The 144,179-nt window shown below is 39.4% G+C and overlaps 1 protein-coding gene and 1 long non-coding RNA gene across 4 annotated transcripts; one reads left to right on the plus strand and one right to left on the minus strand.

Moving 5' to 3' along the window:
• Window positions 1-7,076: 7,076 nt before the first annotated feature.
• On the minus strand, window positions 7,077-89,356 carry DEUP1 (deuterosome assembly protein 1). Of its 3 annotated transcripts, none has more exons than XM_047823853.1 (15): window positions 89,107-89,354; window positions 87,169-87,241; window positions 69,870-70,041; window positions 68,135-68,230; window positions 60,876-61,010; window positions 57,526-57,639; window positions 55,293-55,535; window positions 49,003-49,148; window positions 45,654-45,759; window positions 41,111-41,308; window positions 37,931-38,017; window positions 27,212-27,235; window positions 23,595-23,791; window positions 17,380-17,494; window positions 7,077-7,253 (listed from the first exon to the last, which is right to left on the minus strand). In XM_047823853.1, the coding sequence occupies exons 2-15, from the start codon at window positions 87,195-87,197 to the stop codon at window positions 7,077-7,079; spliced, it is 1,839 nt and encodes a 612-aa protein (XP_047679809.1). In that variant the 5' UTR covers window positions 87,198-87,241; window positions 89,107-89,354. The 3 variants fall into 3 exon arrangements, with proteins under 3 accessions (XP_047679809.1, XP_047679810.1, XP_047679811.1); XM_047823854.1 differs by lacking the exon at window positions 89,107-89,354 and adding an exon at window positions 88,384-88,471; XM_047823855.1 differs by lacking the exon at window positions 57,526-57,639 and having other exon boundaries at window positions 89,107-89,356.
• Window positions 88,523-99,342, plus strand: LOC125146928 (uncharacterized). The gene is made up of 3 exons (XR_007144930.1): window positions 88,523-88,654; window positions 90,676-90,808; window positions 98,942-99,342. It is a non-coding gene; the product is annotated as an uncharacterized LOC125146928 (long non-coding RNA).
• The last annotated feature ends 44,837 nt before the right edge of the window (window positions 99,343-144,179 follow it).

Below are 144,179 nucleotides of genomic sequence, written 5' to 3' on the forward strand. Positions count from 1 at the left end.
TAGGAATAGGTGGGAACACCCTTAGTCTGATAACAAAGCATCTACAAAAACCCTATAGCTGACATCATACTTAATGGTGAGAGACTGAAAGCTTTCCCTTAAGATCAGGAACAAGGCAAAAATGATGGCTTTCGCTATTTCAATTTAACATTGTATTAGAGTTTCTAGCTAGCTCAATCGGGTAAGAAGAAGAAATAAACTGCACCCAGAGTGGAAAGGAAGAAGTAAAAACTATCTTTATCTAAAGATAATATGATCTCGTATGTAGACATCTTTAAGAAATTAAAAAAATTCTTATATGGAGAATAAATGAGCTCAGCAAGTTCACAGAATAAAAGTTGATCTTATTTCTGTAATTAGTTATGAACACTATATAGTGAAATTAAGAAAACAACCTCATTCATAATAGTATCAAATAAAATAAAATAGGAATAAATTTAGCAAAAACCTAGAAGACTTCTACATTGACAAATCTACCACATTTCTAAGAGAAATTTTATTTTATTATTTTTTTTTAAATTTTTTTTTTCAACGTTTATTTTATTTTTGGGACAGAGAGAGACAGAGCATGAACGGGGGAAGGGCAGAGAGAGAGGGAGACACAGAATCGGAAACAGGCTCCAGGCTCCGAGCCATCAGCCCAGAGCCTGACGCGGGGCTCGAACTCACGGACCGCGAGATCGTGACCTGGCTGAAGTCGGACGCTTAACCGACTGCGCCACCCAGGCGCCCCTAAGAGAAATTTTAAAATATCCAAATAAATGGGGAGATAGTTCATTTTTACTGATTGACTGGAAGACTCAGTATTATGACAATGGTAATTCTCACCAAATTGAGATTCAGTATCCATCAGTTTGGAGAGAGTTGCCATCTTAATCCATATCAAAATCCCAACAGCCCTCTTTTGGCAATTGAGAAGCTGACAAGCTAATCCTTAAACTTACTCGAAAGTACAAAGGGCCCAAAATAGCCAAAGCAATCTTGTAAGTTGGAGGATTTACAGTTTTCAATGTCAAAACTTACTACAAAGCCACAATAATTAAGACTATATAGTACCGGCCTAAGGACAGACACACACAGATCAATGGACCAGGATTAAGAGTCCATAAATAAACCTTTATCTTTATCCATCATCTTTATCGTCAGTTGAGTTTTCAACAAAAGTAACAAGACAATTTGATGGGGGGAAGAATAATTTTTTCAACAAATGATGCTGGGACAATGGCATATCCACACGTGAAAAGATGAATCTAGACCCTTGCATCAGACAAAAACATTAACTCAGGGGTGCCTGGCTGGCTCAGTAGGAGGGGTGTATGAGTCTTGGTCTCGGGGTCGTGGGTTCGAGCCCCATGATGAGGGTAGAGATTAAAACTTACAAAAAAAAAAACTCAAAATGGATCATAAACCTGATGTAAAACTTAAAATTAAAAAACTTTCAGAAGAAAATGTAGGAGGAAATATTTGTTATCTTGGGTTGGGCAAATGTTTCTCAGGAAGACGAGAACACAATCCATAAAAGAAAAAAATCAATGAATTGTACTACCTCAAAATAAAAAAACGTACGTGCTTTAAAAGATACCATGAAGAAAATGAAAAGATAAGCCAAAGACGGGGGGAAATATATCCAAATCATGTATCTGATAAAGAACTTTTGGCTAAACCATATTTTATATATATAAAAATTTTTGCATAATTATAAAATGGACAAAAGGTTTGAATAGACATTTCACCAAAAGACATGGTCAACAGGCACACAAAGAGATGACTCGACATGATTGTCATTAGGGAAATAAGACTTAAAACTAGCATGAAATAGCACTTCACACACTGGAAGAACTGTAATGAAAGAGACAGATAAGAACATGTATGGGAGGGGATATGGAGAACTAGAATCCTTACACATTGCCAGTGGAAATGGAAAATGGTACAGCTACAGAAGAAAACCTTTTCACAGTTTCTTTTGAAAGTTAAAAATGAATATACCATATGACTCAGAAATTCTACTCCCGGGAATCTACTCAACAGAAATGAAAACATGTCCACACACAGACTTGTATGTGAATGTTCATAACAGCTTTATTTAGAATAGCCCCAAACTGGAAACAACAAATGTCCATCAACGGGTGAAATGGATAAACAAAATATGGTTTATCCATACAACCAAATACTAGGCGGCAATAAAAAAAGAACAAAATACTGGTGCCTGCTAAAACATGAACCACAAAAACATACTAACTGAAAGAAGCCAGGTGCAAAAATCCCTACGTATTATATGAATCCGTTTATGTGCAACGTTCAGGTAAATGTCAGAGTGACTGCAAATGGGCATGGGGATCTTTTTGGGGTGATGGAAATTTTCTGAAATTGGGTCGTGGTAGTGATTGCACAACTTTGTAAACCCAGTAAAATATCACTGAATTATACTCTTGGAAATGAATGAGTTTTACGGTATGTAAATTATTGCTTAATAAAACTGCTAACGATTAAATAAGTTTAATTTACATTGTAGCGCCCAGCACATGGTCCTCGATAAATGCTCAGATTGTTCTTTTGGAGGCTGTATTTTGTCTTCCGAGCTCAGACCTGATGCCTCAGAGGGCGAGGATGGCAACAAGTGCTAACGGCTAGTGTTTCTGGAGTCCTTGCTATGTTCCAGACTCTAATGGTTTTCTATATATGATCTCCTTCAGCTCTCACAACAATCCTTGGACACGATAGTATTACGACTATTCACAGGGAAACGGAAGCTTTGCTGAGGTCATGGGGCCAAGGCGTGAAGAGTCATCGGTCTCCAATAGATCTAAGCTGTCCTGATGTATTGAGAACCTTTAAGACTTAAGAATTTCTAGTCCAGTTATGGGGCTAGCTTGATGGCTCTGAGCACCTCCTTCATTCTAAGCCTTCCCTGTTTGAAACCTTGCTATTCTAGATTACCTGGCAGTTCTGCGATGTGAGGAGATTGTCGGCCACCATAACACTAATTGCCTGCCTGCCTCTGACTCATGTTTATCTTTGTTATAAGATTGTTGACCCCTACTGGGGTGCGTGGGGTGCTCCGTCTGTTAAGTGGCTGACTTCGGCTCAGGTCATGATCTCACGGTCCGTGAGTTCGAGCCCCACGTGGGGCTCTGTGCTGGCAGCTCAGAGCCTGGAGCCTGCTTCGGATTCTGTGTCTCTTTTCCTCTCTCTCTCTCTCTCTCTCTCTCTTTCTCCCCCTCCCCCACTCACGCTCTCTCTCAAAAATGAATAAACATTAAAAAAATTTTAAGACTGTGACCCCTCTTGACCCACGTTGGAGGATGGTGACGAAGGGCAGTTTCTGAACACTGCCTGGTTGACTTCTCTGACTCGTGCTGATATTTTGGCTCACCTCTGCCCTCAGAGTTCCCTGGAGGTCATGAAAACGTTTCCCCAGGCTTTTCCTTCAGTAGGCCCATGGCCCATTCATTGTCATCCCTGGGCCACAGTAGATAGCCTCATGTTAGGAGGGAAGAACCTCCTATCAGGTTGGAATATTTTATCCTTTAGAATTTAGCAACTGGTGGTGCTCTAGGCTACAGGGTTGGAAGGGTTGGGCAGAGTTTCAGTTCAGTGGCTAATTGTGCTTTAAATCCTTGGGCCTTCTCACACTTTCTACCGTATTGCTCACGTCCTAGGATTCTTAGGGTTTCACTGGCTCTGACTATTAAGCACCATGGCTAATGTTCTATATTGGATTCCTATTAGATATTAGTTGAAACACAAAAGGTGTAGATACTCAGATGGTCCTATGTGAGGTCAAGTAGGAGTGAAAATCCCCCTCATGTCCACCAGTGTTCAAACTCACAGTCTACGTACTCTTCCACAGCCGACAATTTGATACCCCTAGTGTTTTGTCATCGTTCCATAAACTGCCTCAAATTTGCTCTACTCATTGCCTTTGCTACATGTAGCCACCATGTCTGGATTCAATCGCCTATCAGTCACTGCTTACCCAATCTCTCCCGTGATCAGGACCTGTGCTAGGAGCACAAGGGAGGCTAGGAAGCCTAATACTAATCCTCTCTTTTGGGATCTTTTAGAATCTTCTAGGGCCAATTGGAGACGGGAGGCACGTATACAAAGGGAAAAATTGATATGCACTGAGATAATGGGATGGGGAAGAGATAACCGCGTATCACTGTTGAAACTACAGTTGCTTCTAGATTGCTTGGGTCAGATTGACCATAGTTGAGGCATAGCAGGGACCTACCTAGAGAAACTCACCTCCGGGGAAGGCCTCTCTAATTAGGTGGTCTGACTCGCTTGGCTTTGGTTGCTCTCCCAGAGTGGGAGGAGAGAGTCAAGGCCTAGGTGGGGCTGCACCTCAGGATGCTGGTATTGGGGTGACCGCAAGCTCCACTCCAACAGAGGTGCTCCCCTGACAGATAATCAAGAGTTGTCCATCTTCTTAACTGAAAATTTGGGGTTATCTCCGACTTTCCAGCAGCCCGCCCCTCCCTACCCCAGATTTGCTTCATTCGCAGACCATTTAATATGCTCCTGAGGGGTGCCTGGGTGGCACAGTCGGTTAAGCGTCCGACTTCAGCCAGGTCACGATCTCGCGGTCCGTGAGTTCAAGCCCCGCATCAGGCTCTGGGCTGATGGCTCGGAGCCTGGAGCCTGTTTCTGATTCTGTGTCTCCCTCTCTCTCTGCCCCTCCCCCGTTCATGCTCTGTCTCTCTCTGTCCCAAAAATAAATAAACGTTGAAAAAAAAATTAAAAAAAAAATATGCTCCTGAATAACAGAAATAGGAGTATATATTTAAGCTGTTATGAAGCAAAAGTCAACTCAAGTCACACTTCCTCTTTGAGCCAGCTTCCTGTGTTGGATGGCACCATTGGTCTTTCACCTGTTTCTTTCCTTCTCCTTCCCTCCTATTTTAGCTGAATCATGGGCCAAAATGGCTCCTGTCATAGGGAGGAGGCTATAATCCATAACACGGTTTCTGTGGGAAAATGTATTGTGTGCTAATACAGAGCATACCTGCCTCTCCTCCAATCCCTCCCATCCTGCCTGGGACACTGCTCCATGAAATCCCTTTGGTCCCTGGAGGGTGGGAGAGACTGAGGAGGGAGGGTGAACAGCAGGGAGCCGCACTCCTTCCCTCCTCTCAGCATGCAAACTGAGCGGCTTGCTTGCTTTTTATCTTGATTATATATATGTTGGGCTTTAGTGTTTGATTCCTTTTGAACAATGAATCCTGCTGTTAAGCAAAAAATACTGAAAACTACTGATTTAAGAAAGCTGGTATTAAGTGCAATGCTGAACTAGTGATTTAAAGGAAGTTTGCTTAGGGACTTGAAATAATAATCCAGAACAACAAATTCACTGTTAGTCCTGGACATACTCCAAGTTCATGCTCTCTTGACTCTGCTAAGTTCGAAGAACACTGTAGCCTAGATCTTTATTTTCAGCCTGCAATTTGTAATCATGTCTCAACCCTGAAGGGAATGAAGTGGCATTCAGATTTGAGGGATTATAAAGATATGTGTGTTTAAGCTTTTGCGCCGTTTGCATTTGCATTACAGATACAAAGGTTTTAGAATTGTTTATGGAAGGCCCTTTTCCTGAACATACTTTTTCTTCCCATCTTCTAAAGAGAATACTGAAAAATATTCTATTTTCTTTGTGTCCAGGCTAGAAATTACTAAATAATGTTAAATCATCATAGCTTTTATTTTCCTCATGTGGGTCTTTTTGGGTACACTAAAAGCTTTGCACCCCTCTGATGGTTTGTCATGAAACATGGCGTCTGTGGATACAGCATTGTTCGCTGTTTGCTTACGAAAGGTGACACTGGGAAGTAGGAAGAGTTGGAGCCAGTCATTGGAAGCTGGGTATTTCTGATTTTCTTGATTACCCTGATTCTAGTAAGTTTCTTAACAGCTCAAGTCCCAGGAACAAGGATACTAGCTTTGCTGATTTCACAGGCATGTTTTGAGTTGAAATGAACATTGCTACGTGAAGGCTTTTGGCAAATATCAAGAGCTCTCCAAAACTACACGGTCCCGTCCCCTCAAGTGAATGGGGCTCTGCATTTTTTCACATGACACCTGTTATCTAAAGACAACTTGACTTCCTCTTCGGGTACGCTGAGATTCAGTCTCTTAGAAGAGGAAACGAAAACTATAAAAGTTGTAGGACTTACCTTGCGTAACTTCATTGGGATTTCTCATAATCTTTATGTAAATGTCATTTTTCGAGAAAGAAGAATGGATTATCATGCGTATGTATTTGTAACTTGAATTTTATTGCCCACTGCCGTGTTATTACTGTTGCATCGAGATTAGGCATTTAAGTTTTCATTCACAGAATTTCATATCGCTTTATTACATTAAAAACAGAGGTATTACAAGGAAGATTGTAACAGCAGCAATGTTTTAGATCTTCTTTGTCTTGTTCATTTCCGTGAAGTAAGTAGTACTAACAGGAAAGCATTAATCTCTGGCTGGTACATACATTTCAAATGTGTAAACAGCACGTTCCATGTCTTAATTGTGTTAAAACAGAGAGACATTACAAGGATGACTGTAGAACCGGTAAAGCTATTTCTACAAGAAATTTCGAACAGAAATTTAGGATGTTTACAGAGCTCAAAATAAGGTTTTTTCATTCGGAAAAATTCTTGAGTTTTCAAACCCAGTACAACTGAGCTGCCCTGGATATTTGAAATGCAGCATTTTCCCTTTCGCTCGTTTTGTGTTGTTACGGAGGAAATGGGTTTTCAGTATACATGATTCAAGTGGGGGGAAAAACTCCATATTTAATTCCAAAATATTCCTTAGACTGGAAAAAAAAATCTCTTTTGGAGTAGTCATGTTTTTTTAATAGTAACTCTACAGCCAAAGAATTTATTATGTTAATGCAGAAATACAAACAGCTTTCTCGAACAAAATACCTACTATTTTCTAGCTGCTTAACAGAAATGATTTACTCAAGAAAACAGAACAAAATTTCTCAGTTTCATTATCCAGCTTTGTAAATATTTTGCCAGAGCTTTTTTTTTTTTTTTCCCTCGGGGTGGGGGAAGCAAATAAAAGAGTTTAAAAGCTCAAATGTGTCTATTTTGTTTTAGCTTGGTGTATTTATTAAGAGTGAATTCTGTATGTTTTTGCAGTTCATCAATATGTGAATTTAGAAGTTTTTCAAATTCTTTTGCTCGCTTCTCTTCCTCCAGAAGGAAATGCTGTGCAGCCAAAGAGGCCGGGAAGACTATATCTGGGGGAGACTAAAGAGAGAAAGAAACGTTAGGTGAGGAACACAAAGCCTTTTAAACCTTCCTGTTTCCAGGCATGCCTCATGCCTGGCACGCTGTCAGACGGTACAGCTCTTAATGAAACAATCCAGGCTGAACCGTCCCTACTGGTATAACGCAGTGACTGCTCGTGCAATCCTCCACAAATGACATCACAGCACCCTTATATTCAAAAGCTCCAGAAATGAATATTACCGTGTCCAGCTGCAAATGCAGGGCCCACAAAATTCCCATGGAACTTGCCTCAAACACACTCAACTAATTTGTAAAGCCAAGGGTTTTCATCTGAAAACAAGCAACTCCAAAAAGCTCATGTTAAGATTACAGTAGGACGGGGGCAAAGAAAGCTTATATAGGGGGAAAAATTAAGGACTGGCTGAAAATGGGAGCTAATCGCTGTTTGGAATTGGCCGGGTGAGGAGGGCTGGCAGCACGATGCATCCTGGGTAAGAGTGGCTTCCTCCTGGGGAACGCCATGACGTGGGAATGTATTTCGTTTGTCCACTGAGAAAGCGTCGTGGTAAGCGCCCAGTTCCACACTTCACGGCAATATGGAAGTGCTCATTTAACTGCCTGTGACCTAAGTTCTTACTAATGCACGTGTGTGCACATGCACACACACACACACGTGTGCGCGTGCTTCATTCAAACTACTGTTTTAGGTTAATTTAAAAAATAAGTTGAGGACATCTGTACTTTAATTTTCTAGTTCTGGGGTCCCTGAACTCTTCTTCAACTTTTGTTTTATTGGAAGAATGGAGCTTTATATGGTGTTTCAAGAGTTGACGATCTGGATGCCGGTGAACCCTGCTCTAGGGGAATTGAGTTCGTAAGTCTGGCCTCTGACAAAGTGTATGGATCATGGCGGATGATAATGGAGTGCCGTAGAAACTCATCCAAGTAGTAGCGCCAGCTGTGGCTGTGGTGCCGAACAGAGTATCTTTACTATAGACTTAGGTACACGATATGCTGCTGTTGACATGACAAATGGCCTCTTTTTAATACCCAATGAGGAGGAGGATCAGAAGTAAGTAGCTGGTGTCCACGTGGGACAGACAACAGTACACATTCATGTTCTTGCCCCAGTGTTATATGTTATGTAAGGATGCTGTCACAATAAATTCTGAAGAAGCCTGGGCCGTCTGGACATTCCAAGGGCTATAAATTATAGGGCATAATGTAGTAACATTAACATCACGCTAAGATCTGATGAGCAGGAAGTGGCAAGTATGTCGAAGGCTTGGAATGACACACTCCATCCAGAGAGTGAAAGATAAACCCCATAAATGGTTCACAGGCTTGACACTTAAAAAAAAAATTTTTTTAATATCCATTTATTGTTTTGAGAGCGAGAGAGAGCGGGAGAGGGGCAGAGAGAGGGAGACACAGAATCCGAAGCAGGCTCCAGGTTCTGAGCTGTCAGCACAGAGCCCAACATGGAGCTGAAACCCACAAACTGTGAGGTCATGACCTGAGCCAAAATTGGATGCTTAACCGACTGAGCCATCCAGGAGCCCTGGGCTCGACACATTTTTAGGTGTCCAGTTATATGGAGCATGGTAGGATATCTCTTAAGCACAAATTAATGCACCTTGCATTTCTTATCACTAAAGAAGCACAAAGGTTGGTAGGTCTCTTCAGGTTTTGGAAGCAGCATCTTCCACTCTTGGGTGGAATAATCTGACTCATTTACTGGGTGACACAGAAGGCTGTTTCTGTTTCATTTTGTGTTTGCGGTAGAGCCCAGAGCAAGAAAGGACACTGCAGTAGGTTGGGAATGGGGTACGAGCAGTCCTACCACCTGGGCAAAATGACTTGGAAGATCTCATACTAGAAGAATCTCTGATACAGAAAAAAAATTGCTTTGTGCAGCCTCTGCAAAGTTTCACGAGTCAAGTTGCATTGAAGACCCTTAAGATTTCGAAGCCAAGGCCATGCCATCTGGGGCAGAAAACCGTCTACTGTTGACAAAACAGTTCCTCTAATGCTACTGAGTTGAGACAGAGCATCTAAGAAGCGGGTATGATGACTTGATCTAGCCTCTGTCCTTGGCCACTCTGGTGGAAATTATGGACGGGCCCAACAGCATGGTCTCCCTTTCACCAAGGTTAATTTGGTGAACTGTTGCTTGTTGAATGATCTGCTTGCAATAGAGACTAAAGCTGAGTTCCTGACATGGCACCAACCCTCAAAGAGACCAACCAGCCTCTTGTTGGCAATTTGTTTACACCAGGTCCCTGACACCTTGGAAAGGGCAATGTTTCATCCTTACCAGCAGCACTGACATATATTGTATGGGTTTGCCTTTCCTGCCTGAAGGGCCTTGGCCTTGACCACTACCTGAAAGCTCGCAGAGAGACTGATTTACTGACGTGGGATCCTGATTAGTAGTAAAGGAACCTACCTTAAAGCAGAGGAGTATGGCAGTGGGGGCATGACCATGGTATTCATTGGTCTTACCACATATAGCACCATCTAGAGGATGCTAGCCTGATAGGCTTCTTGAAGGCAGAACTGAGGCATCAGCTTGCAAATTTTAACTTGTGAGGATGGGGTACTATTCTTCAGGATATGGTATAGACTTTAAACCAATGGCCCTTATATGCTACTGTATTTCCAACAGGTAGAATACACGAATCTGGGAATGAAACGGAGGATGTAGGAATGGCTCCATTCTATCATTTCTGTTGACCCACTTGGAGAATTAGTACCTTCTGTCTTTGTATCTTTAGGCTCTGTTGATCTACAGGTCCCGGGTAAAGCACTAGCTGGCACCTAGCCACTTTGGCCTCCTCATGCTGGCAGTTCAGAGGCACAGAAAAGAGGTGCTATACTAGCAGGGGTACCTGGCCCTAATCATTACAAAGGCTACTACTGTATAATGGGGGCAGTGAAGAATATATTTTATGTTTAGGCGAGCCACTGAGGTTTCTTTGAATACTCTCATGCCCAGTTTTAACTGTAAATGGCAAACCACATCCGGATAAGGCCATGGGAACCAGGGGCTCACCCCACAAGGCAAGCTACCTGGCCAGCTGAGAGGGAGGGGAATCTAGAATGGGTGAGGGGATGGTGTCTATCAAGTCCTTGAGACCGGTTGTAGCATCAAGTTGTCGAAACCCTCCTCTTATAGGTTTTCCCAGAAATTATGACCAGTCAGAATCTTGGAGAAGACAGGTCTGAGTGGAATGAACAACAGGAGTTGAACACGGATCTGAGTGGTTCAAGAGGTGGACTATAGTGGATGCTGTTGGTGCCCTATTGGAATTTCCTTCACCAGGCTGGTGCATCTGTCCTCCAGCTGCTGTGGGTGTTGGTTCTCTGGAGACCTGCCCTCAGCTGAACCGGAGCCTTCTGCCTCATCTGGGAAGTTGTAATACCCCCCTCAGCCCATTCCCTTCTCCTCTAAGAGGCAATGACTGACTGACAGGGGGTACAAAACCCAGACTTCTTGTCTCTGGGGGAACCAACTCTGTTGTGCAATTTGTGCCCCAAGTTCCCGGTGAGACCACGCCAATCTCCTCTCTAGCTGAGATCTTATCCTTGTTTAGCTTTTCTCCCTTCCCCTAGACTACTTCCCTGACTCTCCTCCTGCCAAGAATAGTACCCTCAATAAATCACTTTCATAGGAATCTTCATCTCAGATTCTAGGAAACCTGATCTCAGATGACTTCCCAACTTCTGGCTTGAGTGATGATTGCATGACATCAATGCCATTTATTGATAAACAGAAAACAGTAGAAGGAGCCCATTAAGGGTAAGGTCTTATTTATTTTGGATTCTCCAGATTCTAGCAGTTTGTAGCACAGAGTATATTTCAAACAAAATTTTGAATTAATATATGAATGAAGAAAATGCATTTGATCTTAAATAATGCTGAGTTAGAGGTGACTTGGGGCTCAAACAGATTGTCATGTAGACAATGAGATATATCAATCCAGATCCCAAAAGGTTGGTTTGGATTAGAGATATTTCAAAGTTATAGATAATTAAAGCTGTGAGTCTGACTGAAATCATCCAAAACATGCAAATAAAAACAGCAGTTCAAAAATGGAATCTTGGGGGTGCCTGGGTGGCTCAGTCAGTTGAGCGTCCGACTTCGGCTCAGGTCATGATCTCACAGTTTGTGGGTTCGAGCCCCGCATCAGGCTCTGTGCTGACCGCTTGCTCAGAGCCTGGAGCCTGCTTCAGATTCTGTCTCCTTCTCTCTCTGCCCCTCCCCCGCTCACGCTTTGTCTCACTCTGTTTCTCGAAAAAAAAAAAAAAAAAAAGGAATCTAGGAGAGTGCTTCATTTCAGGCACCCACTCCCACGGCTGTGTTCTTGACGCTGTCATCAACGATAACTTCATTATTTACTAATCAAGATTTTCAGCAACCCACCCATTACCCTTCCAGCTTATTTCGTCTCATATTCCTACTTTCTCATAGCATCCATTCCCTTCTGACTCTGCTTATATTCCAGATCCATCATTGAAACCATTCCTCTGTTCTAGGTACTTGGTAAAACCCAAGCCTAAATAAAGTGCTGACGCATGCCTGCACCTGAGCAGCTGAATGCTGGGGTGGGTGGATGGAGGAGGAATTCTATTACTGCAGGGACTGCTTTTACTTACAGTTCAGGACCTCATGTGTCAAAAGGTTAGTTAACACCATCTGCCCATTCTACTAGTATATTCATTTTCTCACTCATTACCGGGTGGCCTCGCCTCTTTCTCGGGAGGGAGCCCCTTCCTCTCTACACCCATTTGCACCATAGCCATGTTTCAGGCCATACTCTGTTTCAGGGACTCTTACTCCTAACTGTACTGTGGATTCTATTCCTTCTTGTCTTCTCAGTGGCTGCTTCTGCAGATGAATCTCGTCACTCATGGGTCCCCCCTCTTCACCATCAAACTTTGCTCCTCTCCTTGAAGATCCCCACCAGACCACTAAGTATTGTGGTCTAAGGCCTGGTCTTGGGAGTTTCCCTATTTATACTCATCCAGTCCTATAGATTGAAATACCAGCCCCATGCTGATGATCCCCATATTTTACTTCTAGCGTTTCCTGGATCCGCTGTGTTACTCTGTGTCCACGCTGCCAAGCCAGCATCATCATCTCTTGCCCGGACTACTGAAAAGAGCCCGGAGATGGTTCTCCCCACTTCTCCTTTTGGCCCTCTAGAATTTATTGCTTATTTGGCACTCAAGGGGTCTTTTCAAAGGTATTTTTGAAACGAAAGTCAAATTCCTTCCTATGGCCTACAGTCTCTCCGCATATGGTCTTCCTCTGACTGCTTCTCTGGCCCCCTTTCATGCCATTCTCTCTCTCCCCTTCTAGGCTCCAGACCCCACCCACCCCCCTTTTGGTTCTCAAACTTTACTACTCTTGTTTCTGCCTTGCAGATTTGCACTAGTGGTTCTCTTGGCCGGAAGCCCTCTTCCTCCAGGTCTTTAGATCTTTTTCTGTTAATTTAGGTCCCCCCTCAGCGTCCCCTCTTCATTCTCCTGGCCACTCAACTGACAGTAATTCCCCACACTGCCATCACTTCCTATCATATGATGGCATTCCTGGCTTTTCTTTCCTCGTAGAATTTATCACTCTTTGATATTTTCTTATATATTCATTTGTTTCTAGTCATTAGTTGTCCCTCCCCTTTTTTGAGGTACAGGGCACATAAAATAAGACCATTTAAAAATGAACAATTTGGGGGGCGCCTGGGTGGCTCAGTCGGTTAAGCGTCCGACTTCAGCCAGGTCACGATCTCACGGTCCGGGAGTTCGAGCCCCGCGTCGGGCTCTGGGCTGATGGCTCAGAGCCTGGAGCCTGTTTCCGATTCTGTGTCTCCCTCTCTCTCTGCCCCTCCCCCGTTCATGCTCTGTCTCTCTCTGTCCCAAAAATAAATAAACGTTGAAAAAAAAAATTTTTTTTTAAAAATAAAAATGAACAATTTGGTTCATTTGGTTCTGACTTAGTACATTCGCAATGTTGTGCAACCACCATCTCTCTCTAGTTACAAAATATTTTCATCATCCTGAAAGGAACCTGAACCCATCAAGCCACTGATCCTCATTCCTTGCTCCCTGCACTGCTCGTGGAACCATCGTCTGCACCCTGTTTCTATGATTTACCTGTTCTGAGCACTTCTCATAGGTGGAATAATACGATATATGACCTCCTGTGGCTAATTGCTTTCACTTAGCATAATATTTTGGAGGTTCACCTGCCACAATATAGCATATATCAATACTGCACTCCTTTTTATGGCTACATAGTATTCCATCGTGTGTCTATAACACTATTTGTTTATTCATTCATCCATCGATGGGGTTCCTCTCTTTTTTTTCACTAGACCGTAGACTTGTCTGTCTCATCAAAGATGTGTTTAAAACAGAACCTTCCATATCCTGGGTGCTTGTAATACAGGTTGATTTTACGAACGAACGATGACATCTAAGGACAGCCATAGGAGAGAGAAACTTGGAAGCAGACTGGGAAAAAGGAAACAGGCAGCAGGAAAAAATCAGTGGAAAATAGTGTCATTGGCTTCAGATAGAAGCCAGAGAATATGAGTTTCAAGAAAAAATGATGAAGGAAGATGAGTTCTTAAAAGCATATTGAATTAACAACTAGAAGGTCGCTGGTGCTCTCGGTAGGGACAGTACTGACATAGAAGTTAAAATGCAGAAGTTGACGGAAACCACTGGACTCAGAACAGTGGACTGGGCTATGTCTTTCAGACTCTGGGGCCCTGTCACAGATTAAATTCCCCACGCCCAGACCTAAAGCAGTAGAGAATTTTCTTTCCTAGTGACTCTGGGGCTCATGAACGTCCTCAAAGGAGTAATGTGGAATTTTAGAGACAGAAGGAAGCCCAGAGTCTATTAAGTTAATACGACGGATACTCTTGTATGCTTTTTACGTGCCTACGAGTACCAAACACTATTTTAGGTGCTGGGGTTACAACGGTAAAACAAAGACAGAAAAAAAAATCTCTGCTTTCATGGAGCTTAAATTCTAGGGGAGGGAGGCAAACAAACAAGCAGGCATAAAATGTCTTACGGTGAAGTGCTATGAAAACAAACAAACAAACACAGGACAAGGGATCGAAGAGGGAGGGGCCGCCACAGGTTGGCTGCTCAGACATCTCGGATGAGGCGATATCTGAGCAGAGACTAATGATCCTAAAATGCTAAAATCATCTGCTATTAGAACCATGGGGCATTTAGCAATTCATCATGTTTTGTTTTCCTTTTGCCTCACTGGAGTACATGCTTGCTTTGGAGTCCTTCAAGATCAAAAATTTGCGATATAGAATTGGCTAAGTCCCCTTAGTTCCTACAGCTAAAATGAGGAAGTTGATTTCGTTTACTTTGTTGGCATAGAATTTTATTCTTTTCAGATAACTTTGGCATTTTATGTTGAGATGAACGCAAAAGAGCATTTCAAGGCTTTAGAGGTCTCTGACACTTCAAAAGTTAATGGTTTGAAGTCATCTCCTTCCGAAATAGCTTGACTCTGACTTCCAGTCTCTCCCAAAAGAAGGTGATGGATTCCAGAAAAGCAGTAAAGTACTCATGGGACACCCCATCCAGTTTAGACATTTTCTGTTGTCATTGTTTATAATTTGTATCCGTTAGCATATCAGGGAGAGCCAGTGAAAATTACACAAATGTACTTTGAATACAAGTGAAAGTAATTGCCACCAGTACGACTTACTTTCGGAGGCAAATAGCTACTTTAAAAAACCCTGTGATTATTATGTTCAAGAAATTAAATCATAAAGTAGAAAATTTCAGCACAGAACTAGACACTAAGAGGATCAAATGAAAAGTCAAGGACCAAAAAATGTAAATCCGAAATTAACCTGCACGAGGCCACTCTCTCAAGACAGGGAGAGCTGGCTCTTTCACCTTCTGCATAGAAACCAACACAGATTGCCAAGGAAAATGAGGAAACAGAGGAATATGAGATGAAGAACGCTTTCCCTGTCTTATGAGGTCAGCGGCATCTGATATCAGCGCTTGACAAGGACAGCAAAGGAACACTACAGGCTAATTCTTCTAGTGAACACGAAGCAAAAATTCTAAGCCAACGTGAGCAAACCAAATCCAGCTCTCAAGTGGAGTTTATTCCGAGAATTCAGAGGTGGGTTAACAACCGAAAATCAAGACCTACATCACATTAGGCAAGCAAAAGAGAAAACTCATATGGTCATTTCTTTTTCTTTTTTCTTTTTTCTTTTTGGTAATGTCAAAAGAGGCAGAAAAAGTATTTGATAAAATTCCATATGAATTCATGAACAGAGTTAGCAATCTAGAAATAAGAGGGAATTTCCTTAATCTTTAAAAGAAATCTACAAAACACCTCTAGCAAATATCGTAAAGCTTTCCCTCTGCAGTAACTGAGGAGAGAAAGATGCGGGCTCTACCACGGCCGCCACTCAACATTTCCTGGAGGTCTTAGTACAATAGATCAAGAAAACTAAACAAAAAAATAGAATCTACAGGACTGAAAGACATGTGCAAGTTCAACCGGCTATTTCCACGGGGGAAGGGATTGAGAATATTACCTTGCACCATAGGTAAAAGGCAATTCCAGGCGTAGATGTAAACACAAAAGGTAAAGAGCCAAAGGTTCTAGGAGGTAACGTAGAATAATATTTTTATAACTTGGGACAAGAAAAGTTTTAAATAGCATACCAAAAAATGTTAACCATAAAGGAAAAGATTCGTAAGTTTGGATGTATTAATATTAGAACTTCTGGTTACCAAAAGATACCCTTAAGTGAAGAGTCAAGTTAAGAACGGGAGAAGATATCTGCGATTATATATAATCAACAAAGGACTTATCTTCAGAACATGTAAAGAACTCATACAAATCGATGAGAATAAAGACAATCCAACAGAAAATTAGGCAAGGAAACTGAACAGACACTTCACGAAGGAGAATATCAAAATGGCCAATAAATACATGAAAAAGTCCTCAACTCCATTAGTCACCAGACAAATAATTAAAACCACAATAGGAAGTTACTACACAGTGACCAGGAAAGCTAAAATGAAAAAGACCAAATAATGCCAAGTGTTGGAAAGAATATGTAACAAGGACACTCATAGACTACTTACTGGGGCATTAACTGGCTCCAGCAGTTAGGAAAACCGCTCGGCACTACCTCCAAAAGCTGACCTTATGCAGGTTATCCTATGACCTAGCAGCTCCACTCTTAGGAGTAAACCCAATAGAAACGTGTACCCACGTGTACCCAGAGACATATGCAAGAATGCTTTTTAGCAGAGCTATTCCCAAGCAGGACATAACTCAAACATCTGTTGACAGTAGAATGGGTAGGTTGTGGTGTCATTCTACGTAGCATTTATATACAATGGAATACTGCAGAGAAACAAAAATGGATCAAGTACAGCCATATAAAACAATATGGGTGACGAGTCTCAGAAATAATGCTGAGCAAAAGAAGCCAGAGACAAAGGACACAGGTAATAGGATTCTACTTAGGTAAAATCGACAAATGGCCACAACAAATATATGACGTTAGAAGTCAGGACAGTGGTTACCTTGGGGGCAAGTCGAAGGAGTGACTGGAAGGGGACGTGAGGGGTGCCTCTGGAGTGCTACCAATGTTCTGTTCTACCTGGGTAGTAGTTGCACTGATGTGCCCTTTGTGCTAATTCATCAAGCTGTCCAATTCTGATTTGTGCAAGCTTCTGTATGTATGTCAGAGTCAATAGAAAAGATTTTTTAAAACAGGCATAAAAGATCACTTGTAGCTCTTTAAAATATTCAGATCGTGGAGGGCTCTGGGATGTTTAGGGATAAGTCCCAAGCACTCAAGATTTTCAAAAGCATCCCCCATAATTCTGGCCTGCACTAGAGGTGAGTAACCAGAGATTGAAATACTTCATGAAACATTACGGATCTCTTTTTCTTCCATAGAAAGGCATGGCCAAAATGATGCACAGGCCCACCTTGGAGTCCTAGTCAAGAAGCAACAATTTTTTTTTTTCCCCAACAACTGTGTGTATATATACCAGTATATCGGTATCACTGTAAAAGTCATCAGTCCTTCAAGGAAAAAAACAACCACAACCAGCAACTCACCAGTGGGAACACTTCGTCATCGCTAACCAGGGGACTTGTCATTTCTCTGGTTTGAAATGGCAAAGGCGGCAGAGGAGGTGTCACACTTCTGTTGGGCTCCCGGTCTTGGCTAAGTCTAAAAGAGGAGGATGGTCGTCATCACCACCACCAAGGATACTGCTGGTTCATGTAGCTAAGCACTTACATTTCTCTGATGTCTAACAGAGGGGAGAGCATCACAAAATGTTTGGGCTTATCTCAGGGTCTCTTTGAAAATAATTTTCCTGGTAAATAATTTCTAATGGTTAATAATGGACAGAAAACTTTGTAATTGTTAAAAATATTCTTCTATCCTTATTGCCTCTGTTGCATCCTTTTCTATGTTACTTTCAAATCTCTTTGCCATTTAATTAAAAAACATGATACCCGTTTCAGAAAAATCTCAGAACAGCTAACAATGCTGCCCTCGAGAAGTCTAAATAATCCTCTTTTTGTATTCTGTAGTTCACTTAACCTTGCTGGCTTTCTTAACAGAATTATACTTCTTTTGTTTTGTTTTGTTTGTTTGATGCCAGAATAAGTCCTTGTACAATAATTCTAATTCCTATAGGGCTTAATAATTTGTAACGTATTTTCAATTACTATCTTCTCCTTAGCTCTTCCACACTTAGTTGTATGACCTTGACCTTAAGCAGGTAACTAGATCTTTCTGTGACTTTAGTTTTTTCAATGATAAAAAATGAGTTGTTAGGAGACTTGCACTCCACAGTTTGGGTGGAAGGTACAGTACAGAATCGGTTGTTTGTGCTAACATATAAAGTAGAAGATGAAACTGAATAAAAGACCAGTGAGATTTAAAATTTTCGTATGCTGACTATAATAAAACAAAAAACCAAACGAACGTGCCTTAAAATTTTACATAAAAAGATCCTATGGTATGAGCTGTTCAGAACTGAATAAATATCTTTCTGCACATTAATTCATGAAATTGGGGTTGAAATTTAATCAAAATCATCAAAGCCCATGAAAACATCAGAATCCCTTCACCTTAAACTTATTTATTCATTTTTACTGATTATTCAAATTCTCCATAGGTAATGATTTACCATTTTCAAAGCCTTCACATTTGAATTTTGCACGGTTCAAACAAATTTACATCATTGTTCTCTGTTCTTATCCAAAGACTATCTGTCTCCACAGACCGGTTTCTTATTATGTAAACATTTCAAAGCGATGCATACAAATAGCAATAAAAGTTAAGTGAGACATCTGTAAATTAGGACATAAAAAACAAACACAACGTGCTTTCTGTTTTTACTTATCTTGAAATATATCTTTTTTAAAATCCATTCTCCCAAACCATAATTACCATGGAAACAGAACAGCAAATTAAACTGAAATAACATGGTTTATGATGTGCACGTTAAGATGAAACATCCGCAATTCAGACAGAATTATAACAATTGCATAGTACATCTGCATAGAATCTTCCGCTGAACCTTTTAATTTGAGGGAGGCTCCCATCTATACTTTAAAGCACAGTGGGACAAAATAAGATAATTATAGAAGTGACTCAAGAAAGATATATCTCGTTGTAATCTCAATTATACAAAGATTTCAGGGAAAGTGTTATTTGTCCTAAATTATCTAAAGAATTCTCTCAATTATCCACTTGGCTTTGGACGTATCGATACAGTTTTATAGTGTTAATTACTAAAACTTACATATGAACATTCTTTTATTGTATGATCAATAAAATGCAGAGATTGAAAGGAAAGACTACATTAGGGAGTAAAGTACTTTTGCTTTAAATCGTCTTTATAGCTGAAAAGTTCTTCTTCTAGAATGCAGCGATTCAAATACTTCCTAAACCACCTTGCAAGAAATGCTCAGTATATCATTTTAAAGGCTCCTCAGAATTATTTCGGATGGCTTTTAAAATTTTTTTTTAACGTTTATTTTATTTTTGGGACAGAGAGAGACAGAGCATGAACGGGGGAGGGGCAGAGAGAGAGGGAGACCCAGAATCAGAAGCAGGCTCCAGGCTCTGAGCCATCAGCCCAGAGCCTGACGGGGGCTCGAACTCATGGACCTCGAGATCGTGACCTGAGCTGAAGTCGGAGGCTTAACCGACTGAGCCACCCAGGCGCCCCTCGGATGGCTTTTAGTAGCCTCTCACGAGTTGGTCTGTCCAGTTAGCTTTTCCACAGGCCCTAGTCCAAGGCCTCTGCCTACTTCTGCCAGGAAAGCAGGCCTCAGTTGTTGGGAACAGAACTCTGCCCACTTGAGACCTGGGTCCACTGTCTGCAATTTTCAGACGTGTCTAACTGTCCATCTCTTCCAGGCCTTCAGTTAATTTTCCCCGGGCTATGGGATAACGTCCTCAGCATGGAATAGGATCCCTTCACAAACCGCTAATTTGCCTGCTTCGGCCTCACCTTCTAACGCTCCACATGATGCTCCCGGTTCTTTGAACAACTCATTATTTCCCGGCCCACAACTGCTCAACCTGCTATGTTTTGTTTCTTCTTGAGTAACACCTTGGCGCAAAATTTTCTCAACTTGCTTTTTTGCTTCTAGATGACTGTTCATTCTTTGACAAGGGATCCTGTGAGAGTGGTTATGACAAACCTACTGACTTTGTGATTTTCTTAGTATTAGAAACGTTTTATTTATGAACTACATTTGAAGCAATTTTAATGATTAATGTGAGGATTACTAAACTCTTTCCTGTACATGATGTAACCTTTAAGTATGTATCATATATAGGAAGAAACTCCATTTATTACAAAATTGAGTTGTCATTAAAATTAGTCATATATTAATTGCTCTGGGTACCACTATTTCAAATTAGCTTTCATCCTTAAGCTACAAAACTCTGACTTTTAAAAACTTTTAAAATATTCAATACAGGGGCACCTGAGTGGCTCATTTGGCTAAGCATCTGGCTCTTGATTTCGGCTCAGGTCATGGTCGCTCAGTTTGTGAGATCAAGCCTGTGTCAGCGGAGCCTGCTTGGGATTCTCTGTTTCCCTCTCTCTCTGCCCCTCCCCTGCTCGCGTGCTCTCTCTCAAAATAAATAAAAAATTTTTAATGTTTATTTCTGAGACAGAGAGACACAGAGCATGAGCAGGGGAGAGGCAGAGAGAGAGAGAGAGGGAGACGCAGAGTCCAAAGCAGGCTCCAGTCTCCAAGCTGTCAGCACAGAGCCCGCTGCGGGGCTCGAACCCACGAACTGTGAGATCATGACCTGAGCCAAAGTCAGACACTCAACCGACTGAGCCACTCAGGTGCCCCCAAATAAATAAATTTTTTTTTAAAATGTTAAAAATTCAATACATCCTCACCAAATTAAATTGCATCTTATTCATAATTTCTTTAAGTGCCGAATAACTTTCTTATCGGAAAGCAAATCTGTTAGAATATCCCAAAATGCTTCACATTTTCAAGTGGATGAGCATGAAGAACTTCCTATTACTTCTAATAGGAATGAAAAACAACAACAAAAATTGGGTTACTTCCAAGCGGACAAAAGATTATTTAAAGATGTATTATGCAAATCTTCTTCAGCTAGAAGGAGGAAGTGCCTAAAAAATTGGCTTAAACATTGTGGAACATCATCCTCATATATGTTTGCCTAAAAGCTTTTTCCTTTCTAAAATAGTTTGATAAGACCTTGTGACATTAGCCAGCACTATGTAAATATGACTCAGTATTTTCCGATGATGTTTATGCCTAACAAATATATCTAGGCTTCACTGAGCTGTGTTGTGAGGGAAAGAAGGAACATTTCATTTTCACTTGCTAAAATTAATAGACATGTATTTTACAGCTCTCTACTGCTGGGTTCAGGGTCCTTGCAACTCAACAACGCTTTCCCCATACCGGGTTCTACATGATAATAATTTATTCAGAACATTTGAAATGCTGTTTCTCTTAAAAATCAGGTCACTGGAGAACACTGAAATCAGGCAAGGCATTAAAACAAATTTAATGAAACCCTCAACAGATGAGGCTGGCAGGACACGCGGCTCTGCGGCAGGAAGAGTAGTCCTGACTGCTTATTAAGATCATCTCCTGCTGAGCATTTTACCTCTTGTGTTGCTTTCTGCGTCCCCTACTGTCTTGTTTTTGTTAGGCACTTTTAACACATTCTGTACTGCCCAGCAAAGAAAAAAGGGGGCAACCCAAACAATAAAATTACTTTTTAAAAATAATAAAAGGCGGAATAACTGTCTTCTAAATGACGGCACCTGGTACCATCATCCAAGGCTTTCAAAGTTGTTCCCAACAAGCAAGAATAGGAAATAATGTTCTGCGCCTAATGGGTGCTCGATACAGACCAGTACTAACGTGCACAGGAAGGGCCTAACAGCTTTAGGGCCCTGCTTTTCTCTTACAATAAAAGAACCAAATGCGTGGGGTCGTGATTTGACCCACGGAGACATGAATCTGTGGAGTAGGGGAGCATTTTGAAAAGGGTAAGTTCTGTATCAGAAAAAATATTTCTATACCACAATCAAGATGAGACCTCTTCTGGAGACAGGTTTTCAGTTATAGAGGCCGGAACACCCGGGCACGGGCACCACAGAACCGGCCCGCGGCTAGGCCTCAGCGGACTGTTACATCCGCCCCCTCACCCTGTTTGTACTCTGCCACCTGCACCCAGACGGCCCCACCGGCCCCCTGCCTCTCCCCCACCTCCCTGCATCCCCTCCCCCCGCCGCCCCCTGCCAGCAACCCACCCCCGGTGCTTAGTTTCTAGGATAGCAGCCAGTCTGCCCTCATTTCCTTCCTGAACGTCTTGAAAAAAGGTTATTAATTGAGCACTTTTGAAGGGTTGCTATTTCTTGCATCGGATTAGGATACAGCCTCTAATACGTGCAGCCTTGAGGGGATGCAAGTAGGAGAGAGCTGCACTACGTCCACAAGAATGTTGAACAGACATATTTTTTGCTATGTCCCATGGATTTATGGATTTCTCCACCTTTAGATGGGGCGTGCTTAGTTACAAAGATAGGCCGGCATCGCCCCTTCTCACAGGACTGCGGCTGAGGGAATGTCAGATTCAGCCATTTGTTTGGCCACCCAAAGCTACTTTTTGGCACTGTGAGTTGTTGCAGAAGTATTCATATTGTTATAAATGCTAACAATTTTATTAGTAATAATAATATCAATAATGGCTAAAATTTATGGAAATATATGTTTTATATGGAACTGTATTTTCTTCTGTAATTCTCACACACACAAAAACCCCTTATACTTATCTCTATTTATCAGATGGGAAATTGAGGCTTACAAAGTTTAAGTATGTTTCCCAAGGTTGTAAATATTATGTTATATGCAAACAGTAGGCAAGGTTTTCATGCTAAGTGTGATGAGTTTTTGAGCAAAAGTTGGATCGAAGTTAGGTCCTATCAATTCACCGTTTCTTGGCACCATGAAATGTTAACAAATCTGATCTTAAAGAAGTTCGGGGAATGTTGCATGCCACACCCTTCCTGAAACTCACAATGCACAAGAGCACAGTAATGACTCTAAGATATCCTGGAGAAAAGAAACTTGTTTATTTTGCTGAGAATTTCCCAGGTTTGGAAAAACAGTGGAAAGCCGCCAAGGACAGTTTTGATTCTGTAAGTATTTTATTAAAGTGGAATAAATTAGTCTAATTTTATGGTTGATGTATGTACTTAAATTTTGAACTAAGGCACTTTAAAAGGGGATCCTGTGGATAGCAGATACTAATTTTCCACATGCTTCTCTTCGCTCAGAGAAAACCTCTTACCCACCCTCCAATTCCTTTCCTACGAAGGGACCAACAGTTTGTCGCTACTGCTGGAGTTGTCAATATAAAGCGTATATTTTGAAAGTCAGAAGTAATTTCTATTCTGTTTGAACAATATACGTAACATATTAAAATCTAGCTTTTCTATTCTTATGACATAAAAAAATAAGATTACTTCTTTGTATACTTTGTGTGCCACATCGGCTTCTAAGAAGGGTTTGAAGTAAGTAGAATTCACTGTAACGCTATCATTTCACTGTTGTATTTCGAAAGCTATTGACAGCACAGAATTTAATATAAAACAATATATCTATACTAATGTATTATCACTACAAAATAAAATAACAATTGAAGAGAAAGTATATAAAAGTTCTCCGTTGAGTTGTTTAAAAATAAATGTTTCTATTAAATGTTTATACAGTTGTGTCCTTATACAATGGAGCTAACATACCTATCTTCATTTTTTTCCATTTTCATTTGGTTTTGATAGGTGTACCGTCCCATTTCTTCATAGGTATTTTGATTGGCCCATGCTGATTTGCCATTGGAGCGAAGTTTTGCAAGATCATTTCGGAGCCTTTCATTCTCGTGTTCCAGTTTGTTAATAGACGTATGCCTCGAATGTTCCCTGTTAGTGAAGTCCAAACTCTAGAGAATGAAAAAACCATCACTGAAAAAACTGTTCCTTATAAGGGAATGCGTATTTTCTGTGCACTTAGACATGGCTGTCGTAAGCCCCTTTCATCTGAGTCCAGTGACATGGCTCTACCTTTGTGTGCCTCCAGAAGCCCTCTCCTGCCCTCATCTCCTCACAACACGGACGCTCAGTGACAGCTGCCACCGAACGCTTCACAACGAGAGCAATGCATCCACCACTGTCCGTGTTCACTTCTGCACTAGCATTCTCTCTCTCTAGAACAGACTGGCTGGATTTAAGGGTTTTCGTGTCTACAGGGTATGCCTTCCAGCACTAATAATAGAATCAGAATTAATACACATTTCAATTTTGGAAGATTTTTTGCTCTGATTACAATAATATATGTCATTATAGAAAATCACATATCGATTCCCCACTGTTGGGTGATGAACAATTATCTACTAAATCCATACAGACTGGAGTCTGATTCTGGACCATTTGAGAGCAAAGATCTAACAGTTGAAATGGTGGCAGTACTAGTCTTCAGGAATGTGGCTTCATGATGTAGTTTACTATCTGGTATGCACCACCTAATCTTAATGTGTCCTAAGAAGGGGATATGAAACATGTTCAGATCACAAAATGAGCGGTTTACAAAGCAAGAACAAAGATTTCTGATGAGTTTTGAATTAAATGCTGTAAGAAATTTTATGGAGAGTCTTTTCTTCTCACAGAGTTTAAAAAAACAGGACATAGTCTCACACAAAAACTCATGAAAATGCTTTAAATGACTACATGGTCCTTTCTAGTCCTGCGATTTAGATATCTGTGGGTCATATAGTTGCTGATACAACAAGAGTTCTCTGTTGTCAGAGGGTAATATTTTAGCACAAAAAGTATGACATGGATAAAGTATCATCTTTGAAGCTCCAAATTTCTATGGTTATAAGCCCATAAGACTATAGATGAATATGTCTTAGAAGTTTTATTTTGAAGTTTCTAAATGTAAGGTTTTGGCATGTAGGCCACTTCATGGACTAGGCATCCCATAAAGTCATTATTTTTATTTTTACTAACTGCATGTCTTATATTATTCACATATATCATATTAGTATAAGGATTGATAAGTATAGAAATGTGTACATATTAGGTATTAAAAAGGTTTACCTATTTGTTTTAATTTTTGCTTTCAAAGGCCAAGCCTGCTTACTACATTTTCTGTTTACTGCCTAATGTGTTATAGAAGTTCATGAGTCGTTAGAAAGGCCCCACTTTTGAAAGAAAATTCTCCAGGAGGCCAAATTGCCCCAGAACAACACAGAAAGGGTTATGTGTTTATACAGCTATTGACCAAGGTGCCCTTTGGAATAGAAGGATCATTAAAGGTATGTCTCTGCTTGTTAGGCCCTTGCCTTTTGTAGGTCTTCACGTTTGCTCATTGAGATACATCAGTGCAGATAAAAGAGTAATCTGTAGCATGCTTTCCAAGAGAAAGGATTGTTTATTCTAAAATTAGAGTAGATTGGGGCGCCTGGGTGGCTCGGTCGGTTAAACGTCCGACTTTGGCTCAGGTCATGATCTCACACTTTGTGGGTCTGAGCCCCGCATCGGGCTCTGTGCTGACAGCTTAGAGCCTAGAGCCTGCTTCGAATTCTGTGTCTCCCTCTCTCTCTCTGTTCCTCCCCTGCTCATGCTCTGTCTCTCTCTCTCCTTCAAAAATAAAAAATAAATAAATAAATTAATTAATTAAAAAAATCTTTAAAATTAGAGTAGATTTATAATAAATATAAAGGAGGCCATCTCATAAAATTTTGCCCTTTCTAAGATAAGTATTCATATGAACAGATCTGGTAGAGAAAGTTCATGAAGGATTGAAAGTTTTACTCTAAAAAAATCTATTCATCAAAATATGTAATTCTTGATGGTCTGCTGCTCGGTTATAATTTTATTCAAGCCTTTTCTATAAATTTAGATTTCGCCTGTGATTCTTTTTGGCCCAATGTTGGTTTAAAGTAATTAAGAATGATAGTAATAATTTTTTAAAAGACTCTATAATTTTCTAAATGCACCATAATTAAATAAGTGTTGTGAGCATGACCTGAAAAAATTACATAGGTAATGTATTTGCATAATTTGTATTTAAAAGCATATTCCATTTTCCTTGACGACAACATTTTTGGGCTCTCTCATTTCATGTTTTTCTTCAAGGCTTTTCTAGTAATGTCAGGACTATATCCTTCACTAGATGGGTTATCGTGTGAAAATAGGCACTGATTAAATTCTACCTCTGTATTTCTGATGGGTTATTTGATAGTCCTGTTAGCTAAAATTTTCTTCCCTCAAATTTTAGGGTTTTGTAGTTTTAATCCATTGCTTCATTCTCGAAATGGCAAAACTTCCTAGTACTTACTCTGGCATGCCAGCATGAGGCCAGTTAAATTACTGCAGTGTCTGAAGAACAGTATTTTATGTTACACCTTTTCTTTTTTTTTTTTTTAATTTTTTTTTTAACGTTTATTTTTGAGACAGAGACACAGCATGAACGGGGGAGGGGCAGAGAGAGAGGGAAACACAGAATTGGAAGCAGGCTCCAGGCTCTGAGCCATCAGCCCAGAGCCCGACGCGGGGCTCGAACTCGCGGACCGCGAGATCATGACCTGAGCCGAAGTCGGATGGCTTAACCGACTGAGCCACCCAGGTGCCCCACACCTTTTCTTTTAAATTCACGTATGTTCAACAATAATAGGCTAACAAAGTACTTCTACAGAAGGACAGGCTTTATCCATGTTTTTGGTTTATGGTTAGTATATTAATTTTTAATACATAAATGGATGTTTTAGATTGTTGTGAGGGTAGTAATTTTTTATGCTATTACTTTATTTGGCCAACTTCACGGATGGTGAAGGGCAGATGAGCAAATGAGTCTTAAAAATTACCACCAATTCTGAATTCTGATGAAATCTGATTTTACGGCATGTTTCTTAGATGCAGGAAAATTTAATAAATATACTCACGGGCCTAAGTAAACATGGAATCACACAAAAAACTATCATGAAAAACTTGATTTCTCATTAGCTACCCAGGGAAATACAGGTAAACACTTCATACTTTTCTCTGAGTAACTGTTTTTGCACAAATCCAAGGGAAACGTCTTTCTCAGAGCCACTTCTGTTACAGTTTTAAAAGCATCTCTCTGAGACCCGAGGAAGAGTTACCAACCAGGCGGGCAGTTCCTTCACAGACTCAATGGAGGGAATCCATACAGACTGGATTAGCTGGGAGCAGGGGACAGCTAATGACTGAGGGCAGGCCCCTACTACTGGGTGAGGGCCTTGTTTAAACTTTCTTTCCCTAAGTGTGATAAACAGGGCGCTTCACAGTTAGTCAAGTGGAAAAATTCCCAAAGTTCTAGTTATTTAGAAATGACCTACCTTAATGTCAGTGATTTCACTTGTCTGGAAAGGAAAAAGAATTGTTATTCGAATATTATCCAAATACCACATATTTTAGAAGCCCTAAAATAATGATGTAAATATTTTGTTTCTTACTGCCTGGGGTAAAAATTCAGCACCAATCCTTTAATTCCATGTTTATTTATCCATTACAATTATTTCAGAAAGAATTAACTATCTAATTGTGGGATTTGAACACATAACAGATAGGAGTTTTCTTTAGTATGAAATCTTTAAACTAATGAGTGCTACATAAAGTAACAAAATAGATTGTATACTTTTTAAAAAATTCTTTTTAATGTTTATTTATTTTTGAGAGAGAGAGAGAGAGAGACAGAGAGTGAGCAGGGTGGGCAGAGGAAGAGGGAGACACAGAATCTGAAGCAGGCTCCAGGCCCTGAGCTGTCAGCACAAAGCCCGATGCAGGGCTCGAACTCACAAACTACGAGATCATGACCTGAGCCGACGTCAGAAGCTTAACTGACTGAGCCACCCAGGCGCCCCAGATCATACACTCTTAAAGAACAAAGAATTATATTTGCTCTTTTTTTTTTTTTAAATTCAATAGGCACTTGAGATTTTTCTCTTTGGGGAGTGGCTTGACTATTTCAGTTATCAAAGTCAATTATAAATCTTCACATACAAAAAAAGAGAGAACAATGATAAAGTTAACTTTCTATATGAATTACAATTCAACATAAAGCATATATGATTAAATACTATTTTAATAAGGCATCACACTGAAGGCCACACATCAATGGCACTCCATTTTATGATATCCATCCAATTAACCACTCTTTAAACAAACACATGTTGTATATATATGTGCTAAGTGCCACAGAGGTAATCAAGTACAAAAAAGTGACCCTGCTCTCATGGAAAATACAATAAACCGAGTAGACTAAATTAACATGTATGAAAAAATAGTGAATAATATAGATAACGTATAATTATATATTAAATTATGCTGCACCAAGTATAAACTCAAATGTTTCTGAATCAATGAATGGCAACTGAGATCATGCAGAAGGTGAGATAAAACAACACTCTGGCAATCTCTCATGATGTGAGCAATAATTCCCATGAAAGTTTACTCATGCCTCTTACAATACAGGTGAGACCCCACAAATCCACAAGTATTCATCGAGCCCTATCCTATACCAAACCCTCTATGAAGAAGTATAAAATATCATCCACTTCTCCCATCAAGAAGTCTACGACTGATGAGACAAAACATACATACACTAAGCAGTTAAAAAAATAAAGGAAGACAATCCAAAACTCAGTGCTAAGGAAAAGCATTCAGGTGGAGGATATATAAAGGATTCATTCATTCATTCATTCATTCATTCATTTGTTCACTCACTCACTCATTCATTTGTTCATTCACTCAACTAACAAAATATTTTTTCACCGCTTCCTATATTCAGGTACTGTACTAAGTGCTTGGGTATAATGGTAAACTAGGACCGTAACTGCCCTCAATGGGCCTACTGGTAAGGGGATGGGTAGCTGACAAGAAACAGGTAATTTTAACCCTGTACTATGATGGGTGTTAAATAAAGGATGTTATGGTGGTTTCTAGGAGGGACACTTAGCAGAGCAGAGGAAAATCAAAGAAGATTTTGTATAGCATGTAAAATTTATGCTGAGTTATCTAAAACATTAACAGGGCATAACTATGTGAAGTGGGAAAAGGGAGTTTTTAGGTAGAAGGGAAGCATGTGCGAAAGCCCAGAAGCAAGAAAGAGCATGAGAAGTGACCATCACATATGCAGATGACACTGAGACAGGTCTAGCTCTAGCAGAGGGTTTGTTGTAGGTCACTATAAGGGACACAAAGTGGGAGAGCCAGACTCAGGAAGCCATGGAATATAAAGAGTTCTAACCTCCTATTGGAAATTGAGCACATGTTCTTGATAGGAAGAAGAACACAAGGAAAGGTTGTGTCTGGGATAAGAAGGGGAGAGCTTAGAAGCCACGAGGTAATCCAGAGGAGGTAACTTGGAGTGGTTGACGGATCTATCCTTTAAGGGAAAGCATGGAGCCAGAGGCGCAAGAGCCAACAGCAAAACTGGGGGAATGAGGAGAGGCAGGAACAGTAGTGGGAGGAGCCAATGAATAAAACAGAAGAAACAGAGAGAACCATAGGATATTATGGCAGTATTATGCATTTGGAGTTATCCAAACCAACTTACAAGCTACATGATCTTGGGCAAGTTACTTAAAAACATAAAGATTCCATTCCTTTTTCTGTGAAATGATATCGTCATACTCAACCACCACATACTTGTTATAAGGATAGAGACACTATGTATGTAAAGCGTCCAGCAGATTATAAGGCATGGAGTAAATACCCAATACATTGCAGATCTTTGTTATTATACAGTTGTCCAAGTTTCCCTGACTCTCCCTCATCTCTGGTCTTTGTACATTCTATTCTTTCAGCATGACTCTTTCCCACCAATCTGTATGGCTGACTGCTCCCCAGATGCCTTTTATTACTCCCACGACAGGGTTAAGTAATCCCTATCAGTGCCCCTGAATTCTGAGCTTTCCTATTACTCTTCAGCATAAGTGTCCAGTTAATTGTCCATATCTACTAATAATTGGTCTCCTTGTACTAATATTAAGTTTCCTAAGTTCAAGGATCTAGTCTGACTTATTCACAATCTTGGCATACTGTCAGACACATAGTAGGTATTCAGTAAATATGTATGGAATGAATGGAAACATTCCGTAGTGATTGTGGCATGGTATAGATAGGGAACAGAATAAAGAGCTCAGAAAGTAACCCACACACATATGGTCGACTGATCTTTAATAAAAGCAGCAAGGACACACAGTGGGGAAAGGATAGTGTCTTCAATAAATATTGGGAAAACTGGATATTCACATGCAAAAGAATGACACTGGACCTCTATTTTATGCCACTCACAAAAAAACTAACTGGAAGTGGATTAAAGACTTAAATATAAGACCTGCAACTATAAAACTCCTAGAAGAAAACAGAGGGGAGACAGATATTTGATATTGGTTCCGGAAATGATTTGTTGTATTTGACACCAAAAGCACAGGCAATAAAAGCAAGAATAGACAAGTGGCCCTATATAAAACTAAAAAAAAAAAGCTTATTGCACAGCCAAGGAAACAATCATAGAGTGAAGAGGCAACTTCATGGGAGAAAATATTTGTAAACCGTATATCTGATAAGGGTTTAATTTCCAAAATATATAAGGAACTCATACAACTCAGTAGCAAAACAAACAAAATAAAACCCACAAACAAATAATGCAATTAAAAAATGTACAAAGGACCTGAATATACAGTTTTCCAAAGAAGACCCATAAACGGCCAAGAATAAGAAGTTATGTGAAAAGGTGATCGACATCGCTAATCATCATGGAAACGCAAGTCAAAACCACAATGAGGCATCACCTCATACCTGGTAGGATAGCTATTAACATAAAGGCAAAATATAACAAGTGTTGGTGAAGATGTGGAGGAAAGGGAACTCTTGTACACTGTTGGTGGGAATGTAATCTTGCACCATCATTATGGAAAACAGTATGGAAGTTCCTCAAAAAAACAAAGATAGAACTACCATATGATCACCAATCCCACTTCTGGGTATATATCTAATGGAAATGAAATCAGTATTTAGAAGAACCATCTGCATTCCCATGTTATTGCATCATTATTCACAATAGCCAAGGTATGGATGAGTGGATAGAGAAAATGTGTTATTTGTGTATATATACTTATATACATACACAATGGAATATTATTCAGCCATAAAAAAGAAGGAAATCCTGCCATCTGCATCAACATGGATGAAACCGGATGACATTATGCTAAGTGACATAAACCAGAGAAAGACAAATACTGCATTATCTCACTTATACGTGGAATTAAAAAACAAAATCATATTGTAATAACTTTGTATGGTGACAGGTGGTAACTATACTTATCATGGTGAGCACTGCATAGTGTACAGAATTGCCAAGTCACTATGTTGCACACCGGAAACTAATATAACATTGGATGTCACCTATACTTCAATTTAAAAAAAAGCCAAATTCATAGAAGTAGACAGGAGGATGACAGTTGCCAGGGGCTGAGGGGTAGGGGAAAAGGCCAGATGTTGAGTCAAAGATGACTAGGTTTATTTACAAGATGACTAGGTTCTGGGGATCTACTATTCAGCATGATGACTATAGCTAATAATACTATACTATACACCTGGAATTTGCTAAAAGGATAGATATTAAGCATTGTCACCACACGTACACACGCACACGCACACACACAAACACACAACTATATGAAGATGTATGTGTTAATTAACTTGATTGTCGTAATCATCTCACAATGTATATACACATGCAATCACATTGTACAATTTAAGTATATACGATTTTATTTGTCAATTACACCTTGATAAACCTGGGAAAAAGGTTAAGTTTTAAGAAACTAAGTTGAAACTGGCTCATTGACTTGAAACATGAGTGCTAGTTTCCCTGTGGGACAAACATTTTCTAACATTCTCATGAGGAACGAGGGAGCCTTGGAAGTTGTTGGCATCCTGTTGCATCTCCCTGTCCCATATTTACTTATTTTTTTAATATAATTTATTGTCAAATTGGCTTCCATACAACACCCAGTGTTCATCCCAACAGGTGCCCCTCAATGCCCATCACCCACTTTCCCCTCCCTCCCACCCCCCCATCCACCCTCAGTTTGTTCTCTGTATTTAAGAGTCTCTTCCGGTTTGCCTCCCTCCCTCTCTGTAACTATTTTTTCCCCCATATTTATTTCTAACCCTTCACTCCTGAGCCAGATGTGTGGGACTCCTCTGTCAGGGAGAGCTGGTGAGGAATCTTTCCCTCCCCAGAGCCAAGCAGGGCCACTTATCCTGGGCAGGTCTTGGCTGACAATTTTGCCTGGTCTCCCTGATCTCAGAGACCAAACCCACTCTACTCTGTGACTGTGAGAGTACGTTTGGGAAGAAACGTAAGAGAATATTTCATGGCAATTGATGGGATGCAGCAAAGTTATAGCCAAAAGAACACATACAGCTTTAAAAGGCTTCACAATCAAAAACATATAAAATTAAGAAATTCAGTGTTTATACTAAGAAATACAAAGAGCAACAAAATAAAACAAATTGGGAGGAGGAAATCGATAAAAGTTAAACATAATGAAATTAGAAAGAATAGATGAAATAATAAATCCAAAAGCCAACACTTTTAAATACTAAAAAAAATACATAATCCCCTTGTGTGCCAGGCTTTAAAAAAGAAGGACAGAGAGCTAAACTATACAAGTTTAGGAATAAGAAAGGAAACATGAACATAGACTATAGAAAAGACAAAAAGAATTATAGGATATTACTATCTTTGGTAACAAGGAAACAAATTGGAATGTGTAAAAATTTCCTAGAAAAATACAAACAATCAAAGCAACCTAAGAAGAAGTGAAATCTGAATATACCAAGTGTGCTAAAAGAGAATGGAAAGGTAATTGTAAATATACTTCACTGAAACTTCAATGTCCAGATGGTTTCACAGCTAAGCTCTTTTTAACCTTTAAAGAATGGATAGTTCCAATATTATTTAAACTATTCTAGATAACTCATAAAGATGAATACTTCCAATTTTTGTTATAAAGCCAGCATAACTTTATTTATTTTTTTTTTTTATTTTTTTTAAATTTTTTTTCAACATTTATTTATTTTTGGGAGAGAGACAGAGCATGAACGGGGGAGGGGCAGAGAGAGAGGGAGACACAGAATCGGAAACAGGCTCCAGGCTCTGAGCCATCAGCCCAGAGCCTGACGCGGGACTCGAACTCACGGACTGCGAGATCGTGACCTGGCTGAAGTCAGACGCTTAACCGACTGCGCCACCCAGGCGCCCCTAGCCAGCATAACTTTAAAACAAGTAGAAAGAACTGTGTATAAATCTCATTTATATACACAGGTCATAATTTTTGTTTTTAAATGTTTATTTATTTATTTTGAGAGACAGCGAGAGCATGAGAGCAGGGAAGGGCAGAGATAGAGGGAGAGAGAGAATCGCAAGCAGGCTTTGCACTGTCAGCACAGAGCCCGACGTGGGGCTCGATTCCATAAACCGTGAGATCATGACCTGCGCCAAAACCAAGAGTCAGACACTTAACCAGTTGACTGAGCCACCCAGGCACCCCCGCAGGTCATAATTTCCTAAATAAAATATTGTCACATAGAACCCAGGAATATGTTGAAATTGTTAGAGTATGACTGTTATGGGTTGAATTTTCTCTTCCCTTCCCTCCACAAAAGGTAGGCTGAAATCCTAACTCCTATATCTCAGGATGTGGCCTTACTTGGAAAAAGGATCTTTACATAGGTAATAAAGTAAAAATGAGGTCACTAGGGTAGGACCTAATCCAACATGACAGGTATTCTACAAAAAGGGGAAATTTGGATACAGAGACAGACACCCATGGAGGGAAGACCACACGAAGAAACAAGTTGGCCATGAAGACAGAGACACAGGAAGGGCGCCATGTGAAGATAGGATGATGCATGTATAATCCAAGGATTGCCACAGATTGCTGGCAAATCACTAGAAGTTATAAAGAGATAAGGAAGAACCCTCCTCCACAGGTTTCAGAGGGAGTATGGCCCTGGTAACACCTTGATCTTGGACTTCTACTTCCAGAACTATATGACAATAAGTTTCTATTGTTTTAAGTCACCCAGTTTGTGGTACTTTGTTATGGCAGGCCCAGCAAATGAATACAACGACCAAGAAGGTTCATTCCCCAAATTCAAAGATGGGTCAAGATCAGGAAATCTGTCAACCATACTCTATCACACATCAACAAATTATAGACAAAGCCACATGATGTCATAAATGCTGAAAAGCTATTTGATAAAAGCTGGCAGCAAATCTTAAAAACTCTAAGTAAACTAGGAATAAAAAGATATAAGACCATAGCCCAAGAACAATAATTATTCTAAACAGTGAAACTCTAAAACAATTTCATCTAGAATCAGAAATTAGACAGTTTTCTCAGCAATCACTCTTATTATTTAATATTCCCTTGAGGGTTTTAGCAAATGCAGTATGACAAAAATAACTGATATGAACAGTAGAAAAAAAGAGCTAAATCTATCTATTTTTGTTGAAATGATAGTATATCTCAAATATCCCTAAGAACCTCTAGTAAATGCCTACTAGAATTTAAAGACAATTTGGTTTTTTTACTATATTGGAAATAAGTTCTTAGAAAGGGAAAAAGGAAAATACTTCACTTACAACTGTGACAAGAATTATAAAATACCTGAGCATAATTTTAAAAGAAAGGCACAGAACCTAAAGAAAGAAAATTGTAAGGTCTTATTGAAGAGCATAAACTGAGATATGAAGAAATGGAAAATGATGTCATATCCTTGGATGAGAAAATTTACTATCATGAAAGTGCCAGTTCTTTCAAAGTAATATGTAAACTTATTTTGATTCCAAATAAAACCCAACAGGAAATTATCTGGAGAAACGGGATAAATTGACCTTAACCTTCATATAAAAATTTAAATTGGGTTCTTGTTTTATATCATATGTAAAATGGTAATTCAAATGGATTAAAAGCTTAGATGGAAAAAGACACAAATCTTTGAAGACATTCTAACAACGTATACTGTCTAGAAGTTGGAAAAACCTTGTTATTCCAGGAAGAAAATTCAGAAGCTGTAAACAAAAAGATACACGTTTTTGACAAATGAAGGTTTAAAACTTTGTGTATGGTAGGGGTGCCTGGGTGGCTCAGTCACTTATGCGTCTGACTTCGGCTCAGGTCACGATCTCATGGCTTGTGGGTTCGAGCCCCGCGTCGGGCTCTGTGCTGACAGCTCAGAGCCTGGAACCTACTTTGGATTCTGAGTCTCCTTCTCACTCTTTCTCAAAAATAAACAAACATTAAAACTTTGTGTATGGCAAAAAGATATCATAAATAAAATCACAAACAATAAATTAAGGAAATTGCTGTTATAAATTGACAAGAAAAAGACATCCCAACAGAAAAATGAGCAAAGAATATAATTCATAGTACATTGCCAATAACATACAAAAATATACTCACAGTATCCAGGGAAATAGAAATTCAAGTACTACTGAGAAATCACTTTACACCCATCAGACTGCCAAAAATTTTAAAAAGCAGTAACACCTATTGCCGGTAAGGAGGAACATAAAGGTATGCACAGACAGAGATAGTAGAAATATGATTTGACAACAAATGTTTTAAAATTAAAACATACATATCCTTTTTTTAAAGTTTTTAAAATTTATTTTGAGGGAGAGAGAGAAAGAGAGAGGGTGTTTGCGGGGACGGTGGGGCAGAGAGAGAGGAAGAGAGAATTCCAAACAGGTTCCGCTGTGCTTTCAGTGTGCAGCCAGACACGGGGCTCCATCCCACAAGCCATGAGATCATGACCTGAGCCGAAATCAAGAGTCGGACGCTTAACCAACTGAGCCACCCAGACACCCCTAAAGCATACATATTCTTTCAATCAGCAATTCTTTTCTTAGGAAGCTGTTCAAAAATGTATGTATGAATATTTTTTTTACAGTATTGTTTATTTGTGCACAAATCTAGAAACAGAGTTGAATTAATGACGAATGAATTGATCCCGAGAAATAGTTGAATAAATTTTGATACATTCACATCATGGGATATTATGAAGCCATTATACAAAATGAAATAGACCTAAACTAGTTGATTTATAATGATTCGCAAAAGATATTGCCGAGCGGACAAAAACAAGATGGAGAAAAGTAAGCATAATGTAATCCAATTTATAATAAAAGTTAATATATGACTATATACATGTATGTATAGATATTAGTTATATGACTATACACATGTATGTATACATATTCACACGCACGCATACACATATGTATGAATTAATATACATGAAAAGTATAAAACAATACATACTGAACAGTTAACACGTGTTATCTGGTGGAGGAGGTTATGAGGTGGGTAGGGAAACAGAGCAAAGGAAAAGGGGAGAAGCAAGAACAAAAGACAGCACTAAAATCACTAGTATGTAAGTTATGATTCAATTTACTAAAAATTATATATATTTTACATGAGTATATATTGATTTTCCTAAGAAATTACAAAAAAAAAGATGTTTTTCTACTGTCTTATACAGATGTTGGTGATACAGAGTCAAAAAGCAATTTAGAATAATGTGTATATTATACACTTATTTCTGTAAAGGAACACTTAACTCCTCCCTTCTATATGTGTGTGTGAGCGAGAAAAAGTGATAGAATGCTACATACTAGTTTGTTAGCACTGGATATCTCTGGATTCCAAATTGGGATTGGGGAAAGCAGTGGAATAATTAGCTTCTTCTTTACAGATCTTTATGTGTTTTATTTCTTGAAAAAGCCAAAAACAAATAAGTGAACAAAACCAAATGCCCATACAAACCAGGGTGAAGCAGGCTCAGTGTGGGCTGTCATGAGGCAGAATTCATACCTGAAAACATTTAGTTTAAAAAAAAAACCGACAAAACCACCACAAAGACCATTTTGTGAGAGGGGGAAAAAAAAAGATTTTCATGAGGGCAGGACTCAGTTCAAATTTTTGTGTGTTGAGCGTTTATAGGAACAAACGCCAGATGTCACACAGATGTTATGTAACAGACTGGGAAACCATGTACACTTCACTTTGTATCCATCTATCCTTTGATTACACAATCTGTAAGCAGGGCCAAAGAAGGCAGAATGCTTGCGGAATGCCTCTAACTCTTTGATGTTAGGATACTTACTATTATGAGAACAAGTACCTACTATCACAGAAATCTAGAATCATGGAGAACCCCTAGTCTAACTTCCTTGTGTCACAGCTGAGGAGACTGAAGCCAGGTGAAGCAATCACCATAGTCATCTTTTATCCTCTCGATTCCCCCAGTGGTGGAAAAATTATTTTATTTCAAAATTTTCTCTCAGAGCAAATAAATGTTAAACAAGTAACAATAGTATTTCATTAGTTCAATAAATAAAAGTTCTTATATTTACATATAAAAACCAACCTTCAACTGCTATATTAAGCAATGTAGAGCCGTTGGTTAAAATCACAAGGTCAATCCTCAATCATTCATTTCTTCATCCTTCCTTTCATTCAACCAACATTCACTGAACCCTACTATACCCCTGACATTGTGAGGTGCTGGTGGTACACACTTCAGTAAAATGTGGCCCCTGTTCACCACCCAGTGGGGAAGTGTCAGGCTACAAAACAAGCGACCCCAAAATATAAACCCAGTGTGGATGGCACAACTCATTCTCACTGGAGTTTTAGGGGCGGCTTCATCAAGGGTACGGTTGACACATGAGTCAGGCCACGAGGATTTCAGAGGCAACAGTGAGAGCAAAAAAAAGCAAGGAAGTGGCATGTTTGAGGAAATGATCAGCCTGTAGCCCAATCCAAGAAAAGAACAGAGGAGAAAACTAGAAATTCAAATGTTCTAGCCTGAGGATAAAAGTAAGTTTAGTCCAAGTACAAGATAATTTGCTGCCCCCACTGCTGCCTGCCTGACACATGGGACGTGCTTAGCAAATAATGTCTGGGCAAGTCCTGACCAAGTACGTAATATCTCGGTTCAAGTTACTGAATAGTTTCAGCATTATTAATTACCATGTACTGTCCGGGGTCCAAATCTCCCATCATCCCTTTCAGGTGTGTGTTTTCAGTTCTGACAGCTTTGTATCTCATGTCTGAGACCTGGAAGGGGATCAGTAGGAAAAAGTGAGTGTAAAATTCATAATAAAAGCTCACAATTGTATTAAAATTAATTTTATTCACATAAACATTTTCTAAGGGCAGTGAAGAGAAACGCTTCTTAGGCACTATCATTCCAAATCAGGTATTTGCATTCAGGTCTCTCTTTGGCAGCCCCACTTTACCCTCCTTTCCTGACCAGTGCTAAATTAAAAACAGATACCGACAATAATGATGTTCTTTCCCATACCAAAATTCCGTATCACTTCTATTTTCTATTGTATGCTAATTATTACCAGAAAAACCACTATTTAAAACATGCTCGAATAACACTGCCCATTGAATTCTTCACTACCTCATTTTTAACAATATGCAAATATGACTTTGATGTTTAATTTTGTTCTAATATTTCTGCCAAACGGCTCTCTTTTTGTGTGGCCGCTTCATTTTGTCTAATTTATTTATTTTTCCCTGATTTTTTCTACTTAGCAGTACTCAGAAATAGTATCTGCTCTTTTATTTACATAGGCCTCATTTCTATATAAAACACTTCCCTTGAAAAGATTTACTTTTGTAGATTACAAACTATAGTTTCCTTAACAAAAACCTAAAAATATCAAAAAACATAAAGGTGAAAATAAAAATCATCCATAACCAAAAGACAGTCTCTTCAGCAAATGGTGCCGGGAAAATTGGACGGCAACATGCAAGAAAATGAACCTGGACCACTTTCTTACACCAAACACAAAAATAAACTCAAAATGGATGAAAGACCTAAAACGTAAGAAAGGAAGCCATCAAAATCCTAAAGGAGAAAACAGGCAACAACCTCTTTGACCTTGGCCTCAGCAACTTCTTACTTGACATGTCTCTGGAGGCAAGGGAAACAAAAGCAAAAATGAACTATTGGGACCTCATCAAAATAAAAAGCTTCTGTACGACAAAGGAAACAATCAGCAAAACTAAAAGGCAACAGATGGAATGGGAGAAGATATTTGCAATGACACATCAGATAAAGGGTTAGTATCCAAAATCTATAAAGAACTTATCAAACTCAACATCCAAAAAACAAATATTCCCGTGAAGAAATGGGCAAAAGACAGGAATAGAAACTTTTCCAAAGAAGATATCCAGATGGCTACAGACACATGAAAAGATGCTCAACATCATTCATCATCAGGGAAATACAAATCAAAACCACAATGAGATACCACCTCACACCCGTCAAAATGGTTAAAATTAACAACTTAGGCGACAGATGTTGGTGAGGATGTGGAGAAAGAGGAAGCCGTTTGCACTGCTGGTGGGAATGCAAACTGGTGTAGCCACTCTGGAAAACAGTGTGTGGTTCCTCAAAAACTTAAAAATAGAACTACCCTACGACCCAGCGATTGCACTACTAGGTATTTATCTAAAGGATACAGGAGTGCTGATTTGAGAGGGCACATGTAACCCAATGTTTACAGCAGCACTATCGCCAATAGCCAAATTACGGAAAGAGCCTAAATGTCCATTGACTGACGAATGGACAAAAACATATACAATGGAATATTATTTGACCACCAAAAAGAATGAAATCTTGCCACTTGCAACAATGTGGATGGAACTAGAGTGTGTTATGCTAAGCAAAATAAGTCAGTCAGAGTCATATGATTTCACTCATATGTGGAATTTAAGAAACAAAACAGATGGACATAGGGGAAGGGAAGCAAAAACAAGATAAAAACAGGGAGATGAACCATGAAGAGACTCTTAAATACAGAGAACAAACTAAGGGTTGCTGGTGGGGTGTTGGGGCGGTGGGCTAAATGGGCGATGGGCATTAAGGAGGGCACTTGCTGGGATGAGCACTGGGTGTTATATGTAAGTGATGAATCACTAAATTCTATTCCTGAAATCATTATTACACTACATGTTAACTAAGTTGGATTAAATTTTAAAAATTTCATCTCAAAAAAAAAATCATCCATAATCCAGTTACCCAGGTCACTGCTCACACCTGTAAAATATCTTTTCCTATCAGGTACAACCACTGCCACTATCCCATCTATGCTGTTTTCCTGTGTATTGTACAAGTTGATCAGTTGAAGGTTTATAATTGGACAAAGGCCAAATCTCTTCTTGTTTTTATAATACACAGGATTTAAATAACCATCTTATTTATGAAGTGACCCTTAAATGCCCAGAAAGTTATTGAATGGTGCACGCAAAGCCTCCTGATTTGGGATTTAAAAAAGCAGGTAAACCTTACACTTTTTAATCACCAATTTGATGATGAGTAAAGTGTTGAAGGAATTTCAAAAAAAATGGAAGGAAGGAAGGAAGGAAGGAAGGAAACGGAAGGAGGGAAGACGTTGAAGTTCTTGCAGTATTTTGACAGTAGAACATTATAATTGCAGTTTTTTACCATGAACCATGCTGTGCGTTGAGTCAATGTTCAGTAAACATGGACTAATTTTCATGTTTCAACATCTATTTTTAAAAAAAACCCCAAATAAATATATAAAATGGGGGGGGGTGCTTGGGTGGCTCAGTTGGTTTAGCGTCCAACTCTTGATTTCGGCTCAGGTCACGACCTTGTGGATTGTGAGACTGAGCCCCGCATTGGCCTCTGCACTGACAGCACAGAGCCTGCTTGGGATTCTGTCTCCTTCTCTCTCTGTCCCTCCCCCGCTCATGCACGCTCTCAAAATAAATAAATAAACTTAAAAAATATATATCTCATATACACGTATATGTACATGGGGGTGGGAAGTATCCATGAAAGGCTGGAATAGAGGCCTTTTTTTAAGACAAAAATTCTAATGGGATATAGAAAACAAATTCAAGAAAACATCTTTGACTAGAGCATCCTGTGGGAGGCGATCAAAATACAGGTCACGAGAAAATGTTAGGACGGAATTTAATGCAATTATCTTGTGCTGTCACTTTTTCCCCGGTTCTTTTTTGATGACACTTTGCATTATTTCGCAAATGATGCTAGCCTCAGAAACAATAGCAAGAAATGCAACGGCTTATGAATCAATGATGAAGACTTACTATCAGAGCCGAGCAAGACAGTGACCTGGACAAGTGCTGTCCTGCCCGCTTGCATACCTGCTGTTTTGATAACATTTTTTCTTTTATTTCTAACTCCATTTTTAACTGTCTTTCCAGAAAGGCAGCTTTCTTCATGATAGTTGCTATAGTGATCTCCTTCTGATGAAGTTCCTCTGTTAGGTCCGAGATTTCATTCCTCATTCTTTCCTGCTCAGAACCATGGCACTCTTCCTCCTGATACAGTTGGCTTCTTATCTGCGGCAGATACATTCCAGCAAATATCAACAGATCTTTTTCTCTAGAAAGTGGCTTGAAGCTTTTGTTAGCCATGCTCAGCCTTCCCGTCCTCCCTTAAACCTTTGGCAGGCCCCACTTTACCCTCCTTTTCCAATCAAGGCTGAACGAAAAACAGATACTCACAATAAATGACCGATTTACTTGTCTCCTTTCAAATTCAAAATTCCATTTCTCACTTCTATTTTCTATTATATGCACATCACCACTTACCACTGATACTACTTTGACAACCACTTTGACAGGAAGGTGGAGAAAACATCAAGCACTGAACCTCCCGGCTTCATTGAGATATAATTAGTATTCAAAAACTGCATGTACTTATATACGATTTGGTGAATTTGGACATACATGCATGCTACTATCACCACAACAGATGTAATAATCATGCCCATTACCTGCAAAAGATTCCTTGTGTTCCTTTAAAAAATTTTTTTTCATGGTAAGAACGCTTAACATGAGATCTACTCCTTTAAAATTGTAAGTGCATAATATCTTACTGTCAGCTATAGGCCCTGCTCTATAACTTCACTCTATACCCATCACACAACCACTGCAGAATGTGTGACGGAAGAGGTCTGGACTCACTCCCCAGAGGTGGATGGACCAGGCATGTTTTTTAGGGAGAAAAAAACTGGCTTAGAACGGTTAGGTGCCTTGTTCAAGGTCATAAAGCTATTAACTGGCAGAGCCAGGACTAGAACCTAAGACTCTTGGTTTTAAATTCAGGGCTTTTTTTTTTTTTTTTTTTTACTACATTGTGGGTACTGTTTGTGACTGAATGCTATGTTTTTCAGAATCACGTTATAATAAATTTGAAACTTCATGTATCCATGAAAATGCATCACCTCCTGCCCTTAAGCCTGTGGGAGTCTCCTATTCTTAACCATAGTTAGGCCTTCCCTGTCAGCAACCTCTGGTTCACCTTGGGCTCCTCCCCACCCTGTCCCACCAAATACAGTCAGGCAGCAAATTCTGTCCCTTGCACTTCTAAATCTCTCCTCTGCTCTGCATTTCTACTATCACTGTCTTAGTCCAGCCTCTTACCACCTTTCTAGAAATCATTAACTGTGTCTAATTCTTGAGATCTGGAGATAAAGTACCCAATCACCAGTCTCAAGAAGATCGTGGTCCGTTGGGGGAGACAAAAATAAACAATCAACGTCAGGGGTATGTAGTGGAGGGATGCTCAACCCAACCTGGGGATGTCAGGATGGGCTTCTCAGAGGATAGGATGTCAGACAAATACTGAAGGATGAATAGAAGCCAGACGGAAGGCAGGGGTGGAGAAGGGCTCCCAGGCAAAGAGTGAAGAGTAGGGGTGAGAGAGAATGCAGACACAGCGAAGGAAGAGGAGTCTGGAATGGCCGGGACTTGGCGTGTTGTGAGACATGAGGCTGGAGAGGTTGGTGGAGTCCATCCACAAAGAGATTTATATGAATTTCTCCAGGGCACTTACTTCTAAAATTGATTTTATTTTCATTTCATCTTTAGACATTTCAGGATATATCTGTAAAAGAATAAGGGCACTCTCTTTCTCTTTTTAAAAAATAGCCAGAATACCAATGTAATATCTTAAAAATATTAACAACTCCTCCATATCATCAAATATCCAGGCAGTATTCAAATTTACAAATGTGTCAGAAGCTCAATGTATGTTTTTCTGTTTGTTCATTTGAATTGTGATCTAAATATGTGGACTGGATCATATCCTTCTTTTTGTGTGTGTTCTAAGTAGTCTGTATACATCATCTAAGCCATGCAAGAGTTCTCTGTTTTGCAGAATGAAGGAGTTAAGTATGTAACTTTTCACAGTCACATTCCTGGTGACAGGCAGTCTGATTCCAGGACCTTACTACCCATTGTGCCATGTAACCCATGGGCACAGGGCCCTAGAAGGTGGTTCACACATTGGAAAAAGCTAGCATGGGATGACCTAACATGGAAAGGACATGTGTCCAGAAGGCAAACTTGGCTTGTCCTTAGCTTTATACCACCAACCCCCCTGTGATTTCGTTCTCAATACTAACATTTTTAGAATTTCAGAGTTTGACATGACCTTAGGAATCACATGGTCCAATCCCATCATTGAATAGATGAGGGGGAAAAACAAAAAGGACTCACCAGGAAGGGAACTAACTGGGCTTGAGTCACCCAACTCCGAAGAGCAAAAGAAGGGACCAGGAGACAGAGGGTACAAATGTCCTCACCCTGAGGACAATGTTACAGGTCTCATTTTGTCTCCAATCTTCTCTCTCTGTTTTTTTTTTTTTTTCCTTACAATTTATTTGATGAAGCAACAGGGCTGTTCTGGGGTTTGTCCCCGTTTGGATTTTGCTGATTACATCCCTGTTGTGTAGTTAACATGTTCTCTCAAAATGGAACTTTTAAAATGTGCAAACATGAATATCCCATTATGAGAAAGGAATAAACTATTTTTATTATTTTCACAGCGTTTAGATACTAAAACAACATGCTATACTGCAAAGCTTCCTGCTAAATGAGATTAATTTACCGAGCTCTAAATGACTTTTGGCTTTATTAAAAATGTCAATTTTATCACAAAACAAAAATAGTTCTACACTGAAAAACAGAGAAAGAAATAAAACACTTGCAGGATTCATAATACATGGCTCTTGTTGCTTTTATTACAAGAGAATGAAAATGCTCTCCACAAATACTTCCTGGGAGCTACAGCTATTTATACCCAATTCATTTGTTACCTTTTCTGCACAGCAGTGCATTATCTAGAGGTCTCCAAGAGCCCATGAAGAGAATTTGTGCCTAGCATTCTCTCCTTCCATGTCAAAACTGTGCAATGTCAGTAGATTTCTTATTACTCAAGGTTTTATTGAGTGTGGGAGGTTCAGAATGGTGTAACTATACTTTAGGTGGCTTTAATCAACCTTTGTATCATAATGCATTCACTGGGGACACGAGTAAAGAACAGTTTTTCAAAGTTAGACTTTTAAATAGCAGTGAAATCAGTTTCATGGGAGTATGTGAAAAATATAAGGAAAATGACCGTTAATTCCTAACACCTTTTCTACACTTAATAGCTACCTGACGGTCAACTCTTTGGGAGACAGGATTTGCCTTTCACATCATTGTAGTTCCTACAGAAATGAGCAGAATAGCGAGAGTCCTGCTAGATGCTCAATTAATGATTGTTGACTTTATACAAACAGCCACTGAATTTATGAACCTACACAATTATGGGAGACCTTCACCTTCATTCATTCTCCAAATACTTATTTTCACTTTTGTGTGCTGGGATAGATGATAATTCAAAGCCACGCTCAGGTTTTTCCAACTGTTTAGATCATATAATATTGAATATTTAGGTGTGATCCTCAAACCTAAAGACCAGAGACGTGGGTAGCAGCCATGATAAGCTTCATGGAAAGGAAGCCACCATTGGATTTTGCTAGGGAGAGAAGAGAATATGCTTTCTGTAGGCAGCTGGGAACCACAAGGTGTTCAAGGACAGCGCCCCGGCCTCATTCACCCTTGTATTCCCAGCTCCCGGCAGTCTACTTGGCACATGTTAGGTGCTCGGTGACAAAGGGCGGGTGTAACCAATACCAAGAGCAGCCTTCGCTTACTAGACGCTCCCTCTGAGCTAGGCGAGCCCTGTTCTAAGCACTTTACTTGCGAGTTTTAAACGGATTTTAACTTAAGGGAAGAGCGTGGACTCTGGAGTCAGACTGCCTGAGTTCCAATCTGACCTCTGCTGCCTAACAGCCGTGTAACATCGGGGGAAATCACCTAACTTCTCTGTGCCTTAGGGTCCTCAAATGAGAAAGGAAGATAATATTAGCACCTACCTTATAAAATGGTTGCGAGGAATACATGAATTGAGATTTGTTACGCCCTCAGAACAGCTCCCGGCACAGGTCAGTGCCAAGTAGAGGCTCTTATTAGCTCAGTTAATCCTTATCTCGATTTTATGAGGGAGGTGCTAATTATCCCATCCCCAAGCTAGAAATGCGGACCCTGAGCAGCTTGCACAGGCAACTCCCCCAAGTTCATGCACCTAATATATACGGTTGCATGCCTGAGTCTGTGCTCTCATTCTTCTCGCCATAAGCCACCTGTCACGGGGCCACAAGGCCCTTCACGTTTTAGGCACGACGGTGACTGAAGGTTTGCGTTTTTCACAGTGTCGCACAGAAGAATGTCAGAATTAGCAGGCTGGTAGGTTATTATCTTTGGGGGAACTATAGAAGGAAAAAAGAAGGGAATGAGAAGGAAGTGTTTCCCCCCTCTGTATTCAGAGGCTTCAGAAGCCCCTTATTTTCCATACCTTGTTCAACTCTTTTTCGTGATTTGGCTGATCTAGGATCACTGGAAACAACTCTTTCCTTTTCCTTTCTGGTTCTTTAGTCGAAGGTGAATAAGATGATTCATGTCTACAGATTAAAGTGAATAAAAATTAAACTTCGCTGAGTAAACTGTGGTGATTATATTGTTAATTTAGACGATTGTAGGTTGCAGAAAGAGATTATTAGTTTATTGGAAAATTTTCAAGCTACAGAAATTGCAAATGCTAATACATTCAGATCCCATAAGTAATTCACATATTTAACTGAGTGCAAATGGTTTTAGTGACAAAAAATAAAAGGTAGCAATTAATATGGAATTTCAATTATATTTTGAAAATGGGCAGAATACTGGCTTTGCATATGTAGATAAGATTTTTATATAAGAGTGTTTTCTGTAGTAAAATGGCTTTGGAACCCCTTAAGAAAAGGAAACACATCTAACTTGCTTCTACATTGTGGAAAGGAACTATGTCGGGGGGAGTCCGAAGGGAGCAGGGACTCCATAAAAGCGATCCAATGTGACTAAATCTGACAGCCTGCCCAGAGAAAGTTCAAATACATCTCTTCTTTGGCTGCTTCATTTATAAAATGGAATTGCTAGCACATGTGGCTACCAGAGGGGAGAAGCAGAAACTGGTACAGAAAATACAATTTCCACAGGAAGTCTGGAGAAGTAGAAACAGGTTCCCTTCTACATCTCGGAAGCTGGTAAGTGAAAAATCACTAAAAATCACTTGCACTAGCCAGGCACGGAAAGTGGCATGCTTTCAATGGCTTGCCTAATCTGGGAAAGTCTGGTGTTCTGAGGAACGTACCCACGTGTGAGTGAGTACAATTTCAGATTTCCAAAGAACTTCTTAAAAGGTTTCATCAATCAAAAACTTAAGCCACACAAACAAAACAAAATCTGAGGAATGACAGAGAAATAATGAATGTAAATATTGAAAATAAAGGGATCTTTAAAAGGTATAAATTAATAGTGATACCCCTGAGGTACTTGTATCTAGGCTGGATTGCTTTTCTTCTGATAATCAAATACATATGTTAACTGTAGAAAACAGAGTATATCAGAGTATATACTGCTATTATGTTATCATTAGGGCAAAAGCATTGTTGGCGTTTTTGTGTATACTGACGGTCTTTTTTTCTAGGCATGTGTGTATAAATATATACATATCTATAAATATACCTATAAATATATACATCTGCATATCTGCATAGGCATATAGATACTATTTCCGTACAATTAGAATGTACTGCACACATTTTTCAGTCCCTTCTGTTTCCTACTCAGTCATCTATTGTGAGCATTCTATCCAATATTCTCTTTAAACATTATTTCAGAATCAGTCTTAAATTCTCATTTGCTATTATTTGAAAGGGGTGAAAAATGAAATTTCCTATTTTTCAATTCTTCCTAAGCAATTTCAGGGAGTGGAATGATGATCTGAATGGGGAGGGCGGGGGGAAACACCTCATTATGGTTGTGTAAATTTCACTGAGTGATCAGAACAAACATCAAAATTCAACGTGGACAAGTTCAAAGAAGAAAACAGTAATCATGCTAATATAAAATGCTAATATAAATAGATAAAGGAATTATCAGTTGTCGTGTAGAAAAGGAACGTTGGAATTATTTTTAATAACTCTCAGAACATATCAGCCCAAGGTGCTTCTGTAGCTCAAAAAAAGAAAAAGCTAACAAAATCTTGGCATTATTGAGAAAGGACCTGAAAACGAATAAAAGCATTCCTATGCTACTTCTATAAAACTATTGTGCATCTGCACTCAGAAGTCTGGGCTGCTTCACCTTAATACAACTGTAAAGAAGAAACAGAGTCCAAATAAAAGAAACCAAAACAATAAAGAGGCTGGAATCACATTCATATGAGAACAAACCAAAGGATTAGAAATTTTCAATGGGAAAGAGGAAGGCTAAGAAGACAGCCCAAAGTCTAAGATACAAGGGAAGCTGTGAAAAGTTAAATATCTATCTTTTCATCAAATCTCAGAATACTAGAACTGAGGAATACCCTCCAAATGAGAAAGATGAAAGATTAAAATAAATACCAACTTAAATAGAGAATGGCATTAGGCATGACAAAAGATTTGTATTGGCGAAATATGCAAATAAGTGCAAGATCTTAGATTAAATCCTATATTGAAGGAAAGTTGGCAATGTCTGGAATTCAGCATTGGCCTTGTGAGACAGCCCCACAGAAAGGACCTACCGTGCTCTTACATAAAACCAGAGCTAGGCAGGGGGTGCAAGGTTTGCTTTTCTAGGACACCTCTTATGTTTTTAGGCATATGCATTCTTTAGGCAAAGACATTTCTCACCAACTCACCACACTGGAACAGTGCCTTGCATATTATATTTTTCCAACAGATTTCCTAATGACCAGTGATAATAATATATAACTTGCATGTGGAACATGCTATAATGTTGACTGGTGAATAGGCATCCTACCATCTTTGGTGAGACACACAATAGGTCATTTTTAGGAACCTTAATTTGCCATTTGCCATTTGCCATAGCATAGGGCTCAAAAAAATTTGAGCAGGTCCCACAACTTTAACGAAATAATTACTGCCTTTGAAACAACGTTATCATCTTTCAAGAAAATATCCCTTACCATTTGGTTAGTCAATTTTTAAAGTCCTATCACTGGTCTTGCATGAGCCTTCAGATTTGAGAAGGATTCAAGTTCCAAGGAGAATGAGAACATCAATGAATAGAACAGTCAAACTTTCTACTCACAAGTGTAAATATTTAACAATCTTTAGCAATCCCATTTCCTTTGTGGTTATGGAATACACAATATCTGCCTGATTTTAAAAGAGGAAAAAAAAATCTGTTCTAACAAACTCTTAATGCAACTGACAAGGGAGAGTGAGTATGGAGACCAAAATAAATACAGCATTTACAAGTGAAAAAGTTAATAACAGGTTTATAGGCAATCAAGATAAAAACATCTGAACATATGGAATAACTCTTATTTAGCAATATATAGAAATATCAGCTCTATACTACTGCTTTTACAATCTCCTGAAAAATACAAGTTCTGAGAAAATTTCTGATGTACTGCGATACATAAGTATCAATACACCAGAATACAATACATTTTTCTAGGAAAGTAAATACATTAATTTTGAAGGTGAAATAATCACTGATTTTATTTTTAATATCTAATATTATCCAATAAATAACAGCATGTAAATACAAAACAAATAGACTTTTCATTCTAGTTTTAAATCTAAAGCTCTTAAAATCTTCAAACATCATGTCTTAAACAGTTTCTCTCAGGCTTCTGAATATAAAGACTATACCTTTTCTTATTTTCATGAGTATTTTGGCACTCTCCTATTTTTAATAATTCCCTGTGCAGCTGTAATCGTTCCATTTCTATAATTCTCAAGAGATCATCACGTGACTGTAACTCACTTTTCACTTCCGAGAGTCCTGCTTCCATGGCCTAAATAAAAACATCAAAAAAATGTTCAATGTTCGTATCTGGATACCATGATGTATAGTATATTTAAAAATATTTAACATCTATGAACCAGCTTAATTTCAAATAAACTGGTATTTAGTCCTTTTTTAGTCCTTTGCTGGCTCTGTCTTACAGAATTTCATTCCTTCATTCATCTATTCAACAAATATTTGCTGTGCCCTTATTATGTGCTCAACACTGAGGATACCAAGACTGTTCTCAGTGAGCTCACAGTCTAGTGATAAAGAAAAGACAAAGAATAATCAAATAATCACACAAATATGGTCACATTGTATGTAAATTTGAGAGAAGCATAAAAGTAGGAATAAACGATTAATGTGTAAAATTCAGATTAATGCAAATAATTACCAATTTAAACAAGACGATAACCAACAGAGTGAGTTGTAAACCATGGTCTATGGTTCCCCTATTGCCCAGTAGTAGTCCTACTTTATCTGGCAACTGGAGACACCAGCAATCCTGTGAGCCCACTGTCTTATTTTGTTGACAAGAGGCTTGAGCAAATTTAAAACCTGTTGGGAAGGGTCCAATCAGAAGAGAGGAGGATTAACAGTAATGGTGTGGGTTCTTGAGAAGTAGGTAGGGTAGGTCCCAAAGCACCAGGGGAAGAGTTGTGTAAAGCAAAAGGGAAGAAGGCAGGAAAATGGAATGTAGACCAGCATATGCATCTGGATATGGAGAGAGAAGACAGTGGCTCTTTGTTGGCTTCTATTTCCCTTGGGAGGTAAAAAAAGGCAATGTCACTGGAAGGAGAAGGGGAGGTGGGGGCATGGGAGTGATTTTTAAGAGTGGAGAAGGTTTGAAATGGCCTGCAATGGGAATGGGAGAATTAGCTGAGTGGAGCAACAGAGTGGGATTCCTGCCATGTTGCGTGTTCATTTGAGATCTGTGACCCTGGCCTGTTGAGAGTGATTTTCTCCAGCAGTACTTGGCTGTTCTCTGGGGGCAAGGAATGGCAGAGTGCTTCCATATCACTGGATTTCTTTTACTTGCTTCTACAGAGAAACTATTATTTATTAAGTGTACCTGACCTAGGTCATCAAGTCCATCGCCACTTTAGTAGATGAGGAAATTGAGGGCCATACTTGGTCCAAAGTTACATAGCTTACAAGCGGCAGATTTTGGAAAAGAAAAATCCAGGTCTTTTGTCTACTAGTCCAGTTGGAACATTCAAGATGCAAAAATAATTTGTTTCAAGCAAAATAAGTGACATAGACCTGTAGCTTGCTGGTAAAGACAGGGTTGGGTATTATGAGGGCAGGAGGTTCCTCTGCTAATAAAGGCTGCAGAGAACACTACAGATATTTTTAAAAAATCATTTATTAATAATTTTTTGTATATATCATTAATAGATTTATTTGAATATAATACACATCCCATAAAATTCACCCATTTAAAATGTATAATTCAGTGGGCTTTAGTATATTCACAAAGCTGGGTAAGGATCACCGCTAATTCCAGAACATTTTCATCACAACCAAAATAAACCCAATACCCTTTAGTAGTCACTTTCTATTTTTGCTCCCCATCACCCCTGGCAACTGCTATGGTATGTTCTGTCTCTATGGAATTACCTTTTCTGGACATTTCACACAAATGGGGTCATACAATACATGGCCTTTGTGACTGGCTTCTCTCACTCAGCATAATGCTTTTATGGTTTATCCATGTTACGGCATGTATCAGTATTTCATTCCTTTTTGTTGATAAATAATATTTAATTGCATGAATATACTGCATTTTGTTTATTAATTCACCAGTTGATAGACATTTGATATTTCTTCTTTTTGGCTATTATGAATAATATGCTATAAAATTTCATTACAAGCTTTTGTGTGGACATATGTTTTCTTATTCATTCTTACCCCCAAATTCACAGAGCCTAGAAATATCAGTATGCAGACAGCATAGGATATATGAGTTCCCAGCTAAACTTTTTTTTTAACCTAAGCCTTAAATTTGTATTATTTTCTGGGAGACCTCGAGACCCCGGTTCAGTGAAGGACCTAATTGCAATACTTTGGCCCCAGAAGTTCCTGGCTGACCTGGAAATAAGAGTAAAAATGTATTCAAATGGATGATTTAATAAACTTGTTTGCATAAAGTCACTGCTTCAAACAGTGTGGATTTTTCAGATGAGGCTAAAATTTCAAAAAGGAACAAACAAAAGAAATGTGAAACAATAGATTAGCAAGTAGAAAAACAAATTAACTTGACGTGAATGTCATCCATGACTTTGCCCAATTGAAGTAGGCACCATCTGTGCTCCCTGTCTTGCAAATTTGCCTCCGGAGCAATCTAACTTGGAGCTGGGGGTAGACAGCTCGGTCTTCCTTCACTTGGGGCAGGGGAGCATAAAAGGGCTGTAACTCCAGGCCAATGAAATGCAAAGTCACCATGGGCTGGAGTTAGCTAAAAGTCTGTAAAATGTTTACTCTAATTAGAAAATAATACCTAGAAGAGTGATATTTGAAGATACTCCCTAACCCCCCTAGGGATAGGGCTCCCTATCCCTAAGGAAAAAAAAAAGCTTCTTTGTGATCTCGCTACACAGGTGAGAGAATTTATGTCAAAATGGAAACTCTTCATAATACAAATCAATAATAATGATTTGACACATTTTTCTAACATGAATGAATATGCAAAAGATTTTAATTATAATTGACAGCATTATGTAAATTGACCAGGAAAGTACAAGAAAAGAGGTTTTGTTGATATTGGTAAATTGAGAGTTGTTCTTTGATTTATGCAATATCCCTTTGAATTCAACATTAATAATACCAAGGTGACACAAAATTAGTGAATTTATTTAACTTAGATGTGGTTGGCATGCATGCTTTTGCATAAAAGTCAAATTATTTATTTGTCAATGTGGATGCAAATAATTAGGAAAATGATTCTTTGGTACTTGATTCGGTTACTAGAACACTCTCAAGTTTGTTTGGAACAGCTGAGGTATGTAAATCTGCTTTTTTAAAAAGTAAACTCAATCCTCCACGTGAGGCTCAAGCTCATGACCTCAAGATCAAGAGTCACATGCTCTACCGACTGAGGCAGCCAGGTGCCCCTGTAAGTCTACTTTTTTAACTGTACATTTTATGAAATCTAAACACAGATCAAATATTTCCAGTGACTACTTGGCTTCCAAATTGAGATATGTTGTAAATGTAAAATACACACCGGAGTTTGAAGACTTAGTATGAAAAGAAATGTAAAATATCTCATTATCTCAATAATTTTACACTGATTATATGTTGCAATGATAATGCTTTGAATATATGTTGAATGAATATAAATAAATTATTATTATGTTTTAATTTCACCCACTTCTTATGACTTCTTTTAATGTGGTTACTAGAAAAACTTAAATTCTATTTGTGGCTTGCATTCTATTTCCACTGGACATTGCTGCTCTAGTCCCATAATGACACACTGACAAACAAAAAAAGGTCAATTTTTTTGGCACAGATATTAGAAAAATGCAGGACAATTTCTTTTTGTCATTAACCTCCAATAGGAAATGTTGCACATTTTTAAAATGTGAGTGTAGTACAGCCTAGTAAATAATTCTATGCAACGGAATTAGTATGTATACTGACACATTTCAAAGTTGTGGAAAGACAAGTGAGAAAAAAATTCAGATGCATCTGGCATTAAAATATGCTGTAAACTAAACAGAATTTTATATACAATAAGTGACAATAATTCAAATTGAAATGGTTGCCTTTTTAAATTCATGTGCAAGATGTGGAGCATTGTCATATGACAGTTTTGCAAAAAGAGAAGGGAAACTTCATTCTAAATATATGCACTGGTTAAGTGATTAGTTACCTCCAATTATTCCCATTTGGTAAAATATAAATTTTGCAAAACAAGTTTAAGGCCCATCTGTTTAGTTAGAACTTTGCCGAATGGTCTGAGAGAAGCAGTGATTTTTAAACCTTCAAATCAGCTACCAAATAGTAATTAATTGATCTCCTCTTATTTAGTGTTGCTTTAAAGAGAATGAAACACAGGTCAAATTTGGAAATAAAACAGGGAAAAAGCTAAATAAAAGCATTATTTTCAGCATTTTTTTCCCCAAATGCATCAAAAATAAGTAGTGTTTTTTTGGGAGTAGAAATCTTATGTTAGCCATCTTGAAGTTTTTGAAACAAACTACTTCTCAAAGATCTTTTCATTAAAGCTGTAACATATTTTTTGTGTAAAAAATATTCCAGGATAATTCGGTTAGTTTTTTTTTATGTTTTATGGGTTTTTTTATGTTTATGTTTTTTATGTTTTATGTACGCATATACAAGACATATTATATATTACAAAACAACTTGATTATTTAAATACAATTTGATACATTTTAATACATTCTTGTTTGTTCTCATTTCATTATTTATTTATTTAAATTTTATTTTTTTCCCTATATATATTTTTTATTTTTATTTTTTTAATTTACATCCAAATTAGTTAGCAAATAGTGCGACAATAATTTCAGGAGTAGATTCCTTAAAGCCTCTTACCCATTAAGCCCATCCCCTCTCCTACAACCCCTCCAGTAACCCTCTGTTTGTTCTCCATATTTAAGTCTCATGTTTTGTCCCCCTCCCTGTTTTTACATTATTTTTGCTTCCCTTCCCTTATGTTCATCTGTTCTGTGTCTTAAAAGTCCTCATATGAGTGAAGTCATATATTTGTCTTTCCTCATATGAGTGAAGTCATATATTTGTCTACTTATTTTTGACTAATCGCTTAATGTAATACCCTCTAGCTCCATCCACGTAGTTGCAAATGGCAAGATTTCATTCTTTTTGATTGCCAAGTAGTTTTTTTTTAACAAATGTGGTTCTTGTATAAAATATAAAATGGAGATTATTAGTTTAAATTTAATAATGATCCTAGATCCAAGGATAATTAAATCTTTTTTTTTTTTTTTTTTTTTTTTTGTGAACCAAAATCTGTAAAAAGAATTTTGGCAAATTCTCTCATAGCAGTTGGTAAATAAATAAATATCATATTAAAATAAAAGAATTAATCCCATGTACAATGTGGCAGGATGGGGGAATGAGGAGTTTCCCCAAGACTAAAAAAATAACCCCTGGGAGTTTAAGTGGCAGAAGATCAGAAGTGGAAGTCTGCCCAGACAGTGACCTCCAAAGTATATCTTAGCATGAGAAAGGAACAAAGTGGGACTACATAGGGCCAGCTGACTTGGGAGAATTGGTAGAAAAGGCTGAATGCTTGTAGGTGGTAGATAAAACCATAGAATGTGTCAAGTAACTGGGATACCCATGAATAAGAAATATACATTTAGTAAAGAAATTGGTAATGACCAATTTATGAATGCTGGATAACCTTAGTGATGCAGAAGAGCAAAAGAGAGAAAGAGAGAAAGAAAGAAAGAAAGAAAGAAAGAAAGAAAGAAGGAAGGAAAGAAAGAAAGGAAGAAGGAAGGAAGGAAAGAAAGAAAGAAAGAAAGAAAGAAAGAAAGAGAGAAAGAGAAAGAAAGACAAGATTGTTGGGTTAAGAAGAAAATTAATTCTTGGAAAAATCAGCAATCCCATCTGCCAATGTGGAGGTTACCTGAAAACAAAACAAAACAAAACAAAACAAAACAAAACAAAACAAAACAAAACAAAACAAAACAAAACAAAACTCCAGGCTACTCTTTGGTAAATGATTATGGTAAAGGGAACAGTGATAGATCACACGGAGGGCCTCCCTGGAGTAATTAGATTGTTGAAACCTTACTAATTTCCTGGGTCTCCAACCCAGGATTCCTGCAAGTCAAAGGGGCACAGGGTCAGAGAGAGTAGTGGGGACACAGGGTGGCGTGAGGCTAAAGGGCCATGAGTGTTAGGCATAGAGATCTGTAAGTGAGCGCTGTTAAACTGTACTGGTAATGATTATTATACTGCGGCAGAACCAAAGTTCATTCTGGTGGGGTAGGGTATTTAAGGGATTACTGAATTTACTCATCAAGTGAGAATTACTTAGTAAGAGGAAATACGAATTGAAGTTACACATGTAATAGAAAATTATGTAATCCATACACCTGTTGACTCATCATTTATACAACTCATGGGCAAGATCAATTGAGAAATAAATAATCACCTGGCACTGTCTTTGGTACATTTTCAGTTCTTGCAAAAGCTTCTGATTTTCATCCTGTAACTTATTCCTGCTTAATGCTATTTCACTCACAGCTGATTTTAGTTTTTCAATAATGAACTCATCTCTTTCACTGGCTTCACAACTGTGATCCGGTTCGCACATCAACTGAGGAACTTCTGAGCTGCCGTCTTCTATGCACTGTTTTTTACCATTTAGTTGAGTTTGGTAACTTTGTGCCTGTTTCTGAGAAAGCGAAGACTGTGTCGATTAAATGGAGAATATCATATTTAAGCTTACATGAATAAAATTCAAGAATGATAGAAAATATTTAGGAAAAATCTTTAAATATGTTTATAATGAAGTTTCACTCTTTGTAATTCAGTCTTGGGTTTTTTCTAAAACTTCAGTTTTGGATGACATAAAGAGAAAATACATTTGTATAACCTCAGAGTCAAGATGCAGAGTAGGGTAGGAAGCCTGGGGTAGGGGAGTCTTATTACGCAAGAAAGAATATTTACAAGAGGAAAATTGTGGATGTCATTACACAGTAGTTGAAAGTATCTATATGATGAAAAATAAAATAAACAATTAAACAAAAGCAGTTGGATTGTAGGAAAAAGCAGTCAACACAAGTAACAAGCGTTAATAACTCTTAAGGTACAGAAACTTCTATACATCGATATGAAAAAGAGAAATAACACAAAAGGAAAATTGGCAAAGTTTGTAAATAGGCAATATGCAGAAAAGGAAATGAAAAAGGCTCAGAAGGATATGAAGAGGTGCTCAACCTTGTAAGTAGTCAGAGAAATGCAAAACAAATCAAGCCAATACTACTATCAGTCCGAGTTGGGAAAAAATAAAAAGACTGCTAACATTCCATGTTGGTGAAAGTATGGGTACTCCCATAGACTGCTCATGAATTGTACATCACTATAATCTTTTGGGAGGTAATATGCTAGTATTCATTTAAAAATCTGAATGAACATAATACTCTGTGGCTCAAGAATAATTTCTAGGATTTTTAATCTAACAAAAGAAAAGTACTAGCATTTAAAGATGTCTATCAGAGGATATTTGTTATAGTATTATAATAGCAAAAAACTAGAAACAACCTGAATGTTCATCAGTAAGGAGATGACTGAAAGAATTATGGTATATCTACTATATACTATGATATATATATGGTAATGTAAACCATATACTATCAAATATTATGCAGAACTAAGTAATGACTTGAGAGAGTATCCATACGGAAAGATAATTATTATTAAGTAAAACCACAAAATTCTAAAAAGGAAAAATATATAATTTCTCCCAAATCCACATTTTACGTGTGTGTACAAACAAAAGAAAAAGTATGGAAAGAAAAACACCTATTAAGTGTTTGTATTAAACGGATAAGAACGGGGTAGAAGATGAAGCTATTAATTTTACATTATTTTGTATTGTTAACTCAGAGAACATAATAAACATATAATTCAAGTAACTTAAAGAATGAAAAATAAGAAACAAAACCCAAATCAAACAAAAACCATAGTTTCTCACTGGCTTTGATAAAAAATTCCAAATTCCTTAGATGAGACTTTAAGGCTTATTATAACCTGCATCCAACTCACCAGCCTTACCATCTCCTACCTTCCCCACCTTCCATACAGACTCCCAACCAGTTGGCTCATTTTCTATACCCAGAATTTGCCTTTTGCTCTCTTGCTTCGGTGATTTTGCTGTTATTTCCACCACCCCAAACATATTCTCAAAATACTGTACATCTTCTTCAAGGTCCAGCCCCAGTCTAACCCCTGCTGTAGGATATTTCCTCACTATCTCAGCCCCAATATCCCCCTTTCTCCTCTGAACTCTAAAAGGGTTTCCCATTCACTTGCTATAAATTATCTGTAAATATGTATGTGTGTTCTACCTCTAAGCTGTAAGATTCTTGAGGTCAGAGACCAAGCAATCTCAGACTTTCTAAGCAACTTGCCCGTAGACATGCAAAAACATATGTTATTTAATGACATGATGATAATGGACACTTTAAAAAGTACCATCCTTTGAGACACGTGGACTAAATTCACCATTAAAAATGTTCATGCACTTGTGACTTTACCCAGTATTAGACCTGTTCTGGTTATTTTCCTGTGGTTGGCATTTCTCTCTGTAGTAAGATTATGAAGATAGCAATAGTTAACCTCTAATTTTTTTCTAAGTTAGAGGATAGTATTAGATAATGTACCTGAAACTGATTACACTTCTCAGATAATAATTTTTGTTGAGCATCTAAAGAAACCAGATGAGTCTGATACAGTATCTCTTGCTTGTCCCATTCTCTTGACTTTGCTCTAAATTCCTTTAAAAAAGTGGAGGTACAAACATAAATTGAGGAGAATTATTCACTTAAAAGCACAATGAGCAAGGCTTCTTTCATTTGTACATTTTCATTCTAAAAAACTATACCCATTCTTTTTCCCCATTAGGAAAACAAAGAAACAAAAAAGTATTAAATCACTCATCTTGGATTTATTACTAGACATAGCTTCTAATTCTTGTCACCAAACCTGTATCCTCGGTTTTGGTTGGTTGGTTGTTTTTATGGGGTGGGGCTTAGACTGATTTAGTGACTTTGTCAAAATGTGGGCAAGGTTGACTTACACTGTTCTTACCTTTCAGATATGCTAATATTCAGCATTACCCAGCCAACAACCTCAATCTTGAAAATAAGTATTTCTCAGCATGCTTTAAGAGGAGGCAGGAGCATTAATCTTAGTTCTTTACAAGTTCTACAACAGGTAGAAATGAGCTCAAGAATAAGGCCAAATAAGCTAGAAATATGTGTCACAGACATATCAGCATGTGCTCATAACAGTCCTGGCTTTCTTGATCTTCTAGATGTATTGGTTTCAAGACTAGCAAGCCGGCACAATATATCCAGTAGTTATGGGACCACAGAGAGACCTAGAGAGCTTTATGAGGATTTTTGTAGAGATTGGAGGTGTCCTACCAGGTTCCAGAGGGTCTGTAGAACTTGCCTAAACCTCCAGAGTAAGTTCTCCATGCTGAAAAAACTTCTGGGTCTTCAAGGTTGCGAGTAAGTCAAGGTCATTAAAATTAGAGTTTCTAGGGGAAGCTACATTATTATATATGTGTTTTTAATCCTTTACTAAATACTGGAAGATGGAACTAACATTCTTTAGTGATTGTTATATGTCAGGGACTCTACAAACCTTCACTTGTAAGATGACTTTAGCTTTTTAGTATGAAAATTTTCATACTTGCATAAAAGTAGAGATTAAAAAAAAACTCCCATGCACCCTTCACCCAGTTTGACTACCATCAACCTGACCATCTTTATTTTGCCTCTCTCTCTCCACACTTTTTTGTTGAGTAGTTTAAGCCAACTTCCAGACCTCATGTATTTTCACCCCTAAATGCTTCAGTGTGCATTTAAATATACATACACACACACACACACACACACACACACACACATACATATATGTATATGTATGTGTGTGTGTGTGTGTGTGTGTGTGTGTGTGTTTCTCCCATAACCATAATGTCACCTATAAGGTATTTTTAACCCTATTTATTGGTGAAAAAAATGAAATCCCTGTGAGGCTAACAACTTGCCTAAAGGTCACAGGGCAAATAAATGCCAGTGCCAACTGAGCTAACCTGAGGAAGACATGAAACTAGCTTGACACAACATGCTCATTTCTTCAAGTTTTTGCTCAAGTAGTATATTCATGGAACGTGAATGTTCATAGTTTAACACAAAGGATATGGCTTTGGGAATCAATCAGTCAAGAAGTCAAGAAGTGTTTTAAACTGTCATATTCTTCCACAACAACATGCTCTTTCTCTTACTAGACCAGTGAATAATATTTGTCCCAAAGGAAAAACATGCTTGGATGTAGACTAAAACTGGAACAGCCCATCTCTTACATATTAATTTGTCATACAGCTCCAAGTAAAAACAGGTACATGAAATGTTTCCATAATTACACAGATTAAACTACCTACAGAGTGTGCTTAAAAACTTTTATATAAGTACAAACATATCAGGTCATATTTTGCTACTAATTTCATCTATAAATTCGTGAAATATATTTTATGTAAAAATTTGGTTCCCTAAATGTAAAAGTGTTCACACAAAGTACTTCATATTAATTTCAGGCCTTTTTTTTTGTATGAACAATTTATATGAATGTGGTTCTCCCATAAAATCCCATAAAAAGTCAACCAGAAGGGTAACCAGTGACTTGATCTCTGCATTTTTAGGGAAAGCATATGTATTACAGGGCATATCTTTGGGCATCTTCTATGAAACCAGGATCTTTCTGAAGACAGTCTGGTCACACCACCGTCAGCAGGTGGTTACGCGAGGCGCAACTTCCTGTAGAGTCAATTTTACATCATGATGGTAGTAATTTTGTATTTAAAAAAAAACCCGGTACATTATTCAGCAGAATGTAAAATCTACAGGAATTTAAAAGCTAAAACGCAAGCCTTCCAGCAAAGTTGTTGCAATAGGCTGGTTTTAGGGCTGTGATTTTAGATTTTTTTTTTCTTTTAAAGACATTTTGAAGGGAAAGTTTGAGAAGGATTGTTAATTGCAGAATAAAATGATGCAAATGAAACAGGACAATGATAATTAGACAAAGAGGAAGGAGATAAGAGGCATTAGACCAGGGAAAGGGGCAAAGCTGGGCTCAAATATGGGGAGTAAGAGAAAGGAACAGATCAAAGATTCTTGGGTATTCACCTGGGTGACTGGGGTGTACCAACCATTATCTACCAGTGAAGTGGAAGAAAGGGAGATCATTGGCTGGAGATCAGGGTGGTGGTTGCTGGGGTTTAGGGCTTGAGAATAAAGGAAGAAACAGAGTGGGCTAACTTGATAAGGGTCAACTTGAGGCCAATTAACACACAATAATGGAGGAGCACTGGGAACTACGCTAAGGTTAGAGAAGAGGAATTTATGGTAGAACCTGTCTGTTACATGACCTCTAGCAGAAACCCTCAAGAGCATTAGGGAAGAAAAATAGCTGGTTTGTTTTTTTCCAAAGTTGGGAAGTTAAGGGGTAAAAATAAGTGCATTCATGACACAGTAAGCCATTTTAGGGACGGAGGGCTATTTTGGAGTGGCGCCACCTCTTTTAAGAAAAATACCCCTGAAACTTCGAGCACTGTTCTGAAAACTGTTAGGAGGCTTCATTGGGATTTAAGTACCTAATAGTTAAATAGCCATTAAAAGATTTATTAGCTATTCCATTTAACTGACCCCAGGGATGTCCTTCAATTTCACTCAACATCTGCAGTTTCTTTGAACTCTCTTTTTTTTTTTTGGCTCTCCAAAAATGCTGATCTGTATAAAAGATGCATAAATCAAAGTGATGTTTTAATTCGCTAAGTGCCTAGAGGGAAGGTGCGCTAAGAAAATATATTCAACGAGAAGCTGATTTGTAATGGTGTTTGTTACCACAGCCATACATGCCATTGTGTACACCAGAGACAAACAGCCCACGACAACAGCAATCAATCCTTCTGATGCGTGAGGAAACTAAGGAAATACATACAGCTCACCTCTAATTTCTGGTTCAGATTGCTCAGTTCAAAGGGTATTTCTTCTCTGGGGTGCAGTAATTCTTTTCTCCGAACTTTACTTTGTTTCATCTGGTGTAGTCTCAGTTTCTCAAAGCTATTCGTCAGTTTGGAAAACTGTATATAATAGAAAATGCTCACGTTTTACCATTACTGGTGCTTCTAACTTGATTTCACTGGAGTTCTTTCTTGGGCACGTCTTTGAAAATTTAAGTCATGATTAGAAAATGCGGTAATGCTTGAATGTTCTGATTAGTGAAGACAGAACCAGTTATTAAAACTAATTATTGAAACTGAACACAATTCAGTTTTCATGTAAATCTGGGACCTGATGAACTGCACAGTTAAATGATTCACTTCATAAATGTTTTATTTAGTTCTGTTTTCATTTGTGTAGCAAAGCTCACAGATTTTAAAAACCAAGTTTTTTCTTTTACTTAGTGCCATCTTGTGTTGACAATTTTAATTTCACTAGCCCCATGTATAAGATAACAAGTGTATACTTTATTAAAGAAAATTGAATACTTAATTTAAAAGATACAAACAGCACAAACTACTTATCGATCACAGTTTATATAAATTTAAGTATCAAATTGATATCAACTTTTTCGTACCAATAAGGAAGAAAAACTTAGACTCTGTACTATTTTTTCTGTTTCTTGTTATACCTTCAAATAATAGATTAAAAGCAGCATGCTCCATAAAGTGAAGAAATTTCTATATAACTGTTTATAAGAGTTTTTTGGTTTTGTTTTAAATTTTGAAACAATTAAAGATTCACAGGAAGTTGCAAAGATTTCGAAGAGAGGTTCTGGGTTCTTCCAATATCGACATCTTGTTGAACTATGGTACAATAGTAAACCCAGGAAACTGACATTGGTACAATATACGTGTATAGTTTTAAGCCATCTTATCACACGGGTAGATTTGTGTGACCACAACTTTGATCGAGATACAGAACCATTCCATCAGCACAAAGACCTTCTTGCCTTTTTAGTGACGCTCGTCTTCCCACTCTTAACCCTTTGGCAAGCACTAATTTGTTTCTATTTCTAGAATTTTGTCATTTGAGAATGTTCTAAAATGGAATCAAACAGTATATGACATTTTGAGATTGGCTTTTTTCAGTCAGCATAATGCCTTGGAGATACACGTGTGTATCAATAGTTCATGCCTTTTTATTGCTCAGTGTTATTCCATGCTATGGATGGAACTAGCATTTGCTGGACCATTTACATATTGAGACATTTTGGATGTTTCCAGTTGTGGGATGTCACAAGTAAAGCTAGGAACAATTGTGTCTACCTTATCTGATATTAATATAGTCACATTTGCTTTCTTTTTCTTTCTCACATAATTTTTTAAATTGAGATATCATGCACCTACCATAAAGTTCACCCTTTAAAATATAAAATTAATTGGTTTTTAGTATATTTACAAAGTTATACAACCATCATATTACTAATGTGAGGGTATTTTTTATTACCTCAAAAAGAAACCCCATAATATTAGAATGATTACACATTTCCTCCTGTCCCCAGTCCCTGGAAACTACTAACCTACTTTCTGTTTCTTTATACTTGCCTATTCTGATCATTGCATATTAATGGAATCACACGTTATGTGGCCTTTTGTGCCTGGCTTCTTTCCCTTAGCATAATGCTTTCAAGGTTCATCAAGGTTGTAACATGGACCAATACTTCATTTATTTTATGGCTGAATAGTATTCCATTGCATGGATATGCCACATTTCACTTATCCATTCATCTACTGAAGGACATTTAGGTTCTTTCTACTTTTTGTATATTACAAAGAATGCTGCTGTGAACATTTGGGTACAAGTTTTTGTGTGGATATATATATTTATTTCTGTTGGGTATACAACCAGGAGTAGAACTGCTGGATCATATGGAAACTCTGGGTTTAACTTTTTAAGGCACTGCCAAACTGTTTTTCCAAAGTGACTGTGCCATTTTCCATTACGACTGGCAATGTATGGGGTTCTAATTTCTCCATATCCTTGCTGACACTTGTTATTGTCCCTCTTTTTGATTATAGCTATTCTCGTCAGTGCAAATAGGTATCTCATGAGTTGATCTGCATTTCCTTAATGACTCATGATATTGAGAATTTTTTCATGTGATTATTGGCACTTGTATACCTTCTTTGGAAAGATGTCTATTCATCAATAGACATATCTTTGCCCATTTTAAAGTCATGTCATTTACTTTTTATTATTGACTAGTATGAGTTATTTTTTAGTTCTGGATACTAGTCCCTTATCAGATATATGACTTGTAAATATTTTCTTCCACTTTGTGAGTCATCTTTTCACTTTCTTGAAGGCATTCTTTGAAGGACAAAGGTTTTTTTTTTAATTTTGGTGAAGTCAAATTCATCTAACTTTTCTTGTACTCTTGGTGCCAAATCTAAGAAACCACTGCCTAATCCAAAGTCATTAAGATCTACTCCTATTTTTTTTCTAAGAGTTTTATAGATTTAGTTTTTACATTTAGGTCTTTGATCCATTTTGAGCTAATTTTTGTCTATATCTAGGTCTTACTTAGTTCTTTCACATGTGGGTATTCAGTTGTCCCTTTACTGTTTGTTGAAGAGACTATTCTTTCTCCACTGAATTATCTTGGCACTGTTTCTGCTTTCTTTTGATTAATATTTGCATGGAATTTTTTTCTACCATTTTACTTTCAACTGACCTATATAGGTATATCTGAAGTCAGTTTCTGGAGCAGGACATATAGTTGGGTTATACTTTCTTAATTTACTCTGTCAATCTCCATCTTCTAACTGATGTATTTAGGCAATTTCCATTTAATGTAATTATGATCTATCAGAGTTTAAGCCTTACTTTTTTGTTGTTGGTGGTTTTTTTTCTTCTGTTTTCCAGTTTTTTGGTTTCTCTATTTTAGCCTTTCTGTCTTCTTCAGGGTTATCTGAGAATTACTTAGAATTCCATTTTGGTTTATCTATAGTGTTTTTGAATGCATCTGTTGAATAGTTTTCTCAGTTGTTGCTCTAGGTATTATATTTACATAACTCACTACAGTCTACTGGCGTCAACATTTTACCAGCCCAAATGAAATGCAGAAGTCTTACTTTTCCTTATGTCCCTTTGACCTGACCCATTTAGAGCATTATTCTCTTAAGTATTTCCTCAACATACATTAAGAACCACATTAGACACTGTTATAATTTTGGCTTTAGCTGCCAAACAATTTAGAAAACTCAAGAGAAGAAAAGTAGTATGTTTACCCATTTCTTAATTCTTCCCATTGGTTTTTCTTCTTTCCTAATATCTCAAGATGCTTTCCTCATCATTTCCTTACTGCTAAATGAACTTTCTTTCACCATTCTTTGGAGGTACGTTTACTGTGACAAATTCTCATAGTTGTCCTTCATTCAAGAAGGACTTGATTTTCCTTTCATTCCTAAGGATATTTTCTCTGGACATAGAATTCTGGGTTGACATTTATGTTGCTTCAGCAACTGAAAAATATTCCACCTTCCTCTGGCCTCCATGGTTTCTGATGAGAAGTCTGTTATCTGACTTGATTCGTCCCTGTAGGTAAGGTGTTATTTCTCTCTTGCTGCTTCCGAGATTTTTTTTCTTTGTCTTTTAGTTTTCAGAACTTTGCCTATGATGTGTCTTGGTGTAGATTTCTTTGTGTTCATCCTGTTTGAGTTTCATCCAGATTCTTGATCTGTAGGTTTACATATTTTGCCAAGTTTTCAGCCATTACTTCTTTGAATACTTTTTCAATCCTGCCCTCTTCTCCTTCTGGGACTCTGATGGCACAAATTTCCAATTTTTTGTTATAGTACTACATGTCCCTAAGTTTATTTTTTTTTAGTCTATTTTCTGTTTTTCAGATCCAGTAATTTATATTCTGCTATCTTCAAGTGCACTGACTATTTCCTCCATCCCCTCCATTCTACTTTTGAGCCCATCCATTGAAATTTTTTAGTTTGGTTATTGTATTTTTCAGAGACAAAATTTCTAACTCGTTATTCTTTACAGTTTTTCTTTGCTAAAACTTTCATTTGTTTCAAGTATGTTTGTAATTGCCCTCTGAGGAACTTTTATAACGGCTTCTTTAAAATCCTTGTCAGATAATTCTAACATCTGTATTAATTCAGTGTTGGCTTCTCTTGGTTGTCTTTTTTCATTCAAGTTGAGATCTTTCTGTTTCTAGGTGTGATGAGTGATTTTTTTTTATTGAAACTTGGACATTTTGGGTATTGTGTTATGAGACACTAGATTTTCTTTAGGGACTGTATTTCAGCCATCCTTTTCTGATGGCATTCTGGCAGGGAAAGTGGGACACTGCCTCGTCACTGCCTTGGGTGGTGGGAGTCTAGATCTTGGCCTCAGCTGGTAACCTGAGGGAGGCATTCCTTACCACTGCTGAGTGGGAGTGGGAGTTGAGGATCCCCACTAGTCTTCACTGTACCACCCTGACTAGAGGGGCATAGGTGCCTTGTTACTGCTTCTCACATGGCCTTCACTGAAACTGTAGTGAGGGTGAGCGGCCTCATTACCACTGAGAGGCAGTGAATATCCTGACTCCTAATTAGGCTTTCCTTGATATCCCCAGGGGGGAGTTCCTCATCACCATCAAATGGGCATACTAGTCCAGACTCTCCACATGGCCTCCACTAACACCATGGGTTGGGGAGGGCCTTGTTAACACCTAGTGGTGACAAAAGTCCTGGCTCTCCACTCAAGTCTTCTCTAATACCACCCAGGCTGGGGAGCCAGGGATACCTCCTTAAAGGCTGGTGAGGGTAGAATCCAAGGCTGTCTACTCAGTCTGTGCTAGTGGGGTGGTTTGGAGCTGAGGTATTTTTCTGTGGTGTTGGGCTGGAGTAGAGCAGTTATTATCTAAAAGTGTGTAATCTTGGTAGGCTGCCTTTCCCAGGTCTGCTGTAGAGAGCAGATATTCCTTGGGATTCTTTTTATCTGTTTGTGCCCCTTGTAGGGTCTGGGTTGTCAGCGTCTCTGTCACCCAGACTGGGATACAAGGGGCAAAAAGAAATCCCAGGGAACTCACCACTGTGTTGCTCTTTGGGTACCGACGTCCTAGTTGGCCTGCCTCTTTTCTCCACTTCTCAGAATCTTATGTGATTTTATAAATAATGTCCAGACTTTCTAGTTTTATTTAGCAGGGTCTAAAAGAATCAACTCCAGCTTTCCAGAAGTGAAAATCTCAAATATATACACAATTTAATCATAGATTTAATCATAGATTAATTGAAATTTTTCATAGATTTTCATAGATTTCATGAAAATTTTCATAGATTAAATCATAGATTTAATGATTAAATCACAATTTAATCATTATGGTTAGAAGGAAAAGAAAATAACCTCTTTTTACAAAGGAAGCAATTTCTATGAGAAAGTTTTGGCAGAGTTGACTTATTCAAGGAACAGTGTGGTAAAGTATATCTTTAAAATAGTTTAGTAAAATGCAAGTGTAAATAAACTAGGAATATCAAAGAAGAAATCAGTAGAGTGAGCTGGCAGCAACCACATCATGTTTGCCACGAGATACCGTTTTCTGGTTAAAAAAATGACATATTACTAGCCATTATGCAAACCAATTTAAGTACATAGTACTTTCCTTTTTCTCTCTTTTTCCCTTCCCTCTTTCCTTCTCTTTTGCTCTTCTTCCCTAATGCTCTTCTTAACTTTCTTTTAACACGAGAAGAAAAGAGAAGCATTAAACTGCAGTGGAGCAGATGGCTGCTCTCTCAACAACAATGTAGTGTTTTCAAAATGTATTCTCTGAGACACCTGTTTTCGGTGTTTACACTGTAAGACTGTACTATAGTAAAGTAGGTTTTAGCTTGAAAAATAAAAAGCGTTCCATGGTCAAATATGTTTTGGAAAATGATGGATGAAAAAGTCTAAATGGGTTTGTTGAATATGCACTGTGAATGTCCAAGGGCAGAGAGGAAGTAAACAGCATTTCCTAAACTCTCATACTAGCATTCCACAGAACAAATTTTTGTGAAACCGCCATAGGGATATTTGTTGGTTAGCCAGCAGCCAAGTCATAGAATAAAACTGCAAAGCATCAAATAGGAAGGAGTCATATGTTAAATAACTGCTCAGCACCTGTAAGCAAGTCTCAAAACTTTTTAATAACAGATGTGAAAAAACTCAGACATTAAAGATTTGGTAAGCAGTGACTGAACCAACTAAATATAATTTAGAGATATCTTCACTTGTAACTCAATTGCTGTATTTTTTTCAAACTTATTTTAGATCGTGGACTCTCCATTTATATTGACCTATAGTGATTTAATATATATATATATATATATATATATATTGCTATTTTAAAGCTTTATCTTTATACAAAAAAGAAGGTTGGTTGATTGCTTAGAGTCTTAGCAAGGAAAAACCATTTAGTTTCATAATTCAAGCTACCATCTAGTGGCCGCTATGTAAATTGCAGGCAAAATGTCTAGACTTTGGAGCTAGTCTAAGATTATAGTGTACTTATTAAATGGCATCATGTTTCATATTCCAGTCTTAATGGCTGATGACCTCCATAAGAAGCTATGTAATAAAGAATTAACTACTTTAGGCTCATTTGATTATATTATCACTTATGAAATCTTTGCACTTCAAAAATTTCTTAATCAAATAGTATTTCCCAATGATTCATTTAAAGCAAGACATGGCATCTACCAGACCTGAGATGACAGGTGATTACTGCCCTATGTTTTCTGTGCTAAGGGAGAGAAGACTTTTTGCTTGCCTTCACAGTGAGGTGACACAGGGATAAATAAGAAAGAAATTAGCATCCCAATGCAGAAGACCTATCATTTATGCAACAGTTCCACCACTAGCAAGTTATAAAGACCAGTTTTATCCTTTCAATTATCTATTTCATAATAGCAAAATTATTCTTTTGTTCACATAGCTAATTATTATCATATCATAGAAAGGTATCAGTCTTGCACTATGCTAACAGTTAAAGGGATAAAGGGCTGAGAGTCCAATAAAAAAGGCAATCTAATAAAACAATTAAAGACTGGGTCAAACATATAACCTGTAGTTAAAATATAAGAATTATACTTGTATTAAAAATAGTCCATTTAAATAAAATTATTACAACTTATGAAAAAGTAACTAATATAATTTTATATGTTAAAACATATATCAAAATGTGTTAAATTATTATATGATATTAAATTAAAATAGTTTTCCTTACTTGAGCTTTCAGGGTTTGTAGTTGTCCTTCGTAATTCTGAGTCATTGCTAAGTTACATTTTTCCAGACTGTCCAATTTCTGTCTAAGTAACCCCACCTGCATCAAGAAAAACATTTAATTTTGATTTTTCTAAATTTTGCCTGACAAAAATCAGAAAATGTGCAAAAAAGGAGTACAATTTAAATAAAACTGCTGTACCAAAACCAGAGTAAATATTTGTACTACAGTTCTTAAAATAGCTATTAATAATTAAAGTCACAAAACCAAACATTGCTAGCACTATTCCGTTGGGCACACATTCGGACAGTACAGTATGGATGTTTGACAAAAGATCCTTATCACCATCACACTTTAAATTAAGGTTTAGAATTTACTTTGCATTATCTTTTCAGGAGGCTATGTCATCATACTCAGGCAGAACCTCTACGGATACACCTCAGCTTTTATTTTTGTCTCCACTGCCTTCAATGAGCTCTGCTTTGGTGGGACCATGGAGCAATGATCACATTTTTATAAGAAAGGAAGGAATAATATCTAAGAGGAGTCCTTAGAGGTTTGGCTGACAGAAATTGTCTGCTTAAAAAGCAGGTGAGGCACCTGCTGTGATGACACGTCGGTGTCATCACAGATATGAAAGTAAGAAAACAGTCCCTTGCATATTCCAGGTCTGATGACCGGCCTCTACTACGGAGGGAAACCAGGTGCCAATAACTAAGTTAACTGTGCCAAACAAGAACTCCGTTAACTATGTGAAAAACTAAGTTCCTTTTTTTTCTTTTTTTTTTTAACATTTATTCATTTTTGAGAGATGGAGGGAGACAGAGCGTGAGTGGGGGAGGGGCAGAGAGAGAGGGAGACAGAATCCGAAGCAGGCTCCAGGCTCTGAGCTGTCAGCACAGAGCCGGATGCAGGGCTCAAACCCAAAACCGTGAGATTGTCACCTGAGCTGAAGTCGGATGCCTAACCGTCTGAGCCACCCAGGCGCCCCTAAAAACTAAGTTCTATTGAGAGGCCAATAAAGGTAGAGAAATGCCTGATGAACAAGTTGACTGATGATGTTTTAGTATAGGATTAATGTAAACACCTTCTCTTATGCCTCACCCAAAAGAAAAATTCACAGACACAAAAGTCCACATTAGGTAAAGTGTATGGTTTTCCTGAACTCCTCCAGAAGCCCCAGAGCACTCAGATACTCTACAACCACCAACAGGACTGTAAGCAGCCTTACAGGGGCTGGGAAGCACCCCTCTTAAGAGGGTGCCCAGATATACACATACACCCCCTTCACCAAACACTTTTCTCCCTTGTCCTGCAATCGTGTCTTGGCATTTGACTTCTCTCAGGAAATACTCTTCTAGTAGATTAGAAAAGGCTCTTGAACTCGGCCATGTCCAAAGACACAGTTTGGACAACTACTTTGTTTCTACAGCTGCAAAAGCACTGACATCTTTGCTCGCAAACGATATTTATTTCACATATATACTGAATGTCTGTTTACTTTTCTAGACGGCACTGACATTTTATGTTTGTCTGCATCAGCAAATTTGGATGGGTTTAGGTTCTGATTGTCACTTATTTGATAGAACACATTCAGCATGCTATGACAGAATTGTTAGCAATAAATGCTACTGCTGATGCCCGATAAAAAGGATACATAATGAAAAACATATTCTGAGGGAATATTATTTATAACAGTCTGAGGAATTAACATGTTATTAACACATATATTCGGTACCTCTTGACCTTTCTGATCCAAACAAGTTTGTGCATTTGCCAACTCTTGATCCCGAAGATCTAATCGTGTCTCCAAAGCCCGCATTTTCCTTTCCCAGTCCAATTTTTTGTTGCTTACCATGATGTCAATTTGTTCCATTAATTCCTGAAGTTCGGCCTCACAAGGAGAAGCTCTGGCAATTGTCAAAAAGTAAAGCACATTTTAAAAGAGTGAAATGTGAGGACGGGAAAAATTATTCCATTGCTCTGAACAGCTTGATCAATTATTTCTTCAAATTGTTCAATTATTTAAACAGGAAGAAGTCTGAAAGCTGGGGATAAATTTTATATTAAAACTGAAAGCTAATTTCAGTGAATATACAGTACATTTTTTAAAATGACATTTTCTAAAGTATAGGTGCTGTCATAATATAATGCAATACATTGCTAAAGTGACTGCTTGTATTTTCTTCTTAGTGTAGGTGGTAGTGTATGGGTCTCCCAGAGCCAAAAGTTTTGACATAGACAAGGGAGTCCTAAAGTGGAAACACATCATGCGGATTATGTCAGAAACAAGGTTGCAATAAAGAAAGTTAGCTAAAAAAATAAAATTAAATAAAATTTTTAGAGCGGGCTGATTCGATGGCAAATTCTAATTATGAAAAATGGCTCAGTGCTCTTACATGTAAATACACATGTACCTATGTCTAGCATAACTTGAGTAAATTTGATGCAGGCAAAGTGGGACTTCAGTCTTGCCTATCAAGGATTAGAAGGGCAACCCCAGGCTAGGTAGGACCAGATTCAAGGATACTAACTGAGCTAGAGTTACTCCTCCAGGAAGGGAACTTGGCGTGATCTCGCTGGTATCCCTTGGGAAGGAATCTGATCAGGCAGGTGTGGGCAGAGTAATGTAAGTCTTTAGATAATGGTGATATTATTAGTCAGATGCGGGGCAATATCTTGGGTCTTGGAGGGTCTATTTATATTCGAAACAAAACTGCTGGTAAGAGCTAGATTTATGGAGATGCCTATTGTGCTTCTAGGGTAGGGTTCTCCTTCAAAGAAGCTGACGCATTCCACAGGGACCTGGCATAAGTCCAGTTATTCAGACTGGACAAGCCTCAGGTTTCAGCCTAAGGAACACACAAATGTCCAGATTAGAAAGCAAGTTATTTCAGGATCCACTCAATGGTGGTGATGGGGCCTCTACTACATTTGTGTAGGCGTGAGGAAGGCAGGAGGGAAAGGCAGGTGAAGAATAATATTTTCTCCATTCAGTTTCACCAGGTCAGAATTTCAGAGGTGATTAAGGATCATTTAGCATTTTGAAAAACCTCAGGCCCAGAGAGGTCAAGGTCACACATCAATTAGTAGAGGAGCCAGATCTAGATCCTAGGCAGCTGTCTCCCATCGTAAGCTCCCTTCTGCGCACCACACAGCAAAAGACATGATGCACTGAATAAGAACTTGCTTGAAACATACAGCATAAATTAGTTCCATTGCATTAGGGTCAGAAACAGGTATTAGAACCCAAAGAACTCAGAATTTCCAGAGTCACTTTCTAAAATGCCCAGTCAGCCTGAACATGGGATATTCCTGTGATTGGTTTATTCAAAGCAGACTCACCAGTTCTGTCATCAGAGAGCTTTTAAGTACAAAGTGCAATTCTACAGTCTTCTGGCATTCCTGGACGAAAGCCCAAAGCCTTTCCCATTTTTACTTAAAACCAAAAACAAACCTGAGGAAAGGAAGTACTAATTCCTCTATAAATAAGTTGATGGAATTTTAATTGGAGTTATGATGTGGGGGAAAAACAACAGAACGAAAAGAATAGTTTTCACACCGTTTTCTTTTCATAACAACATGTATCACCCTTTATTGTAAACACATTGTTTTTTTCTGCTATCGTGAGCTCTGAACGCAAAAGGACTGTATCAGCCCTTCTCATCACCATCTTCCTGGAGCTCAGCACAGCACTCCAGCATATAGCAGATACTCAATAAATTTTTGAAAAATGAACAAGTGAGCTCTTCTTTTCACTATCTCCTGGACAGGTAGGACTGCACTACGTGGACGGAATTGAAATACAGGCCGAAAGTAGTGACATCAGTATTATTAAATAAATGAGTGAATGGTTTCTTTCCTGATTATGACTACGCTGTGCAAAAATGAGGATATTAGACTCAAGGTGAAGGGAGTTTTACAAGTCATCTTGTCCAACCAGTGTTTGTATACCTTTCACAGTCTTAATAGCATCATCTATGATGCCCTACTGGTCAGATTCAGGAGGTTTAGAACAGAGTCCAAGATTCTGCATCACTAACAAAGATATCAAGTGATTCTGGTGCACACCAGGGTTTGTGATCTGTTTCACAATATCGCTGCCAACAGGTCATCCAGCCTAGGTCTGAATGCTTCCTTTACCAGGAAACCACTGTCTGAGATTGCATCTAGACAGCGATGAGTTTCTTAAAGTTCTTTCTTTTATTTATTTATTTATTTATTTATTTATTTATTTATTTATTTTTGGGACAGAGAGAGACAGAGCATGAACGGGGGAGGGGCAGAGAGAGAGGGAGACACAGAATCGGAAACAGGCTCCAGGCTCTGAGCCATCAGCCCAGAGCCTGACGCGGGGCTCGAACTCACGGACCGCGAGATTGTGACCTGGCTGAAGTCAGACGCTTAACCGACTGCGCCACCCAGGCGCCCCTCTTAAAGTTCTTTCTTATACTGAAGAGCTTTTTCATCCACTTATTCTAATTTGATCCACCGGGACCATGCACAACAAATGCCTTTTCAACACAGTAGACTAAGAGTACTTAATACAGTTATCAATATGTCAAATACAGCTATCAGTGTACCTCTGGCTTCTGCCAAGTTTTCTCAGCGTTCAAGAATAGATACTGAACATTCAGACAGAGAATGGCTGGAACCTACGTTAACAGACTCTCACCCACAACCTCTACAGCAGTACTCCTAGAATTGTCAGGATGTGGTCAATGACTGAGAGCTGCCTTAATTTTTTCCCCTACTTCCAACTCAGGACCAACGAAAGAAAACCAAACACGCTCCTCAAATCAATCACATAGGATGCCCCGCTTCTACTAATCCTGCCTCCAGTTTCCCTGTGCCAACAGCCCCCATTCAAGACAGCATACCTGAAGCCTTCTCTTTTGTTCACTGTGAAGCTTTCCCACCTCGCCTTCGAGACTCTGCCAGATGCAAGTGATGGCTGCTGACGCCTCTGCTAGATCAAGCTTTCAATAAGTAGGCTTCATTTGTTCTCATTTGGGTGTCTTTGTTTATTTCCACAAGTATCTTTATTTCCTTCAATTTCTCATAGAGATTTCTTTTTTTTTCCACCACTCACTACCTAGTGTACTGCCTAGCAAATACTAGACACTTAACATACATTTGTTGAACGAATGAAAAAGTGAATGACTATGGTAAGATTTTCATAATTTGGTGGCTCTCCTTCACAATCCTGATGGCTCTCCACCGAACAAGTTCCTGTGTTGACTTCCTCCTTGAAATATACCGTTCAGAACATTAACTTAATCCCCCAGGTATGGTCTAATCAGTGTAGAGGGGGACTCTCACATCCTTTGTTTTAGGTGCTATCTATACTTTTATTCAAGCAGATGAGGATCACCTTAGCTTTGAATCTGGGAGGGGGAAGGGCAAAGCAGTGATATTATACCATGTCAAGGTGAGCTTGTTTGTTTGTTTTTGTTTTTGCCCAAACATCTTTTTTCATGCATGCTAAAAACAAAGCCACTATCTTGTGCTTGTTTCATTTTTGGGGGGTGCTCCAAGAGCAGGGCTTTATATATATCCTTATTAAATTTCAGTGTGAGAGTTTCAGCCTCTCAATGTAGATTGCTATCACTGGTCCTTTTTTTTAAAAAAAACTGAAAGAGAGAGGGGGGTAGAGAGAGAGCGCACATGCATGCGAGCAGAGGAGAGAGGCTGAGGGAGAGAGAAAATCTTAAGCAGGGTACATGCTCAGTGCAGAGACTGGCACGGGGCTCGATCCCACAACCCTGGCTGGGATCATGACCTGAGCTGAAATCAAGAATCGCTCAACTCACTAAGCCACCCAGGCACCCCTAGCCCTGGTTCTTTAATGAAGCAAACATTCATTCAGCGACTGCTGCCCACTGTGCGAGGAACTGGGAAGACAGAGACACGAGACCAACTGCCTGTGCAGAGATACTTACAAGACAGGCACAATAAGAGACTGATGAATACATGGAGCTCTTCTGGGACTAGAAAGGAGGGGTACTGAATACAGATTTGGCCAGGATGGGTTACCACAGAAGCCTTCGTAAAAGGGCTTACGGGATCCTGTTTCTGACAGAAAATATATTCACTTTACCTCCCTGTTTTGTGTCAGCTGCGGATTTGAGAAGCATTACTTGTTTTACATATAAATGTTTTTTTCATACAAGTGACTGTAAAATATCATGAAAGACAGGATGGAGGACAGAGCTCTATGGCATTCTACTACATTCTGAAGTCCTTCAGGGTGACAGGGATCCGTTGATTATTTCTTTTCTTATAATCAGTTTCTAACCCACTTAATTAACCTTACAATTTTTTTCTCCCTCTCCCCATAAAAATGTCATGAAAAGCCCTGTAAAATATCATGGCAAAGTCCAAATAAAATTCTATCAATATGCCTGCAGATGCACCAGCATATGAGCCCTGTGAGCCAAGGCTGACCTAGTCTGCAGCGGTCAGGGCGTGTCCGTGCGGAGTCCTGGTGACCCCCGCTTCTTCCGGATGCTCGCAGGCCACCCACGGCTCCTTCCAGAGTATTACCGAAGATCCAGTCACACTCAGGCTTACGCTAAACCCAGCTTTCTGTCAAATTTAATATTCTCTTTTGAAATTCAATTGTCTCATCTTCCAGGATGTCTTCCTTTCTTCAGTTTTTCAGAGATAATTAAGAGCAGTTGAGCTGTCTCAGCAGCATCAATATTTGCTCCTAAATCTAGAGAACTTTAAAATAAAATACAAAAGGCTTAGTTTAGCCTTCTTCACAGAGCTGAGCACTAACATTATTTATATTTTCATTTCTTCCTTTAGTCAAATGCTGACTGATGCTATGCTAATTGCTTTCCTGTTCTTGCTCTCACGGATCCTTACAACATCCCATAAAGTAGGACTTATTATTCCTATTTTAGAAAAGTTGAATGAGGCACTAAAAAAGAAAAAAGTACTCCAAGTCTTCTAGCTTTGGAGACTGGGTGGATTGTAACTGATACACTACTTGAGACATACAAACCCTGACCCTTACTGTCGGGTTTATCCTTGGGAGCAATTCACGAGAGAAGGATTCTGGGGTCAGAACAGAAGTCTTTTTGTTGTTGTTGTTGTTGTTGTTGTTGTTTTTAATGTTTATTTATTTTTGAGAGAGAGAGAGAAAAGGAGAGAGTGGGGGAGGGGCAGAGAGAGGGAGACAGAGGATTCGAAGCGGGCTCTGCACTGAGAGTGGAGAGCCCCGATGCCGGGCTCAAACTCATGAACTGTGAAATCATGACCTGAGCTGAGGTCAGATGCTTACCCGACTGAGCCACCTAGGTGCCCAGAGGACAGAAGTCTTAAGCCAGTAGGAAGGGGGCACACTGAGACTTGCAGGGTGACAAAACAGTCTGAGGAGCCTAGAGTCAAAATATCAGGATGTGAAATTTAAGGATGAAGAAAGCAAAATAGAAAGCTGATGATATAAATGGAGGTAGTAGTGGCCGGTGTGTTGGAGGGGGCAGGGGAAGGGAACGTGGAGAGGCATGCAGAGTAAAAAGAGCTGGAGTAATATACATGTCCATCAGATACAATTCACCCAGTCTCCATGGACATGTATGTTACTCCAAAGTCCTTTCACATATAGGCTTACATCCTGGTTCTTACAAGAGCAGACCTTTATCAGATGGCTGTGGTTGTGGTAGGGTCCCCACCCTAAGGAAAGAAAAAAAAAAAAAACAACTCAAGGCAACCTGGCTATACACATACGTGACAACATCCCTATGACCTTGTAACATGGGACCATTTAATCAGACTGCATGTTTGTGTGTTACCATATATGGGAGACGAAGAAGTAAAAAGTATATAAAAAATTTGGTCATGTGGCATTCAGGGCTCAGTTCTTTGGGTACAAACCCAATGGAGGGGTGCCAGCAGGAATAAAGTTGCTTCCCAGAAAGAAAAGCCTCGGTGTCATGACTCTCTGTGTGAGAATCCTGCTACACGGTGACCATATGATCAATTATGCAAACTAGGACAATTCTGAAAGTGAAAGGGGCACTAATGATAATTATGCCAGGACAATAGGTATAAAGCAGTGATTATTCTGGGCAAACTGGGATGCGGCGTCAGCCTACCCATCATCAAACTGGAAAATAAAAATGGATAAACAAGTCCACAAAAAAAAAGTGAGTTCGGGCACCTGGGTGGCTTGGTTGGTTAAGTGTCTGACTTCGGCTCAGGTCATGATCTCACAGCTCGTGAGTTCGAGCCCCGCATCGGGCTCTGTGCTGACAGCTCAGAGCCTGGAGCCTGCTTCAGATTCTGTGTCTCCCTCTCTCTTTCCCTCCCCTACTTGTACTCTGTCTCTCTCTCTCTTTCTCTCAATAGTAAATAAACATTTAAAAAAAAGTGAGTTCATTTTGGGACATAGATAGCAGAATAGAAATGGATCTTCAGCTTGAGAGAGAGAAGGGCAGGCTTAAAAAATAAATATGGAAGTCATCATGGAAGAAGGGGAGGGAATGAGGAAGGGAAGCATAGACAGAAGAGAAAAAGGAGACTACGGAATAGTCTAAGGAAATGCGTTTTCAAAAGGTTGATGAGCAATATAAGCAATCATACTGGGTCTTAACTTTTCCAAAATATTGTAATGAAACACATTCTAAAATGTAGTAATGTATTATTTGTCTTACTTATATTGCTATATATTTGGTGATACCAGTATAATTTAACTTTTCTGTGGTGGCTCACAGACCTATTCTTATTCCGCACCCAAATACCGCACCACACCAGAAACTTAAATAGTATGGAATGGGAGAGCTCCCAGAAGTCCCAGAATCCACTTCCACAGACATGTCTGAGATGTCTGCCTGCTCTTCACTCGATTGTTCCTCCTAAAACAGTAAAGTGAAAGGCTTCTACTTTATGACCCCTAGATCAGAATTTCACAGTTGCCCTTGTTCAAAATTAGTTACTAAATTATAGCTAAAAATAGCTCTTCTCAAGCACTTTTCTTGTTGTCCAAAAAATGCTATTTACCGTCATCCTTAGCGTGTGCTGACTTAGCAGTGTTACAATGCCTATTTTTACTGCACATTTGAGATGGTGGCTCATATTCGGTCCATTCTTCTCCCTCATCTGCAATAAGCTTAATGTTGATATGTAGAGGAGGTATAAATCCCACTATTCCTAAAAAGCATGCTTAGAAGTACTTTTAAAGGCCTCCATCATACTCATCAAAGACATTCAGAGAAATAAAATGTGCAATGTGATAGCTTCCAACTCCCTATCAATGTTTCATCAGAATTCGAGGTATATACAAACTTTAAATCTCATATTTTTACATTCTAAAAAGAGTGGAGGATCTTCTAAACACATGTATTACAGATAAATTTTTTCTTGAAACTTTTTGTATAATGACTATTCATTCTAGTTTTAATGACTATTGTATTACCTGTATTACAGATAAATTTTTTCTTGAAACTTTTTGTATAATGACTTCTATTCTAGTTTTAAATAGAAAAGGGATTAAATGACTATCCTCACACATACTAACACGGCAGTCTTTCCCCAGATAGACCTTTTAGCAAGAGGGAATTTTAATTGTCCTAGAGATTGGCTTACAGAATCCAAACTAATGCATATGTAGCTTATTATGAATGATGCCATGGTTCTGTGTGTTAATATGAAATAATATTGGGATTTACTCCAGGTCTACTTCACTTTGCTTCTTCTGCAGATAAACTAGAAACTAGAAATTGTCAAATTTGATTACTCTGGAAAAGATTATGTGTGGCTGGGGATAAAGGGTGGAGGGAGAATAATGGGGGTAGAGTCTGGGCCATTCACAAGGCAAGAGAATCAATCAAATTAAAAAGAATTTTCAATGCGCAAAAAGACTACTTTACTACAATTTATTAAACTACCAAAATATTGACTTATAGAATTTTTTATTTACAAATTATAATTAAAACTGTATTAAACTAAGAAACTGGGAAGTATGGTTGTGTTTAGGAATTAATATATCTCAGAGGGAAAGAACACTTTAAAGGTTAAAAAAGATGCACACATAGAGTACTGCTTTAAAGGTTTTTTCTGAATTAGACGTGAGAAGCTATACTTTAATATCCATCTGTCTTGGTTCTTTGAAAATACGACTTTCATGGCAGATTTAAAAAATCGGCAGATCATGCAGCAGATTTTTAGGAAGGATTTGATAAGATTCCATGAACGAGATGAATGGCTAAGATATAAGTCACAGAATAAAAAGTAGAGTAAATGATTTAGAGAAAAATGAGGCTTTCGGTTGAAGACGGATGAACATAAACATTTTGCTCCCTTCCCAAATTCTACTAAAAAAAAGCAAAGGCATATTTTTAAGCTACGAGCACAAAAATAATGGGAGCTAGCAGTAGAGAAAAAGCCAGGAAGCAACCCAGCTAGGTAGAGGGTAAATGCTGGTGGCCCAACTTACACCCTCTAAGTAGGAGAATTTAAAAGAGTGTTCTCTAGAATCTGATCAGCCTGAGACAGGCACTGAAAGAGACAAGCCGATGACAAGTAGAGAAGCCCCGTCAACAAGCCCCGCCCACGCCCAGCGGAGCTTCTGGTCAGGTTCCACTCCGCCATCTTACACAGGAGCGAGCAGTCAGGGATCATGGACGTTTGAGAAAAGCACTTCAACCAACTTGCTCAAATACAAACAGAAGGTGATTTTTTGAAGAAAATTTGGCAGAAAAGAAGAAAACTTCAAAAAGTAATAGTTAAGACGCCAGAGTTATTAACTCCGGAAGAAAACAAAATGTTATGCAGGGAAGGAAGCATCATCCCAGTATGCTATGGCTCAAAGGCGAAGAGCATTTACAAAGACATAACTAGGCAAACAGAATATTGATCCAACCAAAATTATGGTGCATTGAGAGGATGATGGAAGAAAGAGAAGTGTGTGTGTGTGTGTGTGTGTGTGTGTGTGTGTGTGTGAGAGAGAGAGAGAGAGAGAGAGAGAGACCGTGGGCATATACGTGTGTGCGACCATGTGTGTGGTGGGGATGAGGTAGTGCAGGCAGGAAAAATAACCACTGTGGATGTCAATAGATAACGCCTAAAACTGAAAAAAATCAAGAAGTAGCAAGAAAACCATGTTATTTAGAGATATAGAGATAAATGCCAAAAGATTCAGCCAAAAGAACTGCCTCTGGGGAGGGAACAGGAGATTGTTGTTTTTTGATTACCACGATAAGGAACCAAGTGACTTCTTAAATTACATACATGTGTGACTAAGTAAAGAAAGATCCGGATAAATGTTCTTTTTTTAGTTAAAGATATTTTCTTTTATTTTTTTAAGTTTATTTACTTATTTTGAGAGTGAGAGTGGAGGAGGGGCAGAGAGCGAGAGGGAGACAGAGAATCGTAAGCAGGCTCCAGGGTTGTCGGTGCAGAGCCCCATGAGGGTCCTTGATTTCACGAAGGAAGAGACCATGCATGACCTGAGCCAAAGTCAAGAGTCAGACACTTAACCAACTGGGCTGCCCAGGTGCCCCTAGAAAAGATATTTTAAAGAAGTAATCCATTATATGTGAATCCACTTATACAAGGAAAGAAACATTTGTAAAAGCAACGTTGCAGAATTCATACATTTAGGGACTCTATATATGTATTATGTTGACCTTAGGCCTGCTCAGTGCATTTGTGTAATTCCTATTTAGAAATGCCTGTCAAAGGTTACTAAGCATAAGTTTTAGTAGTCTTCAGTTCTACTAGACTGTAGAACACCTTGGCTGGCGGCTGTGCTGAGCCCTCAGGGAGTTGCAACTGCACTGTAGTTGGTGTCCAGATTTTGTAAAAAAAAAAACTGAATTAGCTTCTCTTAGAGGAGCAGGGGCCAGGAGAAAGGAGGGGCTGTGGAGCAGTTATTAGGGCCTGGGGTGAGGCATGAATTGAAGGACGTGGAGAACTATACCAGAGCCACACCCTCAGAATGACTGATTATAAAGGAGTTGATATAAGAGATCATTTCAGACACCACTTATTCATATTTTTAATAAAAGTCAAGGGTAAATTGCATTGATAAAACTGTAAAAGGAACAATGAAACAGGCATACAGAAAAGAAGTTCTTGGAAAGAAAACATGGTTGCCAGTACCAAAGATCTCAATAGAGGCAATAAAAATAATGTAATCGGTGCTGAAAGAAAAGAGAAGACTCAAGAAATTCCTCCAGGACATAGAGCACAATGGACAACAATGGAAATTATGAGAGCAAAGAAAGATATAATCCTTCTAGGAGATGAGAATGAAACAAGAGAGTAGAGAATTACTAATCAAAGAAATAGAAGAAAATGTCACTGAGTTGAAAAGATTTGAATCTTTAGTGTAAAAATGTTCACCAAATACAGTGAAGGGTTATTGTAGAAGATTCCATACCTAGAAAGTTAATCCAGTAAATTTGTAAATTCCAAGGATAAAAAGAAATCCTATAGGGGCACGTGGGTGGCTCAGTTGGTTAAGTGTCTGACTCTTGATTTCTGCTCAGGTCATGATGTCAGGGTTAGTGAGTTTGAGCCGTGCATCAGGCTCTGCACTGACAGTGTGGAGCCCGTTTGGGAGTGTGTCTCTCTCTACCTCTCCCCCACTTAACTCTCTATCTCTCTCTCAAAATAAATTTAAAAAAAAACTTAAAAAAATACTATATAAAAAAAAGGAATTCTATAGACTTTCAGACACACACAACATGGGGGGAAAAAAAAGGAAGAAAGGACAGACCTGAAAGACTGGCATTGGATTTTCCCTCTGCAATACTCAGTGCTTCCAGACAAAGAGCAATGTTACACAGTTCCTGTATAAGAGTGTGAGTAAGACATCTGAACATGTAACAAGTTAAGAAGTATATCACCCATGTTCATTTTTATGAAAAGATTACCTAAGGAAGTACTTCAGTCAAATTAAAATGAATTCAAAATTTTTTAAAAATTAAGAACAGGGATGGGTGCCTGGGTGGCTCAGATGGTTAAGCATCTGTGCCGGGCTCTATGCTGACAGCTCAGAGCCTGGAGCCTGCTTCAGATTCTGTGTCTCCCTCTGTCTCTGCCCCTTCCCCGCTTGCACTCTCTCTCTTTCTCTCAAAAATAAACATTAAAAATAGTTTTAAAAATTAAGAACAGGGAAGATTTTGCATACAAACAACAGTAATAAGCAATGCAAACTTACAGCCATTAATAAAGGATTCTAAAATAAAAGTGGAATAAAATAATAATTAACATTATCCTATATGTAATAATTTATATATAAATTAATAGCGACCAGGAACTAGAAATCCAGGTAACTTTTTGGAGGTGAGATAAAGGAATGGGGAAGCACAGGCACTACTAAAGGTTAAGTCTTAAAAAAGAAAAAAGGATGGGGGAAGTCAAAGATACAGTTAAAATGCAAGATGCCAAAAGAGAAACCCAAATTTACAATGTTTGTAGAAAGTGTTCATTGAAAACTTATAAAATAGGATGTAAAACTTCTAACAGAAAATGAGGAAGAAGAAAACTAGCTCAGAGTAGCAAATTTGGGGAAATCAAAATGGGTCAAATGTTGGCATATTAATGATCATAAAATCCTCTTTTTAATGGCGAAGACTCTCCAACTGAGGTATTTTTTAAATCTAACCGTATGCTATTTACAAGAGACACAATATAAAAAAAATGAAAACAGGGGCGCCTGGGTGGCGCAGTCGGTTAAGCATCCGACTTCAGCCAGGTCACGATCTCGCGGTCCGGGAGTTCGAGCCCCGCGTCAGGCTCTGGGCTGATGGCTCGGAGCCTGGAGCCTGTTTCCGATTCTGTGACTCCCTCTCTCTCTGCCCCTCCCCCGTTCATGCTCTGTCTCTCTCTGTCCCAAAAATAAATAAAAATGTTGAAAAAAAATTAAAAAAAAAAAGAAAACAAGGAAATGAGATAATAGAAAATATATATCGGTGTCTATTTCTGATTTCTGGCACAGAGCTCCTAAAGCCCTTTCATTTCCTAAGTGATAAGAGTGCTAGGAGCATGTTTTGTTCTGATATTTAATCTTTGACCCTGGTTTCTGAGACAGGGATTCTGAAACCTTTGTAATTTCTTGCATGATAGGAGTACCTTTTGTTCTAACGAGGAAATTTTGTGTGGGCTCCCAGAATGAGCGCTGGTCACTGGAAAGACTCAGCCATGGTTGGAAGCCTGGAATTTTCATCCCACCTTCCATGATCTTGAGAAGGGAGAAGGGCTGCAAATGGAGGTAATGATCCATTATGCTTACATGATGAAGCGCCATACAAATTCCAAAAGTATGGGATCCAGAGATCGTCTGGGTTGGTAACACAGGAAGTGCTGGGAGGGCAACACACCTGGGCATGGAAGCCCAGCACCCCTTCCCACGTAGCTTGCCCTATGCCTCTCTTCCATTTGGCTGTTCATCTGATAAACGTGTTTATCCTTATCCTGGTAAACGTGTTTCCTTGAGTTCTGTGAGCTGCTCCAGCAAATGCACTGCACCCAAGGTGGAGGTCGTTGGAACCCCCCATCGGAGTATCTACTTCCAGTTGGTCAGAAGCACAGGTGACAACCTGGGCTTGTTACTGGCATCTGAAGTGGCAGGAGGAGCAGTCATGTGGTACTGAGCCTTTAACCTGTGTGATTGCATGCTATCTCCAGGTAGATAGTGTCAGAATTGAGCTAAATTGTAGGACACCCAGCTGGTGTCACAGACAATTGCTTGGTGCAGGAAAAACCTCCATGCATTTGGTGACAAGGACATCAGAAGTGAAGGGTTCTCTGTGAAGGTAAAGGAGGCACACAGGGAAGAAAAACGTAGTAGGCAAGAACTGGGTTTCTCCCACACAGAAAGGAAAAGACGGAGTTTCTTCTATTACAAAGGGGATGAACAAGGATATTACAGACTAAAATAAATTAAAAACAGAACAGAGACGGCGATATCAATATCAGGCAAAGTAGAATTTAAAACAACAACAAAACACGTTAACTTATATTTGTGAGATATTTTATAAAGCTAAATCATATAATATATCAAGATATAACATCCATGAACCTCAATACACTAAGCAGAACACTGAAATATGTAAAACAAAAACTGTTTGAACTATAAGAATTGGACAAAACCACAATTATGGTGAAGACCTTCCATAAAATTTGATAGATCAAATAAACAAAAAGCAAGGTAAAAATGGATTTGAAAAACATAATTTAAATATTATTAGATCTTATTAGAGGTCTGATGACTTATGTATAACTTTGTAAACCTTTTTACTTAACCAATACAGAATATACATTTGTTTTCAAATGTCCAAAGGACATTTATAGTAGCTGATCATGCAAGGGACTATAAGAACACTCTTAATGAAACTGAAATATCACATAGGCCATAGTCTGTGACCATGGTGGTAGGGAGATTAGAAAGGAATAGTAATAAAAATATAATTAATCCCTCCCTCACAACTTTCATGTCTTCAATATCTCAAATTAGTCAAACAGAAATCAAAGCTGAAATCGCAGGCAATTTATTTAGAAACTGAGAGTGGAAACACTAATAGGATGGCCCCACAGCAGAGCTGCGCTCAGGAGAAACTTGAGCTTGAAAGGCTTTTATTACTTAAAGAAATCATAAAATTCAGAAATCATAAAAATAAGCGAACCACATTTTTTAACTAAAAAATCCAGAGAACAAAAGAAGTAAAATAAATCCAAGAAGGACAAGTTAATAAGAGTAGAAATTAATAAGGAAGCTGAAACAAAGCGAACTGTAGATATGGTTCTCTTAAGCAGGCCAATACAAACAGATCATTTGCTCATTTATAATTATGTTCTGGGCACACACTCTAAAAACAAATAAAAAGGACAAACTCAAACATGGCTGTTTTGATTAGAAGGAGTTTAGGTTGATTATGATGGCACAAATACAAACACCTTTAACTGGGGGGAAATCATGGATTTAAAATGAAAACCAAACCCTGTTGTAACCCAGCTGTTGGAGAATAATTCACCTAACAAATATTCTGTGTAAAAACGCCCACCTTACGCCTTCACGCTTTCTGTTCCTGCTGTCTGGAACTCTCTTTGCCCAATATCATCTTTGCTCAAATGTCACCTTAGCAGGGAATGCTTGTTTGACCATCCCGTTCATCTTCTCATCCTTAGCCAGCTTTATTTTTCTTCACATCACCATAGAAAACATGTTAATGACTCTCACTGACCCTTGGAGGAGTGGTCTCTGTTTTGTTCACTGCTCTTTTCCTGGTGCTTACAACAATCAACGGCTCATAGGAGACTCTAGATACGTATTGTTAAATGAACGTTGCACCACAGAACATTACCGTATGTAGGTGACATGCTTTGATAAGCTCTGTAAGATGCCCCTGATGAAGTTTTACTGTCTTTATTATCTAGATTTTTACATATTTCTCAACAGCATGAGGGACAGAAGCAAAGTCAACATGACGCTTCATGCTTTGTAGGCCATGGTAGACAATGTCTGGTCCCATGTCTGCGGGGATCAGTAGGGTACTTGCTCATGGAAACTTCTAGTAATTCTCATTCACTTCCGGGGCGGGGGCAAGGGGAGAATTTGGTCTATACTCTAGCCTACACTCTAATACACTTGCAATCACATTGTACAAGTGCTATAGCTCCCTACTAAATTCTAAGTTGTTTAAGGTCTGTTTCTTAATGATCTTTGTATGAACCAGAAGACTTAGTGTTGTGCTTGCCACACATTCAATATTCCACACTTTCCCCCCAAAAGAATGAATGAAGAGAAATAGCAGTCTCCATGGCCTCTGATCTGGCACCCAACCTTAGGTCTGAGACCTTCAATCTGCACCTAGGCCCTCAGTGCCATCATCACATCAGGGACCTAACACCTGCTCAATCCAGAATCCTAACCTGGCTCTGCTTACAGATACTCTCACTGCCCCCATTTCCAATGTAGCAAAGGATGCCGGGATTAGAACCAGACATATCTGAACTCAAATCCTACCTTCTCCACTAACCAGCTGCATATTCTGGGGCAAGCTGCTGCTTTATTTCTCCTTCTTTCTACCTTTCTGAGCTCAGAAATGTGGCCGCGGCTGCTAACTGTCCACCAATATCCACTCTTCTTCCTTTTCTCACCTAAGCTTTAGCTGGCCATAGAGCTGCTCAGTTAGAGATCACACTTCCCAACCTTCCTTTTAGCTAGCTGTAGCTCTGGCCAGTGGGAAATGACGAGAAGTGAGGCCTGCTCTTTCGGGGGCACATTCCGAAAAGGAACCAAATTTTCCCCTTGCCCTTCCCTCTTCCCTCTGGCAGGAGCACAGTGGTGGGAGTTGAAGCAATCATTTTGGGTCCAGAGATGAAAAATCACCTAGTGAGGATGGCAGAGCTGCCCTACCAGTCCTGGTCTGCTTATCCCTAAACCTATTCATGAGACAGAAATAAACTTCAGCCTTATTTCAACCACTGCATTTTGGGGCCTCTTCACTGCAAGACCTCAGCCTATACTCTAATACACTCAATTTTCTTAGATGCAAAATGAGAACAATGCCTAACGGGGCTGTTGTAAGAAGTATAGAGTAGGATTTACAAAACTGACAGCTGTAACTACTTGGACTTGTGCAGCCCTCCTTTAGCCTGATGTCAAAGTCATGGTCAGCGCAGAATAGCCACTGACGCAGTGCAAGTCAGTCACAGTCCAGATTAGGCACTCCAGTACCACTCCCCTTCACTGGCCCCTCCCCTGTCCCCCAGCTCTGGAGTCAGCCAGTGGCCGGGTGACTAATGAAACAATAGGAAGAGATACCTTTGTGGTGCAGGTGGCACAGAAGGGGTGGGGACAGATATTTGTGAAAGGGAATTTAATTATTATTTTTTTTAATTAAAAATTTTTTTTTCAATGTTTATTTTTGGGACAGAGAGAGACAGAGCATGAATGGGGGAGGGGCAGAGAGAGAGGGAGTCACAGAATCGGAAACAGGCTCCAGGCTCCGAGCCATCAGCCCAGAGCCTGACGCGGGGCTCGAACTCACGGACCGCGAGATCGTGACCTGGCTGAAGTCGGACGCTTAACCGACTGCGCCACCCAGGCGCCCCAGGGAATTTAATTATTTACAATGGTGAGTGCTGTACAAATTCTATTCTTGATCGCTTCATGAGACTTTGGTAAAATATCCAGTTCTTACTGTTGTTTGAGGAGATAAATCCGTTTTTTTAAAACGTTATTAATTTTTGATTAATTAATTTTAATCCCAGTACACTTTACAGCGATATAATAGTTTCAGGTGTACAATGTGGTGATTCAACAATTCTACACATTACTCAGTGCTCACAATGATTAGTGGACTCTTAATCCCCTTTACCTATTTCGCCATCTCCCCACTCACGTGCCCTCTGGTAACCACCAGTTTGTTCTCTAGACTTAAGAGTCTGTAGGAGCCATGGGGCACCTGGGTGGCTCAGTCAGTTAAGCGTCCCACTTCGGTTCAGGTCACGATCTCACAGTTTGTGAGTTCGAGCCCCGCGTCGGGCTCTATACTGACAGCTCAGAACCTGGAGCTTGCTTCAGATTCTGTGCCTGCCCTTCCCATGCTCATGCTCTCTCTCTCAATAATAAATAAACGTTTAAAAAAAAAAAAAAGAGTCTGTAGGAGCCAGATCTGTTTTGAGGCTAAGGGTTGAGTTCGGCCTTAAGGGCAAGTGTGGAGGGAAGCCTGGGACACTCAATGCAGCAAGATAGGGGCAGTATGGGTGGGAGGCACTGCCCTGTGGAAACCCAAGAGCACAAGAGGCCTGCGTGGGCACCCATCATCCCAAAACACTGTAAAAACTCACGAAATGTGGGGAAGTGGTGATTTTCGAGTCCAGATCCATAGTCAAAATTGGAAAGATTCATACCATACGTTCTTAATTAGAATCACTTGAGTTTCCCTCCATCCTCCTCACCCAAAGTAATTGGTACATCCTTCTATTAATACCAAATTTCAAAATTCATGTACCATCAGGGAGTTTGGGGCATAGTTAAGTACCAACTTAACAAACAGATAATTTTCAGCACTTACCCCATTGTATTATTGGCTTGGTTCTCCATGTCAAGAAACAGCTGCTTCTGGTTTATGTTTCTTGGTTTTTAATCTGTTAGGGGGAAAAAAATGACCTCGCTTTCTAAAATGCTTACATTTATTAACCTATAAAACAAGAAGACTCTGCTGTTGGCAAACCATGCAGTGTGAGCTTTTCGCAGTGTAGTAGCTCTTGGTTCTACAAAATGTGGAAATTTGCCCCCTTTTTAAGTCCCCCCATGCATTTATGACATTGCCTAAGTGATGAGTTGAAATATGTGGCATTGACCGCAAGGAGCATTCATTCACTATTTACTGAGCAACATCTTGGTGCCAGCGACTGTGCAAAGTGCTTATCACTTTAAGAGGAGAGGAGTCAAACAATACCCATTGTGGAGGTGTTACAGCTAAATGTTCTCAAATTTTCCTTTCTTGTCTCCTAAAAGTTTGCCTTCGAGTAAATTCTTTCTTTGGCCCTTTCTGGGTTTTGTTAGAATGAATATACCTGGAGATTTAGGACAAAAAGGCTAAGAGTTGCCTAAAAATATAAATCTTATAATTCCTCAATGGCTTTGTGGGCACCTGCTTACCCTGTTAGTACTTGCCTAAATTAAAAAAAAAAAAAAAATTTCCCCCAGCAACAAAGTTTTATTTAAAAAAATAAGATATGCGGAGAATTGGACAAAGTGTTGAAAAGAACTTCAACTCCTCTGAATCACTGAATTAAAGTCAATTAAGTAGCATTGAGATGGTAGAAAGACGAGGAAGACCCCGGGGCTCAGGTCACTTCCAAATTAAAGGAATTGAAGAGAGGCTCTGGGATTGTGTGCAGCAGAGGGGCCAGGGGCAGGGATGGGGAAGGAAAACTGGACCAGAACGGACAGATAAACTGATTGTGCAGGTTCTTCCAATCACTCACTTTAGCGTCAGGGAAACTGAGGCACAGACAAGCTAGGCGACCTGCCCAAGACCACACAGCTAGAATCCACACCTGCCTGTTCAGGGAGGTTCAGCTCTGGGTTCTGCAAGACCGTCGCGACAGCCCAGACTCTCCCCGCCCGCGCGCGCCCCCGCCAGACCGAGCACGGTTCACGCCCAGCCCCCCGCGAAGCAGCCGGCCAGTAGGGGTCCCCGGTGCCCCTGGGGCCGGCCCGGCAGAGCGGCGACGGCGAGGGTCGGGGTGGACACCGGGTCCTGGAGGCCGGAGCGGGTTACCTGCGCTACGCCGCGCTCTCCCGCGAGGTCTGAGGCCCCTGGAGCGGGAACGCCGGGGTCACCGCCCACCGGGCCCGCCCCGAGGGGCCCCGCCGCCCGCCGCCCGCCGCCCGCCGCTCGCCACCCGCCACCGCGCTCCCGCCGTCCGGGTCCGCTCGCCCCGCGGCCGCCGAGGCCGTTAGGGCCTCTCCCTCCCCGCCAGCAGCCGGCCCTCCGCGCCGCCACTGGTTGCCATGGGGACGCGGCCGGAACAAGCCGCCGCCGCGGAGGGGTAGGGGGATGGGCTCGGCAGCGGCGGGGCCGGGAGTGGGGGGGTGGGGCGGTGGGGCCCGGGTCCTCGCTGGCCCGCAGTTACGGGTCCAGTGTGTGCTCGCTAGAGCGAAGTCTCCTCAGGACCGCATTCTGGGTCCTTTCCCCTTCGGGGCTGTCGCTACCTAGCTCAGGGTCCCAAACCCGACAGGGGTCTGAGAAATATTGTTGAACGGACGGACGAAGGGAAAGAGTATATATACACAGCTGAGGGGAGAGGAAGTTTCTGCGTCCGGGTTTCTTAAATGCCCCTGGCCCTCCTTCCTCTTACCTACATTTGAAATGGTATCAAAAATGGAATAGATTTGGGGTAAAGAGAACTGGCTTTCTATTCGCCAGCTGCGAAGAGCTGGGGTTTTTAAAACTGCATTGCTGAGGGCCCGGCTCCTCTAATCGTCCTATCAGCAACCGTACCTGCCTTTCCCATAAGGCGCACTCGGTTCTTAGCACAACTCTGCGAGTTAGGCGGAGCCGACAGGATTGCCTCCCTTTTTAGGGAGGAGGAAATAGCTCCTAAACCAGGGAAGGTGGACGGAACCGAGTGACTGATTCCAAATTCTTTTCTTTTTTCACTAAATTCCAAGAATAATTGATGATAGAACTCTGTCTCGTAGCTCTGATTTCAAAGAAATAACAGGAAAGAATATATGCATACATACATGTACACACATGTGTATATTCTATAGATGCTTTGAATAATATTTTTCAGCACTTGAATTTATTTGGAAAATATTTTTGCATCAATTTTAGGAGTAGGAGCCTTTTTCAAAAATCCAGTTGATTAACATCTAATTCTAAAGTCTTTTCTTTACACTCCACTTTCACAACATTAACATGAATTTGTTACTTAAACCGACTAGCAATTTAACGTTGACCCTAATCCCTCCACCCAGGTTCCATTTGAATTTCAAAAAAAACATTTACTATTTCTTGACAAATTGAGTTTCACAGATGAATTGTGTAAAATAACTTAGGTTATTAGTTCTAATATGTGTTTCATAGCTCTCATTATGATTGAATGAAGACAGTGACCGTTTCGTCTTAACTTGAAACTTTCCATTATTCTGAAAACCTTCAGTCATATTCTTAGTTCTTGTCGAAACTCAATGGGTCAGTGTATTTATTCTGACCCAAAGAAGGGAAAATGGAACTAGGAACAAAATTTCATGAAGTTTCAGGATGCCCAATATCACTCACACTGAGTAGTGCTTTACCATTGGTAAGTGCTTTCATGTTGGTTATTTCCTTTAGATGCTCAGAAGTACCATGTGACATGTGTGTAACAGGTGTTATTAGGGCTCCTTTTAGCAGATTACTTTAGAATCATGGATATGTCCAAGGTGATACATCCAGTTCAAGTGTGGCTAAGATAATGAACCTAGATTGTCTTATGCCAAATTCAGTGCTTCTCAAACTCTGTCCAAAAGTTAAGGTTGAGTAGGTTTCTTGAGCGGTCGGAATCTTGCATAGGTAACTGTAGATACATCTAAAGCCACATTTTCACAAGAAAGAATAGGTGTGGGCAGGGCTTGCAAAGCATAAATGTGTGAGAATTCACATACTGTGATGGAGTTTAAGACAATTTAAATATAGAACAGAAACACTCTGAGGGGCGGCTGGGTGGCTCAGTTGGTTAGGCATTTGACTCTTGGTTGTGACTCAGGTCATGATCTCAGGATTCATGGGTTCAATCCCCTTTGCACTGCACTGACAGCACGGGGCCTACTTGAGATTCTCTGTTTCCCTGTCTCTCTGCCCCTCCTCTGCTTGTGCTCTCTCTCTCTCTCTCTCAAAAATAAATAAACATTAAAAAAAAAAAAAGAAATAGTCCAATTTAATAGGAATAAAGGTTTTCATTTCAGCATGCAAATTAAGGCTTAACATACAAAGACCTACCTTCCCACCACCTCATCCCCAACACTTTGCAGAAGTAACTGCAGATTGCAATTTACCTGAAATGTACTTATTATTATATCTTTCCAGATGAAATTGTTTCGGAAAGGATGAGGAGAGCAGGAAGTTCCTGAGTCTAAAGGAGTGGAAGAGTGTGACCAGAGTGCTGGTATGAGATGGCAAGAGAGCTCAACGCTGAAAGAGAATTAGAGGACACAGCAAGGTCAGAATAAGATAAAAAATATAACCAGAAATGGTCAAAAGAGAATATAGAAGACATGTATGTCTGAGGAATGAGAATGACCCATGGAGGAGAAGCTAATGGATCAATTATATACAATAGACAATAATCATAGCCATAGATTGAACCTGAAAAATGGAAAAACTGTAATTAACAAAATAGTTTTCATGGCAAAACTTACAATGGCAGCACAGAAAATAAACATGCACTTTAGCGTATGCAAGGTTGTATAAATTAGCCTAATAATGTCTGTCCTTTTAACAAGGGAAATATTTATTTTTTTATCTTCTTCAAAAGAAGGTTCGGGGAACCTGGATGACTCAGTCAGTTGAGCATCCAACTTCACTCTGGTCCTGATATTGCAGTTCAGGAGTTTGAGCCCTGTATTAGGCTCTATGGTGACAGCTCAGAGCCTGGAGCCTGCTTCGGATTCTGTATCTCCCTCTCCCTCTGCCCCTGCCCCTGCTCACACTCTGTTTCTCTCTCTCTCTCTTTCTCAAAAATAAATCAACATTAAAAAAATTTTTAAAAGAAGGTTCAAGAATTACATATTTTTGTAATAAAAAGCTAAGTTTATATTTTCCAGGAAAATATTTTAGAAGAAAGTTTGTAATCAAACCTAAGTCTATAGTATCCTTGGAAAATATTTTAGAAGAAATTTTATAATCAAATCAAATAATCATAGAACTGGAAGAAACCATATAGGTCCCCCCAGTCCAACCCTTTTATTTTACATAAAGAAACTCAGACCCAAAGCGATAAAATGATTTGACTACTTTCATTGCTAGTTAATGACAAAAATAGAGATTAGAACCCAAGTGTTTTTTTTCTTATTATATCACGCTACTTCCAAAAACAGAAAGGCGCTAAGGAATTTTCTACAGATACTTAAAAAAATATCCTAGTTGAGAAAATAACTATTCAGGAAGAGGAAATTCAGTCTTTAGAACCAAGATCACCCTCGGGACAACACCGTCCCGTGGAAATGTAATGCAAACCACTTATGTAATTTTAAATATTGTAGTAGCCAAATTAAAAAAAGCAGGTGAAGTTAATTTTAATCATATATTTATTTAACTCAATATATCCAGAGTACCATTTCAACATTTAGTTACTAAAAAAATTATTGAGATGTTGTACATTCTTTTTTACCATACGAAGTGTTCAAAACTTGGTGTTCATGCTTACAGCCCAACCAGTTTGTAGAGCTGTACTCGAGTGCTCGATTGCCACACATGACTGGTGGCTACCATACTGGACAGCACAGTCCCAGAATACAGGTGTCTGGTCAATGTGCCAAAGCCCTTCATTGAGTGTAAAGGGTCATGCAGTGTGAGAGAGTCTAAATTATTCGCATGTGATTTGAGAGGGACTATGGAAGTCTCCTCCTATCAAAATCCTCATTGATTTTCTCTGGGTTGGAAGAGGGATCGGACGTCTCAAGGGAAGCGTGTAGCTCAGACACTTAGCCAGGCAGGGAGAGGCCTTTCAACGCGTTACAGTTCACAGTGCTATCCATTCTCTAGCCCTAGCGAGGGCTGCTCCCCCGAAGAGAATTCAGACTAAATGGGAGGGCCTTACCTCTTAGTTTCGGCTCTCCGGGGAGGCCCAGGTGCCAAAGGAATGTGTCTTCCTGATCCTGATGGGAGTTCTAAACAGCAGGTCTCACTGTAGAAAGCAAAACCAATTTTTTTTTGGAAAAGGCCAATCATATTTTTTTCTTGTACTTTGCTTTCTTCTAGTAGACCCTTAGTGTTTTGGCACTATGGTTTCGAAAAGTTAAGGGGAACTGAAGATTTTGTACAGTTTTGAGCTAAAGTTTTATAGAGGAGACAGCTTATTCCCTGGGCTCAGGCATGGCAGGGGCAATGTCGAAGTGAAGGGTCCCCAGTGGGGAAAACAAATTTGCAGCCAGGGGTCAACTCTTTCCAGAAGCTCATCTCTGTTGAAGCTTTTCAAGTCCCGAGCTAATATGATAGTGAGAAATTATTGGGTCAAAGTCTAGGAAAGGGCAAGAACTTAGAGAAGTCGGCCAGGCACTCAATGCTGCTTTTGCCTGGAGGGCATCTGATGCTCTGGAAGGAGTAACTACAAAACTGAGCAGCAGTTTTATTGGTCTTAGGAAGCACAGGGGACAAAAGACAAAACCTGGGCGCTCTCCACGTAGGGAGTTCTACCTTAAACTGGAACCCCACAGGCTTTGCCCTCAGGAAAACGGTCAAGTGGAAATAAATGAGTACCCTCACTGACTTGCAGCCCAGCTTTGGATCACCTGGGTAATTCGGGGCACCCTCAATCTCTGAGCATGGGTGAGGCATTATTGGACTGGTAGATCAAGAGACATTGAGGGAACACCTGGGTGGCTCAGGTCATGATCTCGCGGTTCATGGGTTCGAGCCCTGTGATGGTCTCTGTGCTGACAGCTCAAAGCCTGGAGCCTGCTTCAGTTTCTGTGTCCCTCTCTCTCTACCCCTCCCCTGCTTGTGCTCTGTCTCCCTCTCTGTCTCTCAAAAGTAAATAAATGTTAAAAAAAAAAAAAGAAAAAGAAAGACACATGGAGGAAGCAAGCAAAAATTTTCTTTGGTTAAGATTAAAATCATTCTAGGCCTCAAATTATTCCCAAGAATAATTTCTCAAATCAAATGACCGGAACATACCTAAATGTAATCCAGGGCCAGGAAACAAGATACCATCAGGGAAAAACAATAGAAACTACAGACCACAGAAACAGAACCACAGAAGCCTTAGATACTGGAATCAGACAAAAATTATAAAACTATGAATAGCATGTTTAAAGAAACAAATGACAAAATTGAAGAAATCTTTAGGGAGAAGTAAGTATAAAAACTGACTTGACATATGTGAAAAGGAACCAAATAGAAATTAAAAAAAAAATTACTAACAACCAAAATTAAGAACATAACAGATGTGTGTAATAGTAGTTTGACACAGCGACAAAGAGAATTTGTGAACTAGACAATAGATCAGAAGAAAGTTTTCAGATAGTAGAGAGAAAACAAAATAATGAAAAATATTTTAAGATGAAAGTTTACAAGTTTAGCACTTTAATATAATTACTTGTTGTTGAAAATAAGATAGATTATATACATGAACACATCTAGTACATGCCCTAGCATAGAGTGGGTACTCAACAAGTATTTGTTTAATTTGAAATAAAATAAACTTAATTTGGTGAATTTGCAAATCATCTTTGTCACTTTTCATAATTTTTATAATTACCTTTTCTGTGTCAAATGTTCAAGGTTCTCTTAATTTTTAAACATATTAATCATAGTCATTTTTTATTTTGTGTTTTATGATTCCAATCTCAAAATTTTCAAGATCTATTACTGCTAGTTCTTACCATGTTGTCTTAGTTTTGTGTGTGTGTTTTATGACTTTTGACTATGAGATAATTTGGGGGGAGGAATTTATTTCTGAGACATCTTTGAAACCACATTGAGGTTAAATTCTTCCAGAGAGGATTTACATCTGCTTTTGGAGGTTCCTTGGGGCATACTCAATCCCGAACCATTCTACATTAAATTCTTCACAGGAGACTTTTCACACAACACGGGTAATATGAATGAATGAAAAATAAGTGTAGGGACAACTTATGATACAAATTTCCAGAGAAAGAATTTCCTTTCACCCAGGCCAAAGTCAAGATGGGTATGTTTTCTGCTGTTCCATTTTTGTGACTTAAAAAAAAATAAACCTTGGGACACCTGGGTGGCTCAGTTGGATGAGCATCCAACTCTTGATTTTGGCTCTGGTCATGATCCCAGGGTCGTGGGATCAAGCCCCCTGTCAGGCTCTGCACTGAGTATGGAGCCTGCCTAAGATTCTTTCTTTTCTTACTTTTCTTTCTTTTTCTTTCTCTTTCTTTCTTTCTTTCTTTCTTTCTTTCTTTCTTTCTTTCTTTCTTTCTTTCTTTTGTTCTTTCTCTATTTCTCTAAAATAAAAAAATATGTACAAAAATAAGCCTTTTATTTTAGGAGTTTTAGATTTACAGAGAAATTGTGAAGATAATAGTGAAGATAATATAGTTTCCACATACCCCACATCCAGTAGACCTTATTATTAACATCGTACATTAGTATGGTCCATTTGTTACAATTAATAAACCAATACAGATATAATACTATTTAAAAAAAATTTTTTTTTTCAACGTTTATTTATTTTTGGGACAGAGAGAGACAGAGCATGAACAGGGGAGGGGCAGAGAGAGAGGGAGACACAGAATCGGAAACAGGCTCCAGGCTCTGAGCCATCAGCCCAGAGCCTGACGCGGGGCTCGAACTCACGGACTGTGAGATCGTGACCTGGCTGAAGTCGGACGCTTAACCGACTGCGCCACCCAGGCGTCCCAGATATAATACTATTAAATAAAGTCCATATTTTACTCATATTTCCTTAGTTTTTACCTAATTTTTTCTGTTGCAGGGCCCCATCCAGGATAACACATTTAGTTATCATGTCTCCTTGAGCATCTCTTGGCTGTGACGGTTTCTAAGAATTTCCTTGTTTTCGATGATCTTGACAGTTTTGAGAAGTGGTGGTTAGGTATTTTGTGGAATGTCCCTTGAATGAAATTTGTCTAGTGTTTTCCTACTGATTAGACTGGGGTTATAGGTTTGGTGGAGGAAGATCAAAGAAACAAACCGTCATTTTCAGCACACTGTATTGAGAGTACCTGCTATCAACATGATTTATGTTGATGTTGATCTTGGTCCGCTGGTGTTCGTTAGTTCTCGCCACTGTAAAGTTACTCCCCCCACCCTTTGCATCCTGTACTCTTTTTTTTTTTTTTAATGTTTATTTATTTTTGAGACAGAGAGAGACAGAGCGTGAACGGGGGAGGGTCAGAGAGAGGGAGACACAGAATCTGAAACAGGCTCCAGGCTCCGAGCGGTCAGAACGGTCAGAACGGTCAGAACGGTCAGAACGGAGCCAGAGGCAGGGCTGAACTCACCGACCGCGAGATCATGACCTGGGGCTCGAACTCATGGACCGGGAGATCATGACCTGAGCGAAGTCGGCCGCTTAACCGACTGAGCCACCCAGGCACCCCTATATCCTGTACTCTTTAAATTTTTTTTTTTCAACGTTTTTTAATTTATTTTTGGGACAGAGAGAGACAGAGCATGAACGGGGGAGGGGCAGAGAGAGAGAGAGGGAGACACAGAATCGGAAACAGGCTCCAGGCTCCGAGCCATCAGCCCAGAGCCTGACGCGGGGCTCGAACTCACGGACCGCGAGATCGTGACCTGGCTGAAGTCGGACGCTTAACCGACTGCGCCACCCAGGCGCCCCTATCCTGTACTCTTTAGAAGAAAGTCATTATGTGCGGCTGACACTTAAGGAATAGGGAATCTACTCCATCACCTCCTTAAGGGTAGAATATTTATAAAAATTATTTGAAATTCTTTTGCACAGATTTGTCTCATCTCTTCCATTTATTTATATCAGCATGAACTTGTGGATGTTTATTGTATATTTTGACTTATAATCCAAAACGACTTTATTTTGTTTCTCAAATTGTTCTAGATTTGGCCATTGGGAGTTCTTTCAGCTAATTTCTATGTTCCTTTGACACATACCTTCAGTAGTGTGGGGTTTAGTTTAGTTTTGTATTTTGAGAGCACCTCATTGCTTTCTGGCATTACACGATGCTCCAGGCTCATTCTGTATATGTATATTTTCTGCTTTTGTGCTAGAATCTGCTATTTCTCCAAGGATCTATGTTGCCTTTTATTTAAAGTGCAATTAGAAACCGAGATACAAGCAATGGGTATGTTCATTGCTACTCGAGTGTCATTGATTCTAAGCTGACAAAGCAAGGACATATTTATGTCTATACTAACCCATGTATATATAAATATCTATCACTATTTCTATATGTAACCATTCATATCTTTATTAGGCTAAACATGAGTCCCCACTATATAAACCAAAGAACACAATATAGCCATTTATAAAATAAGACGATAGGGCTTTAAAATATACTCAGAACACAGAAATTCATATTAGGAAACTCAATTATTGTTATTGTGCTGTTATTTAATTTTACCGAAATGACTTCTATACACTTTCTGTGTATCTCTGAGTGTCATGTGTTCTGGTTATCCTATAAACAATTGTTAACGCGCAGCTGGCTGAATAAAATTGAGTTAGAGATACATGAAAAAGCACTTCAAACAAATATTAATGAATAAACCTTCTGTCATCACTGTGAGGGTACGCAGCCCCTGTTTTAGAGAGATACCAGTGTTTTATCCATTTTAGTGTCACCCTTCAATGATCGCGTGGAACAACACACAGGTTGAAGAAAAATGACTCCCAGAACCCTCGTTGCTTAGGTACTTTGTGGCGCGAGACTCCTCATCGCGTTGCCATCATTATGCCTCTTTTTCTTGCAGGTAGAAAACACCTTAGCCCGGTTGCTGTTGCTACTGAATACGAGTGGTTATGCCCATAATAAAACATCATTCTAGGAGGTATCTGAGTGCAGCATTGAGGGAACGTGAGTTTGCCATTTTCAATCAGGAAGAAAAAAAAAAAAACCCAAACATTTTCCTCTCCCTTTTTTCCCCAGACTAACATTATGAAGCCTCTTAGATATGTCCAGAAAAAGAATCCGAGAAGTATGTAGCGTGAATCTAGTTCATATTACTCTCACATACAGTGCCATTTCCTTTCCCCATGGTTTCATTCTACGGCACTGTAATTCCATACGAGGCTTGTTAGAAACAACTTTTGACAATTTAGGGGAGTTATCTTTTCTAAAAATTAAATTCACATTATTGTGATGGAACATTTTGGAGTGTACCTGAACAGTATACTCCCCTCCCGTCTGCGGTGACCTCAACATCCAGAAACCCAAATTACCTCTGAGAGTTTGTAAATTGCTTTGTAAAGAAGGCATCAATCTCATTATCATAGTGCCGTGTTGAAATTCATTATGCAGTCTTATTTCTGAACAGACTGGGGGAATTTTCTCAGCTTGACATAAATCCTTGGATGGTAGTGACTGATGATCACTGAAAGGAAGCCACATTTTCTTTTTTTCTCTTTTCATAGTTAAGTGTTTCAATTGCATTTCCTCACTTTAACTGGGTGTAAGTCACTTACCCATTGATGGCTGAATTAAGTTTGCAAACCATGAAGGAAAAAAAATGTTCATTCTTCTGAGCGGGGAATCAACAGCAGTAAGCAGTTGCCCTCTGAGCAAGAAAAATATAATTTCAGTGTTCATTACTTAAAATTGTGCAATATTTTTCTCTTCTTGAACCCTCCTTTTTCTCTGAACATATGATATGTGAAAACAACTATATAAATGTTTATTTCCCAGAAAGTCAGCTGAGCATTATAGAGAGAATGTGGGCTTTGAATTCATATGGATAAGAGTCTGCATCTCAGCTCTACCACTTAATTTATTTGCCCTCATTGTGTGTTAGTTTCCTCGTTCCTACAGTAGGAAATAATAATAGAGGGATGGAGAAATGTTAAATTAGATCAGTTATGTATATAATGAACTTGTCACATTGTAGGTGCTTAATAATAGCTGCAGTTAGCACCATTATTGTTGTTAACTAGTGTTAGTATTTGTTACATAGCTATTCTGCTGTATTTAAAACATTTAGAAAGGAAAGGTATATGGCCACTTTTAGAAACAGGTTAGCCTGGAGTGCCTGGGTGGCTCAGTTGGTTAAGTGTCTCTTTTGGCTCAGGTCATGATCTTGCGGTTCGTGAGTCGGAGCTCTGCCTTGGGCTCCATGCTGACAGTGCAGAGCCTGCTTGGGATTCTGTCTCTCTCCTTCTCTCGCTGCCCTGCCTACACCCTCTTTATCTCAAAATAAATGAGCTTAAAATTTTTTTTTTAAAAGAAAAAAAAAAAAGAACCAAAAAGATTGACCTGAGCAGGTTGTAAAATAAAGAGCTTTGTCAGAGAATACTTGAATGATAATCAAATAGTGATATAGGGGAAGGGAAAGGCTAATTAAAATAATTGGTTGCTAAGGTATTTTTTCCCCCGATTAAAAGTCAATCCCATGGAGTTAAATGAAGACTTTCTGCATATCTGAATTTCAATTCCATTCTTCATCCATTCAGAAACTGCCCATTTATGCCACGTGAAAGGCACTGTGGAAGAAGAAGGATCCAGGAAGAGAAGAGTGCAAAGAAAACTTCATCTGAAATAAGCAAGGTGTTTTTTCAAGCCATAAAAACAAAAAGAAGCTCACCCTCAGCAAAAGTTAAGGAATATAAATTTAAAAAATGCCATACTTTCTCTCATAGGATTGAGAAAAATTAGAAAGACTAATGACATTTACAATTAGCAAAGATATAGAGACACTCTCATCTGCTGCTTGGGAGAGTGTAAATTGTTACAATTATTTGGGGGAGAAAATTTGACAATATCTATATCAATTTAAAATGGGCATAGCCAGAGATTCCATTTTAAGAATTTACCCTACAGAAATAATACCTTAAGAACATAAAGATATATATGCAAAGAGGCTTGTTGCAGCATTGTTTATATTTGCAAAAAAAGAAGGAGGGAGGACAATATATTTCTTTACATATTTCTGGGTAATAAGTTACCACCCCCCCCCCCAGATTAGCAGTTCAAAACAACAAATACTTATTATCTCAGAGTTTTTGAGGGTGGTGAATTGGTAGTGGCTTAGCTGGATGGTTCTAACTCAGGGTCGATCATGAGAGTACAGTCAAGATGTTTCCCGGGAGTGCAGTCTTTGAATGCTTGACTGGGACTGGGGAATCTGCTTCCAATATGGCCCCCCAACATGCCTGTTGGTAGAGGACCACAGTCCCTCTCCACATGGACTACACGAACCTCTCCCTAGAGCTACTTGAGCATTCTGAGTGACATGGCGGCTTGCTTCTCCCAGAATGAGTGATCTAAGACAGAGCAAGAATGAAGCTGGCTTCTATGACCTAGCGTTAGAATTTGCACACTATCATTTCTGCAGTATTCTACAATATCAATATTCTACCAATGCTCTAATATTCTAAGTCATCAAGTCCAGTCTAAGCTCAAGAGAAAGTGATTTTGTCTCCACTTTTTGGAGGGAAGAGTGTTGAGTGATTTGGGGACATATTTTAAAACTACTCCAACTTGTTCTCTGGCCACAAATTAAAATTATTTTCACATAGAAAACATACTCATCCCAGGGCACCTGGGTGGCTCACTCGGTTGAGTTTCTAACTCTTGGTTTCGGTTCAGGTCATGGTCCCAGGGATGTGGGATCAATCTCTGTGTCAGGTTCATCATTGAGCATGGAACCTGTTTAAGATTCTAGATCTCTCCTTCCTCTGCCCCTCTCCCCTGATTGTTCTTGCTTTCTCTCAAATAATTGATTGATTGATTAATTGATTGATTGATTGATTAAATAAAATAAAATAAAATATACTCATCCCTTCCAAATTTACTCCCCTTCACCCCCAAGTCTCAACCCATTACAGTATCAGCTTCAGAAAGATATCATGTTAATTTGGCCCAGGTATGGCTGAAGCTTCCCAGGTGTCATTCCTTAAGTGCAGCTCCTTGAGTACACTTCCTCTGATCTCAGGCACTGTGGGCTAAAGAGACAAGGTATCTGCTCACATACACCCTCAATGTACATTATGTAGGATGGACAAAAGATAAGCACTGTAGACATTCCTGTTCAAAAAGAAGGAAAATGGGAGGTCCAAAGCAATCATTGTTCTAAGCCACCTGTTAAAAGTGTCTTGATTCAAATTCAATCTTACTCCTGCCCGGGAATGATCCTCTGTGGCTCTTGGGTCCACAACCTGGGTTCTTGATGACCTCTTTGGATTAATCCTTCCTTTTCCTTGCAAGGTAGGCTGTATTGGAGCTGTGTAATTTTCTCAGTAAAATTTTGGAGTTCCAAATGCTTCTTTTCATTGTGTACTATCTCTGTCTCTTTCAGTCTGAGCTGGTAGTATTTCTGTAATTATAATTATTTTTTAGAAAACTGTTGGCCTCCTATGAATTGTATTGAGGTTCCCTTCATTCAACAAAAGCCACACCCATAAATCTCTTCAAGGTAAATTCTCTCTACCTTGGGCTTCCGCTGAACTATGGAAGAACAACATCCCTAAGCATCTTTAAAGCTCTGTTGTTTGAACAGTTTTCTGAGGCACCATCTTAGTTCAATCTTTCTGTGGTCATAAACAAGGTATTCTATAGCTACCTCTCAGCCTCATCTCTAGACCATGTTTTTCCTGGAAATGGCCTTGATTTGATCTTTGATGGGAAGCCATTTATTAATTTTAGCTTGGTTTGCCATTTGGAAGCATTGGGCATCTCCAAAACCATCCAGTCTAGCTTTGTCATGTGTAATAATCCTTTCTTTAGTTTCTCTCTTTGTTCTTACATTTTATTGTAAACAGCAAGAAGAAACCAGGTGACACCTACAGCACTTTACCTGAAAATCTCTCTAGCTACACTACCCAGTTCATTAGGTACATTTTATACTTTCCAGATTACTACAGGGAACGGTATACTAAGTTTTCTGCCGTTACATAACAAGGATCCCCTTTTCTCCAGTTTCCATAAAGCTTTTGTTCACTTTCCTTTGAGGCTTCACCCACAGCCTCCCAATGGCAATCAGGCCTCTAGTAATAGTTTCATTAGGCTTTTACTAACACTCTTCCTCAAAGCCCTGACAGCCTTTTCTCGCTGCCCAGTTCTAAAGCCACTTCCACATATTTAGGTTTTAACATGACAGCACCCAAATTCCAGGTACCAAAACTGTATCAGTTATCTACTGCTGTGTAACAAATTACTTCAAAACATAGAAGCTTATAACAACCATGTAGTATATCATAGTTTCTGTCGGTCAGGAATCAGAAAGCAAGATAACTGGGTGGTTTTGGTTCAGGGTGTCTCCTGACATTACAGTCAAGATGTCAGTCAGGGCTGCATTCTTTGGTAAAAGGCAAAAGATTTATGCGATCTGAAGAGAAACTAGAGCATTGGGCTGCATTCTTTGGAAGGCTTGACTGGGGCTGGCAGATCCACTACCAAGATGGCTCACTCAATTGGATATTGGCAGAGGGCCACACTTCCTCACTGGCTATGGGCAGAGGGCCTTAGTTTCCTGCCACATGGGCCTTTCTTTAGGGCTGCTTGAGTGTCCTGGTGACACAGAACTGGCTTCTCCTTAAATGAGTGGTCTGAGAGAGAGTGCAAAGGGGAAGCTGCAACGCCTTCTATGATCTATTCTCAGACATCACGTAGTGTCACTTCGGCCATATTCTGTTCATTAGAAGTTAGTCACAAAGCCCACACTCAGAAGAGGGGAATTATGCTACACCTTTTGGAGAGGAGTATCAAGAATTAGTAGACTTATTTTATTTATGAATGTATCTTAAAACTACCTCAATACCCATTCAAAATAATGAGGTATATAAAAAATATTAACTTAGAAAAATGTTGTCAATATACCAACAAGTAAAAACGTGTGGGGAACAAGCTTAGGAATTCCCTGAGCTTGCACCCATGGGTTAACAAGGCCTACAGGAATAGGAAATCTCAGGATGAAAGCATCCAAAATTAGGTAAGTAAGATTAGGTATTCAGGGTGGAAACGTCCCCAACTTAGTACTATAGCAGAAAGCTCCTTTCACAGGAAGGAATGACCAAAACAGGTAAACAGGTAAACAGGACTTTAGATCACAGCAGGGCAAAGTTTCCAGGAGCAGAGATAATTAGCAAAAGAAAGGTGCCTTGTTGACCCTGAGGTAGCATGTTCTGTCTTTCTTGTCCCCTAGGCAAGTTTAGGTAAACAGAGGTGGCACCTCATGCCTGCCTTAAACAACCATCTGCCCAGTGTCAGGATTTTATTTTGTACTGACCCAAATCCCGAACACCACATATCTTCGAATCCCCCTTTCCCTCACGCCCATGAGCTGATGTTCATGGTTTCATTGTCTCTTTGTGCACATCTATCACACTTATAAGTCTTCTGATCCTAATAAAAACGGAGCAAGGACCCTTACTTGGGGCTCTTGTCTTCTCCTGGACATTAGCCTCTCTTGCATTTTAATTCTGCATCCACTCTCTTGCTGGACAGGAGAGAACTCCAGACCCAGCGTCTATGACAAAAAAGAACAGAGCAAGTTTAATAGTGGTATGTATAGCATGATCCTATACTTTGGGGGAAACAAATCTAAACTTGCATATGTAAGTATAAACCTAAAAATTCCTAGAAGCCTACAGACCAAAATGTTGACAGTGCTTACAAAGATATGGTAGATACTTGCAAATGAGCCTAGTGGGACTGAAAAAAAGTGAATTTTACATATTACTTTGAAAAAGGAACAGCAATTTTTTTTTACTTTGTGTTTTTTGATGTTTTTTGAAACTTGTTGCTTATATAATTACATAATTGCATAACAGGGAGAGACTTAATATTTAGCTATTAACATTGAATTGAGATTGAAAGAGAAAGGAGTTGAGGCCCCACCCAAGTCTCAACATAATGATTAAATGTCCAAGAGGAAAACCAGTTCATTTCTACTGAAGATCTGATTTGTTAAAAGTTGATAAAAGCGGACTTGTAAATTGTGAAAAAAATAATTTCAATTCTGTTTGTTGTACTATATGGTAAATGTTGACAAGATTTCAAGAAAAAATATGTAACAAAGGATTTCTTTGTTTTTAATTTTATTAAATGTATATTTATTTTTGAGAGAGAAAGAGAGAGTGTGTGAGAGGAGGAGGGGCAGAGAGAGAAGGAGACAGAGAATCAAAAGCAGGCTCCTCACTGTCAGCGCAGAGTCTGACGTGGGGCTTGAATTCACGAACCTTGGGATTGTGACCTGAGTGGAAACCAAGAGTCAGATGCTTAACCAACTTGAGCAGAAACCAAGAATGAGATGCTTAACCAACTAGGCCACCCAGGGGCTCCTAGCAAAGGATTTCTAATTAACACAGAAATGTGGAAGATTGGAACATACTTTACCTATTCTTCCTTTCTACAACTCCACAATGACAGTAAAGGATTACAGACACACACACACACACACACACATACACACACACACTCACACACGTGGTGAGAGAGAAGAAGAGGGGAGAAGGAGATACATACAGAGTTGGAGAGAGAGGAGGAGGAGAGAGAGAGCACAGGGACAATAGGAAAGAAGACAGCGGTATAATTTTAGCAGCTGGATGATTAATGGATAAATGGGGACCAACTCCACAGACCACAGGAAGCTGGAATCTAAGCCCACTAGGGCTAAATCTAAGAGGCATATCAACCCATGCCAAGGATTTAAAAAAAAAATGCTCAGGAACTGACTCCGACAAGTACTTCAGAATATAGGAGAACAGGTAGGGAAGAAAACAAGAGGGTTGGTTGAAAATCCACACAGGATATAGATGGTAACCCAGGTCCTTTCCCCAGCTGGACAACTGCCTCTTCATGAAGCTGGCAGAAAATCCAAGGTTTATTCTCTGGAGATGTCAAACCAGAGGTCTCTGGACTTAGGGCATTCAGCAGAAAGAATGAAGGCTACCATACCAAACACAGAACTGAATGAAAGCCTCTTTTCTAAACATCCGTTTCCATGGCTCAGCTCTTAGGATGCTGGCAGCCACATTTAAGGACAGGATATTAGAGGAGTCCTCTCGGAGGAAAGTGATCAGCTGAAGAGAAAATGAGGAAAAAAATAAAATGTTGACACTTGGGAGTCCCTGTGTTCTTCTCAATTATCCTTCAGCGAAGCCCAGTCTTTAAGAAGCCCTACTCTGTCTCACACTATTAAGGCCTCTTTCTTAAATAGGAGCCAAAATAAGAATGATGAGAGATTTGAGGGAGGGCAACTTTTAACATCAGAGAGACCAAAATAAATAGAAAAGGTAACACAGACAAAAGAAACAACATAAGAAGCAGAAGAAAAACAAACAATAATTCTCTTCAGGTAAATAAGAAAAAACATTACACACACACACACACACACACACACACAGGTTATAAAAAGAGAACACGTAGAAAACAAAATAGATCACCTAGAAATTTTAAAATACTATACCAGAAATTCAGAAATTACAATTCTGAAATAAAAATTTAGAATGCCCTCATGACAGGTATAGAGAAACCTATCAAATGAAAAAAAAAAGAAATAATTATTAATTTCAGGGAAAATGTTTATGTGGATAGAATCGTGTAAACTCAAATACTGATCTATCAAAATAATATTATATGTTTATATATATGGGTGGATGAAAGAGAAGTCTGTGTCTGGGGAAGTTATGATTATCTTCAACAGTGAGGATAGCCCAGGTAATATGTAAAACACAAAATTAGGGGTTCTTGGGCAGCTCAGTCTGTTAAGCATCTGACTTGGCTTCTGCTGAGGTCATGATCTCACAGTTTCGGGGGTTCAAGCCCCACATCAGGCTCCGTGCCGACAGTGCGGAGCCTGCTTGGGGTTTTCTGTCTCCCTCTCTCTCTGCACCTTCCCCACTTGTGCTGTCTCTGTCGCTCTCAAAATAAATGACCTGAGTGGTCATTTATACACAACTTTAATAAAATAAAATACAAAATTGAAAAACAGTATAATCAACTCGCTCATTAGAAAGCTATGGTAGATATTTGTCATTTCTTGGGCTGTCCAGCTCCTTTTGAATGACATCTTACTATCTTTGGGAAATTTATTGTCATTTGAGCCCTGTATCCCCAAAATGAATCCCAAATTCTGCTCCAGTGTCCTTGGCAGCTGGCACAGCTATATGTGACCTGGCCTCCACTACCAGGCTCGCTCCCGTGAGAGTCTGACTTGGAAGTGGACACCTCGAGGAAGGGGCCCCATGTGGAAACCATTTGGCTGGTGAGGGCATGGCAGAATCATGCAGCTCTGGGGGGCGGCCACAAGGTTGTATTTCAGAGCGGCACCTGCACCAGTGGGGCAAGCAGTGTTGAACATTTTCTTTTCTTAGGGCAGCCTGTCACATGCCTTTAACCATTGTTCCTAGAAGCTTGGCACCCCCATGAGCTACCCAACTGACTGAGTCAGTCTGTCCTCTGTGAGTAACAACCCTGGGAACTGCAGAGGCAAATAGAGAAGAAAAGCCCAAGAACTTGGAATGGTTGCCTTCTGGAGTGGTAAATCAAGAGTGGGAAGAGGTAGACCAGGAGACTATTGTTTTTTGTTATAAGCCTTTGTTTTCCTGTTGGGCTTTCTAACCATGACTATTACAATTTCTAACCATGTACATGGATGAGTTTGATAAACATTAAAATTGAAACAACAACAAAGAAAACAGACAATAAGAACTATCTTTTGGAGAGTGTAAATGCGCTACACAATGTTACCTCTCGCTTGTTAGTCTGTGGGAGACGACTTGTTGATAACAGCTCTATTTCCCTCCAGGGTCTGGAAACAGACTCACAAACCTTCCCGATATCTGTTTCTAGGTATAATGAAGCTGGGTCTTTGGATGAAAACTATTTGCCACTCTTGGCCTAAGAGGAAATACTCAATCTCAGGACTTGCATTCCTGAACTTAAGTGAAAACAAGACCAGAATATGTTTTATGGTATACTAAATTAGAACGTATATCTTGGTATACCTAATTCTGACAAATAACCTTAATTAAGAGATGTATGTCACCACTATAGAACTCTATTATTCCAGTGAAATTGCTACAGTTGAAAAAAACCCATTTAGGTTTCTGACCATGAACATGAAGATAAACTTGGAAACTTTACAGCACTATGATTAATAGAATTTTATTACTTCAGAGTTTTCAGGGTGGTGCAAATCTCCTCACTAGCAATACTGGCATAACACTATAGAAGAAAAAAATGTTTCTTCAAGTCAACATGTAGTTAATTCACATTTGGAGATAAGAATACCGTGACAACATGACAATTTAATGAATTTTGAATAGCTTTAGAAAGGGGATTATTAAAAGAAAAAGAAAAGAAGTGTTTTGTGGTAGAAAAACAGCACACCAGAATTATCTGGACAATTTTTAACAGTCATTTGCAAGGACTTATTTTTCCCCTCTTTTATCATAATTTCCTTCCTTCCTCCCTCCCTCCCTTCCTTCCTTCCTCTCTTTCTTTAATTTCATTTTTACTACTACAGTGGTTGTATTATTTGCCTATGATGAAAATGAGATTCTGTACAAGATTCAAGAAGCATACTTAAATCCATCATTAAAAATCTCCTGGCATTTTTCAGTGGCACCTTTATATTACTTGGAATTTGGCTCTATTTGCTTTACCTTTATATTAATCACATGGCTAGTATGCCAGGGCAAACTTGAATTCTGTGGCCAACAAAGTCTCAGAGGAGGTTGTATCTCTGAAGAGGAGGACCTAATGGTGCATGGTAAATGAGATATGGAATAATATGCATAATGGTTTAATGTTACCTAATCCCCAGAATCTGCCAAGCCAGTGGAGTGATTTGGGGCAAGGCACTTAACTTCCGAATCTTATTTCTCTCATCTGTGAAATGCAATGATTGGGTTTAATGATCTCTAGGGTGATTCCCTGCACACAAATCCCTTAGTGGTGACATCCATGGTTTACATCTTTAGGATTCCTGTGGATGAGCATTTAAACATAGCTTTCAATGTTTATGTAGTTATGTAGGTAGGGTAGTCTGTATTGTCTTAGGGAAACAAAAAAGCATGACCAGTATTAAGAACAATGCTAAGACTGACTAATTTCACTTAGCACAGTACCCTATAGGTCAATCTATGTTGTCTCAAATAACACAATCTTATCTTTTTTATGGCTGTGTAATATTACACACACACACACACACACACACACACACACACACACCATATTTTCCTCATCCATTCATCTACTGCTGGATGCTCAGGTTGCTTCCATGTCTAGACTATTGTAAATAATGCTGCAATAAACAGCCATAAACAGGGATGCATATATATTTTTGAATTAGTGTTTTTGTATGTCTCTGGGTAAATACCCAGTAGTAGAATTATTTACTGAATCATATGGTATTTCTATTTTTAATTTTTTGAGGAACCTCCATACTGTTTTCTGTAGTGGCTTTACCAATTTACGTTCCCACCAATGATGCATGAGGGTTCCTTTTTCTCCACATCCTCACCAATACTTGTTATTTCTTGTCATTTTGATTTTAGCCATTCTGACTTATGATGATATCTCGTTATGGTTTTGAATCATTAAGTTATACACCTGAAACTAGTGTAACATTGTGTGTCAACTGTGCTCAAATTAGAAAAAAAAAAAAAGTTACTAGGGGCACCGAGGTGGCTTAGTCGGTTAAGCATCCAGCTTTTGACTTCGGCTTGGGTCATGATCTCACAGTTTGCGGGTTTGAGCCCCATATCAGGTTCTGTGCTGGCAATGTGGAGCCTGCTTGGGATTCTCTCTTTCCCTCTCTCTCTGTCCCTCCCCTGCTCGTGTGCTTTGTCTCTCTCTACAAATAAATAAATTAATTAAAAAGTAAAAAAAAAAAAAATGAAAAGATACTAAATTAAAACAAAATAAATGAAAAAGAACACTAAGACAAGTATAGTGTAGGTACATAGGGATTCATTTGGGTAGTTTAAGGTTGGTATGATTATGTTTAATTGGGAAAAGGTATTAAAAAGCTGAGCATCATTTAGAAAATAGCTCTGTGTGGACTACCTGTGTAATGAATAAAGTTCCCCCCCAAAAGGAAACAATAAAACCCTTGAAGGCACAAAGTGACCTATATATGTTTTTATTTGTTTGTTTATGGACAATGTATAAAAAGGAATAATATACTTCTGTGGTAAGGAGACTTATCTTGTTTAGGTTGGATATAGGTGGCAATTCAGATCATAGTCTTAGGCCCATCTCACAAATTTAGACAAATTAATTCTTTTTCTTTTTTTTTTTTTCTGGTTCATCAGTTAAATTTTGTTTTGTTTTGTTTCTTGTTTTGCTTTCTGTTTTTTATTTTGGAGAGAGAGAGAGAGTAAGCATAACCTGGAGAGAGAGGCAGGGGGAGAGAGAGAAAGAATCCCAGGCAGGCTCCACGGATTGAGCATGGAACCCATCACGGGGCTCGGTTCCACAACCCTGGGATCATGACCTGAGCTGAAATTAAGAGTTGGTTGCTCAACCGACTGAGAAACACAGATGCCCCCATCAATTAAATTTTGGAGTCTTAATGATTACTTTTTAGTACTGTATAAAAGAACATAATTCAGCAGATGGTTAGGGCACAAAGACTCTAGAGTCAGACAGAACTGGATTTGAATCCCAGCTCCATGACCTACTTCCTGTGTGTCCTTGGGAAAATAAAATTCTCTGTGCTCAATTTCCTCATCTGTGAGAAGAGATCATGCAGTGATAGAAGTCTTCCCTTCTTTTGCCTTCTTAGCAGTTTTTCACCTTCTTTTGGAACTCCTCTTTTTTGTAGGGACCCTCATTCCATGTGGTTAGTTCACGTAGAGACTGAACCCATTCTGTCCTATCCACATGGCTGGGTATAACTTGAACCTGGCTAACCACATTACCCTTCTCCCTAATCAATAGCAACTTCAGGGACAAACAGATGACCCAAAGCAGCCAATCAGACAAGTGTCTGAGATTTCACCTCCAGAGATGTAGGGCAGATGCTCCCTTGCTGTTTGGGTTGCTAATGGCACAATACAAGTTTGGGTCTGTTGATGTCCACCATAATAGCTGTATGAAGAGAAACTTCCAGAGACACAGAGGTAGGGATAAGGATGGGATATAGAGGCCATCATCAGATCTTGGCTTCATGTGACCAGTCAAGGGTACTAGACAGGTAAGAAATGGCTCCCAGGAGCACAACAGTAATGTGGATGGTAGGGCACAGAGCGGAAGACAGACGGCATGAAGGGCAGGTGTGGAAGAAATGGAAGAAAGGGCCAGGGCACTTTCATCAGTTGGTATTCAATTTGCCTGCACACACGACAGCAGAAAAACCAATGCCTTGGACAAGATCGCAGTTTACTTCTCTCTTACATAACATACCCTGAAGATAGGCAGCTAGAGACTGGTGAGGATCCCTGGCTTTCGGAGCACAAGTCTCCTTCCAGGTCACTATATAGATCTCATTGATATTTGCACAAGATGGCTGCGGAGCTCAAGCCATTGAGTTGGTGTTCCAGGCAGCAGGTTGATGGAAGGAGTCTAAGGAGGGGTCTTTTATGTCTTGTTGTCAAAAATGCAGTCATTTGTTCACACCTAGCTGCAAGGAAGATTGGAAACTGTGTATTTTGGTGGGCAGCAATGTGTAATGTGTCCAGCTAAAACCCAGCATTATATTACCAAAGAGGAGATACACTGGATATTGAGAAGAAATTAGCAGTCCTGGACACACTACTGGAGAGACAAAGCAGCAGGGCAGGGATGAGCTGAGGACAAAGCTGTCTGTCATTGTTCAAAGGGAGGAAGCGAGAACAACGACATGTACAAGCAACAACAATCACAAAGACAAGACCACACTCATGCATCCAATTGCGTATTTTCTGTGTTGCATGAAGATCTGTGTGCATATACAGATGTGCACATGCACACACACCGCACAATGGATCATAAATACTGTACTACAGTTCTAAAGAGTTAGGTCACATAGATCAATAATAATACATATGAAGCAGCCCCGTCGGTTCTAAAATTCAGATGATTCAGCTTTCTCTTTAATAATTATAAAACCAGAAACATCCTTAGAAATATTATTTTTATTTTTTTAAGTTTGTTGATTTATTTTGGGAAAGAGAGACTGAGCACGGGGGTGGGGTGGGGGGAGAGGGGCAGAGAGAGAGAGGGGGAGAGAGAGAGAGAGAATCCAAAGCAGGCACCGCAAGGAGCCCTGTGTGGGGCTCAAACCCACAAATATGTGACATCGTGACCTGGGCAAGAATCAAGAGTTGGATGCTTAACCGACTGAGGCCCCCCAGGCGCCCCTCCTTATAAATATTTTTAAACATGAACTCCTGAGCTATGCTCCTACAAAAGTTTTTAAGCTCAGGGGAACTCTGAATATTCTATGATGCCAAAGGATGTTTGGAGATTTGGGAATTTTTAAGAGCTAAGATTTAAGTGTTTTGAGGTGATAGTCAAGCTAAGTATAGCCATTAAATCACTGTTTTGGACATTGTGTGGATCTGTCAGTCAGAGACTGGTTTTCAGATGCCCAGGAGAACAGGTCATTAAAATAAATATTCCAGGGGGTTTTAGCAACAGCAAAGAACAAACTTATGAAATCTATGACACTGTTAGATTTCCATCTGTTGCAGGAGCCCCTGACGATACATGTGGGGCTATCCAGGCACTATTTCAAAATGATGTGAGTTGTAGTGACTGTTAATCATCTGCGGACTCACTGTGCAAGGGGGACACACGCCAGGTGCAGTACAGCAGATGCAGTTCCCAATTTACCAGGATCATGTCACAATTCATTTACATTATGGCAGTCTGGTGTTCAAAATCTGCTCGAACCTAGACAAACATATGCTGGATAACTGCTAGGTAAGCGTGTTTCTCAGGGTAATATATTATACCTAGCAGGTTGCTGGGTAAATTAACGTATTCCTGATCTGCAAGAATCATTTGGAATTGTCTCTGGACATCTATGTCAAAACCTTAAAGTGCTAGAGGATCCACGAGGTTGAAACTCACAGGCTTGCCAGGATCACGACGGAGCATTCCACATTTGATGCTAATATATTGTAAAGTATGTGCTAATGAATTACAAATGGTGTCACACAGTCTGTGCGCGTTGTCATATTAATTCAAGATTTCAGAATTTCAAAATACACTTTCAATATGAATCAAGTGTATAAATATTAAGGAGGCATTAACCTTTATCACAATGATTTTTCTTATGTTAAAAAGATCAAAATTTAACATAACAGGGCACCCAATTGGACTTTGCTGTAAAGTGGTTGATGAGAAGAACAGGATCTGTCCCAAAATTATTCATGTAAAAACTACTACCAAACGTTTCATTTACATTTCTTTGGGAATAGTAGGAGTGGGGATGAGAGCTGGGGGAGGAGGAATATTCTGAGTAGTGAGAAAAGAGTAAATCCAAGGATGTCAGTTCTTTAATTAACATGCTGTTTGTCATCTTCTAGCCCAGAGAATAACAAAACCCTGCAGGCACCAAATAAAATGAGCCTTAGAGACGTTTCTCATCCTAGGCAACCTACAGAGTTTGTGTCAATTTAGAGTCACTGATGCAAACACTTTGTTCAAATACCTCATTTGTGTTCTAGCTGCATGGCATCGGCAAGAATGTTTTCAAGGTCAAATGGATATTTTGATAAGTCAGACTGTGGGATTCCACGAACCAGCCTCCTCGAGGCTGATCAAGGACTTGGGTGAAGCAAATTGGAGCTTAAACTCGAGTCCTCAGACCAGTGATATCCTCTGACCACAGCTATCAATTGCCTTCCCAAAAAAAGAAAAAAAAAAAAAAAGCACTTTCTCTCTGGCAGGATTTGCAACTGAAGTCAATCAGTTCCAGCCTCAGGGAAGCCCAGACCAGAAGAAAATAAAATAGTAAAATGACTTATTTTTGCCTTACCTTGTCAGAATCTTCAATTTGGAAGCAAAGGTTTGGGGCAGCTTCATGACCACTGCGACATTCCCGGTATCATTAGGGCAGCAATCACATCGAACTTGCTTAGGGCCATCTCCCCATTTTCTGGTCCAGTGCCTGGCACATAGAAAGGGTTCTCAGTAAATATTTGTTGGACAAAAAATAAATATCAAGAGTCACATACTTAAAACTACCTCTTCAAATTAACTTAGAAAACATCCCCAGGACTATTAAGCAGTAATCAAAATCTTGTATTTTATTACGCCCCATGTCCCAGAAACTTCTTAAGGGACTTGTGAATTTCTAAAATGCTAAGTTTCATTTTTTTAAAAAAGAATCTCTTCTTGTGTTTCTGGACTTGTATGCAGACAAATAATTGAGGTATTTATCAACCCTGGACAGTAGAAAATGAGTCCAAATTGTAGGAGCTTCAGTATTAAAACAAAGAAGATGGACCCTGTGGGGGAATAATATAAATTGTGGGACATTTTATGTTGGACGGAAAAAATTGTGTGTCGTTTTAAATTGTGATTACATAAACAAGTCTAATGGTGTACCACTTCATGGAAGAATAATACATTTTACCCAACATTTTCATCTCCTCCATTTGGAAGGAAGTCCCTTCATGAAACTAACCTACACGGTAACCACTAGGGGGCACCATTAGTGCGATCATAGCACTGGGAGGGGTCTCTGTTTTCTATCATACCGGGTAATACTGTGGTTTGGGCACCTTAAGTTGAACTCTGATTGAAGTTCCCATGGATTTATTTGGGAAAGAGTGGGGAGAGAGTGATGGTAGGTACTGCCATCACCAATCAAATCGGTTTCATTCTTTCCCAGTTTATAATTCCAAAGGATATGTCAAGTCATTTGCTGCAGCACCTCCTAAATTTAAGTGTTTAATACTTAACTCAATTTGTAAACGGTTGCTTTGGCACTGACTGCTACTTATTGCCAAAAATGTTATATAAATGAGCCAAAGATGGTCTGTGGGTATTGACCCCTAGGTTGTTTATTACTTCTCTGTAGACTGAGATCAGTTCAAAAACTTACTTGCATCCTATCAAAATTTTACACATCCAGTTATTTAAAAAAATAGTCCAGACAAGCAGATTTTTAACCATTTAGAGCCTTAACTGCTTTGCATACCTAGTGAAATCTGACCCCCACATCTGCTGGCCATTGATAAGGTAGAACCTTCTGGTTGTAAGCTGCTATGGCCCTTCAGAGGTCTCTGACCCAAAGACGTATCACCTGGTCACATAAGGCCCCTCTCCAATCCTCTCCTTCCCTGGGAGTCCCCTTGTCCTTCTCCCCTTCTGGATGGTTGCCTCCCCACTGTAACCTCCGGACGTTCTCCTGCAGTGAGGGACTTCTCTTCTTGTGCAGCCCTGTCCAAGCACTACCCATGTGAGGACACAGCAAGAAGACACTGTCTATGAACCAGGCAGCGGGCAAATCTTCCAGACACCAAATCTTCCCGTGCCCCGATCTGGGACTTCTTAGACTTCAGTACTGTGAGAAATAAATGTTTGTGGTTTAAGCCACCCACCTATGGCATTTTTGTTACAGCAGACAATGGTCACCATAGAACAGACTAAGACAATAGTCATCATAGAAAAACGATCACAGCCATGGCTTGGAGAAGTGGGAGCATGAGGGATCCCCGAGGAACAGCGAACAGTCCGGTTGATTGAAATCATACAATACACCCAGGCAAAGATTGAGAGAAAAGTTTGGAAAGTGTGTTTGGGTCACATTTAGAAGGCTCTTGAACACCTGGGCCCCGAATGCTATTGATTTTGGTTGACAATGGGGGGTCCCTGAAGGCTCTTGAGTGAGACAGCGATGCTATGGGAGTTGTGTGCCTGTAAGATTTATCTGGAGATAGCGTGACGTCTGGGCTGAAGAAAGGAAAGACAGGAGATTAAAAAGATACCACTTCAGGGGCTTTGCAGTAATCCAGCAAGATAATGAAAGTCTGAACGCAAGTCGTGGAAGGGAAGATGCCAGAGACGTTCAGAGGATATTGATCATTTCTCCAACCACAATACAGACGATGCCATCCAAGTATCTCTTTCCTGTCTATTTTTATCATTGATGCTACAGGTAGCTAGAAGCAAAGTGGCCTTGATTATAGCATCATCATACTTCTTCACACAGAACACACCAAAACACACAGAGATCCTGAGCTTCCCAGAAATACACAGCATGCATAGGGGATTTACCAAACTGATAGAATTAAACGCTCGAATAGAATAAAAACAAAACGGTTAACTAAAGTGCCTTTATTGGCTGGAAACAGCTACTTCCCCTAAAGACACTTATTTAATTAAGAATGAAGTTCGTAAGTTCATGTGTTGATTTGGTATCTTTCTATAAAATAGATTTTAATTTTTTTCCAAAATACCCATTAGTCTCATAAGGTAATCAAACTTAGGTTAAAAATTTCATTGAAAAGGAAATAAGCATACTGGACTTTTTCAATGTATGTGAAGCAATTATCTTGAATTAATAGTAATTGCCCAGGTGCTGCTAAAAGTGCCCAGGTAACTGCAACATTAAAACTGCAGTCATGGGGCGCCTGGGTGGCCCAGTTGGCTAAGCGTCCGATTTCAGCTCAGGTCATGATCTCACGGTTCCTGAGTTTGAGCCCCGCATCGGGCTCTGTGCTGACAGCTTGGAGTCTGGAGCCTGCTTCAGATTCTGTGTCTCCCTCTCTCTGCCCCTCCCCTGTTTATGCTCTGTCTCTCAAAAATGAATAAACATTAAAAAAAAAATGCACTCTCAAAGAGAATGGTTTCAAAAATTATTTTTTTTTATAAAATTTTTTTTAACTTTTTTTTAAAATTTATTTTTGAGACAGGGAGAGACAGAACATGAACAGGGGAGGGTCAGAGAGAGGGAGACACAGAATCTGAAACAGGCTCCGGGCTCTGAGCTGCCAGCACAGAGCCCAACACGGGGCTCGAACTCACGGACCGCGAGATCATGACCTGAGCCGAAGTCGGCCGCTTAACCGACTGAGCCACCCAGGCACCCCTCAAAAATTACTTTAAAAAGCTTTGCCTATAGTCTCAGTGGGGTGTTTTATTTTTAAGTTAAAAATTTTTTAATATTTATTTATTTTTGAGAGAGAGAGAGACAGAGCACGAGCAGGGGAGGGCAGAGAGAGAGGGAGACACAGAATCTGAAGCAGGCCCCAGGCTCTGAGCTGTCAGCACAGAGCCTGATGTGGGGCTTGAACTCATGAGTTGTGAATTCATGACCTGAGCCAAAGTCAGACGCTTAACCCACTGAGCCCCCCAGGCACTCCTCAGTGGGATGTTTTGTCTCTTTGGAATTCCTTTACCTTTTCCCCTTCTCCCCAAATTTAGAGGAGCCCTTTGGTTCCCGGAAAATGACTTCTACCCCTCGTTCTAAGGAAGAAACAAATGACTATACTATGCCAGTTAATGTTCCCCATCAACCCATGTTTCCATTTGTTTTCCATCTCCAAATGTTTTCAACTACCAAATGTTTTCCATTATCAAATATTTCCACAGTGAGTGGTTCAAGACTTATAACCTGACGTAGGGAATTTATAGATGATCACTATCTTTTGCTTGCTAATAACAGAAACTCTGACTCCAATCGGCTAAAATAATAAGGACCCTTATTATCTCTTACAGCAAGAAGTTTAAAGGTAGAGCAATCCAAGCCATGCACTCTCAGGGCTCCAGGTCTCAGCTTGCTTCCTCAATGGCTGGGTATTGTTCTTAGGATGTTTTTCTCATGACAAGAAGGCTGCCAGCAACCGCTAGGATGACACCCTTCCCAGGTGAAATAGAGACGAAAGCATCTTGCCCTGTGATATAACAGGGGGCTAATTCAGTATATATATTCATGCTGAACCACTAATAGACCAGGAGAATATTTTTCTAGTTGGCTTAGGGCTGGTTGGAATCCACACAAGGAGCTAAAAACGGGATGGATATCATTCAAAAGAAGGTTTTCTGAGGAAGGCAGAAGTTAGAGGTGGGGAGGCATAAATGCTGGTGCAAAAAGATGTTGAAATGCATGTGTCCGCTGAAGTGATTAGCGAGATGTAAAACAGATAAATCTGCGGAAATGTCAAAGTAGGTGGCAGTGATGTCCGGGAACTGATGAGGTGAATCACTCCTATCGAGGACTTAAAATGGTAGAGGGTGGAGATTAAGAGAGGGTTTGGTGGGGAGGATTTGGAAGAAAGATGCTGGTGTGCTGTGAATCTTGAGCACCCCATCCTAAGGGGAAAGGGTGTGAATGTTTCCCGTGGCAGGGATGTGGGCCCTAAGTGTGAACTCGAGTCAGTGGGAGAACCGTTTTTCGATCTTTACTGTTAGGGACATTGAAGGGACGATGAGACTTCAGCAGTCAAGTTTAGAGAGCATTTAAAATGTTGAATTCACACTGTGTTTGCCTTCTAAAGTGACATTTGAATTTTGTAATAGTTAAGAAGACCCCCAAATCATGGGCTCTCCAGGAGTATTCATCCTGGAAACTTGGCCATGATCTGCATGAGCGCAAGGAGTATACTGTGCCTTGTCTTTCAATAACCAGGACGCGAGTAAGTAACCAGACGCTGGGAGCTCAGCTACGGCTGACTCAAACAACAAAAACAAAACAAAACAAAAAAACCCCAAAACAAAACAACAACAACAAAAGAAACGAAGACCAAAAAAACCAAAAAACAGAAAACCAACCCAAAACAACAACGACAAAAACACACATGCTTTGGCAACTGTGCTTGCCAAACGTGCACTCTTGTGCGTGAAGTTCGCTTCCTCCTTGAATCTGGACTGGGGCCGTCTGCCTGATGGAATCTATGGGGTCTGGGTGTGTAGTCTCAGCTCCCCAGGCTCAAGCATGTAGCAGGCACCGTCCTTTCAGGAGTTGGCGTGGAATCGAGCAAGCCAGCGCCCAATGTCTGCCACCGTCCCTACACCACACACCTGGCAGTTTATATCCTGAGTAGATTCACTCCATAAATGTGTTTATTCCGGAGATAGGATTCATAAAAAATCGATTCATGGCCTCACCAAACATTGAAATCCAACTACTCAGTTATCCAGGAGTGAGATCCCTCTGTCTCCTGCTAAGCGGCCACCTTTCCCCTAGCCACCACCCTTTCTTTAAGCAATGAAGCTTCTCCCAGAGGTCTCGCCCTCACCAGAGCCTGTTCATATCTTACTCAAACTTTGGGGTCTCCCTCCAGTGTTGCCTCCCCAAGGAGCCTTTCTGTAGCTTTCCTCTGAGTTCCCTCTCTCTGCAATCTCTAGCATTTCCTGTCCAGAACGCTATTTTTCCATGGAACTGCATAAGCATTGGCTTTGTTTGCTAATTTCTTCCTTCATCCATTCAACCAATGTCTAAGGAGCCCGTACCAGGAGGTATGCTGGGTGCCAGGTGGTAAACAAGACAGTTGTCCCTGTCTTTCTAAAGCTTACAGACGAGGATGGAGGAGACAAACAGTAAACAGAAACAAACATGTGAATATAGAATCACAGATTGCAATAAGAGCTGTGAGAGAAAATGTCAGCTATAAAATATCAGATGTGTTGAAAGAGTAAGTCAGGGGTCTATCTTAAATGAGGTGGTCGGAGAAGGTGCTTCTGAACAAGTAAAAACTAAAACAGGAAGTAAAGTAGGGGTGAGCCAGGTGAACAGTGGGAAGAAAAACATTGCAGGCAGAAGGGATCATATGTTTAAAGGCCTTGAGTCAGGAAAGAGATCAAAGCCTTTCAGCAACTGAGAGGACAGTATGTTTGGGACACGTGGCAGGGGGCAGGTGAGACACGGTTAGAAATATAGGCAGATTGCATGGGGCCTTCTGGGTTGGATTAACAACTTTGGGTTTAAAGGTAAGGATATTGGAAGATTTTGGAAGGATTTATAGCACAGCAGTACTGTGACCCAATTAATGTTTTAAAAGAATGCCCTAGTTCCTCAATGGAAAATGGATTGCAGAAGAGCAAGGGTAGAAGAAAAGAAACCAGCTAGGGAGCAATTACAAAAGCCCAGACCAGAAGTCATTGTGGTGGGCCCACTACTGGTGGTTTCAGGGGAGATGGAAAGAATGGCTTGTAATTGAGATCATAAGCTTTGTGTCTTTTGTGCATGCCGGGCATCTTGCTTGGTAAAAACCTATAGCTGCGCTCAGTAAGTAAATATAATGAATCAATACAGTAATTAGTTAATTAATTACAGGCCATTTTAATCTTTTAAAAAGAGGAGCTGATCTGTATTGTTAACCAGATCAAACATTTCACAGCAGCTGAGAAAGCAATTAGAAAGACACATAGTCAATCTGGTTTGTTTGCTAAGAAGACAGACTTGTGGCCTGTCTGGCCACATTAACAACTAAATAAAACAGACTGCATGGTTATCCAGAGTTATGTTTAGTCACCGCACCAGTCTAAGAGAAAATCAATTCTATTTAGGTCAGTTTAATTGTTCATTAGGTAGAGCTTTGAGTGCACAACCTAGAGTATTATAATACACAGAAATGGTTCCCAAATATTTTTTAATTTCATAAAACAATATTTTTTTCCAAAATGTGGGAACTGCTTAATAATACTGACACCTTTTAGATTGTCAAGAATGAATACTAAAACAAACACCCAACTTTTCTCACAGGGTTTCTTAGCTGCAAGCAACAGAAACGAATCATGCTGCTTTCAAGAAGAAAGAATTTATGGTGAGGATTTTGTGTGGCTCACAGAATGGCCGGCAGGGCTGGAGGCTTTGGGCCAAGCCAACAAGAACACTGCCCAGACCTCTGATACAATAAACACACCACTGCCAGTGCCTTTAAACAGTAGATGCTGTAGGTTAACTGCTCACGTCAGCAATGGGTGCTGAGCAATGCTCACTGGATGTCTCCACTGACACACGGCCCTTGGAACCAGGTATACTTTACCACCGCCGCCATTCATCCCCAGAGTGGATCCTGGGGAAATTTGGGAAGGAATTTCCTTGCCTGGGCAGTCTTTGCCTCTTCCTAACACTGGTTTCAAAGTCAAAGTCTGGGGTGAATTTATCATCAGTGGAGCATAGCTCAGGGGCTCATGTCCTCCCTGCAAGGTAGGTGGGAAAGTGAGCTTCTAGGTTTGGAGGAAGTCTGTGCTTCCCATAAAGATTTATGAAGTGCAGACTTTCCCAAACATAAGAAGAGAATTTAGATATTGGGATCCTGAAAAAGAGCGACAACTACTATCTATTATGATGGGGATCAGTTCAGAATAGAGAAAAAAAAGCATTTTTTTTTTTTTGAGAGAGAGAAGGTGCAAGTGAGCGAGGGGTAGAGAGAGACAGGGCAGAGCGGAGGAGAGAATCTCATGAGGGGCAGAGAGAAAGAGAGAGGGGGAGAGAGAAGCGGGGCTCACCCGAAGCAGGGCTTCGGCTCACCTTGAGCTCACTGGATGTGGGACCCAAACTCATGAACTGTGAGATCACGACCTGAGCTCAAGTCAGGTGATTAAGACTGAGCCATCCAGGTGCCCCAGAAAGAAAACATTTAGTACCAAACTATGAAAGGGGGCAAGTTGTAGTATATTGGACAGTCTATTAATGGAATATAGTTGTTTTTTTTTTTTTTAAACAGAAAACTCACCATATTGTCTCCACTGCTTTCGTTTCTGTATTCATGGTGAAACGCTGCTTTGCGGCAGCTTGGTTCCCAGAACTGCTCTGGGAACCCACGTGTGGAGAGGACTTGGGGTTTGGAGAAGCAGGTGTGGTCTTTGCGTTTTAGCTCTACGACTCGACTCTCGGCAGTTGTACGGTCACAGGCAAATTCAATCTGAGATTTAAGGTCGTCCTTTGTAAAATGGAGGCCGTAATTCCTAACTCAGAGTTGTTGGGTGAATGAAATGAGATAAGGAATGTAAATGTTGAGCAGGAAGCCTAGAACGTAGGAGCCAGGGGGAGGTCCTCCTCTTCTGTTCTTACCATGTGGTTCTGTAATGGCATCTGCATTCTGCGCTAGAACATTGAGTGTTAGCCTTTCTCAGGCATGAACTGAGCTGCTGATGTTTACTGTTGAATCAGTTCACCTGATTGGTGCTGATGTCTGGCACCTAGCACAAGGCCTGCCTACACCCTAAGTATGTAACTGTGCACTGGCTGCTTGCCAAAGGAACAAGTAACTCTTACTTAAACGATTACTAATTATATGAAGTAATAAGGTTAAGCACATGGCATCACCCTTGGCAGAGTAGTTATTCAATAGAAATGTGAGTTTCCAGCTTCCATTTGTAGTAATAGTCAACTAGGTAACTAGGTTATTTGAGCCAACCCTCCTTATTTAATTTTGAGAGAGAGAGAGAGAGAGAGAGAGAGAGAGAGAGAGAGAGATTGAAGCAGGCTCCAGGCTCCGAGCTGTCAGCACAGAGCCTGATGTTCAGACTCGCGAACTGCGAGATCATCACCTGAGCAGAAGTCGGACTCTTAACTGCCTGAGCTACACAGGTGCCCTCTAGAATTTTTTTTTAATGTGGTAAAATACATATAAAATATACCACCTTACCCATTTTTTTTAATGTTAGAAAGGGAGAGATCGAACGTGGGGGAGAGGGGCAGAAGGAGAGGGAGGGAGAATCTTTTTTCTTTTTTCTTTTTTTTTTTTTTTTTAGAGGGAGAGAGAATCTTAAGCAGGCTCCATGCTCACTGTGCAGCCAAATGAGGGGCTTGATCCAACAACCCTGGGATCATGACCTGAGCTGAAATCAAGAGTCAGATGCTCAACCAACTGAATCACCCAGGTGCCCCTTACCCATTTTTAAGTGTACAGTTCAGTGGTATTAAGTACATTCACACTATTTTGCAATCATCACCACCATCCATTTCCAGAACTCTCTTTCTTTTAATTTTAAGATTTTACAGTTTAGAGCAGTTTGAGGTTTGCAATAACATTGAGAGGAAGGTACAGAGCTTTCTCATAAATCCTGTCCACACACATACATAGTCTCTCCCATCATCAACATCACTAACCAGACTGGTACGTTTTTTGCTAAGGATGAAGCTACATTGACACATCATAATCACCCAAAGTCCATAATTTACTTTGGGGTTCATGCTTGTGTTGTATACTCTATGGGTTTGGACAAATGTATAAGGACATATTCCATCATTATATCATACAGAGTATTTTCAGCATCCTAAAAATCCTCTGTGCTCTGCCTATATATCTCTACTTCCCCATCCCTGGCAACCACTGATCTTTTTACTGTCTCCATAATTTTACCTTTTCTGGAATAGCATGCAGTTGAAATCGTACAGTATGTGGCCTTCCTAAATTCACTAAGAAATATGAAATTCACTAAATTTCACTAAGAAATATGCAATTACTGTTCCTCCTTGTCTTTTTATGGCTTGACAGATCATTTCTTTTTAGTACTGAATAATATCCCAATACCTGGAAGTACCAGGTTAGCCATTCATCTGCCGAAGGACATTCCGAGTGTCAGCAATTATGAATAATGTCGCCATAAACATAAGTTGCACATTTTTGTGCAGATAGAAGTTTTCAATACCTTCGGGTAAATACCCATGGAACATGATTGCTGTATTGTATGTTTATTTTTGTAAGAAATCTCCAAATAATCTTCCAAATTGGCATGCCATTCCCACCAGCAAAGAACACGAGATCCTGTTGCCCCACATCCTTGTCAGCATTTAGTGTTGTCAGTGTTCTGGATTCAGGCTCCAGGCTCTGAGCCGTCAGCACAGAGCCGGATGCGGGGCTCGAACTCACGAACCGTGAGATCATGACCTGAGCCGAAGTCAGATGCTTAACCAACTGAGCCACTCAGGTGCCCCTCTCACTGTTTTAATTTTCATTTCCTTGATGACATATGGGGAGCATCTTTTCATACGACTATTTGCCATTTGTATATGGTCTTTGGTGGGGTGTCTCTTAAGCTGTGTTCAAGGGACTAGGCAAGCCTAGGGTCCTTCTCCATCTCAGCTCCTCCTCTTCTCTGACAGACTTATTTCACCTAGTGTTATACTCTCCAGCTCCATCCGTGCCATTGCAAATGGCAAGACTTCACTCTTTTTTTTTTATGGCTGAATAGTATCCATTGTGTGTGTGTGTGTGTGTGTGTACCCCTTCTTCTTTATCCATTCATCAGTCCACAGACACTTGGGCTGCTTCCACAGTTTGGCTATTTTAGATAATGCTGCTACAAACATGAGGTGCAAGTATCCCTTTGAATTAGTCTTTATATTCTTTGGATGAATATCTAGCAGGGCAATTACTGGCTCATAGGGTAGTTCTGCTTTTGACTTTTTGAGAAACTTTGTACTGTTTTCCAGAGTAGCTTGCACCAGTTTACATTCCCACCCTTGGGGCAAAGGTGAAATAGTTATGATTCTGGCCTCAGAGGTAGATTTACTATGAAGTTAGTGAAACTTAAGCTTTAAGACCTCTCATTGATATCAACCCTTTCTAAGGCCCAGGAAAGGCCTTAGAAATGTAGAAATGTTTCAGGTTGAAAATAAAGAAAGGTTCCTACATTCCTAAAAACCAACACTAAAAAACAAAAACAAAAAAACCCCACAGGTTGTTCTGTAGCCTTAGCCATCAAACTGGTTTTAAACCTCTGTTTAGTACATCAAGGACAACTTGTCTCATTGAACATCCTTTTATTATTCTTTAGTTTTTTAGAGAGAGAGAAAGAGAGAGAGCAGGGGGAGGGGCAGAGGGAGAGACAGAGAGAGAGAGAGAGAGAGAGAGAGAGAGAGAGAGAAAGAGAATCTTAAGCAGGTTCCATGCCCAGTGCAGAGCACACAGGGCTCGATCTCAGGACCCTGAGATCATTACCTGAGTCCATCAAGAGTCGGTCGCTTAACCAATTGAGCCCTCAGGTGCCCCTCAGTGAATACCCTTTTGAAAGTCAGCCAGTTACTCCTGAAAATCAGTTAGAGACTCACTCCAATGAACAGCCTCTGAATGTTAACCAGTCAACAAGAGTCTCACCCAGTCACGGCTTCTACAGATGCCATCAATTCATTTGTCCCCTGAGAATCATCAATACTAGAACTCTACCCTTACCCAAACCCTATGTAAATCAGCAGTTCGCTCCACTCAGAGAGGCTGTGCCTGACTATAGTAAATAAGGCATTTAGCTGTGTGTGTGTGTGTGTGTGTGTGCATGTGTGTGCGTGCGTGCACATGTGCCCCTTCTTTCAAATATTGAGTGGTGGTTTCGTCCTTTGATAAAGTGATCACATGTTTTGGTAAAATTTGCAAAAGTAAGATATATTAACTATGAGCAGAAAAGATTGCTGGCTCAGCCCTACTCCTCTTCCGTCAAATCTCCTCTTGTGTTGAGGCCTTGAGGGCCATGTTGTTGATGCAGCCTAAAGCTCTAGCAGTACCCAAACACTAGGGGTGCGTGCACACAGATTCACATGTTTCTTGTGACTTTTACGTTTTATGCATCTCAACATTCAATATTTTAAAACAGCAAATTTTGAGCAACTATGCCAGCAGGATGATAGAAAGTTAGCAAAATATGTTTCACGATTAATAACCTAAAAACCTAGAACACTGTTATGTAGGAGAACAATCTTTTAAGAATGAGGGTAAAATAAGAATATTTGCAAACAAAAACATAGAGTTGGCCACCAGCATAAGAAAGAATGAAGACTAGATACAGTGAAAAAATGGGCATATGTAAAGAATACTGACTGCATAAAACTATAATAATACTGCCTAGTGAGAATTTTGTAATGAACTAACATATGCTGCAACGATAATAAACAAATTGGGGTGTTGAGATATGGTGTTCTAAAGTCCTTGGACTATCTAGGACGTAAATAAGGGTAGCAATTTACTTTAGCCCTTGATAAGTACATATGCTACAGTCTGTAAGGTAGTTCCATCCCAAAGAACTTTCTGAGATAATGAAAGTGTTCCATTATGCGGTCCAACATAGTAGGCACTAGATGCATAGAGTTTTAGAGTACTAGGAATGTAGCTTGTGTAACTAAGGAACTGAGTTTTTTGTTTTATTTAATTTTAATTCATTAAAATATAAACAGGCACACTTGAAGTAGTGATTATTGGATTAGAGGACACAGTTGTAGGTTAACCATGAACAGAATAAAACAAACTGTGTAAGCTGAAAATTCCTAGGAGAAAAATGAAATAATAAAAATATTCTGTCAATGAACAAAAAGTAAGAAAGAAAGGAGAGAAAAAAATTAATAGAGAATGCACATGAAATGAAAAAGAATATTTTAAAATCCAGGGACACCTATGTGGCTCAGTTGGTTGAGCCTCTGGCTCTTGATTTCAGGTCTTGATTTTGGCTCAGTCATGATCCCAGGGTGGTGGGATCAATCCACTTGTTGGGTTCCATGCTGAATGTGGAACCTGCTTAAGATTCTTCCTCTCCCTCTCCCTCTGCCTCTCTTCCCTGCTCACACTCTCTCTAAAAAATTTTTAAAATATATTTAAAACTCAAGTATATCAGTCATTGTATTAACTATAAATGGACAAAAGGATTCAGTTACAAGGCAAAATATTCAGGTGAGTTTTTTTATATGTTGTTTTAAGGGGATACATCTAAAACTTATGGGTACAGAACATCTGAAGATAAAAGGTTTTGAAAATATACTCTTTGTAGATTACCTACCAAAGGAAGCTAGTACAGCCAGGTTAATATCAGAAAAAAAAATTATGGCAAAACGTCTACTGAAGATAGAGGATGATTTCATAGTGATAAAAGTATTCACTTTCAATCATAATAGAAATTATAAATTTATGTACACCGATCAACACATCCAAAAAAGCGAACAAGCAAGCTAAAATTGGAGCATTGCAAAGAGAAATACACAAAACTACAATCATAGTAGACAAGTTTAATTCACTTGTCTCAGTAAATAGGCAAATAAACCAACAAGTGGAAAAAGCAAGAGTCCAGAGTATTTGTAGAATACAATGATCAAACTAGGTTTAATCAAATTGTATAGGACACCGAAAAATGCTGTGGATAATAAATGATCATGTAGATATTTCTATGAAGAACTTCATACCTATAAATTAAAAAATTTAGAAAAAAAGCAATTCCTAGAAAAATTATGTTACCAAACCTACTCAAAAAGGAATAATGTAAAAAACCTGAATTTCAATGTCAGATCAAACATTTTCCCCAAAGGAAATTGCTGACCTGGATGGCTTCATTGGTGAATTCTACCAAACATTCAAAGAAAAAATAAATGCAATCTCACCCGAGGTTGAAATTTTTGAAAAACTACACTCTCCTATGCTTTCATGAGCTTAGCAAAGCTTTGAACCCAAAACCTGACAAGGAGAGTATGAGAAAAGAAAATTACAAGCCAATTTACTCATGAAGTTGGACATAAACAAAAATAAAGAAATAATATAATGGATAATACACTATTACCAAATTGGTTTATGTTAGGGATAGAAGACTGGTTTATAGAATACCAATTTAATAATAGAATGTCAGTTCATATGATCATCTGTTCAATAGTTGCAGAAAAGCATATTTTCTAATTATGTCTAAACTATTAGTAAGTTTATATCATTTGTGAATTTTATCCCCCAAACTTCTGCGATTAAAAGAGAATTTCATTCTGCCAGAGAATATTCTGATAAATAATATCCCACCCCCCAATCTCCAGTAAACATCGGGCCTAATAGTCATACCTAATATAATTAAAAAAAAAAAAACCTTTCCATTGACTCAAGAAAACAACAAATGTTGGCAAGGATGTGGAGAAAAAAGAAACCACATGCGCTGTTGGCGGGAATGCAAACTGGTGCAGCCACTGAGGAAAACAGTATGGAGATTCCTCAAAAGATTAAAAATAGAACTACCCTATGAGGCAGTAGGCTACAGGTATTTCCCCAAAGAATATGAAAACACTAATTCGAAGGTATATAAACCCCTATGCTTATAGTTAGTGCTTTTAGTACCATTATTTATAGTACCCAAGATATGGAAGAAGCCCAAGGGTCCATTGATAGATGAATAGATAAAGAAGATATGATATATACTCAACCATAGAAGGGAATGAAATCTTGGCCATTTGCAACAACATGGATGAATCTAAAGAGTATTACTCTAAGTGAAATAAGTCAGTCAGGGAAAGACAAATAGCATATGATCTCACTCATATGTGGAATTTAAGAAACAAAATGATTGAGCAAAAGTAAAAAGGAGAGAGGGGGGCAAAACAAGAAACAGACTCTTATTTTATTTTATTTTATTTTATTTTATTTTATTTTATTTAATATTTGATTTTATTTTTCAGGAATAAAATATAGTGATTCATTACTTACATAAAACACCCAGTGATCATCCTAACAAGTGCCCTCCTTAATGCCCCTCACCCATTTAACCCACCCCCTCACCGAACACCCCGCCAGCAACCCTCAGTTTGTTCTCTGCATTTAAGAGTCTCTTATGGTTTGTTTCCCTCTCTGGTTTTATATTATTTTTTCTTCCCTTATATTCATCTATTTTGGATCTTAAATTCCACATATGAGTGAAGTCATATATTTGTCTTTCTCTGACTGACTTATTTCACTTAGCATAATAACGTAGTTCATCCACGTTATTGCAAATGGCAAGATTTCATTCTTTAAAACATTTTTTTAATGTTTATTTATTTTTGAGAGAGAGAGAGACAGAGTGCAAGCAGGGGAGGGGCAGAGAGAGAGGGAGACACAGAATCCGAAGCAGGCTCCAGGATTTGAGCTGTCAGAACAGCACAGAGCCCGACACAGGGCTCGAATTCAGAAACCATGAAATATCATGACCTGGGCTGAAGTCAGACACTTAACCGACTGAGCCACCCAGGTACCCCAAGATTTCATTCTTTTTGATCGCCGAGTAACATTACATTTTATTTATATACCACACATCCTTTATCTATTCATCAGTTGATAGACATTTGGGCTCCTTCCATACTTTGGCTATTGTTGATAGTGCTGCTATAAACATTGGGGTGCGTGTGCCCCATTGAATCAGCACTCCTTCATCCTTTGAACAAATGCCTAGTAGTGCAATTGCTGGGTCGTAGGGTAGTTCTATTTTTAATATTTGAGGAATCTCCACACTGTTTTCCAGAGTGGCTGCACCGGTTTGCACTCCCACCAGCAGTGCAAAAGAGTTCCTCTTTCTCTGCATCCTTGCCAACATCTGTTGTTTCCTGAGCTGTTAATGTTAGCCATTCTAAAAAGTGTGAGGTGGTGTCTCATTGTGGTTTTGATTTGTATTTCCTGGATGATGAGTGATGTTGAGCATCTTTTCATGCGTCTGTTAGCCATCTGGATGTCTTCTTTGGAAAAGTATCTAATCATGTCTTCTGCCAATTTCTTCACTGGATTATTTGTTTTTTGGATGTCGAGTTTGGTAAATTCCTTATATATTTTGAATACTAACCCTTTATCTGCTATGTCATTTGCAAATATTGTCTTCCATTCTGTTGATTGACTTTTAGTTTTGCTGATTGTTTCCTTTGCCATGCAGAAGTTTTTATTTTGATGAGGTCCTAATAGTTCATTTTTGCTTTTGTTTCCCTTGCTTCTGGCAACGTGTTGAGTAAGAAGTTGCTTCGGCCAAGATCAAAGAGGTTTTTGCCTGCTTTCTCCTTGAGGATTTTGATGGCTTCCTGTCTTACATTTGGGTCTTTCATCCATTTTGAGTTTATTTTTGTGTATGGTGTAGAAAGTGGTCCAGGTTCATTCTTCCGCATGTCGCTGTCCAGTTTTCCCAGCACCACTTGCTGAAGAGACTGTCTTTATTCCATTGGATATTCTTTCCTGCTTTGTCAAAGATTAGTTGGCCATACATTTGTGGGTCCATTTCTGGGTTCTCAATTCTGTCCCATTGATCTGTGAGTCTGTTTTTGTGCCACTACCATACTGTTTTAATGATTGCAGCTTTGTAATACAGCTTGGAAGTCCAGAATCGTGATGCCTCCAGCTTTGGTTTTCTTTTTCAGGATTGCTTTGGCTATTTGGGGTCCTTTCTGGTTCCATACAAATTTTAGGATTGTTTGTTCTAGTTCTGTGAAGAATACTGGTGTTATTTTGATAGAGATTGCTTTGGGTAGTATCGACATGTTAACAATATTTGTTCTTCCAATTCATGAGTGTGGGGAGTTTTTTCATTTTTTTGTGTCTTCTTCAATTTCATGAGATTTCTATAGTTTTCAGTGTATAGATTTTTTACCTCTTTGGTTAGGTTTATTCCTAGGTATTTTATGGTTTTTGATGCAACTGTAAATGGGATAAATTCCTTGATTTCTCCTTCTGCTGCTCCAAGAAACACTCTTAACTACAGAGAACAAACTGCTGGTTACCAGAGGGAGGTGGGTAGGGGAATGGGTGAAGGAGCGCATTTGTGATGAGCACTAGGTGATGTATGGAAGTGTTAAATTACTATACTATATACCTGAAACTAATATAACACTCTATGATAGCTATACTGGCATTAAAATTAAAAAAATGAAAAACTCTTTTTTGGAGATCAGGAACAACACAAGAATATGCTATCAGCACTTCTATCTAACTTTGTATTGCAGGTCCTTGCGAGAGCAGTCACACAAACAAGAAAAATGAAAACAAAATAGAGATTTTATGGATGAAGTTGTCATTATTCACCTATAATATGAATATATATGTGCACTGAAACTCCAAAAGAACCTATAGAGTTGTTATTTTTAATAAGAAGGCTAGCAAGCTAGCTGGATGTAAAATCAATTTACAGGATCAGTACATGTCAGCAGTGGAACTATAGAATATCCCAAGTGCCTGCTAATAATTGAGATAAATAAATTATGCTGTAGTTATACAATGGTTTATATACAGCAATTAAAATGAATGAATTATAGGTAGATGCAAATTTATGGATGGGTTTCATAAATGTAATGTTAAACAAAAAAGCAAGACTCAAAAGAGTCATAACATCTATTACGATTCTGCTTGTATACAGTTCAAAATCAGACAGGCGTTATGCTAAGTGAAAGAAGCCAGTATATACTGTATGGTTCCATATGTAAAAGACGGTTAGAGGCCAAACTTACCTACAGTGATAGAAAGTAGATTAATGGTAGTCTGGGGTTGGGACTGAGAAGGTCTACTGCAAAGGGACAAGAAGAAGCTTTATGGGGTGATAGAAATTCTGTATTTTTTAAATGTTTTTTTAATATTTATTTTTGAAAGAGAGAGCACGAGCGGGGGAGGGGCAGAGATAGCCGGGTACAGAGGATCTGAAGCGGGCTCTGCAATGACAGCAGAGAGCCCAACGCGAGACTCGATGTGGGGTTCAAACTCATGAACTGTGACGTCATTCCCTGAGCCAAAGTCGGAGGCTCAGCTGAGCCCCCATCTGCCCCAAAAATTCTGTATTTTGATTGGGATGTTTGCAACATAGGTATGCACATTTGCAAAACTCACTAAACCATATTATTTGAATGGCGCATTTTGGTGTACATAAATCTTGCCACAATCTGTATGATATAACAAGTTTTAAAATAGTTACGGAAATAAAACTACAAGGAAAAGTAGGAAAATGATTATCCCCAAAGCCGGGCCAGTGGTTTCTTCCAGAAAGAGGAATACATGGGGGCACTTCTAGAATCTTGGCAATGTTCTATTTCTATCTGAGTAGTGGCTAGATCAATTTCACTTTACAGGTTTTAAAAAAATTTTTTAACGTTTATTTATTATTGAGAGACAGAGAGAGACAGAGCATGAGCATGGGAGGGGCAGAGAGAGGGGGAGACACAGAATCGGAAGCAGGCTCCAGGCTTTGAGCTGTCAGCGCAGAGCCTGGTGCGGGGCTTGAACCCACAAACCGCTCACAAACCACGAGATCATGACCTGAGCCGAAGTTGGACGCCCCATTGACTGAGCCACCCAGGCGCTCGCAGGTTTTTTTGCTAAATTGCACATATATGTTTCACATACTTATGTGTGTGCGTGTGTGTGTTTCACAATAAAACAACAACAAAAAAATGAAAACATAACTGAACCCATAAAAGAATGTTTCCCTCTTTTGAACTCATGGAGTAGAAGGTCATGAGACACCCCTCATTACATTCACATTTGGGGAAGAGGTACAGTGAACAGACCACATTAGCAGTGATTGTGTTGGTAGAGAATCCTAAGCACATTTCTTTTATTTTAAATTTTTAATGTTTATTTATTTATTTATTTATTTATTTATTTATTTTATATGAAATATAACATTGTCAAATTGGTTTCCACACAACACCCAGTGCCCTTCCCAACAGGCTAAGCACATTTCTTTAAAACAAGTTTAGCCAAATGCCTGGTTTCAAAATATATGGCCTCTAATTTCCTTCTGATATAAATAAGTACAGGCTTTGGTTCCTGCTTCAGCGCTGACTACAAGAGAAATATCCCTAGCTTTTAAGGAGACTCAAATTAAGAGAGGCTGATGCCCCCTATAAAGTAAACTAGATGCTTTGTATTATGGTTCAACTCTCAGATGTATACTTTTCTTTTTTTTTAATCTTTATTTATTTTTGAGACAGAGAGAGACGGAGCATGAACGGGGGAGGGTCAGAGAGAGAGGGAGACACAGAATCCGAAACAAGCTCCAGGCTCTGAGCTGTCAGCACAGAGCCTGATGTGGGGCTTGAACTCACGGACCGCAAGATCATGACATGAGCCGAAGTCGGACGCTTAACTGAGCTACTCAGGCGCCCCTCAGATGTATACTTTTTGGACAAGAGTTTTCTTCATGCTTTTTGATTTTGGTTATTACCATGTTTATTCCCAGGAAGTTGCTGTATTTCTTTTTTTGCAAAAGTGAGTTGGTGACTCACTAGAAAATGCTGTGGTTCCAAAAAAATGGTAAAATATCAGAGGTTTAATAGAATGCACATTTACTGTTCAGTCATGCCAAGTCTCCTTTTGGTTTCAGTGGCTCTGCACTAGCATAATGATGGGAATAATACCTTACGTTTGTTTAATGCTTTGAAATCTATCTTTTTTCCAACATCTTTTTTATTCGTTTACTCAGCCGAGTTTTCAGCACTGGTTATGGGCCAGGCACTATGCTAGGTACAGAATGGGTGAATAAGGCATAGGCTCTTCCTATCTGCATGACAATATCACGTGGCAATTGCAATATAAAAGCCTGCATGGGTAAAGAGAGTGCTTGGCACCATCAGGGATAGAAAGAGAAAGACTCCTGACATGAGGTGATACTACATGAGCTAGGGTTTCAAAGATAACTAGGAGTTTACCAGGTAGATAGGAGGGGGAAGTAGGAAAGACAATTCAGGGAGATATATAGGCAGGCACAGAGACGTAGGGAGTTATCTTATACGATCTCCCAAAACCCTAAGAACTGGACATTTACCACTCTCCCAGTTTTTTGTTTTGTTTTGTTTTTGTTTTTGTTTTTGTTTTTGTTTTTGTTTTTTGAGAGAGACGTGGAATGTGAGCAGGGGAGGGGCAGAGAGAGAGGGAGACAGAGAATCCCAAGCAGGCTCTGTGCTGTTAGCACAGAGCCCGACAAAGGACTCCATCTCATAACTGTGAGATCATGACCTGAGCTGAAATCAGGAACCGGACACTTAACTGACTGAGTTACCCAGGCACCCCTATTCTCCCAGTTTTGTAGATAGGGAAACTGAGGGACAAAGAAGGAAATGATATTCTCAGTTTACATACCTAATACAAAACAGAGTAGAACTCAAGTCTTTTAAATCCGACTCTCATGTTCTAAGTACTTACTATCATCATCATCCAAATAAAAGGCATACTTTAAAGTAACAGACATATATAATTCACACAACATATCTGAACCATACTAATGCCTGATATAAAATGAGTATTCAGTAGATCAAATAAGTAGGAAGCTCTAGATGACTCTGCTTTCTATGCGCAAGGTATTTCTCCTCCATATGGGCAGAAATCTTGTCTCTCTTTTTTGAAAGTTGAAGTATACTTGACACGAAATACTATGTTAGTATTAGGTATACAACACAAAGGTATATTATGGTATGTTAGGTATACAATGTAATGATCTGATATTTGTATATCTCGTGAAATGGTCACCATAATAATTCTAGTTAACATCCATCATGAACAACATATGTAGTTAAGAAACTTTTTTCTTGTGATGAGAACTTTTTAGATTTCATTTCTTAGCAACTTTGAAATATACAATGTAGCATTATTATTATTTTTTAATGTCCATTTATTTTTGAGAAGAGAGAGAGAGAGAGTGCGGGCATGAGTGGGGGAGAGTCAGAGAGAGAGGGAGTCACAGAATCCGAAGTAGGTTCCAGGGTCTGAGCTGTCAGCACAGAGCCCAACGCGGGGCTTGAACCCATGAACCGTGAGATCATGACCTGAGCTGAAGTCGGATGCTTAACCGACTGAGCCACCCGGGGGCCCCTACAACACAGTATTTTCAACTACAGTCACTATGCTGTACATTACATCCCCAGGACTTATTGATTTTATATTAGGAAGTTTGTATCTTTCACGTCTTTTTTTTAATCATTGTATCTTTGGTTTCAAGTAGAGTATCTGATACATCATAGGTTCTCTATGACCGTGTTGAAGGAAGGAGGGAAGGACGGAAGGAGGAATGAAAGAATCTCGTCTTTAACCTTAAACTAATGGGACAAGTTCCCCTGATCTATTTGAACACTAAAAAATCACTTACTTTGCATTCATCGAACTTCTGGTCCACTTTTTTGTAAATTAGTCCATTTTTCACTATGACAAGGAGCAGTTAGGACATAGAAGTGTGAATCACAGGAAAAGAATCCAGTTCAGTGCTTTGAACATGGCAGGTTCCCTAAGTGTGGGCTCAATGACCGAACGACAAAATCCACGTCTGTCGCTATTCATCTGAAACAACACATCTGTGTGATCTAAACCTTCAGAGACTAGAGATTTATTATACATTAGCTGATTACTTCAAACATTGGAGATTAATGAGGCATAAGAGATTACTTCAGACTTTAGTGATCTCAGGAGTTTAGTAAACACTGCCAGCTCTTCAGTCAGTATTGAAAGTCTGATGGGATCACAGCAGGCCTTATTTACCAGAAACTCTGGTTCTGCACCAGTGGTAGACCTGCCCTTTCTACTGTGAGAGAAGATTCAAAAGACAGTTTGGGGTGATTGCGTGCCGGTACTTATCCCAGTGGTATAGCAAAATGCTCTAGTCAGTCACCTTTAGAATTAACCATTCAGGGGGCCGCCTGGGTGTCTCAGTCAGTTGAGTGTCCGGCTTAGGCTCAGTCATGATCTCACACTCTGTGAGTTTGAGCCCCGCATCGGGCTCTGTGCTGAGAGCTCAGAGCCTGGAGCCTGCCTCAGATTCTGTGACTCCATCTCTCTCTGCCCCTCCCCTGCTCATGTTCTGTCTCCCTCTCTCTCTGTCAAAAATAAATAAACATTAAAAAAATTAGAATTAACCATTCAGGTGGCCTTGTGGCTGGGAACAGAGAAGCGAAAGGGCCACCCATCTATTGGTCAGCCATGAGTTTTAAGAACTTACTATGCACCATGGTACATTGATCAGTTGCTGAAGTAGATACCAGAGAAGCAAACATAAGGCATATTCTTTGCTCTTAAGTTGGATGGAAATAAACCAGGTGGGAGAAAAATCAGAGGCTGATAAAAGTAGTCTTGAATCAAGTGCCAAATAATTGGGCAATGGGTCTGCAAGAAGGGAGAGGACACAGGATACCAAGAGCAACCAGGAAGGATTATGGGAGGAAACAGGACTTAAGGTGTTTGGATAGTCGCTCATGCCTATGGACTCCTGTGATCCAGGCACACGGTCGCTCACCCTACGTAAAACAGACACATGTATTTCTTACGAAATACATGAAACTACAGGCTCATGGAATTATTTACGAGCTGCTCCTTCAGCCTAGAATATTTTTTCTCCACTTTCCTGCCTGACTAAATCTCTCTCCTAGGTCCTGTTCAAATATGGTTTCCTCTTCCAGATACTTCCCCTGCTTCCTTTGGCACCTGGGCAAAGTCAGCTACTCCCTCTTTTGCTCCCCGCAGCCCCTTGTATGTGTCTCAAATGCATCATCAACCACACTGGAGTGTAATGAATTGTTCATGCATCTGTTTCCCCACTCCGTGGTTTGTGCCAGTCAAGTCATGAGCTCTCAAAAAATACTGCTTGTATGGGTGGGTGGGTAAATTAACGGAAGGAGGGTTTTCTAATGAGAGACGAGTGGGAAATCTAGCAAGATGGGTTTAGATTTTCAAGGACGTTTTCTTCCCCAGTTTCACTGAAAAATAAATTGACATACATCACTGTATAAATTTAAGGCATACAGCATGATGGTGTGATTTATAGATGTTGAGGCATGATTATCGCAATAGGTTCAGCTAACATCCAGTTTTTCATAGATACAATAAAAAGAAAAGAAAAAAAGGAAAACATTTTCTTCTAGTCACGAGAACTCTGAGGATTTACTCTCTTTTTAAAATTTTAATTCAGTGTTATATTAGTTTCAGGTGTACAATATGGTGATCCAACACTATACATTACTCAGCGCTCATCATGATAAGTGTACTCTTAATCCCCTTCACCTGTTTCACCCATCCCCCCCCAACCTCCCCTCTGTAACCATATGTTTGTTCTCAATAGTTAAGAGTCTGGTTTTGGGGCGCCTGGGTGGCGCAGTCGGTTAAACGTCCGACTTCAGCCAGGTCACGATTTCACAGTCCGTGAGTTCGAGCCCCGCGTCAGGCTCTGGGCTGATGGCTCGGAGCCTGGAGCCTGTTTCTGATTCTGTGTCTCCCTCTCTCTCTGCCCCTCCCCGTTCATGCTCTGTCTCTCTCTGTCCCAAAAATAAATAAACGTTGAAAAAAAAATTAAAAAAAAAAAAAGAGTCTGGTTTTTGTCTCTTTTTCCTTTGCTCATTTGTTTTGTTTCCTAAATTCCATATATGAGTGAAATTGTAAGGTGTTCGTCCTTCTCTGATTGAGTTATTTCACTTAGCGTTAATACTCTCTAGATCCATTATATTCTCTAGATCCATGTTGTTGCAAATGGCAAGATTTCATTTTTTTTATGGGTAAACTATATATGTTCTTATTTATATATATATTTATATATATATTTATATATATTTATATATATATATTCTTATTCTTATATATATTTTCTTATTCTTCAGGTAAATACCCAAACTGGATGATATGGTAATTCTATTTTTAAGATTTTGAGGAAACTTCATAGTGTTTTCCACAGTGGCTGCACCAGTTGTATTCCCACCAACAGTGCATGAAAGTTCCTTTTTCTCCACAGGATATATTCTCTTAACAACTTTTCTATATATCATAAAGCAGTGTTAGTGAAGTCCCTTTTAAAAGATAAGCCAAAGGGAGAGGAGAAGGAAGGAAGGAAAGAAGGAAGGAATGAAGGGAGGGAAAGGTATGTTTGAGTAGGTTAAGGGAAAACACTGGAACTATTTTTTTTTCAGATGATCCAGACAATAAAAGCCTTCCATAATTCCACTTCTCAGAGATATCCACTATTAATATTATTTATGTTTCCCCAGCAGTTTTTCAATGCATATAAATACACTGGCAAATTTCCCTACACATTATGTTCCCACTGTTCATGTACAAGAGTGTCCAAAAATCTAGTCAAGTAACAAATGTTTATTGTATGTTTACAAATTACTGTATCATGGTAAATAAAGCAGACATTATTCCTGCCTTTCATAGATTTTATAGTATAGTGGATAAAATAGCATCTATAAATTGTTAAGTAAATGATTAAAATGTGCAAAGACTGTTGGTAGGAATGCAAACTGGTGCAGCCTCTCTGGAAAACAGTGTGGAGGTTCCTCAGAAAATTAAAAATAGACCTACCCTATGACCCAGCAATAGCACTGCTAGGAATTTACCCAAGGGATACAGGAGTACTGATGCATAGGGGCACTTGTACCCCAATGTTTATAGCAGCACTCTCAACAATAGCCAAATTAAGGAAAGAGCCTAAATGTCCATCAACTGATGAATGGATAAAGAAATTGTGGCTTATATACACAATGGAATACTATGTGGCAATGAGAAAGAATGAAATATGGCCTTTGTAGCAACGTGGATGGAACTGGAGAGTGTTATGTTAAGTGAAATAAGTCATAAAGAGAAAGACAGATACCATATGTTTTGACTCTTATGTGGATCCTGAGAAACTTAACAGAGGTCTATGGGGGAGGGGAAGAAAAAAAAAAAAAGAGGTTAGAGAGGGAGAGAGCCAAAACATAAGAGACTCTTAAAAAACTGAGAACAAACTGAGGGTTAATGGGGGGTGGGAGGGCGGGGTGGGTGGGTGATGGGTATTGAGGAGGGCACCTTTTGGGATGAGCACTGGGTGTTGCATGGAAACCAATTTGACAATAAATTTCATACTGAAAAAAATGTGTATATTCATCTCCACCACTGTTGTATTTTTTTTTCCAGAATAGCCTCTCTCTCTCTCTCTCTCTATATATATATATTTTTTTTTTTTTGAGAGAGAGAGAGAGAGAGTGTGAGAGCAAGCTGGGGAGGGACACAGAGAGAGAGGCAGAGAGAGAGAATCCCAAGCAGGCTCTGCTCTGTCAGCGCAGAGCCCGACACGGGACTCGAACCCACGAACCGTGAGATCATGACCTGAGCTGAAGTCGGATGCTCAACCAACTGAGCCGCCCAGGTGCTCCTGTATGTTTTTCAACAGGGGCATGATATAATGAGACCAGTGTTTCAAATGACTAAGTTGGCAGCAGAAGAGATTGAAAAGGTGAGGTGTTTTGAGGAACCTGGGCATGGGCAATGGTAGTGGGAATAGGGAGAAGAAAGTGAAATCAAGAAATACTTTAAAGCGAAACCTCTTAATGTGGGGACCATGGATCCATTTGGGGATACAAGGGTAAACCTTAGCAGTTCTTAGTACTCAAAGTTAGACTTTATGTATAGTTTACCTATGTATTTTTCTAAGGATAGTAAATTTGGTTGGTTTCACTAACCTCTCTGTGGAGGCACTATATATAGCATAGTGTTTTAACATCATTGGCATTGGAGTTAGGAAATCTAGGCTCAAACACCAGCTCTAGCACTCAGGCTTTGACACCTTAAAAACCTCGGACACGTTACTTAAACTTGTGTAGATAGCAAAGCAACAAAGCAACAAAATGTAAAGTTCCTGTTGTCCAATTATTTTTATTTTATAGGGGTCTATTACCCAAAAGATAAAAATCAACACTTTATAGAAAGAATAGCCAAGGCTTGATGTCAGATTGATAACAGAGGAAGAGAAAGAAATGGGATTGCAAGGTTTCTGGCATAGGAGATAAAATGGATTCGGATTTATTTCAGGAGTATGAAGGACTCCTATACTATGCTCCTACAGGAGCACAGTCCCTCTGCATTGCATGGTTTTTAGAATGCAAGGAGGGGTTGCATCATAGATGTGCTGTAAAAAAATTAGAGTTTGGATCACTCTGCTGATTATCAGAACTGTTGACTCATTTTCACTGAACATTAAAAGCAGATGTTGGCAGAGTGGGGAGGGAGGAGGGAAGAGAAGAAAGCCATTGGGGTTGGGCAAAAAGACTTCCAAGACTCCAAGACTTTGGAGCATCTATAAGTAGATGCTACTCATGTAGCAACTGGTGAAATTGTTATGTTCTTGGCTGGGAGTCAGGGCTGGACCTTAAGACACTGTTTGCAAATAGTAACACACATATAGTTGTAGAGACACCCTGGCAAGAGTCAAAAAGTTGTCAAAGATCATACGACTTAAAAATTGCTAGACCACACCATCTGTAGTAAACTGTGAGTTAATATAGTTATCACACTATATTTTTCCTTTTATAATTTTGAGAAAAATCTAAATTGTAGAAATACTGTTATCTGACCATTAAAATTATTTTTCTTGTATTTACTTCATTAATATTTGTATAAATCTGCTCTTATAAATAAAAGTCACATTGCATTGTTTTTGTGTTTTATAATCTTCTTTTGACTTAAATTTTTTTTTCAACGTTTTTTTTTTTTTTTTTTATTTTGGGACAGAGAGAGAGACAGAGCATGAACGGGGGAGGGGCAGAGAGAGAGGGAGACACAGAATCGGAAACAGGCTCCAGGCTCTGAGCCATCAGCCCAGAGCCTGACGCGGGGCTCGAACTCCCGGACCGCGAGATCGTGACCTGGCTGAAGTCGGACGCTTAACCGACTGCGCCACCCAGGCGCCCCTGACTTAAATTTTTTTAAATGCAGAAGCCACAAAAAATGGAAGTGATCTGGGCTTGTTGTGTTTTCTAAGCAATTGTAGAGTTTGGCTACACACTATGATACATGCGGTGGAGTTGGGGGCATAGAGTGAGGAGGGCACAGAATTTTCAAAAGACTCCAAGAGAATTTCTCCTCCAGTCAGACCTCGAAAGTCATAAACAAGTGCCCTCCTTAATACCCATCACCCATTTAACCCATCCCCCCTACCCATGTCCCTCCATCAACCCTAAGTTTGTTCTCTATAGTTAAGAGTCTGTTATGGTTTGCCTCTCTCCTTTCCCCCCTCCCCATATGTTCATCTGTTTTGTTTCTTAAATCGCACATATGAGTAAATCATAGGGTATTTGTCTTTCTCTGACTGACTGATTTCACTTAGCACAATACACTCTAGCTCCATCCATGTCATTGCAAAGGGCAAGATTTTGTTCTTTTTTATGGCTGTATAATACCTCATTGTATATATACCACATCTTCTTTATCCATTCATCTGCTCGATGGACTGATGGGCTCTTTCCATAATTTGGCTATTGGAGATTATGCTACTATGTTCATGTGTCCCTTCAAATCAGTATTTTTGTGACCTTTGGGTAAATACTTAGTAGTGCAATTGCTGGACCGTAAGGTAGTTCTATTTTCAAGTTTTAACCTCCTTACTGTTTTTCAGAGTGGATGCAGCAGTTTGCATTCCCACCATCAGAAATAACCACAACAAAAATGCAGGTGATTTCCACTTACCACTCAGTAAACGTTTAATTGTCTTCAGTCAGACAGGCCACAAGTGCTTTTTGAGAACCTATAATTTGTTTGCCTAGGAATTGGAAATAAGCAGAAATAAAAATACATAGCTTTGTGTTAAGCTCCCAATCTGGCCGTGGCGTCAAGTTGTATGTTTAGAAAATAATTAAGACACAAATGAGATAAATCCTGGCCAGTCCCTCAGGATGCTGTGCTACTGGTTCTTTCCTTCTATGGTCAAGGAAAACAGTTTGTAACAACGTTTTTAATTATTTAAAGCCCAGGCAATATCATCCAGGCTTATGATGCTAAATGCATCCCATTTCATGCAAAAACGGGATCCTCCTGAAGAATATGTAAAACATGTTTATTGTCTCTTGAGAAGAAAAGATAGTTCTTTGCATCCAAAGTTGCCAGGAGTAGGGGCATGTGACTCTGTTTTCTGGACATAATTGATTGACCCAGAAATCAAAGTCAAAAGTAATTGTCAAGAACTGACCATGATAATAATAGCTAAATATTTAATGAGCACTTACTGTGAGTCAAGCACTATGCTGAGGTATTCATTTAATTTTCACAACAGTCTTATGAGGTTGGTCAGAATATTATTAAATGCATCTTGATAATAATACACCTATAGTTATAGAGATACCCTGACAGGATTGAAAAAGTTCTCAACAATCATCCAACTTTAAACACGTGTCTCATGAGCAGCCCACACCCTCAGAGAGTCTTAGTAACTGGTCTAATGTCACAAGCTAGTAAGTGGAGTTACTGGGACTTGAACCCAGGATCTTTCTGTCTGCCTGACGTTGACTCTAGAGCCCTTACTTTTTTTTTTTTTTCCAGGTAAACTCTATGCCCAAAGTGGGGCTCAAACTCACAACCCTGAGATCAAGAGTCGCTTGTAGAGTCCTTACTCTTAACACATAGCCTGTGTGGTCACCTCATTTCTGCTCAATAAGGGTGCTCCATATGGTTATAACTCAGTCATATCCTCTCTTCCTACATGTTGAATGGGATACTTACAGAGAAAAAGGGTAGAAGCAACAGAATATAAAAGAAGTAAAGAGAGGTGCCTGGGTGGCTCAGTCGGTTAAGTGTCCGACTCTTGGTTTGGGCTCAGGTATTGGAGCCCAGCATGGTTGGAATCTCATGGTTCTTGAGTTCAAGCCCTGAATCAGGCCTGCACTGTGGAGCCTGCTTGGGATTCTTACACTCTCCCTCTCTCTCTGCCTCTCTTCCAAGCTCTCTCACTCTCAGTCTCAAAATAAATAAATTAATTTAAAAAAAAGAAGTAAAGATAGAACAGGTTTAGGTGAATGGGCATTGGCAGAAACCAGGAAGGGTACGAAGACAACTATGTCACTAGGGCTGAGGCAAGGTCACAGAAATGCTGGACACACCAAATGACTCTGAAAGACATTCAATCTTCCAGCTTTCATTAGGGCTGTTAATACGACATGTCCTCAAAGAAGTCACCTGAGGACATCTCTGGCCCTTACTCCCTCAGCAAGCCTAAGTAACACAGAAATGATCTTTTGCTTGGGTAAGAATCAGTTTCCTAAATAAATTGTCAGAGAAGAAAGTTAACTCTGACAATAGTCTTGACTCCTAAAATGCACAAAGTGCTCTCTAATTAATGACGTGGATTACCAGCACTTCAAGAGAATTTAGGAGCTAATTTGACTTTTAACTGACACCTGCTAAAAGCTTACTGGAAGCAGGTTCCGAGACTGAGTCTGAGAGACTTGTTTTGCAGACTTTCCGCTTCTTGAAATTCTCTCCCAGCATTAAATTAGGCCACCGTTGAGTAAAGATTTAGTATTCTAGTTTTTGCTCCAATGAAGAGAGTCATGTAAGGAGCATCATTTAAAATAATAAATTACTTTTGTTTCACTGAGAGGAAAAATTCATTTTTCCAGGTGAACAACATATGCTTGTTTTAATTATAAAGAGAATTTTAATAACAGAATAGGCTTCCTGCCTTTTATTAGCTGCCAGGAAACTCGCAGCCACAGTATAGCGGGCAAAGGCAATAATTAATGGATCTCAGATACCTGGGACCATTTATACACCTGCTGTTTCAAGTACATTTTGTTCTCACTTTTTTTCAAAAGTGACCTATTTTATGTATTTTACTATTATAAGTTATCTCCAGACATTTTTGAAAGTGGTAGGTTGAACCATCGGAAGCTGCTGATAGTCAATCATTTTTAATCTGCAAAAGGAGCAATTCCAGATGGTTCAGCCTACATATAAATCAGAAGTAAATATAAGATGTATGTGCATGGGGAAAAGTCCCAAAGGGCACATGGCAAAGGTTTGACTGTGAAATCCTACAGTGAGTCTGTATACGCTTTTTATTTTTCTACTTCCTGCTTTTTGTATTTGCTATTGATTCTACTTTACTCACCGACCCTGTTGCTTCTTCCTTTTTGCTTCTGTCACAGACTGTGCCTTATTACCCTGTTGCTATTGCCCTGCACTTACTATCTTGACTTATTACTCACACTTATTATTACCCTATGCTTACTACCCACATTTGATACCTTATACTTACTGCCCTGAACTTATTACCCTCCACTGCACCTTAAGAAACAAACAAACAGCCACTCTGAAAAACGGTGTGGAGGTTCCTCAAAAAATCACAAATAGATCTACCCTATGACCCAGCAATAGCACTGCTAGGAATTTACCCAAAGGATACAGGAGTGCTGACGCATAGGGGCACTTGTACCCCAATGTTTATAGCAGCACTTTCAACAATAGCCAAATTATGGAAAGAGCCTAAATGTCCATCGACTGACGGATGGATAAAGAAATTGTGGTTTATATACACAATGGAATACTATGTGGCAATGAGGAAGAATGAAATATGGCTTTTTGTAACAACGTGGATGGAACCGGAGAGCATTATGTTAAGTGAAATAAGTCATACAGAGAAAGACAGACACCATGTTTTCACTCTTATGTGGATCCTGAGAAACTCAACAGAAGACCATGGGGGAGGGGAAGGAAAAAAAAGTTAGCGAGGCGGGGAGGCAAACCATAAGATACTGTTAAAAACTGAGACTAAACTGAGGGTTGATGGGGGATGGGAGGGAGGGGAGGGTGGGTGATGGGCATTGAGGAGGGCACCTGTTGGGATGACCACTGGGTGTTGTATGGAAACCAACTTGACAATAACTTTCATATTTAAAAAACAAAGAAACAAAAAAACCAAAACCATATGTGTCTGTTCTGTGAATTTCTTTTTTTTTTTTAAGTTTTAATTTATCTTGAGAGAGAGAGAGCATGTATGTGCGGGGGAGGGGCAGAGAGAGGGAGAGACAGAACTGTCTCTGTCAGCACAGAGCCCAATCTGGGGCTCGATCCCAGGAACCATGAGACAGTGACCTGAGCCAGGTTCAGGAGTCAGGCGCTTAACCGACTGAACCACCCAGGCATCCCTGTTCTGTGAATTTCTTGAGAGCAAATACTGTGTATTGTTTATCTTTATATCCACTGTACCTGACTCCTAGGAGGGATTCAGCACATGTTTGCCTAATTGAATGAATAAATGTATCCATGTCAGGCTTAGCCAAATTAGAACAGAGATCATTTATAACTTTTCAAATAATTGATTTTTCTAGAAATAATTGAATAAGGCTTTATAATTACTTCTCATATTTTACATCTGCTCTTCTACTAACGTGCTAACCTTTGGATGACATACATTCTTCTATTATATTCAGGTGACATTTACATTTCTTTTCAGTTTATTCTGACCTAGCAGTAGCTTTCAGCATTGCATGGCGACGGCTCTAAGATCATACTTGGAATTTTTCCAGATTTCTTAAATTGAAAAGAGCCTATGTTCAAAGAATGTCCTTGACTCTTGTCCTCTTTTGCTTGGAATTGTTTCTTTTAATGAACCCAGTGTCTACCCCAACTCTACAGCAGATAACCTTGAGGGCGTTTTGACTCAGAGCTTTCCTCTGTGTTTTACATCAGTCAGCCTGTGTGGAGTTCATAGCATCCCTTTAAGAATGACCAGTTTCAGGTAATAGCGATGCCCTGAGCCTGAAATGTGTAAACAGCTCTATTTTTCCATGGGCGTGGAGGCAATAAGCTGTGACAGAAGCCAATGCTGTTCAAAATTCAACGTGCATACACGTCACTGGGGATCTTGTTAAAATGTGGATTCTGATTCAGTGGGTCTGGGGTGGTGTCTAAGCTTCTGTATTCTAACAAGGTGCTACTGGTTTTACTGGCCTGGGCCCCCAGTTTGAATAGGAAGACGATAAGCCCTCTTGTGTAGCCCTGGGCATCCTTAAGTGCTCCAATTTGGAGTCTGCAGAGGGTTCATCTCTAGTAAATGTAAAAGTTCCACAGGCTGGTAGCGTTGCATCTGAGCCCTGCCCCTAGGTTAGCTACAGTTTTTGATGGATCTCCATCCCCTTTTATCCTTCCAGATGCCCTCTGCAAGGCACCTCACGGAAGCTCAGGGTTCTGACTGTGGCCTTCCACTTGAGCATACCCTTTCCTATGCTCTGAATTATCCTCTCATGCACCCAACCCATTCAAGTTTCCACTTGAAGCTAATTTGGGGAATACAGCCTCGAAAACGTGTCCTTAGACAACACAGTTTAATGTGGTAGCTTCAATTTGAAAACAAGTCTTCAGTGTGCATCTTCGCTCTGCCATTCACTAGCCAGGGATCTCAGCCAGT

This window comes from Prionailurus viverrinus, chromosome D1 (assembly GCF_022837055.1).
Source record: "Prionailurus viverrinus isolate Anna chromosome D1, UM_Priviv_1.0, whole genome shotgun sequence".
Classification (NCBI taxonomy): domain Eukaryota; kingdom Metazoa; phylum Chordata; class Mammalia; order Carnivora; family Felidae; genus Prionailurus; species Prionailurus viverrinus.

Excerpts from the sequence above, each read along its gene's own strand:
- DEUP1 (XM_047823853.1), bottom strand. The coding sequence starts at position 87,197 with ATGGAGAACCAAGCCAATAATACAATGGG. Across the intron at positions 68,231-69,869 it reads TGGATCAGAAAGGTCAAGAG|GTGGGGTTACTTAGACAGAA; the intron begins GTACCGAATATA and ends TTCTTGATGCAG. Across the intron at positions 38,018-41,110 it reads AAATGTTATCAAAACAGCAG|GTCTCAGACATGAGATACAA; the intron begins GTATGCAAGCGG and ends ATCCCCTTCCAG.